Genomic DNA, 144179 nt, shown 5'->3' with positions numbered 1-144179 from the left:
CCCACCCATTACAATGAATCACTTCTGATATCTGAGCAGGGTATAGTCTCCCTACTGAGGCAGTCTGGTCATTTCAGGGTGATATTTGTATCAAAACAGATTAGCAAAAATTTCAGAAGAGATTAGCTGTGCTCTGCATACTAAAATGTCCCTGGTGATTATAGCAATTCAGTGTGCAATGTTGATCGTTGTTGGGATAATAAGCTTTTGTCAGCATTTTGGACAGGGATTTTATTTAATTTTAATGTTACAGTATGTATACAAACACCTCAGGTACAACTGTTTGTTGTGTGTTAAGTGTAAGACATGAATGATTTGGTTTAGTGTACTTTGTGGTTTATGTTGTATTGCCTCCGGCGCCTAGACTGCAGCTCTGCACAAGAAGTTTGGCCAGAGGAGAACTGGTCATGCCCAACTGAGCCTGGTTTCTCTCAAGGTTTTTTCCTTCACTTTCGTCAATAGGTGAAGTTTGTTCCTCGCCACTGGCTTGCTTGGTTTGGGACTTTGGGCTGTGCATCAATGGATTTGCTCTTCAGTGTTTGGACTTTCAGCAGTGAAAATTAAGCCACGCTGAACTGAACTAAACTGAACTTCAACTCTGAAAACTGGACTGACACAGTTTCAATTTACTAGAACCTCTATGTTAAGCTGCTTTAAAACAATCTACGTTGTAAAAGCGCTATAGAAATAAACATGAATTGAATTGTTAAACTCTTGCTGGTAAAATTGAAAATTAAAAACCCTCTGATGGGGGGGGGGGGGGTCGCTTGGTGATTTCCAATAATATCATATATGTTATTAAACTATTAGAATGACCATATTTTATCAATAACCTACCGAAGATAAAAATAGTATTTATTAGTTACATAAAAAAACAGGCAAATAAAAATCCATCAGCCTTTCGATGCTTTTTCCATTGGATTGGGACCCCTGGGGTTATTACGCTAGATTAACAACACGGCAATAGCGTTAGTTGCAGCAGATTGATTTAACGGCACAATGTTAAACTTTGACTCCTTTACGTCATTCACATACATTAAAAATAAAGGCCAAGACTGAACATGGAGGATGATCTCCAAGTGGCGATATCCAAAACCAAGAATAGTCTTGTGCTGTAAACATTGTGCCCACCATGCTCATTGTGAGGTTAAAACTATTTAAACAAGTGAATAATGACTAAAAATTATATGGTTGTTAGACTGTTGCACTTTTTGTGTTGTCAATAAGCTTGTTTATATAGTTGCTATTGGTCTGTGCACACCGTTGTGTACAATGTTTGTATGTTTATAACCACCTCCGAGGATAGTGGGGGTCGCGAGGAATTGTTATCTTTGGGGTCACAAGGAACGCAGAAAATGAAATGAAATTCTATTTGTTTACAACTGATTATAAAGCATTGGGTGCATATTGCATTTCGAAAACACATTACAAATGACTCAAACTCATCCTCATCATATATACATGCAGATATGAATTTCTTGTGTATCGTTTACTGTGAACTGAGATACTGAAAAGTCATCACGTGCTGTTTATGTTATAAGATCATAGTGTCGTTTTACATATTTATGTAATAACAATGCAATCTGTGTATGATTTATAATCACACTAAATCATATTTGCTCTCAGGCCTTGTTATATTAGCTACTGTATGTGTCTGTCTGGAAAAGAACTGGTTTGTAAAAGTAATTTGTTCCTGAGTCAGACATTGCCGGCTTGCTGTGTTTGTTGTTGAATGCTAACAGGACGACCACTGTGATGCACGCCAGCCTATTTTTGTAGCATCATTAAGATCATATTTACCTGCCCTTAAGTGTCACATAAAAATGAGCAAACTGTGTTTTGCTCGTTTTATATGTCACTCACATGCCTCCTCAAACTGTATACGAATAGACTGTTCTTGGCCAGAATATGCGCCAAATTCATTGCCAAATTCTTCTCTCTGTCTCATCTCAGACTGAAAAGAGTGCTGTGAGTTTATGACATGCAGTAATAATTCCCAGTGTTTTAGCATACCGTCAGGTCTACCTGTCTGGCCTCAAACTGACAAAGTCTAACAGGGCACATCCCGTCCTCGTTCAGCTGTGAGAAAGTATTTGCACTCGATGGAGCATTCAATCACATGAGAACAGGCCTACTGACACCAGAGTCGCCATAACTCTCCTCAGAACAAGAGGCTTTTGCTCCGGTCCTGCAGTCACGATGGTCCAGGACTCCACTAAGATTCAGAGCATGTTCTCCTGCTTCACACAGCGATCAGTCTCTTGGCTAATGAGTCACGGAGCTCTTGCGGCACAACGGAGAAGCCCGGTTCTACCTCTACCCATCCTGCCGAACGCTGACCTCTCGCTTCTGCTGTCTGAAAGACAGCCAAGTCTTTTCATTAGAAAAAGTGGTCTGAGTCTCGGCTCCCAGACCGACTCGCTCAGTCATTTCTGTCCGCCGCAGAGCCATTACGATGATTGAGGTTAATTGTGTAAATATTTCAGGTGGCCCGGCACTGTGTGTTTTGTCATTGCAGCACCAAAATAGAACGTTACATGGTGCTCGGTTGTTTATTCCAGTAATAAAAATAGATTAGCGAAAGATTTGTGCTTTAAAAGGACTAATGGACTAATGGATGAGAGGCTTTTTGCATTGTTAGATTTCTTTAGTGTGTCTAAGTTGAGCATGAAAGAGATCTGCAAAGTTACAAAGTCAATCCAATATCAGTTTAAATCAGTGCTGTTTCTGAACTCCCTCGAACACCTAAACAGGTCTTGAAACTTTTTTTTGGGGGGGGACCATACATTATACTTACACAAGATTTGGGCAGTTGTGGCCTTATGTTCAGAGAGTTGGACTTGTGAAAGGTTGCAGGTTTGAATCCCAGCACCTGCAAGGATTGTTGGTGGTGAGAGTGAATAACCAGTGCTCTCACCCCACTCAACACTACAATACTAATGGCTGAGGTGAGTCACATGAGCAAGGCACCAATCCCCCAACTGCTCCCCAGGTGTTGCAGCATTGGCTGGCCACTGCTCCTGCTGTGTGTTTACAGTGTTGTGTGTGTGTGTGCACTTAGATGGGTTAGATCAGGGGTGCCCAAACTTTTTCGTTTGAACCAAAACCAAATATCATTATGAGCCATGGGCTGAGGTAAATATACTAAACTATATTACATTATAGTTGCCATGGGTAATTTCCTAATTTATTTCCTAATATTTCAAAATAAATAGAAAACATTACTTTGAATGGTATTAACTAATGCAGTATAACGTTTTCAATTATAACTTATTGCAAAAAACAAACAAACATAAACAATCACATTTAGACCACTGTGGAGTTCAATACTGAATACACTAGTCAAGCAGAATCTGCCTTGGACTTGATTTGCTCACCAAAGTCTCTGCATTAACAGGTAACAGTATGTACATTTAAACAAAATTGGAGTAGTTTACGGCATTTAATTGAAACGTTTAATTTCAGTTAGCTTTTAACAATAAAACAAACAAAGGGTTACATTAAATTTGAAGTGACAATCTCAAAACCATCCCCCTCATTTTTCCTCTCGTCAGAGGGATGGCGGGCACAATCAAATAAAAAAAAATCATTGTGAAAATTCTATGTAAAAATTTTGAAGTAATCTAAATGAAGTGCTTATGTGACAGCAATGCATATTACTATTCAGAAATTAAGGTTAGAAATATTTAGTTATTTACAAAATAAAATTCACAGTTACAAAATAAATTACAAAATGTCTTCATGGAGCATCATCGTTACTTAATATTTTAATGATTTTTGGCATAGAAGAAATATCAAGAATTTTGACCCACACAATTGCTAAAAAACAACATTTGTACAGTAGTCCAGGGTCATGTTTATGTTTGCATTTGTACATTACTTATGTGGTTTAATAAGCGTTTTAATCATAAGAGACTCATTCAAAATCATAGCATACAGAATTCAAACACGGGGAAACGTAACTATTTTATGTTTTGTCAGTTAAGAGGCTAATTTGTTAGAATTTGTATGAGTTCAGTTGTACGAAAATGTATGATTTTTAAAAGGAGGCATGGCACCCAACCCTACCCCTTAACCCAACCATCATTGGCGGATGAGCAAATCGTAATAAATTGTACGAATGAGATTGCATGAATTCATATGAGCCACTAAATCAAAAAGTTACGAATTGCACTGAGATCATGTTGCATGATGCATTTAACATAATGATGAAACAATGTATCTGATTTTAAGCATTGCATGTTCATCCAACATCCAAAGCGCTTTAGATATAACATTGATTTGACTTGTGGAATACAAGACAGCCATTGTGACTCTTGCTAGAAGAGGCTCATTGTGGCGCTGACTTGAATCTCGATTCATAAGAAAACATACCCACACTTTGGTTATTTGTAACTGACACTATATTCTTTATTTATTTATTTATTTTTGGTGGAAGCTGAATGTCATTACTGAATCATTTTCCACCTCGACAAAATGTTGTCGCTCGCTGGGAACAATTCCAGCACAAGCTTCATCAGTGTGGCCGATTCATCACATTCTCTTCAACAGAAACATAGATTACAACCTACAGCCGGCACGTAAAGGAACCAGGTCAAGGACCAACTTGATGGATGGGGTATATTTAAAACATAGTTTACAGCCACCCACTTCCAAGCTTTTTCAATGACAAACAAATCTTGAAGTCCCCTGACAGATATTCAGTGCTTCTTAATTGATTAGCTGTTTCTCTCACCCGAACAGAGGAGGGCTAAATTAAAGAGTGGTTGTGTTTTCCTAACTGACACAGGCACTTTGTCAGTGAAAGGTTATTGGCTTTTCTCCAATCCTCATGACCTGCCAGCGCAATCCGACGGGGAGCCTACGAATCCAACTTCTAATAATTCCTCCTTGGCAGTTTTAAGAAGGATCAGTGAGCGAAGTGCTTGTACGGCTGGAAAGGAGAAGGAATTTAGATTCTGATCACAAACCAGATTTACCTCCCCCGGTGCAACAACACGGATAAGCGCTGCTGCTTTTTTGTTGTCTGGGTAAATGGCATAGCCTATCTTTTGTCACATGCTTTGGAAAATAAAGAGACCCATTTTAAGACAGCTTTTTTATATTGATGTCTGTTAGTTGTTGAACTTTGTTGGTAGCAGTGTCTTTTCAATTTTTTCAGTGAAAGAGCGTGAGCTAATTAAACAAGAATAATGAAAGCTCATGATGATGAAGACCCCCTAGTTTTAAAAAAAATGTAATTTTTTTTGCGATAAAAATGACTGATTTTGTGGTGGCAAATCTCAGAAATTTGCGGAGAATTTTGCAATAAAAAAATATAAATATATTTACCATATGAGGTAGCCTACTGTTAGATGTGCAATCTGACACAATGAAAATGAGACAAATCATAAAAATAAAGCTTCTTTATTTTAGTCTCTTGTCAAGGCAAGTTCTAAAACAGATTAAAAAAATGGTAAGGATTAAGCCAAAGGAAGGTTGTATGACTCTCATTTTTATCCACGATCTTACTTTCTCTTTCTCAGATTGCATATCAAGAGCATCTGACATCATATACCTTACCTTGGACATGCGCTAGGGATTCCCCTACCATAATACATCTAAAACACTGATTGCCGTAAAACTCGTCAATGGCAGGGAAGCATTTTCTATTGTTAACTGCAGGGAAAGAGTTAAACAAAATCATTTATTGATTTGACACACATCATAATACCAGCCATACATGTGAAGAATAAATAATGTCCTTAAATTTGGTCATGTGCAGAGTCATCCTTGAACCTCCATCTTTGTAAGCAGCTTGTTTTTCTGTGTTCCCTTGCTTCAATTGTTAGATGTTTTCTCACACTTTCTTTTGCAGTCTGAAGCGTCAATCGCACAAAACGCCCAATTCACGCCATGTTATTCACTCGCCACAGGATGTCTAATCCCATCTTTGCATTGACTTCACATGTAAATCACTCACCCTTGATTCGCATCTGCTTGCTTACTTAAACGGTAGTGTAATATAATGATTTTGAGGGCATAGGAGACACTCAAATACATCACGCGCGCCGCATATGCAACCTCTATAAGTAAAACAATTAAATGCAAACTGAAATAAATATAATTTGATTATAAGGTTTGGAATTGGATGTTTTATGAGATTATTTACATTTTTTAATTATTTTGCATTTAAATTAAGAATTTTGCAGGATCGCAAAAATTTGCAACGTTTTGTTGATTTTGCATTGGATTCAGCGATCGCAAAATTTGGAAAATCTAGGAGATCTGTCTATTAGGATCACAGTGAGCCCCAGGTTTCTAATTAATTAATACTTTTCCACTATTCTTCAAACTAGTATTTAGCAAGGCCAGCAAAAAATGATTTAGATTATTGATGGGTCATCCTTATACTGGACATTTTATGCTCGTTAAAGTTATTCAGAACATCAATGTATATGGCGACGCAGTGGCACAGTAGGTAGTACTGTCGATTCACAGCAAGAAGGTCGCTGGTTCGAGCCTCGGCTGGGTTTCCCTCACAGTCCAAAGACATGTGGTACAGGTGAATTGGCTAGGCTAAATTTTCCGTATAGTGTATTAGTGTCAATGAGTGTGTATGGATGTTTCCCAGAGATGGGTTGCAGCTGGAAGGGCATCCGCTGCGTAAAACATGTGCTGGATAAGTTGGCGGTTCATTCCGCTGTGGCAACTGCGGATTAATAAAGGAACTAAGCCGAAAAGAAAATGAATGAATGAATCAACATATACGATTGTGGCTGGAAAGGTGTAAAACATATGCCGGATTAGTTGGCGGTTCATTCTGTTGTGGCGACCCCTGATAAATAAGGGACTAAACTGAAGGAAAATGAATGAATGAATTATGTTTTAATCAAATCACTTTGTGAGAAAAGAAAGGTCAAAAACATGACAAAATATTTGCTTCAATTTGTTTTATTCATCAAAATTCTAAAAATGTTAATGACTAACACATGTTTTAAACATTGATATTAAAGAGAAGTAATACTTTAGCATCAAATCAGCATATTGAACTGATTTCTGACGAATCACATCACACTAAACACTAAATTAATGATCCTAAAAAGCTTTATATGTTAATATTATATATATTTGAAATATTTGCAAAAAAGAAAACTGGACTAAAGCAGTTTTAATTTACTAGAACATCTATATTAAGCTGTTTTGACACAATCTACACTGTAAAAGCACTACAGAAATAAAGATGAATTGAATTGATTATATATTAAAAAAAATAATAAATAAAAAAAAATAAATTATATATATATATATATATATATATATATATATATATATATATATATATATATATAATAGTTATGTACATATACATAACATGGATATATAATAGTTGTGTACACAACATCACTTTTTAAAATTTATTTTTAATCCAATAAATAAAAGACAATAAATAAAGCTTAAGATGGCAAATGCAACAGAAGATGAAATAAGAGGATGGCAGGACATTTTAAATTTATTTCATTCAAAATGGCGGGAAAAAATCATGAAAATTGTCCTTACTTATTCGTTAGAAATGAATTGTTAGTTTATTGTATTTAACCAATTGGTGATGCTGTTATCAATTTGATTTGGGGCAGTTGACAAAAATAAAAAACAACATAAAGTTGGTGTCAATACTGTATATCAAATCTTTGCAAAGATCATGTTATTAGCTTCACTGATGCGGTGAAATTAAGACCTATTGTCAAACAAAAACTGTTTGGAAAAAAATCAATCCAACGGTCTGAGAGGTCTAACATGCAAACTTCCCAAAGAAATGCCCCTTGGCAACCATGCTAACCCCTTAGCAACCATGCTATGCCGTCCATCATGACAGCAGGCAAAATTAAGTTAAAATCTATTAACATTTTTGCCAACGACACATACTGATTTTCATATCGAAATGTCAACACATTCGTTAAATCTATTGAAATCTAACTGGCTGAAAAAAAAATGTAAACGTTTTTAAAAAGAAATATTGATTTAAGTCAGGTGGAGATAATTGGTTTAAGTTAGAGACTCAAAATTGGCTGTGGTCAAAGTTAAGCCCGTCCTCTACCTGTGTACCAAATTTCACAGCTTTTTACCATAGACTGTAAAATCAATTGCCTTTTACTGCAGCTTTATGTGCTGCCATACACATCAAACAGCAGCAGAAGAAGAATACATTAATGAAGAGATGCCTACACCTCTAAAAATAATCATATATATCATTAATTATATGCGTATATAATGTGTTTGCTGTGTATGCATATGTGTGTGTTTATTTAAGAAAAACTTTTCTGGATTGCTGCCAGCTGGTTGTTATGCTTAAGTGTTTCTCAGGTGAGCGACAGCTTTGGCAGTCCCATATGGCTGTGTTCAGTCTGATTCTGTCAGGAGTGCAAAAGAGCTGTGAATAGTTTTGCAGTGTTTCTTGGCAGCTGTTTCTCTCAGGTGGGAGCTGTCGCTGATATTCCATGCAGGTAATTAAGGAATATTAACTCTTGCAAGTGTGTGTGTCTGTGTTTAATATGCTTACTGATTTAGTATGTTTCAAGAATGTATTTAGTCACTATATTTAAAATGTATTCAGCCATTGTAAAAGGTTGCCATTTGACAATTCTCAGATTTTATGTAGTTGTACTGTAATAATTATAAGGTATTAAAATAATATAATGTGTTGTCAGAAAATGAATATGAACATCAGTGGTGTAGTCCTTACTATACGCACATATACTCAGTATGCTTACTTTTTTTCACGAGCTGTTTGGGTATTACCACTTCTGAGGATCAATAATTGCATATACCCTCAGTATACTCACTTATTTTTCTGATTAAAATTCTCTAATTTTTTGTGTATTATTTTAAATTCGTACTTAAAAATTTATGTGTGTAAATGTATATACATTTTTCTTTGTTTACCCCAAAATGATCTGTTCCTGATCCGCCCTAAAATGAAAATCCTAAAATCGCCCCTGTACAACAGTATTTCACATTTTTCTTAATCGTGCCTACCGCTACAGGGAATGACACTATATATATATAACACTAAAATGTTGTTTTATGAGGCAAAGACTACTCTTAAATCACGTAACAATATGCAATTTAAAAGGGTAACTACTAGTATATAATAGCGACAACAGAAGACAGAGTCCTAATAGTTTGGTTTAAAACAAGCATGCACGAATGTGACAATCAAAAATAATGGCTGATTGATGTTTAAAGGAACCTATTAAATGTAAAGAAAGTAAGTTAAAAAGCTGTCTTTTCATGTATGCACAGGCCCTATTGAGTTAACTTAAATAAAAGTTAACTGAATTGTTGTAACTATCTTGATTGACTCTTTTTTCAGTATTAAATGATTATATTATGATTATATTATTATGATTATATAAGCTACATACTGTATACATACAGCCAATTGCCAAGGCTAGCTTATATATATATATAATATATAGCTAATGAATCAAAGAAACACTGACTTTCGTCATTTTTTTGCCTACTTTTATTTAAAATTTGGGTCGAGTGTAATAGTACACCACCTTTTTTTAGGACTACACCACTGATGAACATGTCTGAAAACATGACACCCTTTTCTTATTTTATGCACCAAGAAAAAAAAACTCTTATTGTTTTATCCTGTACCACATAACCAGTCATAAGTGTCAATTTTTAGAAAGTAATTTTTTTACGTCACATTAAATATGAATAAACAAGATTTCCAGTAGTCTATGGTTAGTTAGGGTAGGACAATATTTGGCCTACATAAAATTATTTGAACATCTACAATCTGGGGGTTGAAAATAAATTGACATATTGAGGAAACTTTTAGCAAATTTAAGTGGATTGAACATAAAACAATTAAGTTGTCCCCAAAAACCTCAAGAATTATGTTGTTTCAGCTCATTTTAAATAAGTAGTTTGAACAAACTGCAAACATCATTTTTTAAGTGTGCAACATAATTTTGTGGTCTAGAGTTACGTTTTGATATTAAATTTGAAGGAAAAGTCATCAGTAATTACAGAATTTACAATTTACTCAAACACATAATTATAAATCACGAATGTATAAAAAATGAGAACTGGCAAGTGCATATATTTCCATATCTGTGAAGTCATTAATTTAGTCATTCGTTCAATCTTTTACACACATTTCTTTGAAAGATACAGTCTTAATATATCTACAAAATCACACCAGAACTTTTGAATCCTTCCACATTCAGCCCACTAATATATTCCAAAGGTAATTGGACTTTTCTGGAAATCAAGCAGGTCATCTGGCCTAGTCAAAGAGAGTGGAAAAGAATAGCCGGCCACCTTTGCAGATCTCACCAGGGAGACATCTGGCATAATTACACCCACCTGCCTCGACGCACCACCCACAAACCCCTCCAAGTTGGCAGAAGAAAAAGCAGAAACCAAGGTCAAATAATACACAGCGTTTGGAAAGCTAGCTGATGAAAAGAAAAGGGCTCAGCATGGGGGATCTGACTCACTCTGACAGAATAGAAAATTACATGTAATATGCCTCCAGTCTGAGCTTCCTGGCGGTGAATCGCGTTACAAGTTTTGTTCCTCGTCCCTCACAGCATCAATTAAGTGACTTTGAGAGATTCGGACTGAATTGTGTGAAGACCAAAACCCATTAAAGAGTGACATAAATGCAACTGTAGGGTTGATGGGGCCAGCTGCGTTTTTTAATAATGCCTGCCAAGGTCTTTCCAAATGGCAAATTACACACACACATACACACACACACATTTTTATACATACACATATATATATATATATATATATATATATATATATATATATATATATATATATATATATATATATATATATATATATATATATATATATATATATATATATATATATATATATATATACACCATTGATCTAGCCAATTTGATTCACTGGATATTGCTGTGTAATTTCCAAATGATAAAACTGGCATCTGTTTGGTTTTGAAACAGCCTGCTAAATATTACATCATCTGCGTCTGAACAACTGTGGGGGATTAAAGACATGTTGTTTTTATTTACGCACTGATAAATTTAAAGATAGCAGTTCTCCCAATCCACAGATAGTTGAAGCAATTTTAGCTCTAATGCCTGTTTCACACTGCATACATTTTTATTTTCTTGGTCATATGAACAGGTCAAAGTGTTCACGCAGTGCATAAGCAGAGTGATGGTATGCTACAGAGTGTCAGCACAGAGATATATTTAGTACATGCTGAATGCAGACTATTTTTAGCAGATTGGTTTGTGTTTAATGTATAATAACCTTTTGGATGGAAATGTGGTTCCGCTTTTCATGTAAATTCATCTTTAGTGATGATTGACACGGTAAAATAAACATGGCATTGCTTTGCCATCTCACATATTGGGAAGGTTTAGAATCCTTTATTTTCAGGTAGAGAAATGTTATATTAATTAAAGACATGTTCATATGGTAAGGCATTTTGGCCCTTAATTATACTTTTAAATTGAACCAAATCACCATCAATAGAAGCTTTCAGTGTGTTTCATACATGATACAGTACATCATCATCATCCTCAGAAGGGCACTTTGGTGAAAACAACCCAGGCTCATTATGAGAATGTACCTCTATATACATTTCTGGAGAGCACCAAATACGTCCCAGGAGCTACGTTTTTTTATATATATTTTTTTGCAGCTTTTGTTTTCGCGAATCCACCAGAAGCTGCTCTGTATGCTTTTTGAGATCCCAAATTTTTCTTGTGAGCACCATTCCCACTTGCTCTTCTCGCTTAAATCCACCAGAGGCCGCTGATCATTGACTGACCCACCCTCTTCCTTCTCTAAAGTTAACCAATAGTGTTTTCAAAAGCACTGATTGACCAGCGCCCACCCACTTCTCAAGACCCAATCATTTTAAAAAGAAATCCAGAAAAAGAAAAGCCCTCGCCTTATTTTTACCATTCATCATTGTGGTCAACTCCTCTCTGCGTCTCTAGTCTGCTGACATACATGACAAGCTAACTGGACAAACTGGTAACAGAGAGATAGCCCTCCACATGGAGGTAAGCGGTCAGCTGATAAGCGTGAAAAGGAACGGCGTCATACCGCCTCGTAGCGTTCATTTTAAGGATGAAATGCAGCCATATGTACTTCTGGCTACATATATCGCAATTTCCAGAAATTTCCAGGGGGACGTTTTCATAATGAGCCTATGTTGGAAAACAATCACGGCCACTATATTGAAGTTTCATTCCAAACCAGGGTCCTCAAAACTGGCCACTTGGAAAGACTTTTTGGAATGAAGGATTTTAAAGGGATGGACACTTCGATTCCCCACGAACTTTGGACAGGGATGTTTTTTGGTGGTGTACCAATCGGAAGGGCTCATCCCTATACCCAAATCGTTTCAAAGCTGTGACTTCAGAAGGTGAACATGCTGTTTGTGTTCTGATTGCTCAGATGTCTATATTATGACATGACATTCTTTTTATAAATTGCATATGTCAATAAAGTCAATATTTTTTATTAAAATAAAATAAAATAAATTCAACATAAATGATAACAAATCCATCATTTTTTAGGCTAATAATTGTCTAACTTTTTATTGCATTATATTTGTGATTTATTTATTTGTATTATTTTTTTGTTGGGAGGGGGGGTGAAAATAGTCTTTATTTTGGGTTGCACGGTGGCGCAGTGGGTAGCACGTTCGCCTCACAGCAAGAAGGTTGCTGGTTCGAGCCTGGACTGGGTCAGTTGGCGTTTCTGTGTGGAGTTTGCATGTTCTCCCCGTGTTCGCGTGGGTGTGCTCCGGTTTCCCCAAAACCAAACATGTGGTGTAGGTGAATTGGGTAGGCTAAATTGTCCGTAGTATGTGTGGATGCTTCCCAGTGATGGGTTGCAGCTGGAAGGGCATCCGCTGCATAAAGTTGTCGGTTCATTCCGTCGGTTCATACCTGTGGTGACCCCAGATTAATAAAGGGACTAAGCCGAAAAGAAAATGAATGAATGAACACTTTATTTTGATGGTCCATTTGAGTATTAGTGGACTGTCTGCTTAATATCTGCTAATACTGCTCCTTCAACAGACATTTAACTGACTATAAGGAACTTTGCAAGTACATGTCAGCTTACACTAACCCTAACCCTAACCTAACAGTCTACTTATAATCTAATGAGAAATAGTTAACTTAAATTCAACAAACGGACCATCAAAATAAAGTGTGACCGTTACATTCATATTGACTTTTGACAAATTTGGCTTGTCATAATTACATTACTAAGAATTTTTACAGCTGAAAGCAAAAGATCACATATCATAATTGAATTATTATGTCAATTTAGAGCAGTTTTCACTTTTTAGCTCAAACATTTTACTTTGCATCTCATAATTCTGACTTTTTAGCGCATCATTTTGGAATTTGACACATTTTGTGTCATAATTACTCAGAATTACAGCTTTTGGAAACAGGCTTTAAGTAAAGAATTTAAGAGCATTTAAGCATCTGGTATCAACTGGTAAAATGGGTGCAGATTATATTAGAAGTCTACATATCGCCATCAGTTTATTGTTTACACTTTTTTTTCATGTGATGTTTTACATAAAGCACAGAAGAGACATTTGATGCTCATTTAAATTTGTATAGCATCAAGCAGTTCAGTTTTAAAAAGATTTGTATCAAGTAGATCAAGTAGATATGTAAAGATTGTGTTTTTTTGTAAATGCTGTAGTCAGTACAGAGATGTATTGTTGGCATATACTTCTCTGCCCCTATGATATCAACAGGGTTAAGCTGTCAAGGACATGTTTGAGTGTTTCTTCAGTCACGGCTTGATTTGAAGGTACAGTATCTTCCTCTGAACTGAGAGTGTGTTTGTGTGGAATTGGAACAACGTAACCTCACAATGACACACTTTTGAGTGCTGAGTGGCAGACGTGCTCATCGCATCACTTCCTGCTCAGTAGTTCATGTCAACTAGTTCATACGCTGCACTGAGCTGAATATGGTTTGGCGAGTGTTCAGGTAAAGACCATGTGACTGCTTCATCTACTTTTAGATGAAGGGATTGTTTTTGAAAGAAATCTTGTTTTGTGAAGGATACAGTAATTAAAAATGTACATGTATTTCTGTAATGGTTGATTTTCAGCAATGATTATTACAGTTATTAAATCATTACTCAATGCAGATTTTCATATTTTTAAAGTTGCTTAATATGTGACCACAAAACCAGTCTGGGCAGCACGGAGTTACAGTGGTTAGCACTGTGGCCTCAAAGCAAGAAGGTTGCTGGTTCGAGTCCCAGCTGGGCCAGTTCTGTGTGGAGTTGCATGTTCTCCTCATGTTCATGTGAGTTTCCTCCAGGTACTCCGGTTTCCCCCACAGTCCATACACATGCACTATAGGTGAATGGGATGAACTAAAATTGGCTGTAGTGTACGAGTGTGTTTGTGTGTGAATGTGTGGTTGTTTCCCAGTACTGAGTTGCAGCTGGAAGGGCATCCACTGCATAAAACATATGCTGGAATAGTTGGCGGTTCATTCCACTGTTGCGATCTCTGAAATAGAGACTTAGCCAAAGGAAAATGAATGAATAAATAAAAACCAGTCTGATGTTGCATGGGTATATTTTTAGCAATAGCCAGAAATGGATTGTATGGGTAAAAACTGATTGATTTTTCTTTTATGCCACAAATCTATAGAATATTGATTGAAGATCATGTTCCATGAATATTTTGTGTACATTTTCTACCCTAAATATATCAAAACTCATTTTTAGATTAGCATTGTGTATTGCTGAGAACTTTAAAGATGATTTTTTTCAATATTTAGATTTTTTTACCCCCAGATTGTCAAATAGTGGAATCTCAGCCAAATATTGTGCTGTACTAATAAAGTGTGCATCAATGGAAATTTTATTGATTCAGATTTAAGATGAAAAGTTTGATAACTTATGTTTTTGTGGTCCACTGCCACATATTGTTGTAGAACTATTGTTGCTTTTTTGAAGCAGAAATATTTTGAGGCATTATAAATGTCTTTACTTTCAAGGTTTATTATATACATGCTGAATAAAAACACAAATTTAATAAAAAAAAAAAAACTTCAATGATAAAATGATGAATTAAATGATAAATGATTATAGCACAACTTAGTTAGATCTAACAGTTAATAATGAACAAAACAATGTTTTGGAATTAAAATATAAATGTTAGAAAAATCATGGCAACCTGTTAAAATTCAAAAATTTCAATTAAATATACACAGTAAGATTAATGATCAAATAAAAAGATATGGTAAGAAATGATCAGATTAAAGATACGACAAATGTTACCTTTAAAACACTTCACATGGTATTTAATATATTAAATTTAAGTTACACTTACCTTAGTTCACTCAAAAATTTTTAATTACTATCATTTACTCTCCCTCATGTAGTTTTAAACTTTTATGAATTTCTTCTGAAGAATTTTGAAGAATGCTGGCTGCAGGTACCCCTTGTCACGATCACCAGAGATCTAGTCCTTGCAGATTGCTGGAAAATATTCACTATCACCCAAACTACAATTCTGCCACTGAACTGCACTACATTTCCCATCAGGCACCTCACACACACACCAGTTCTGGATCACCACTGATTACTTGCACACAGCTGTAGCTCATGAAGACTGATTAGTTGGACTATACACAATACTGTAGTGATGGTGAAATGAAGCTTTCTGAACCAGTGAACCGGTCAACTCATTTGTATCAGAAAACGGTTCATTACTCGAAGCTTTTTCAAATTAGAGTTCAATGAGGACCTCTGCTAGTTAAAGTGTAGGAAAGCACTGTGTTGGAAAAATGTCAAACGTTCATAACACATCAACTCATTCATGTAGTAATACAACAATAGTAATATAAACAAATTACTCCATGACTGTAGCTTTTTACATAAAGTAAAAGGTATGTTACATTACACCACCGATGACTGTCGTAAAATCCAATGTATTCAAAAGTCTTTATGTTTATCGTATTCTAACCGGTCCTACACCCACCCACTCATTCTGAGCAGGGATCGAATCTGTGATTCCTGCATTGGAGGCAAATGCTCTAAGGAGGAGACTCTAGGAGTGAGCCTTTTGGGCTGCACTCGCCAGCTGGCCTCGGTTACACACTACACTACAATATGCAGTTGCCTTCTATAAAAATAGTTGTAAATAAATTCGGACATCACTAATGTCATGATTATGGAAAAATGAATCAAGCTTCGGTACACTGCATCACAGCGAGATGTATCTTTTATTTTTGATTTTGATTGCTTTGAAGCTTCAATGCACAATGTCACATTACTAAATTGCTGAGTCTTGTTCTCATGTAACTTTATGAATTGTTTCCTGGTCCAGTCCTGACCCTTGTTTTGTTTTTTGTTTATCATGTTTGCCGCTTGCACCGACCTCTGCTTGTGACCATGATTATGTTTCTGGATTACCCTCCTAATACTCTGTTGTAACACCTATCAACTTCCATATAGGTAGAAAAAATATATATTAAACTGCAAGTCAAAGGTTCCCATCAACTAGCAAGAAAAAAATAACTCAAATACATTATGAACAAGAGAGGTGTGAGTAAATGACAGAATTTTCATTTTTGGGTGAACTATCCCTTTAATAACCCTCTAATAAATCATTTATTAATTAAGTGATTGTGGTGTGTTTAAATGAGGTAGTTTCACTAGACAAAACACTCAAAATGCTCACAAAAGCCTATAGTCTCACTTACAACACATACAGGTTAAGTCAGAATTATTACCTCCCTAAATTATTAGCCCCCCTTCCCCCATCCCCCCCACCCCCCAATTTCTGTTTAATGGAGATTTTTTTTCATCACATTTCTAAACATAATAGTTTTAATAACTCATTTCTAATAACTGATTTGTTTTATCTTTGCCATGATGACAGTAAATAATATTTGACTAGATATTTTTCAAGACACTTCTATACAGCTTAAAGTGACATTTAAAGGCTTAACTAGGTTAATTAGGTTAACAAGGCAGGTTAGGGTAATTAGGCAAGTTATTGTATAACGATGGTCTGTTCTGTAGACTATCAAAAAGTATATATAAAGCTTAAATGGGCTAATAATTTTGACCTTAAAATGGTTTAAAAAAAAATCCTTTTATTCTAGCCGAAATAAAACAAATAAGACTTTCTCCATGAGGAAAAAATAACCTCAGACATACTGTGAAAATTCCCTTGCTCTGTGAAACAAGAAAAGAAAAAGAATTCAAAGGGGGCTAATAATTCTGACTTCAACTGTATATATCAGGAGAACAGACAGTATTTATGTATCATATGCTGAGCTCTCAGTGTTGTTTGCTGTAAACGGCTCTTGTGCAGCTGAGAGCTTTGGAGAGGCCAAATGAAGTGAATGAGATGTAGTGTCTGTCAACAGCTGGAGGATTCTTCCTAATGACTAACAGCAGGTGCCCTCTGTGGAGAGACCAGACGCCATTATATCAACAGCCTCTGACTGATCAACTCGCCTCTTTGACTTTAAGAGATGCTTGTCCTCTTTGGGTGAAAAACATACAATACAATCAAGATAAATATATGAATGCAGTATGACAACACAGTTTGCACATGCTCTATCGGTACTTGATCTTTTTTTTATAGTGCGTCAGTCTATTAGGTTACTTAAAGGTTCAGTGAAGTGCTTTAAAAGGTGCATTTTTTAATTAGATGTTTGATGTAATCTCATCTGAAACAAAGACAGGGTGGGACATCCTACCCCAAGACATGCTCAATAATGTTTATGTCTGGTGGCTGGGCTGACCAATCCTGGAATACCTTGACCTTCTTTGCTTTTAGGAACTTAGATGTGGAGGCTGAAGTATGAGAAGGAAGGCTATCCTGCTGTAGAATTTGCCCTCTCCTGAAGTTTGTAATGTAATGGGCAGCACAAATGTCTTAATACCTCAGGCTGTTGATGTTGCCATCCACTCTGCAGATCTCTCGCACACCCCCATACTGAATGTAACCCCAAACCATGACTTATCCTTCACCAAACTGGGTTCCAATAGGTCTTATGCAGTATTTGTGATGATTGGGATGCAGTTCAACAGATGATTCATCTGCTACTCTTCCAAATGATCAACTAGAAGTCAAATATATATATATATATATATATATATATATATATATATATATATATATATATATATATATATATATATATATATATATACTGTATATATATATATATATATATATATATATATATATATATATATATATATATATATATATATATATATATAGATAAATTTACCCTAAAAGTATGACTTAGGGCCCTAGGCGTAATGTGGCGCAAGGCATGACGCAATTGTTGTTTGCTAGTTTCAGCTCGGCGCAAGAGTTGTTTTGATGTTTTGTGCCATGCTGTTTAAATAGCAAATGCATTTACACTCATATGTGCTCCCATAGGCGTTCTGATCTAAAAAAGGAGGTGTGTTGAGGTGCATTGCTGGCGTGTTGCTATTTTGAGGAACTTAAATAGATGGATCAATAGACCAGATCATAGCTGGTCTATTGTCCAGCGCAGGGCGCGATAGTTGTGCGCCTGGCTTACACATTGCTTAATACACACAGGGTGTACAGTAATACGCAAATATCTTTACAAATGAAAAAGAATTAAAGGATTAAAATATTACAAAAATAATTATTTTCTAGCCTACATAAATATAAAAACCATACTTTCATGCCTTCTTTATCTCAGGGGGCTTTTTCAGTTTATTCATAACAATTTGCTTTTGTATAATGTTATCATTATTACCAGTATTATTCATTATATATATATATATATATATATATATATATATATACATATATATACATATATATATATGTATGTATATATATATATGTATGTATATGTGTGTGTATTTGTTTTTTTTTAAATAAGCTTAGATTTGCCCACCTGTCAGGTTTTGGACCATATGAGGCATAGCATGTGTATTTGGATATAACTCCGTTTTTTGAACACACTTCGTTAATATTGTCATTTATTTGTTTGCTGGAAATTGAACTGATTTTAGATATTGTTTTGAAACAAATCTTTGCGCTTAACAAACGAAATTGATTATGTATAGGCTAATGGATATCTGTGCGTACAACATGTTTCCCTATCCACGAGAGTGAAAGCAAAAGTAAACAATGAGGAATTTTATCTCTCATTCTCGCGCTGTAGATGCTCTGTTTAACTGTTTTCTTTCTAGTGAAGTGTTCAGTTTTTCCACTTACAAAGTCCGTCATGTAAATAGCAAATGTGATATGGCGCAGCGCAATTGGCTCTTAAAGGGAATGGGAGATGAGACTCTGATTGGTTTATTCTCAAAACACACCTACCTGTATAACTCATTAAGAGAATAAGCTCAACCCTGTTAGACCATGCACCACCGCGCAAAGTGGACTTTTCCATCCTTAAAATAGCAAAAGTGGATTCTGACATGCCCTTAATGCGTTTGCACACTGCGCTTTGGACTTTACGCATGACTCGTCAAAATAGAGCCCTTAGTATCTGACTTAGAATTAGAAATTCTGACTTTCAACTCAGAACTGTTGGACTTACTATCTCCTTATTTCTGCATTTTACCTCATAAGTATTTACATTTCATGTGTTATAATAATTAAATTTTTTGTTTTTTGGAAGTAGATACAATATGTGTATGTTCAGAGTTTTATTGCACATGCGTACACTTTTTCTCCTAGACAGAGAATTACTACGTTTACATGGACATCAGTAATAAAGTTATTTGCCTTAATCTGAATAAGACAATAATATGATTAAAGTGTTTACATAAGTTGCTTTTTGAATGTTCCTTTCATGATCCCGCTTTACATGTTATAGGACATAACTTGATTAATGTCATTGTGTCACCACGCTATTCACATTGCTGCCCAAATGCGGTGAAAATCTTACACGATGATAATAGTTTGATTAAGGTGTTGACATGTCTGTACTGCTTCAATAATGCGACTAAAATCAGCATACTTCACATGTCTTAATTCGATTTCTGTTTAGTTCAATTATGACCTTAATCGGATTAAATTAATCAAAAGTCCCTGTTTACGTGGTCGACTCTTAATCAGAGTATTGTCTTAATCGTATTAAAATCAGATTATTGGTGTCCATGTAAACATACTTAGTGACTACGTTTACATGGACATCAGTATTGGTGTCCATGTAAACGTACTCAATGTGACCTTACGCCAAGTACACCAAGCGTAGATTTTCTTTTTTTAAACATCCATCAGCTTCTGAACAGTCTTTTCCTTTCTGTCAAAGTTGTGTCTGCAGTTGTGTCCACACTGTGAAAAATGGCACTGTCTCGATGAACAAAATGGGATCATTTCATTGTCCCCACCAGGAGATTTAATGGTTTTTGTGACAAAGCTAAATGATGCTTCTGCACTCTCTTTCTCTCTGTGTCCTCAACAACCCTCCATATACCATCTATAATCTGACACTGTGTTGTTTGCATTATAACAATTGTATGTTTAGTGTATAGGTGTGTAGGAATGCATGTGTTTTTCACCACATAATTACATTAGCACAGCGTGGAGGATTTGTAGATTTAATAAGTTGGTTGTCTAAGGCAGTGTTTCTTCTCATCGGGGTATTTGTACACGCTGCCTCTGCATATTAGTTATGTTTTAGATAATTACCTTACTTTATCATTTTGTTTTCTTGCAACATCAAGTTAAACAGGTAACTGAAATAGGCTGTCATGCTTTAATGTTTAACACATTATTTTTTCACATAATGTTTATTATTGCAGCACCTCTGTTCATACTTCACTTCCTATTGCTGTTCATAGGCATACAATTGAAGTCAAAATTATTAGCACTCATGTGAATGTCTTTTTCAAATATTTTCCAAATGAGGTTTTAGAGAGCAGGGGATTTATCACAGTATTTCTGAGAATATATATTTTTTTCTGAAGAAAGTCTTATTTGTTTTATTTTGGCTAGAATGAAAGGAATTTGATTTTTTAAAAACAATTTTAAGGTCAAAATGAATAGCTTCCTTAAGCAATATGTTTGTTTCTATTGTCTACAAAACCATCAGGACAAGCATACAATGACTTGCCTAAATACCATAACTTGCCTAGTTAACCTAGTTAAACCTTTGAATTGCACTTTAAGCAGAATACTAGCATCTATAGTATGTACTGTAATCATGGCAAAGGAAAAAGAAATCAGTTATTATATGAGTTATTAAAACTATTATGTTTAAAAATGTCTTTAAAAAATCTTCTCTCTGTTAAACAGAAATTGGGGAAGAAATATACAGGGGGGCTAATAATTCAGGAGGGCTAATAATTCTGACTGTATAAAGCACATATGACACAATCATTAAAATGGAAATAGAATCATTTTGTATAAGCATATTACATTTATTTTTTATCAAACAGCATCAGACATGAATCACAAATTTTAGTGTGTGTGAATGTGATTTTATATTAATTAAACTGATAATAAAAAGTCATTAATGTATATTATTTTAACATGCACTACATTAATTTAAATCTATTTAAAAACCTCAAACTCCTCTAACATGAATACATTTAGTTTGCTCTCTGAGTGATGACATTGCAGTGTGTTCCAAAAGAATGCATTTGTCATATGAAGTGAAAAAAGGAGAGCCAATGCTCAGGGAATAGGAAGAAGTGAACACCGCATAGGGACCTTGCAGTTGGAACATAGCTCTGGTTTTTATAAAACTCCTTGTTCTGAAAAGCCCAAAGTGTCCCAATTGACCAGTTGAGCCAGTGCTTTGTGAGTGGCCAGACAGCTTCTTTGTTTGTCAGAATGTAACTCCCCTAACTTTCAGGGCTTAATGGGCATTTCTAAGAAACAATACTAAACACATTTTTTTAAAGATTACCGTAGTAAAAAAACACAGGCTGATTGGAAATATGTGCCAACAACACTCAAAAACCCAGCAGTTTTTACAGTGATTTTTTTCCGTACTTCAACATACGTTTGACGCTGTTTCTAGGAAAAATTGGCGGATAGTATGTCACCAACTAACTCTGCTTATTTTCAAACTAATGATATTTACAGTGACATAATATCTATGAATATTTTTTTCTTTGCACTAAACCAAAAAAAAAAAAAAAATAAATAAATAAATAAAAACACCTCAAAATACCTTATTCTCCTAGGGCTTAAGTGTCCACATACATGGACAGCACATTTTAGCTCTTAATTGGCTATTTAAAATACTTTGAATGGTTTATATTTTGTTACAGACATACGGTTCATCCTGCAACTGTTTTGCAGCATATGAAATGTCCCAAACCCTATTTTTAACTGTCCAAAATGGGGAAAAAATAGTTTTTACTCTCTGATAGTCAAAGCAAGTTTAAAAAATCATATGTTAAATATGCATAAAAAAATCTGGAAAAATTGTTTTATGTAAATTTAGACCACGAGTCTACATCCATGGACATAATTTTTCTCTAAAATTAAATCATGTCAAAAGATGATACTTAGGTTTTTATTCTAATTAGGTTCAAAGCCCAAATAGCAAAGAGAAATAAAAAATGCATTTAAAAAAAACACCTTGGGCCTTAAGAGGTTAAGTACATAGTTTGTAATCCAATGGTGATGAGTGGTGCCTGGTTTTCTCCAAACGCAACGCCTGGCATTCACTCCAAAGAGTTCAATTTTAGTCTCATCAGACCAAAGAATTTAGTTTCTTATTGTGTGAGAGTCCTTCAGATGTCTTTTGGCAAATTCCAGATGGTAAGTGGCTTTCGTCTGGCCACTCTACTATACAGGCCTGATTGGTGGATTGCTGCACAGATGGATGTTCTGTAAGGTTCTCCTCTCTCCACAGAAGAATGCTGGAGCTCAGACCATCAGAGTGACCATCGGGTTATTGATCACCTCCCTGACTAAGGCCCTTCTACCCGATCAGCTTAGATGGCCGGCCAGCTTTAGGAAGAGTCTTAGTGGTTCAAACATCTTACACTTATGGATGACAGAGGCCACTGTGCTCATTGGAACTTTCAGAGCAGCAGAATTTTTTCTATAACCTTCCCCAGCCTTGTGCCTCAAGACAATCCTGTCTCTGAGGTCTACAGACAATTCCTTTGTCTTCATGCTTGGTTTGTGCCCTGACATGCACTGTCAACCCTGGGACCTTATATAGACAGGTGTATGTCTTTTCATATCATGTCCAATCAACTGAATTGACCACAGGTGGACTCCAATGAAGCTGCTGAAACATCTCAAGAATGATCAGTGGAAACAGACTGTGCCTGAGCTCAATTTAGAGCTTCACGGCAAAGGCTGCGAATACTTCTGTACAAGTGATTTTTCAGGGTTTCTATTTTTAATAAATTTGCAACAATTTAAAAAAATCTTTTTTTCACATTGTCATTATGGGGTATAGTGTGTAGAATTTTGTGGAAATAAATGAATTTAATCCATTTTGGAATAAGGCTGTAACATAAAAAATAGGTGGAAAAAGTAAAGCGCTATGAATACTTTCCGGATGCACTGTACAGTATATCTCCACATGGACAACTTTTTGAGGAAATGTACCGCTTTACATACTGTTGGAAAATTATAGGATAATTTGTACAAATTATTACAATTTAATTTTCACCCCACTCCTGAACACAACTGTTGTTTGGGGGTGAGTAAAATGTAAAAATAATATATAAATTCATACGAAGTTTCTGTGAGATTCTATTGACTTCTGGTATGGTAAGATAGCTTGGTAGCTATCTTTGTACAGTGTTTTACTAGTCATGCGGAGCACTTGGTTTGGAGATTGGTGAAGCACAGTTCCGCAAAAATTATAAAAACAGTGGGAAATCAAGATTAAAATCACATGATTCACAGTATATTTCATAACGGTTGCTTTTGAAAACACTATTAGTTGGGTCTAAGTCAGTCAGTTGTAAGACAAGCCCCATCTTCTTGTGAACATGAACATGAAGGACGTGTATCTGAAATGTAGAAAAATACCCTAAATAATGTATTTCAAAATAGCAAAAATGTAGACAGCACCCTCTAGTGAATTCGTCCTCTAAAACATGCAACAAAATGTACTCAGAACAAAATTATTATTATTTATTTATTTGTTTATTTTTTTAGCAAAAATGTAAGTTGAGGCATGTATTTTAAGTGAGCCTGGGCTCGTTAATTTGATTGGCCATTGAGATTTTTCACACTATCCTGTCCTGTCCTGTCTTGTAAAAAACAGCCAGCGTTTTAGGGAAATTTGAATGAGTTTGACATTGTAAATGTGCAATATTCAAGAATTCACCTAAATGACCAGCTTTTCTTATTGTCACTGAGAGGGTCTTCATGCCATTGGCCCTGGCACCTGAACATCAAGAACAGTTTGCCATGTTGCAGTAAAAATTGTCTATACTAAATGGCACACAACCTTTAAAGGGCACCTATTTACCCCCTTTTCAAGATGTCTGTAAAGTTTCAGCTCTAAACATCCATCAGATTATTTATTAGACCTTTCAGAATATTGCATTTTTTGCTCTAAACACAATGTAGCTGTTTTTGTTGCCTGTGCCTTTAATGCTAGTTCCCACGTGTCTGTCAGAGTGTGCCTCAATCTCCGCCTCGGCAGCGTCAGATAAACAGCACAGTGACAGACATGAAGGAAGCAGAACTCATGTTACATTTGTGAGAAATACTACAATAAGAACTTTCGCAATAATTATTTGAGGTACAGTATGTGTTGTGAAGTTGCAATGATGAGTCACACAATGCCAGTTCATGCACACACACAGCGGACACACACATATACCCATATAGCACACATATAGCATGCCCGCATTTACCTTTGCACTGTTTTTGCACACAAATGTGAAAAGATACACGTTAATATCCACTGCTGTATTGATATCTGTTATGATAATGTACAAAATAAACCTGATTTAACGTCCACAAACTGCGATTGAAGCGTCTTCTTTTAGAATTGTACTGACATGCAGCTGTGGTGATAAAGACAATAAAAAGGCTTTAATTCATTACAAACATGCGCTGTTTTAATAACATTTTAAACTTGTGAAACTCATTCTTGTTCACATTTGATGATGATTGATGATCACAGAGAGCTGAACAGATCTTCTAATCCCAGTTGCTTTGCACAAGTTCTGTCTTATTGACATGATTCTATGTGCTACTACTGAGACATGTTAATCCACGGCTGTCAATCAATTCGGTTAGCAGGGAAACCGCACTCTTATGTCACGTTATGGTAGGCCTCAAAATGAAAGGGATTCAGATCATATTTTATTTTCAGGAAATTTAAAAATAGAGAGACTTATTGTCTGTATATCACTCCAATATGACTGTGGACAAACTATACCTACACACAGTTCTGTCCAAACAGCTTACAAAATATGATTTTCATCATAGGTGCCCTTTAATCTATGATCAACTTTATGATTTCATGTTATATAAAGCATATTTTTGACATTTAAAGCATAAAAAGCCAGAGGCTCCTCACTTATTAACTGTTATTTTATATAACGTCTTTGTAACTTTAATTTTAACCCGCATTTTTGTTAGGATTCATTTCTGTAAGATCACCCAGGATCACATTGACCCCTTAAGCGTAAACAAGCTACCACACAGTAAAAAGAAACTGTCCCCATTGGGTTTCATTTGTTATCTACTGCGGAACTGAAACGTGCTCCGCTTGCTGCTTTTTTTTTTTGTTTTATATTTTTTTGGGTATGGTTGTGGTTATATGCTTTACTCTGGTGCCTTCAGGCCCGGTTCTTGATCTTCAGTGCTTCACCGGGAACTTGTTATGACTGCACTTTGTTCCCCTGCCTCTCGTTTACCACATTTTCCCTCAACTGCCTTACAACCCACAGCTTCAGCACTGAAGGGCAAAGCCTCTCCACCAGATTATCTATTCAAACCTATCCTATGTATTATGTTAGCGCTATACCCCTGGAACACTCTGTGAATTTAAATGAACTTTCGAGGCAATTATTATTCATTGGATTGCAGGACATTTAAACACCTTATTAGAATGTGCATAAAATCAGACTTAAGGGAGAGTTTGGAAACGGTGTTATTTTACAGATTACGGAGCTGATTTGGCAATTGTCGCAGGTATTGTGTTTAGCCGTGTCGGATTGTTCCAAACAATACCTGATGATAGCGCACTGCGATTTCCATAAGAATGACACATAAAACATTCCTCCAGAGAAATCAGTTCATTTGTTCGTTACTGTCAGATTTGATGTACGTCATGGGTGTGCTTTTCCCCAATGAGTTGATGAAAGGATCGCTTAACAAACCATAGTAGCATAATACATCTCTGCACTGCAGTCCTTTCTAGGCCAGTTTAACTGCAGCTAGAAACATAGGTTCATTACTTTATATACATATATATATTTTTAAATCTGAAATATTATGTGAAACTGAAGATGCTGAAAATTCGTTTTTCAGCTGTTGGCTGTAAAGACCTTTGGAAAAAGCTGATCTGAAAAAGAGATATGAATCTGATTCAACGTTTCAAATTTAGGTAAAAATTCTTGTATAGTCATAAAGGTCAAAACATGTATAGTGCCTTTTTGGCACAAAAATGTGGTTAAAATGTAATTTAAAATGTTTAATAACTCACGAAATGAATTACTTATGTTGTTCTAGCTCAGTCTCAAGAAGATATGTAACTGTAGCGAGTGCAGCCAGGCTGTGAGTCAGCTGTAATGACCGTTAATGACTGTCACCTGTGTGCGCCACTTGTCTCGAGTCTAAAGCTGCAGTCACACTGGACTTTTCCTCCCATAGACATCCATTCATACGCATGCGAGTGCGTCAGACCGGAAACGCAAGGTCAAGCGTCAAGTTTCGCATATTGCTGTGGTGCAAAGTTCAAGCTTGGTGAACTCTGACCTGCGAAATCGCATCACTTGACTGCGTGAGACCAATCGAGGATCAAAACACGACCTCTCTGGACAGAAATTTAAAACATGGAGCAATCGCTTGCTTTTTTAAATGTCTAATCATCTTGTTTAATCCCGCCCCTTTTCGCAGCCACACCAACAGAATTTCACACACACAAACTCTGGTGTGACCGCAGCTTAATGGAGGAGCTCTGGATCTTAATAGGTGGAGAGACAGCAGTGGAAGAGGTTAGTGAACACATTGGCTATTTCTCAATTCCAAGAATGCAGAGAACGGACTTGCATTCTTGTGAAGACGGGTCTTGCCAGGTCCCTTTAGAAGAATGAACTTGGGACACCGTGAGAATACAGAAGGCATCCTGTGAGAAATGAGATGCTGCGTTCTTCCTGATGGTCACATGACCTTCACGCATTTATAACTGAAAATTATTTAAACATTACTGCATTCATAATTTATTGCTTTATCCTTTTCAATATATATAACATGCACAAAAACCTTACAAATGTACAGTGCACAATACAAATAAAACAGATTGTACGAATTTATGTTTTTATGCCTTTATTAAGAATTTCATGTTAATGTTTACCATCACCATCTCATTTAGGGAAACTCCTGAGATAAATAAGTTATATCTCTGAACAGTGTTGCCATATTGGCCGGTTTTGCCAATGATATATTTAATCGATAGTCTACAGAAAAAAAATACTGTTATACAATAACTTGCCTAATTACCCTAACCTGCCTAGTTAACCTTAATAACCTAGAGACTTTAAATGTATCTTTAATCTGTATAGAAGTGTCTTGAAAAATATCTAGTCAAATATTATTTACTGTCATCTTGACAAAGATACAATAAATCAGTTATTAAAGATGAGTTATTAAAACTATTATGTTTAGAAATGTGTTGAAAAAAAAAATCTTCTCTCCGTTAAACAGAAATTGGAGGAAAAAATAAACAGGGGGCAAATAATTCAGGGGGGCTAATAATTCTGACTTAAACTGTATGTTCGAGTCCTGGGAGGTAAGGCCGACTCTGATCAAGTCTGAAACCACGTGATTGGGCCTGATTTCCGATCACCTGATCAAATCTGGACATCCCAAATTCTTGCATATGTTTTACGCAGCGGATGCCCTTCCAGCCGCAACCCAGTACTGGGAAACACCCATTCACTTTCGTATTCACACACACTCATACACTTCAGCCAATTTAGTTTCTCCAATTTACCTACTGTATAGCGCATGTCATTGCTGTGGGGGAAACCGGATCACCCAGAGGAAACCCACACCAACACGGGGAGAACATGCAAACTCCACACAGAAATGCCAACTGACACAGCTGGGACTCAAACCAGTAACCTTCTTTTTGTGAGACAAAAGTGCTAACCACTGAGCCACCATTCCGCTCAAAATTTTTCATTATTTGATATTTTCTGTTACATTTGAAAGCACTTGATGAAGTTTCTTATAGATAAGCTTTCTGGTCTGAGGGAAAGATGTGATTGTTATGAAGCGGACAGGAGACAGAGGTAAGGAAACGTTAGGGTGTTTATTGAATGACAACAAGGAGCACATGAAGGATAGCCAGGAGGATCAGGAATGATGTTGGGGTCTTCTCCTCCGTGGCTGGGTAACAGGAATACACGAGGATGGACAGCACACACCAGATACAGCTGACAGAGGATGACACAGACTTGGAAGGACTGGAAGACAGGACGATACGGGAGGACCAGGAAGACTAGGGAGGAATACAAAGAGAACAGGTAAGTAAATCGTTCGTTTAGCTGAGGATGACTACGCTGAGTGGTCGCTCAGTTGTCCGCTTTCGTCGAGACGAGCCCGGACAATGAGCGACTGGAGTGCTGTGCTTTTATCTGGTGCTCGTGAATGTGATGCAGCTGTGTGCTCATTAGAAGTCAGGTGATGGTGATCTTCGTGAGTGGGGATCGTGAGAGCCTGACCAATCCGTGACAGTACCCCCCTCCCCAGGGCCCGCTCCTGAGGGCCGACACCTCCGACGCCGTGGTGGTCTCCCTCTGCCTCTAGGCGCTGGGAACTCAGGGTGGCTCTCATGAAACTCCACCATGAGACTAGGATCGAGAATATCAGCTCTGGGAACCCATGTCCTTTCTTCGGGGCCGTACCCTTCCCAGTCCACCAGGTACTCCAACTGGCCACCACGACGTCGGGAACGCAAGATCTCCTTCACTGCGTAGACGGCTCCTTCTTCTAGGAGCAGTGGAGGAGGGGGTTCCTCTTCGTGGTCAGGCTCTGTGGAGGGAAGAACAGGATCGTGATAGGGTTTCAGGAGTGATACGTGGAATGTAGGGTGAATACGGTAGTGAGAGGGTAATTGTAGTTTGTAGGTGACGGGGTTAACCTGTTCCACGATGGTGAAGGGACCAACAAATCGGGGACTTAACTTGCGAGAGGGCAGTCGCATGCGTATGTCCCGGGTGGATAGCCACACCTTTTGTCCGGGTGTGTATCTGGGTTCTTCAGACCTTCTCCTATCGGCGGTTACCTTGCTTCGACGGACTGCCCTCTGCAGATGTTGATGAGCCTCGTCCCAGACTCTCTCGCTCTCCCGGAACCAGTGATCCACTGCGGGGACATCAGATGGTTCGCCATCCCAGGGAAAGAGCGGTGGTTGGAAGCCCAGGACGCACTGGAATGGCGTGAGTCCGGTGGAGGGTTGCCGCAGTGAATTTTGGGCATATTCTGCCCAGCCCAAATACTGGCTCCAGGAGTTCTGGTGACCACTGCAGAAGGTCCTCAGGAACCGTCCCACCTCCTGAATCTTCCTCTCTGTCTGCCCGTTGGTTTGGGGATGATATCCAGAAGAGAGGCTGACGGCCACACCTAGGAGCTTGAAGAAGGCTTTCCATAGACGTGAGATGAACTGTGGACCTCTGTCCGACACAATATCTTCTGGAATACCAAATGACCTGAAGACTTGATTAAAGATATTGTCGGCAGTTTCAAAGGCTGTGGGAAGACCTTTCAGAGGGATTAGTTTGACAAACTTTGAGAATCTATCTACTATGACTAGAATACAGGTATTACCTTCTGACGAAGGGAGGTCAGTGATAAAGTCCACTCCTAGGTGTGACCAGGGACGGTTCGGAATCGGCAAGGGATGGAGCTTTCCAGCGGGTAGATGACGTGGGCTCTTGGATTGGGCACAGTCCTTACAGCCCTGAACATATTGCCTCACATCCCTTGCCATGTTTGGCCACCAGAATCGTTGGGATACTAGCGAGAGAGTATTGTTGATCCCTGGATGTCCAGTGCCTAGCGAGGTATGTAAGGAGTGGATCAGATCTACCCGGTGTTCAGGTGGTATGAACTGCCGATGAGGAGGGCATCCCGGCGGAGCAGGAGCTTCCGGAGTGGCAACGACTGGAGGAGCGTTCCAGGTGATCGGACAAATGGAGATGTGTTCGGGAAGAATCTTCGTTGGGAGTTCTTCATGATCGTGATGCTCGTGTAAACGAGAGAGAGCGTCTGCTCTTAGATTCTTGGGTCCTGGACGATAGGAAATGGAGAAATCAAAACGTGAGAAGAAAAGTGACCATCTGGCTTGACGTGGACATAGTCTCTTGGCCTCTTTGATGTACTGGAGGTTTTTGTGATCTGTGATCACCTGGAACGGATGTTTGGCTCCCTCCAACCAGTGACGCCACTCCTCCAAGGCTAGCTTGATTGCTAGAAGCTCCCTGTCTCCTATGCTGTAATTCTGCTCCGCCGGGCTCAACTTCCGAGAGAAATAGGCACAGGGATGCAGTCGGGGCGGTGTATCATGATGTTGAGATAATACTGCCCCGACGCCGGTGGTGGATGCGTCCACTTCCACCACGAAAGGAAGATTTGGGTCAGGATGAGTCAGGAGTGGGGCCCTTGTGAACTCCTTCTTAAGAAGGCGGAAGGCTGCGGCTGCTTCTTTGGTCCACTCCAGTCCTTTGGGTTTACCCTTGAGGAGATTAGTGAGAGGTGATGTAATCCTGCTGTAGTCCTTGATAAATCGTCTATAAAAGTTAGCAAACCCAAGAAACCTCTGGAGCTCCTTAATGGAAGTGGGTTCTGACCAGGATAGAACAGCCTCAATTTTCTTCCCATCCATACGTATACCGGTTTGGTCAATGATGTATCCCAGGAAATGAATCGACTTCTGGTGGAATGAGCATTTCTCCGCTTTGAGGTAGAGGTGATGTTCTCTCAATGTGTGTAGGACCTCCGCAACGTGTTGGCGATGTTCGGCCTCACTCCGGGAGTAAATGAGGATGTCATCTATGTACACTATTACACAGTGGTGAAGAAACTCCCGGAGGACTTCATGAATGAAGTTTTGGAATACGGAGGGGGCGTTGACCAGACCGTAAGGCATGACCTCATATTCATAGTGGCCAGTAGGGGTCACGAATGCTGTCTTCCATTGGTCCCCCTCACGTATTCTTATCAGATTATACGCGCTGCGGAGGTCCAATTTAGTGAAGACTTTAGCTTCTCGGAGCTGTTCCAAAGCGGCTGGTACCAGAGGAAGGGGATATCGGTATTTTACTGTACCGTTATTTAGGACCCTGTAGTCGATGCATGGACGCAGCCCTCCGTCCTTCTTGGCCACAAAGAAGAAGCTTGAGGCGGCTGGTGATTTTGAGTGACGTATGTACCCCTGACTCAGAGCCTCCCTTATGTAATCTTCCATTGCCTGATTCTCTGGAAGCGAGAGCGGGTAGATCCTACCTCTTGGCAACTGGGCATCTGGAACTAGGTCGATCGCGCAGTCCCATGGCCGATGCGGCGGTAGCTGGGAAGCTCTCTTGGGGCAGAAGACATCATGAAAGGAGCTGTACTCCTTAGGAATGTGGATAGACTGCTTCTCAGGAGGGCTCTCGACCGATGTTGCAAACAAAGAAATGGGGTTCCGACCTTGAAGAGGGAGATTTGGAAAACAGGCAGGTGTACATCCAGATCCCCATTTCTTTATCTCTCCTGTGCCCCAAGAGATGATGGGATCGTGCTTCACCAGCCACGGGCGCCCTAGAATGATGTCCATATTTGCACCCTCCAGAACCAGAAATTGAATCCTCTCTTGATGTAACACCCCCACTTGAAGAAGGATGTCTTCGCATTGTCGATGGATACGGGTCGAAGATCGAGTGCACTGGGTTATCGGTTGTATCTGGTATATATGCGAGGACGCCTCAGTACGGAGGTGGAGTTGACGACAGAGGGATTGGGAGATGAAGTTCCCTGCTGACCCGGAGTCGATGAGGGCTGTGACAAGGAGAGAAATAGAGGCAGTAGTTATTTGTACGGTGGTAGTAAGTGGTTTACATTGTTCAATATTCGTACTGAATACACTCACTGAAGTCCGAATGGGACGAAGGGGACACTCCATACGGGTGTGTCCACTGACACCGCAGTATAGACACAGACCCCGGGTCAGCCTCCTCTGTCGTTCCGCTGATGTCAGTCTTCCAGACTCTATTATCATGGGTTCTGGTTCTGGAGAGGCTGTTGACTCAGGCGATTGGAGGAGTGCAGACGAGGGGGTGATGGTGTCCTGTTGATAGGAACGAAGACGATCGGAACATCGGAGAGAATGTTGGATGAATCTCTCCAGACCCATTGTATCATCTAATGTGGCCAGTTGGATTCGGAGAGTGGGTTCCAAGCCGAGCCGGTACGTGGTCAACAACGATCTCTCATTCCATCCACTTGCAGCTGCTAGAGTGCGAAACCGGAGAGCATATTCCTGTGTAGATAGAGTACCTTGCTTTAGATGATACAGCTGCTCTCCAGCGGCTACTTCCCCATCAGAACGTCCAAACACCTCTTTGAAATACTCCGTGAAGGTAGTGATGGAATTCATGACCGGCCCGGCTTGGTTCCAGATCGTCTCAGCCCATTTAAGTGCAGGTCCAGAGAGTAGAGATACGATGTAGGCGATCTTTGACTTATCTGTGGGATATAGAGAAGGTTGCATTTCGAATATGAGGGAACATTGTAACAGAAAACCATTGCACTCCCCCGCTCCGCCTGAGTAGGGCGCTGGTCGGGCCATGGGACTGGAAGGAAGGGCCGAAGAAGAAACTGTGGAGGCGGAAGTGCTCGGTGCTGGTGGTGCGTTGGAAAGTGGAGCTGGTGGCTGTAGAATCCGCTTCAACTGGTCCACCAGCTCTTGAAAGTGATCGGGGGTGCTCATGTTGTCGTCGTTATTGGTCCGGGCTTCTGTTATGAAGCGGACAGGAGACAGAGGTAAGGAAACGTTAGGGTGTTTATTGAATGACAACAAGGAGCACATGAAGGATAGCCAGGAGGATCAGGAATGATGTTGGGGTCTTCTCCTCCGTGGCTGGGTAACAGGAATACACGAGGATGGACAGCACACACCAGATACAGCTGACAGAGGATGACACAGACTTGGAAGGACTGGAAGACAGGACGATACGGGAGGACCAGGAAGACTAGGGAGGAATACAAAGAGAACAGGTAAGTAAATCGTTCGTTTAGCTGAGGATGACTACGCTGAGTGGTCGCTCAGTTGTCCGCTTTCGTCGAGACGAGCCCGGACAATGAGCGACTGGAGTGCTGTGCTTTTATCTGGTGCTCGTGAATGTGATGCAGCTGTGTGCTCATTAGAAGTCAGGTGATGGTGATCTTCGTGAGTGGGGATCGTGAGAGCCTGACCAATCCGTGACAGTGATCCTGTCAGAAAACATCATGTAACATCACAGACATATACAGATGATGACACATGAATTATCTGCATGGAGGAACGTGTCTCATTGAGTGAAGTCAGTATTGTGACATCATATTAATCATTTGAAAATGATTGGTTTTGGAATGACCGGAGGGCCACTTTTTGTACTGACGCATTTTAAAATGACGGATCAGTAGAATAGCTTTACTCGGGTTGTATGCGGCGAGACTGAACTTTTTTTTTGGTGAGCAAATTTATAAGGGTATGCTTTTTTTGTCCCTCTGTGCCCTTCAGAACGGCTGGAATGTAAAAATATGACTTGATTGTGAAATCATTTCAAGGCTCTGTCGACACACGAGTGTGGGTTTGTGCTGGTGTGTGATTGATGCTTTGTGCCATTACAGTTGGGGAAGATTACAAGTTAGTCACGCTCTGCTGTTACAGCACCAAGGGCATGTTCAAAATCCTTCTCCTAAGTCTCTTCCACTCCACCGAGATTATTTTCCTTTTTCAGAGGAACGTCCTTGTGCTTATTCAGGAAATCTGTTGTAAACGAAGATGAGCATGGTTTACATGCACACCAATACGTTAATAACTCACAAAAATCTGCTTCTTTAAATTACCTGATGTCTTGGTTTACAAGCAAACCAATAACCTGAGAATACAATGAACCATGATTACAAGACTTCATTAATAAATCAGTGTATATCCCTGTAGGACGGTGGCTGAGAGAGCTCAAATGCACTGTAAGGTAAGAAAACACATGGAAATAGAAAAACACTAGCAAATTGAGAAAACATCTTTGGAAGGCATGCACATGCAAATCTTCAAAACATGAAAACATAGTAACGCACTGCAAATAGTGCAGACCACAATGGAAATGTGTCAGTGGACTCCAAAAAGTGACGTCAGTGGTGTTGTCTGAAATCTAAGATCTTCCAAAGAGCTCTAAGATGTATTTTAGCATCCTAATTGGATAGTTTCTTGCTGTTTGTTTTTGTCAAGGGAACCCAAAAAGGGAACCCAGCAACTGTATATACAAACTGTATATACAAAAAAAAAAACATACTATCAGGAGGATGTTAAAATAAACAACAACAAAAAAATAGCTGTTGGATCTCTGACAACATCGCTGACTTTTGGAGCTCCCCCAACACATTTTTGCTGTGGTCTGCACTATTTGTTGCATGTTTTCTATTTGCATGTGTTGTGAAACTTTTCATGTGCTTGTGTTGTCAGACTGATTAAGATGTTTTATCAAGGCTTAGGGCTCTATCGTACACCAGGCGCAATAAGGCGCAGGACGTGTTTAGCATGATTTGTTTGGTATTTTAAGACCGGCGCAACTCTTATTCTCATGTTTTGCACCACGTTGTTTAAATAGCAAATCCATTTGCGCCACTTTGTGGACACATGGGTGTTCCGGTTACATGGGTGTTCCGGTGTTGATGCGTTGCTATTTTGAGAAATCGAAATAGACAGCACCATTGACAGTTAAAGTTGGTCTAAAGTCCAATGCAGAGCGGATTAGTTATGCGCAAATGTGGGTTCATGTGCTTAACACACACAGGATGTACTGCAATACACAAATATAGTTACATAAACCCTAACCCTAACAAAAACAAGTTTAGATTTGTCCACCTGTCAGACTTTGAAGATGTATACATCACCATATGAGGCATAAGAATAAGATTTGTACTTGGATAAAACATTTTTCGACCAGACTTAGTTATTATTGTTCATTTATTTGTGTGCTGGAAATTAGAACTGAATTTAGAAATAGTTTGAAACACATATTTGCACTTAGCAAACAGAATTAAATATGTAGGCTAATGGATGTCTTCAGTGGAGTGCGTACAACACTGTTTCCTAACACACAAAAGTAAAAGAGTAGAGTAAAGAGTAAAATTAAAGAGAAAGTAAAGTGTCCGAATGGAGGAGGCTCATTCTTTATTCTTGAGCTGCAGATGGTCTGTTGAACAGTTTTCTTGCTAGTAAATCGTTCAGTTTTTCCACTTACAAAGTTCACTGTGTATTTCGTCACCAATAGGCTAGTGGTTAATGCGTTGACATATAGCACCCAGGAGCTCGCGGTGACCTGAGTTCGATTCTTAGCTTGAGTTCCTTTGCCGACTCTGATTAGTTTAAAGCACATTATGCTCAAAACACACCCATAACTCATTAAGAGAATAAGCACAACCCTGTTAAACCATGCGCCGGGGCTCAAAGCGTATTTTTCCATCCTTACAATAGCAAAAGTGGATTCGGACACTCCCTTAATGCTTTTGCGCTTTAGACTTTGAGCCTTTATCATTAAAATAGAGCCTGTTCTACATGCATGTGTTTTCTTGCAGCACATTTGAGCTCTCTCAGCCACCATATTGTAGATGTGTCAAAACACAATCATTTGCATATCCAAGGTCAGTATTTCATATGTTTTGTTGTTTACATAAAGCATTAAAAACTGAAGAATAGTTTAACAACATGTGAGCAGGACAATTACAGCTCATGTTATGTTCTCAAGGTTTTAAATCTATTATGTGTACTATGTACTATACTTCCTTGGGTCAAGAAAATACCTGAATTTACAGTACATTTCCTCCTTCCCTATTGCAAAATGAGTGTATTGTTCTGTTTCGATGTGCTTAAATTCACAATAAGGACATGTTTTTGGGACACATCCAGTCTGATCTGTTAGAAAAGTGACTAGTTCATACCAATTCATGTTCATACAATTTTTAAAAGTAGACATGTCCCCATACCCATCCCCTAAGTGTCACTGGAGGATGAGCAAATACTAAAAATGTACAAATGAGATTGTACAAATTCATACGGATTAGCCAAATTGCTATGAGATTGTATTGAGATTTATCACACGTGCACTTCAGTAAACAGACTGAAAGCAGATTATTGCTTTACATGAAATCAGCATAAGAGGCAAAAATCTAGCTGTGGGGATGTTTATGCTTAAGCCGTTTATGACCTTACTTTAATAGAAGAACATGGGTTAACGCATTTAAATGACCACATGCATTGTCGACATATTCAGTAAAACCGGATTACGTACATGCAACCCCACTCAATGTTATTAAAGCCATACACGGCAGCTAAAGGGTGCAAGCTTTACATATTGCATTAAGATAATGACAGAGTTGCATATGTGTGTGTGTGTGTGTGTGTGTGTGTGTGTGTGTGTGCCACGCTATATGAAGCTGTTGGATTTAAGATGCACAAGGCATGTTGGAAAGGAAAGCCATTTCAATGCTAATGTGACGCAAAGTCTGTTGCTGAGGGTAAAACACCATCTGTATGGCTGCATCAATATGCCTCTCGGTTTCAGCCTTGATGAAAGGGTGAACATTCTTCTATGGAGGATCCATCTGTTCAATCAGAGCCATTAGTTTATCTAAAGCGCCGTCACCTGGCCGACTGTGACCTGGGCTGATTGGATCTGGAAGGTCGAGAGGGTTGATGAAGCTGTGAGATGCAAACACAAACATGCGCACACACACACACACACACACGCAGAAACAGCCATGTACTGTATCCTTGAAGATTGTAAGCAGGGATATTACACGCATGCAACAATCTCTGCTGTTTGTGTTTGTATGTGGGCTGAAAGCCTGTTTATGCATAACATGATCGGATGGTGAAATTTGTATGTCAAAGAAATGTTAGTTTTTGAATGTCCTCGAGTTCGCCTTGAATGACCTTGCTCTGTCACAAATGTATTAACACAATTTTAGCAAGTAAAATAAAGTGTTTTCAATGCTACAACAATTTAGACTATCTATCTATCTATCTATCTATCTATCTATCTATCTATCTATCTATCTATCTATCTATCTATCTATCTATCTATCTATCTATCTATCTATCTATCTATCTATCTATCTATCTATCCGTCCATCCGTCCGTCTGTCTCTGTCCGTCCGTCCGTCCGTCCGTCCGTCCGTCCGTCTATCTATCTATCTATCTATCTATCTATCTATCTATCTATCTATCTATCTATCTATCTATCTATCTATCTATCTATCTATCTATCTATCTATCTATCTATCTATCTATCTATCTATCTATCTATCTATCCGTCCTTCCGTACGTCCGTCCGTCAGCCTGACCATCTATCTATCTATCTATCTATCTATCTATCTATCTATCTATCTATCTATCTATCTATCTATCTATCTATCTATCTATCTATCTATCTATCCGTCCTTCCGTACGTCCGTCCGTCAGCCTGACCATCTATCTATCTATCTATCTATCTATCTATCTATCTATCTATCTATCTATCTATCTATCTATCTATCTATCTATCTATCTATCTATCTATCTATCTATCTATCTATCTATCTATCTATCTATCTATCTATCTATCTATCTATCTATCTATATATCTGTCTGTCTATCTGCCTGTCTGTCTGTCTGTCTGTCTATCTATCTATCTGTCTGCCCATCTGTCTGTCTGTCCATCCATCCAGCCCATCCATCCATCCATCCATCCATCCATCCATCCATCCATCCATCCATCCATCCATCCATCCATCCATCCATCCATCTGTTTATGGTTGAAAATCCAACCCATTACCAATAAAAGCACTAAAAATATAGAAATCGGCTTTATGTTTACTGGATTAACCAAAATGTCGTATTCCATATGTTATGGCTTAAAGTCTATTGCAGCTCAGCCGCTGGCCATCTTTGTCATCGTGTTTAACTGACCCTTGTGTGTTCTCCTGCTTTGGTACAGTAAATCCACCCTGATCTAGTGATCTCAGACATGTTTGAACTGTATATATACACATACATACACACACACACACATGTTCAGGCAGGAGGCACTGAACTGCAGACGCACCAGGCAGATTTAAAAGACAGATCGCCTGCAGCTTCACACGACACAAGGGAACGAACAGCAAGGCCTTTCACTGTTTGCTGCGCTGCGAGGAAATATGATTAAAGACTCATGCAGGCACCCGGATTCCTGAAAAAGACACAAAACTGAGGACAGAAAGATGAGGGTCCCTGTTTAAACATCAATTTTTGCATAAGGCGGATTTACATCAAGAATTATAGCCACTACTGTAGAATGACTATTATTTTGTTGTGCACAGCAATGCATGATATTGTTCTGTGTAATATAATCATGTGCTGCAGTTTTGCTGTCTACATATTTGAACCCTTTGGAATTCTTTGATCAAAAATGGTGGATTTTTTTGTTGTTGTTGGAAAAGGGTGACACAAAAAAGTCGTAATTCAGAAATGTATGAACTCAAAAATGTATGAACTCCTTTGAACTCAAAAATGATTTACAGGAAATAGAGTACAAATATTAAAGTCTGATTTTTACTTTTGCACCAAGTTAGCGGCATGCCCTAACCTTGACGAAACCATTTACCTTGACGATGTTGCGAGCATTTATACTTCAGTGTTCTACAATATATTTGTTGCTTTGGAATAACACTTCCGAAATTACAGTTGGGAGTGGAGTGTCTTTGGCGGTGTTTTGAGTTTACGGCAGAAATGCGTGTGGCACTACTGTAGAAGTAGCTCAAACTCATACACATTTAAGGAAAAAAGACAAAAACCAGCAAACATTCAACAACTTTCAACATAAAATAAGCACAAAAGTATCCAACTACTGTAGAGCTCTGAAGTCCAGCCTGGTTAAACAATCATGCCAGCGGACTTGACCATTAAATAATCTTGCACTCATGTAGTTTTTTTATTTTTTTTATTTGAAAGGTGCAGGAATGGTACGCCAGACTGCATGCATTTGACTCAAATGAATCAATCAACCTTAAGACTGCATTTATTGAATTAAAATAAATAAACTTCCAATTAATAGCAAATTGTTTACACTCACTGGCCACTTTATTAGGTACACCTATCCAACTGTTTGTTAACGCAAATTTCTAATCAGCCAATCACATGGCAGCAACTCGATGCATTTAGGCATGTAGACATGGTCAAGACGATCTGCTGCAGTTCAAACCGAGCATCAGAATGGAGAAGAAAGGTGAATTAAGAGACTTTGAATGTGGCATGGTTGTTGGTGCTAGACTGGCTGGTCTGAGTATTTCAGAAACTGCTGATCTACTTGGATTTTTATGCATAACCATCTCAGTTGTGGTGTGGGGGATATTTTCTTGGCACAATTTGGGCCCATTAGTACCAACTGAGCATTGTGTCAACACCACAGCCTACCTGAGTATTGTTGCTGACCATGTCCATCCCTTTATGACCACAGTGTACCCATCCTCTGATGGCTACTTCCAGCAGGATAACACGGCATGTCATAAAGCGTGAATCATATAAGTTTGGTTTTTTGAACATGACAATGAGTTTACAGTACTTAAATGGCCTCCACAGTCACCAGAACTCAATCCAATAGGGTGGATTGGGAGATTCGCATCATGGATGTGCAGCCAACAAATCTGCAGTCAATATGGACCAAAATCTTTGAGGAATATTTTTAGTACCTTGTTGAATCTATGCCACAAAGGATTAAGACAGATCTGAAGGCAAAATGGGATCCAACCCGGTACTAGTAAAGTGTACCTAATAAAGTGGCCAGTGAGTGCATATTTTTAATGATCTAATAATCTTTTGTTTCAAAGTTGGAAGTCAGTTCTGAATGCCTGCCAATAGTTCTTTTCACAGAGCAATCCTGGAAATAACTAAATGACCAGAATTCATTTTCTGGTACATATAAAATGAGATGTTTACACATGTAAGATGCAGATCAGAACTACTGTAATACTGTACACTATAAGGGCTGACACAACAGGCCAATAATTGGCCATTGGGCAGCATAAGGCCATTAATGAGTGTTTGTCAGCCTACTTTTTTTTTTTGAATTGTAGAATTGGCATCATACATTGGTGAAAGAGAGGGTTCTTATTGGATAGGGTTGATATTGGATGGCAGAGGGGTGTCGAGGACACACGACGAAAGTGAAGAGCGGCGGGTTTGTCGCGGACAAAAGTGAAGAGGGTTGGGGAGTCGCTGAAGAAAGTGAAAGTGAACAGCGGATGGGGGAGGAGGGCGGTTGAGGAGGGGGATCGGTAAAATAAGGTGCCGGATCAGATTTCAGAGGTGCCAGATCCGGCGTGTTCCGGCACAAATTAAGCCCTGGACAAAACTAAGCAAATGACAAGTCTAGAGGGAAAACAAAAAGTTGTCAATTGAAGCTATTAATTATCAAATTATCAGACATATTTGCATGAACGAATCTCTCTGTGGTGAGGGAGAAGTACTATGAAAATGATACATAAATGATGCTTTGTTTGCAGTTTGTATGTGTGCAGCACTAGTTCCGATTTCCCACTGTCCACCTGCTGCTATGGAAAATACATCCTCTCACACAGGTGCATAACGCACATCCTCTTTTAAGTCAGCAGTTGTCCGTTTAGTGTGTTCACAGGGAGCTTTTTGGTCCAGATGGAACCAGTCGCAGAATACATGAGGCGACAATACAGTTGGTTTCACTGCCGCTAGTTTGTTTTGATGTCAGCTTGGTGTGTACTGGGCTTTAAGATCTACAATGTTTTCAAATAATATTACTTGCTATTTAACCCCGAAGTTAAGGTATTACTGCTTATCCTGTATACAAGACATACTGTAGTGATTCTGCTATATTCAATAAGGCACAGAATGCCTACTTTCAGCACATTGCTTAAAAAAGAAAAACATGAACAGATAATTTTAAGATGTTTTAGTCTCCCAGGCATCTGTCAGATTTGTTTTCCTCAGAATATCTTTAAAGTGAGTCTTTGAAACATTCAAGTGGCTTTATGCTCGGAAACAATCTTTTGTCACCATTTCTGAGAAGATGAGAAGAGACATCCGATTGCATCATGAATTTTATTCCTCATGTTTTCAGAACAGCAGTAAAACCGTGGGGTCCGGCCCCTGTTAATGGCATCCACGCATGTCCACAGCAGTCACAACTGACATCAACAGAGTCCAAAAAACAGAACACTTGAGCTCATTCCACCTCTTGTTCTTTTGCTCAGTGACAGCACAAAAAAGAATCTATTTACTGCTGTGGAAAGTTCAACCAACATAATCAATTCATGAGGGAACTGATTATACATATTTTTGTCCATGAAATGAGGCACATGAACACAACTTTTCATACACACACTTAAAGTACCGCTCAGTGCCGTACATGTGTTGATGTAGTGGATATGTGCACTGTATACTGCAGCCACACCAAGATGCGCATGGAAATAAAAATCTCTTTCATTTAGACATTAATCTGTCACAGTTCTCCAGGCAAGACGCAATGACCTCAGCACCAGGCCTGCAGGAAATCACAGTGGGGGCGCCATGAAATTCATTTATAATTCATCCGGGCCACACAGCACTTTATTCTCCACGGCAGAGGCTTATAGAGGCAACTTAAAGCCAGATCTGATATATTTCATTAAACCTCATATATGGCTCATTAATTATACTTGTGTTAAGCTCGCTGATGTAGATCTCTTCCCAAGACTCCATAGGGGCCAACATTGTAATTTATATTTATAAAGGCTTACAAGCTATTTTTTTTTTTGAGAGAGAGAGAACTCACTCGTTGCATGTGCGTGATGATCTTCCAACCATCAGAAATCACACCGTATATATCCGCCTTAACAGATAAATCAATTTGAGATCATTTTAATCAAATCGAACATGCCAACTGTGAACACCCTAAAAATACTTCCATTAATTCACCCAAAAAGAGTCTAAAAAATATAGCATTTATACACTACCTGACAAAAGTCTTGTTGTCGATCCCAATTGTAAGAACAACAAATAATAACTTGACTTCTAGTTGATCATTTGGAAAAGATTCAGAATGTAGATTTTTCAGATGAATCATCTGTTGAACGGCATCCCAATCTTCACAAATACTGCAGAAGACCTATTGGAACCCATATGGACCCAAGATTCTCAGAGGAATCAGTCAAGTTTGGTGAAGGAAAAATCATGGTTTGGAATTACATTCAGTATGGGGGTGTGCGAGAGATCTGCAGTGGATGGCAACATTAACAGCGTGAGGTATCAAGACATTTGTGCTGCTCATTACGTTACAAACCACAGGAGAGGGCGAATTCTTCAGTAGGATAATGCTCCTTCTCACACTTTAGCCTCCACATCAAAGTTCCTAAAAGCAACGAAGGTCAAGGTGCTCCAGGATTGGCCAGCCTAGTGACCAGACATGAACATTATTGAGCATGTTTGGGGTAAGATGGATAAGGCATTGAAGATGAATCTAAAGAATCTTGATGAACTCTGGGAGTCCTGCAACAATGCTTTCTTTGCCATTCCAGATGACTTTATTAAAAAGTGATTTGAGTCATTGCAGAGATGTATGGACGCAGCCCTCCAGGCTAATGGGAGTCATACACAGTATTAATTTTTTTTCCACTGCACCATGACTTTATATTCTATACTGTACATTATTTCTGTTAAGTGACAAGGCTTTTGTCTAAGCAAAGTCAGACCTTACTGTCCTAATTTAATAATTAAAAATAAAGGCATGATCATATTTTATTTAGGTAAAATAAGCATAATCTAGAAGCCATTGTCTTTCATATAAGCCACTTCAGATACCAAATGATCAACTAGAAGTCAAGTTATTATTTGTTGTTCTTAAAATTTGGATAGGTGACAAGAGTTTTGTCAGGTACTGTATATTACTCCTGCACAGCAACATGGATTTAACCTATTGTTTACGTTTGGTCTTCAAACCAGTTAAATGCATAAAGTATGTTTGTTTAAACTTAGGCAATCCGGCTTTAAGTAAAGCTAATCACTACTAAGCCACAGCTCAATCTCTAACAGTTGGAATTGTTTTTATTTAGCCTACACTGAATGGCGCAAACCGATTGATCTTTTGTGTGTCGTTGAATAACTCAGAGCCCCGGTGGGATTCGCCACCAGCCCTACTGCGACATTGTCTGAATTTGCAGCTGATCCCAGTTTGGCAATGTGCAAAAGAGTATTACACCAGCGCTTAATCCAGACACATCTGGAGCATGCTGGCGGCGTGCTAATCAGCTCTGGGAGGATTAGCATCAGGCTAACGTCATTCCGCAAGGCAAGTCTTGTCTAGTCCGGCCGAAAGCCTCTTCTCGTTTTAGAAAGAATCTCACAGGAAGGGGACCGTCAACACTAGTTTGACTTTGATGTATGCTAAGTCTATTTGCCATGTCATATTTTTCTGATTTTGACTGTCTGTGAGGGAAACGTGGTTGTTATTTTGCTATAAAACCACCATAGACATGCTGCACTCCATATTTAGATTTGTAGCCAACCAAAAAGACTTCATTTCTTAAGTATCACATCCCTTCTGGTCCTCAATGGTTACATCCGTCTGCTATGCTAATACATAACAGACATCCTAGCATTTATGATACTGGCTTTGTGAATAATCTGAATGGTCACTACTAAGAAAAAAAAGTCATTGTATATTAGGGGTGTAACAGTACACGTAATCATAACAAAAAAATGTTGGAATGAATCTTTTAGTTTGGTAGGAATATTTCCTGAATAAATACAGTGTTTTTAACCACTGCATGTGCAACTTAATTAGCAACTTCTAGATTTATAAATCTTAATAAGTTGATATTGATTCCCAAATCCCAAGGTAGATCCTTTAGTCTATTAAACAAGTAATCTATTAGATTAGTTCTGAAAAATAGTTGAAACTTTTAAAGCAACCACCCCAGACATACATACAGGTATCTTACATTACCTGTTCCTACAATTAAAGATGCGGGGCATAAATGGCTTTTGATTTAAATGCCTATTTATATCATATTATTTAAGAAAGCATCACAGAAGTGCTGTTTTGTCGCAAAGTGCAAATGTGATATTGATTTTATATAAAACATAATAATAAATATGTGATAATAAATTTTCTTTTTCAATTTTACAAAAGAAAACATTTCCTCTTTCTCTCTCTACATACATACATACATACATACATACATACATACATACATACATACATACATACATACATATATATATATATATATATATATATATATATATATATATATATATATATATATATATATATATATATATATATATATATATATATATATATATATATATATTCATTTTCCTTCAGCTTAGTCCCTTATTTTTTCAGGGGTTGCCACAGCGGAATGAACTGCCAACTATTCCGGTGCCCTGACATTTTATCCTACCCATCATATTATGCTGATTATACCACTGTATTTGATAGCACTACTAGTGGTTAGCACAATCGCCTCACAGCAAGAAGGTCGCTGGTTTGAGCCCCGGCTGGACCAGTTGGCATTTCTGTGTGAAGTTTGCATGTTCTCCCCATGTTCGCATGGATTTCCTCTGGATTCTCCGGTTTCCCCTACAGTTCAAAGACATGTGGTACAGGTGAATTGGGCAAGCTAAATTGGCCGTAGTGTATGTGTGTGAATGAGTGTGTATGGATGATTCCCAGTGATGGGTTGCGGCTGGAAGGGCATCCGCTGTGTAAAACATATGCTGGATAAATTGCCGGTTCATTCCACTATGGCGACCCTGGATTAGTGAATGGACTAGGCCGAAAAGAAAATTAATGAATAAATGTATTTGAATGGTTCTGAGGTTGGGGTTAGGGATTAGGTAGGTTAGGGCAAGATTACAGCCACTCTACTCCACATTCAAATTTACACAGGTAGCAAAATCTGATGGATAACAAATTGCGTCATCAAAATGTGCTAGCTACTTTTTGACTAGGAGGTAGGACAATCTGACAAGATAGGACAAATCTACAGAACAGTGGCATATGTTTTACACAACTCTTTCTCTCTCTTTATTTATATAGATTAGGGCCCGGTTGGGTAACACTGGGCGCCCCAAAATGGCATGGAGCTTTAGAATCATCCTAACTTCCCCCCAGTGGTGCCCATGTATATATATATAATCTTATCTACACACAGCACTGTTTAGTAATTCCTTAATTTGAGCACCAGTAGGACTATCTTACTCTCTTTTACAGAATATATAAGAAATTATTAAACCTAAAAAATAAACAGCAATTGAACATAATAGTCTGTGATCTGGAGTATGTAACGGATATTTATTTATTATATATTATTTCATCTTGAAGAAAATAGTAATTATTACCGAATTTATTATAACTGACTTTAGTATAACTGGATTTACTTAAAAAGAATCATTTTGGTGTACTGTCACACCTCTACATTATAAAAATAAAACAATGCTCTTGTCATTGTATCCAACGGATCATTATGATCTTCCACTCATGTCACATTAGTTCATAAGCAATTACATCTGTTGTTTATTAGGCCTCTTGTTGACTTGTAGTTGAAGGATGCGATTAAGCACTCAAGTATCCTCACAAAGGAGTAAGCAAACCTATTTAACCTCTGACTGGAGATGTTTTTGATTCTCAGATCTGCCTGACTGAATTTGTATCATCAAGTCTGATCTACAGACTGCCGTTAAAACATGCATACGTTAAGCATACACTTTAAATGTGTATGCTTTTATTCAGTTTACACATTGGCATAGTCTTTTTAAGTGTTGATTATTATATCTAGAAATAAACAGCAATTGATTTGAATATTTTGGCCTCTGGTGTTAATTTTAGCTCCCTTTAAGCTTTTTTGAAATCTTAAAAAAAAACTAAACTGATGTTGTTGTTATTATGTCTGACATGTGGTTATGATCTACCACTCACATTAGTTCATAAGTGATTGCGTTAGTTGTTTATTAGGCCTCTTATTGACTTGTGGTTGAAGGATGTAATTAAGCACTCAAGTTTCCACCCAAAGGAAAAAGCTAAACTTATTTAGCCTCTGACTAGAGATGTTTTTGTCAGGCTCTATTTTTATAATCGACAGTCTCTGATCTACAGACCGCCGTTAAAACATGACGGTCTCAAAGCGCACCAGTGGAGAACAGCACCGCATGCTGTTATTTTCAGCCTCAGTGAGTGAGTTTATCAGTGAATGCTTTACTTGTGGACTTATCATCTAGGAAGGTATTCTTGTGGTAATCCAGAATGGTTGCTGGCTCTCAGAGCCTGGTCCACAGTATTGATATAGCCATCTATCAGCCGCTTCATATCTGCGGTGAAGGGGTCGAAAGCGGGCCGCCGGGCACCTGAGCGCTTGAAGTGACCGTCCTTGTTGCATTCGGCACAGAGGAGATGCTCTTCATTGACGCTGGTGTTGAGGAAAGAGGTGATGGATTGTAAAGTTGGCACCAGTGACTGCTGCAGATCCTCATAATGCACCACCAGAAGCTTCCTTCCAAAGCGCAGCCAATCCAGCACATGAGAGGCCCACCAGGAGGCATAACTACCCACAAACTCTGGCCACTCTGGAAAGAGGAGAAAGGAAGACAGTGAAAAACATGACATTACAGATTTGCACTATAATACATTATTACTGGCTAGGTAATGGTCAAATACTGAATATAGTTTAATACAGTTTTGTGGTTGGTAAGAAATTTTTAGATTTTAATGTATTAAGTAATATAAATTTGTTATTGTGTGTATTATATTTATATTGAATAATAATGAATACATTAACTTTATATTGTTCAAAAGGTCATTTTAAAAATCAAGTGAACCAATTTAAAATTTTGTTTTATTATTATTCTAATATTAACAACAATAATAATAATAATAATAATAATAATAATAATAATAATAATAATAATAATAATAATAATAATAATAACAACAACAATAATAATAATAACAATAATACCAATAACAATAATAATAATTATAATAATAATAATAATAATAATGATAACAATAATAATAATAATAGCAGCAATAATAATAATAATAATAATAATGATAACAATAATAATAATAATAGCAGCAATAATAATAATAATAATAATGATAACAATAATAATAATAATAATAGCAGCAATAATAATAATAATAATAATAATAATAATAATAATAATAATAATAACAATAATAATAACAATAATAATAACAACAACAACAACAACAATAATAATAATAATCATCATCATCATAACAATAATAATAATAATAATAACAATAATAATAAAAATATAACTAATACTTTCTATGAAGTGAATTTCAGCTCTACACCTATTAACGTATAAACGCATGTATTATGTTATAGAGATGTATAATATTGTGCTATTTATTGTTTTTTTAAGTTGACTTGTTTATTGTATTAAACACAACAGAACATTTGTTACCTAAAACTATTAAATGTAATTTAACTAACTGGAAATAAAGAAACCAAACAAACCAATATACAGTATAAAGTTAATAAAAATGACATACACAAAACACAATTATTAAAAATCTAATGAAAATATTAAAGTTAGATGAAAAACTAAAATGTAAAGATGAGAAAATAATCAAAAAATCGAAAATATCTAAGCTAAAAATTTACAAATAAAAAGCTAATTAATAACAAATTGCGAATGCTTTTGGATATGCGTCAATTGCTTTCATACAACTCTCTGCTGTTTTATAACATTATCAATTGCTTATGTCATGTCAGTCAAAATGAACTAAACTTGTGAATGCTGAATAATCATTCCATATAAAACTAATTGTCCTCATTTCATTACTGGAGTCATTACATACAAAAATCTTGAACTAGTTGTGAAAATCTGTCAAGATAATTCTATAAAAAATTGTAATTTTTTTTTCTGAAAATGTCTTCTAAATTGAACAATTTGATGATTTACAGATTTACTGTGTATGTTGTAGGTTCAGTTCCAATATGTACTGCAATATTGTTTACAGTCGTGCACAGCTCTACCCAAAGGAACTTTATGTTTGTTGTAAATAAGAGTGTATTTATTCTTTTGCACAATGCTGTGAGTAAACTAGAATTGCAAAGAGCATATGCAGTAAAAAGTGTTCAGTGTCTTATACTCAGATACCTCACTAAATGCAGTGACTTTACTGTAGTTTTCAAATGGCTGTGCAAATAGTATATAGTGCTGTCTTGAGCATTTTCAGGAAGTGTCACCAAAATCTGACTTTTTTTGCATTGCAAAACATGGACAGAGTAAACTCTCATAATAAAAACACGACAAAGCCATTTGACTGTCTTGTTCATAAACAATAGTGTCAGGACTTTTCATCTTGAAGACACTGACACTTTCATTGACATGAATACTTGCTTTTGAGCAATGAGCTTTCCATTTTGAGCACGCTTTTGCAGGTATCAACTAGGTTTTGCAGTTTGTACTAATTGTTTTGAGAAATGCATTAACTGTTGTGCAAATGTAAATAGTGTTGTGAGAAATGCACCAAAGCCACTGAGAAAAACTGTAACAAGAAAATTTCAAATGACATTTAAAGGTTTTTACATCTGAACTCTTCATATTTATCATGTTCAGTTACTAAAAGATCTAAAACAAAAATAATTGATTAAAAAGAACTATATAGTTGCAAGATGTTTTAAATAAAATAAAATTTAAACAGATCTCACAGCAGATATCAAACAACAACATCTAAATAACGATTAATTATACAGATTATTAGCCCTCTTGAATTATTAAGCCCAATATTTTTTTTCGCAATTTATGTTTAACGGAACAGAATTTTTAATCATAATAGTTTTTTTTAATCATTTTTAATCATAATAGTTTTTTTTTTATCAATTTAATCATAATAGTTTTAATAACTCCTTTCTAATAATTGATTTAGTTTATCTTTGCCATGATGGCAGTACATAATATTTTACTTAAATTACTTATTACTTATATTTAGTCTACTAGTATTCAGCTTAACATGCAATTTTAAACTATATTAATTAGGCAGATTAGGGTAATTAGGCAAGTCATTGTATAACAGTGGTTTGTTCTGTAGTGTATTGTAAAATAAGGGGGCTAATAATTTTTACCTTAAAATGGTTTAAAAGAAAACATTAAAAACTGCTTTTATTCTAGCTGAAATAAAACAAATAAAACTTTCTCCAGAAGAAAAAATATTAACGGAAATACTGTGAAAAATTCATTTCTCTTTGAAACATAATTTGGGAAATATTTGAAAAAGAAAAGAAAATTCACAGGAGGGCTAATAATTTTGACTTTACATAACATAACCAAAAATCACACTGACAGAAAGAGTGTGTCTCATTTTGATATCTCCGAGTCCCAGTCCCTGCAGAGCTCAACTGAACAAAGAGATGCCCATAATACCTTTGCCCTTCCAGTGCTGATCAGAAGCGTAGCCCAGATGCCCAGCACACTTGCGGTTGAACTCAGCCATGAGCGAGCGGTAGGGGTTTCTTATCAACAGTATTGCTGAGTCATACATCTCTATATCCCGCTGGCCGCTCTCGTGTGTCTTCACGCAGATGGTTCGTCCGCTCTTCCAGTAATCTTTCTCACCCTTGAAGCCTGCACAGTTGGAGGAGAAGCAGATTAGAATACGGCCAACTGCACGCCTCTCCATCCAAACACATACGCTCCAAATACGCCATTAGAAAAAGGCTGTTCTAATCCAGGCATGGGCACCGCAGACCCCCTCCAGCCAATGTGTGTCAGGTTTCTGTGATGGATTTGAAAAGGCACTGTGACTTTCAAGCAGGTCGAGTTCTTTAATGGTAGAGAGAAAAAAGGAAAAGAATTGCTCAATAAAGTTTGGCATTTGAAAGAGAACAGAAGGTCAGCTGTGCCCAAATGTGCATTATCAAAGTCATCTCAAATAGCTGTGCGGAAGCAGATGGAAGGGGAAAAATCTCAAATTCTGGAAGAGAAAAAGAGTTTAAACTTGATAGAAACTCAATACAAAGGGCTCTGCTCTATTATTTATCTATTATTATTCATTATTGATGGCAACACAGTGTCTCAGTGGTTAGCACTGTCGCCTCACAGCAAGAAGGTTGCTGGTTCAAGTCCCGGCTGGGTCAGTTGGCCATTTCTGTGTGGAGTTTGAATGTTCTACCCGTGTTGGCATGGGTTTCCTTAGGGTGCTTTGGTTTCCCACACAGTTCAAAGACATGTGATATAGGTGAATTGAATAAAATAAAATAGCCGTAGTGTATGTGTGTGAATGAGTGTGTATGGATGTTTCCCAGTACTGGGTTGCAGCTGGAAGGGTATGCGATGTGTAAAACATATGCTGGAAAAGCTGGCGGTTCATACCGCTGTGGCGACCTATGATGAATAAATGGACTAAGCCGAAGGAAAATGAATTAAAATTCATTGTTGAGTCTTTTTCCCATTGGTCCCTGTGTCAAATGTATTTATTTTAAGTTGTAGTTGACTACATTTTGCCTCATTTTGGTTATGATGCATAACAATTAAACAGATAATCTGTCAAATTCTTAAAATCAATTCCAGTAATTCCAAATTATATATAATTTATATACATCATATTTTCTCAATGCAGAGACAGTGTGTGGTTATAAAATACTGCATCCAAAATGGTAAAAAGCCTTGGAGTAACGATTGATGACCAACTAAACTTCTCTGACCACATTTCTAGAACTGCTCGATCTTGCAGATTCGCACTCTATAACATCAGAAAGGTCCGACCCTTCCTATCTGAACATACAGCTCAACTCATTGTTCAAGCTCTTGTTCTCTCCAAACTGGATTATTGCAACTCTCTACTAGCCGGGCTTCCAGCTAATTCTATCAAACCTCTTCAGCTGCTTCAGAACGCAGCAGCACGAGTGGTCTTTGATGAACCCAAAAGAGCACATGTCACTCCGCTACTCACCCGTTTGCACTGGCTGCCAGTTGCTGCTCGCATCAAATTCAAAGCTCTGATGTTTGCTTACAAAGTGACCTCTAGCTGTGCTCCTTCTTATCTGCTCTCACTTCTGCAGATTTATGTGCCCTCCAGAAACTTGCGTTCTGTAAATGAACGTCGCCTCGTGGTTTCATCCACAAGAGGGAAGAAATCACTTTCCCGAACTCTCGCATTCAATCTGCCCAGTTGGTGGAATGAACTCCCTAACTACATCAGAACAGCAGAGTCACTTGCTGTCTTCAAGAAACGACTAAAAACTCAACTGTTTAGTCTCCACTTTCCCTGCTAATCTGTAACTGCCTCTCTGGCTATACCACTAACTGTACTGTACTGTACTCTCTCTCTCTCTCTCTCTCTCTCTCTCTCTCTCTCTCTCTCTCTCTCTCTCTCTCTCTCAAAAAAAAAAAAATTCTAATGCTTTGCTTCTTAGACTTTACACACCTGAAACTTGTCTATAGCACTTGTTCACTGCTGCTCTTATAGTTGTGTAAATTTGCTTCCTTGTCCTCATTTCTAAGTCGCTTTGGATAAAAGCGTCTGCTAAATGACTAAATGTAAATGTAAATAGGGTAAAAAGGAGAAAAAACAACAATAAATCTTATTATATACTTTCATAAATAATAGACTAGCGCTAACCGTAAACAAAATTAAACAATGTTCAGGTTATGAAAATATTCATTTTGTGCATTTTCAATTCTGTGAATTTCCCATTCACTTTCATAATAAACTGGAATGATATACTATATAAATGATAATATAAATAATATATTTATAAATAAATAACTATATAAATAATAAATGTAAAACTTGCTATAAACTGAATCCATTACTAATGTAAATCAATGCAAAATGCTTAAATGTAATAGGAAACATTTGCTTCGGTTGCAAATAGTTTTTTTAAACAACTAACAGAGCTGACAATAACAGAGTTGACATTTTCCACCATTTTGTGCTTTAGCTCAAGATGCTAACCTGTAACCCAGGCGTGTCAAACTCAGTTCCTGGAAGGCTGCAGCCCTGCAGTTTAGTTCCAACACACTTACCTCTAGGTTTCAAACAAGCCTGAAGGACTCAATTACTACAATCAGGTGTGTTTAATTAGGATTGGAACTAAACTAAAGTTGAGGTCACACTGCACTTTTCTCCTCTTATGGCTCGTTTCCACTTACTGGTACGGTACGGTACGGTACGGTACAGTTCGGTTTGGTACGGGTCACCTTTATCAGGCTTGCGTTTCCACTAACAAGGGTACCCTTTTGGTGGGCGTGGTGTACGACAGAAAGTTTCAGTCGACGTCATTCTCGCTCGAGGAAATGTCTACAATAAAGCTGTATGGGTCGTTCACATATCATATGAAAAGCGCTTCTCACAACACAGATGCTTTACACACACAAATACTTGTGTAGAAATGTTTATTACTAACTTTTCTATGAACATGAGTTGATTATAACTGCAGATCAATGACAGTGCGAAACAGCCTAGTGTAACTTCTGTAATTATATTAAATAACTAAATAAATGAACATATATAAACACAAACAGCCCTTTACAGTCTCAGATATGTTACCAACTACAGAAGAACTACATATAGCAGACATTTCGCCCGTATTTAGGTTCAAAAACAACAAAATATATAGCCTACAGTCAGTGAAAACCTCTCATCTGTGTCTGTAATCTTCAGCAGCACATGTAGCCTCTGTTAGACAGTAATTCCCTCATTCCCGGTTCATATTAGTCCAAAATGTGAAGATAATAAGTTAGTTATACATGGTATTTTGTTCGCGTTTGCTGAAAAAAATAATGTGCTCCTTTTTTCCGGCTTCTCCTTTGTTTCTTCACGCTTCACTCTCGCGTTTGTCAGTGTCTGACAGGATCGGGTTTCAAAAGCACATCAATAATCAAGCGCAGGTTATTATCATCAGCTCAAGAAGTTTGTAATTTCAGATATAATGTTAGACGCGCACGAGCGCTAGCAAGAAAGCGAAACCGCTCGCGCCTCAGATTGGCTCGTAAAAAACTACGGGGCACAGGGTAAATCTGCTCTTCTTCTTGGCTTTGTGGCTGTTCATCCAGACGACGACAAGGTTTGTTTGAGCCCAGATCGACCATGGCTCGTTATTATATGTATAAATAATTCCGCTATAATGTCTCGGCTGTGTATTTCAAACATGGCGGGTTTTTTGTTTTCATTCTGGCTTGTTGCGTAAGCGAATGACGTATCTCTGTAAACCAATAGCGTTCAGCTGCGCGTGTGGCTTCGCCTTTTGGTACCCTTTCTCGTGTTTGGTACCCTTTCGAAAGGGTGCCGAAAAAGTGGTACGGTACGGTACGGTTCGGTACGGTTCGGTTCGGTACGCTTTTTGACAGTGGAAACGGCCATTAAAGCGTACCAAACCAAACCGAACCGTACCGTACCACTCAGTGGAAACGGGCCAATAGACGCACTTTTCTCCTCATGACGCACGTGAATGCGTCAGACCAGAAATGAAAGCTTGTGCATCAGGTTTCACAGTTTGCTGCGTTGCAAAGTTCAAGCTTGGTGAACTCTGACCTGCAAAATCTCATCACTTGACTGCATTGGTCTAATCGTGGATCAAAACATGACCTCTTTGGACAGACATTTTAAATACGGACTAACGGTTTGCTTTTTTAAATGTCTAATCATCTTGTTTAGTCCTGTGCCCCTTTTCGCAGCGCCGCACAACAGAATTTTGCAAGCTCAAACTCTAGTTTTACCGCAGCTTTAGTTTGACACCTGTGCTTTAACCAAATACCACGTGTAATATCTAAATCTGATTTTTATGCATTTTTATTATTATTCAAATTTACTTGGATACAGTATCTTCTTTATTACTTAATATCTACTTAATTAATATATTGGGTGTACTATTGGTGTATTCTGAACATTTTCTACAAATGAATGAGAGAAAAATAATGACATGCCTTCCAGAGTTTCCCATCAAAGGAAGTGACATCCCTTGGAGCAAGTCGCATTCTCATGGAGCAAGTCACATATATTTTTTTTTTTTTTTGTGAAATTACAAATAATACATAAAATAGAAGTTTCATGCAAAAATAGTAAACATGCAAAAATATTAAACATAAAAAACATAAAAATAGATTTATGTCATATTAACTGAAGCTGAATGTGTGGTTCAGGAGGCAGACAGTCAAAAATAGGTATAGTGAGAGTGTTTATCATTTGTCTCATTTATATACTGTACTTCATTAAAGTTTTGTTTTTGAAAAAATATACCAGTGATTTTAGAATCATCCATAAACAACATGAAGGTCAAGCCAAAATATATTGAAAATTAAATGAAACTAGCTGCATTTAGCCTATAAAAAAATAAATCAAATCAAGAAATCAAATAAAACATATAACTGTTTAAATATGATAACTTGTTATTTTGATTTAAATAAGCAAATCCAACTAATATTACCAATCACATTCTCCATGCATAATGCAACTAATTTCATAATGTTATGGTGGCACATTAAGCTTTGGTTAAATGCCCACTTTCCATTAGAGACATTGGCCTGTTTATGTGAATGAGAGAAATCAGATAGCTATGATGATGAATTCATCTCATCCAATGGCTGTGCAATAATGTTTTTCAGACTGGCTTGATTTGCTGGAAAGTTGTCTCCAGCATGCATGTTTTCGAACTGGTAAGATTCCTCATTTCTGACAGTGTGATGACAGCATTACCTCTATTGTAGAGGGTGCCGTCGAAGTAGTAACTGCCTGTGTAGTAGCCGGTGGCGAGCTCGATCAGGTGCCTGACCCAGGTGTTTCCAGCTCCAGGAAAACTGGACAGAGCCACCAGTGTGCTTGACTTCTCAGGCAAAAACCTCTTATCTGTGCATCTGGAATCTAGAAAATAAAAAAGACATTTCTAATAATCATTTACCACTTAAATATGGTTAAGAAACTACAGTTCAGTATATAAACAACCAGATTTTTTTGGCTAGATAGCATATTCAGTTAATATAAGTTAATTATGAAACAAATATTTAATCAAAAAGACAGTATATGTATGAATTTATTGAAATAAATAGCTTGGAGACCTACATGAGCAATTTAACATTCATGATGCTGTGCTTTATTTCTGGCTGTGTACCACCTACAGCTTAAAAGATCAATGTTAGGTCCTATAACAATGGTTAGGTACAGTAACACTTATAAATCTTCTCTCTTGATTGTTTTGTAAATTTGGTCAATAAAATACCCTATATATACAGGGATCAGGAAAGGTCAGTGAGTCAGGATTCAAACTGAAGATGCCTGAACCACAATGGCAAAAATAAAGGCAAGATAAAGATATTTTAAGGTTTTAACTATAACTGGCTAACTTTAATAATGATATTTGTCATTTACTCTGCTTATTTGAACCTTTGTTGCTTATTTGAACCTTTGTCAGATCATACTTCTATTGATTTTATTTTTTATATACATTGTAGATCATATTTTTGATTGGATTTTAATAAGCAAATAAAAAAAACACATCCATTTGTGTTTACAGCTAGATTATTGATGCTGCATGATAAAATAATATTTATTTTAGCAGTGCAATGTTGCTGTACTGTATATCGACACTAGTGGGAGGTGTGCCTTAGTGTCCCACAAGTGACGATATACAGCCATATCGCACTGCTACAAGTGTGATATTGCGTTTATACAACAGTTTGACAGCATAACTGTGTAAGTTATACAAAAAAGAAAATCAAACACAGAGAGTCTCAAAATCCTTTTGTATGAGGAATTACTTTCTTCTGCCATTCAATCATATCTGCAGCTAACATCAGAACAGCAGAAGCCGTTGCTACTTTACCACTGTCACTTTAGAGCTAGTATTTGAATGATTCTCTAGCGTAATGTCTAAAGTGATGACAAAATAGGTGATTTTGCTCACATTTTAAGATTATAAGGCTGAAAGACATGAAATGCCATCAGTCTACAGAGATTTCCCAGTATTTCCCTGTTGCAATCGGGAGATCACAATAATTAATCCCGTGTGTGCGATAAAGAAAAACTCTGAACACATGCAGGCATTTCTTCTTTCTGTTTACTAAACTAGTCCGCAGTAGCGAAAACAGGAGACTTATTAGAAACAGATGGCCATCTCTGGTTTCAAGATGAGTCCTAACTCACACTCAACACACTACAATTACTATGGTATAAATACAGCACTACAACATACACAGTAGAGAGATTGATTTAAAAAGTCATTTACCAGTTTTATAATGATTTGATCAGCTGTAGTTTAAAATTACGCTGTATTTTTCCTTCCCTAAGGGCTTATTATGTGGTCTCTGTCGCCATCTTGTGGATGGACAACGTCAAGCGTCTTTGGTCTGCTTAATGACAGGCTAATGGCTGCGGATGCGCTGTCTCTCAGAAATGATAAATATTTAAAAATAGGCATTCTACTTATAAATAAACTGCATAGTTGAAATCCAAACAACAACATTCTCGAACAGCAGCAATATTTGGAAACTTTAGAGTGTCCTCTGCTTGTTGCTGTACGTGGGCGGAGTAATACACAAGGGTGAAGGGGCTGGACGAGCGATGTTACTGGCAAAATATCGCACGTCTATCAGCCAATCAGATTCAAGAAACAGACAGAATTGTTGTATAAATATATATACAGTATGTATATATATATATATATATATATATATATATATATATATATATATATATATATATATATATATATTAATAAAAAGAAATGTTTCTCAAGCAAAAAAAAAAATTAATTTACATTTTGAAATGACTCAGATTTGCCATCAAATTAGTTATTTTAAAATATATCAGTGTTATTATCTAAAATTGTAGTTTCCCATAATGTTATAGCCTTTACTATGGATCGAATAAATCATTCATTTTCTTTTCGGCTTTGTCCCTTTATTAATCTGGGGTCGACACAGCGGAATGAACTGCCAACTTATCCAGCATATGTTTTACGCAGCGGATGCAATTCCAGCTGCAACCCATCACTGGGAAACAACCACACACACTCATTCACACACATACTCTACGGACAGCTTACCCAATTCACCTATACCGCATGTCTTTGGACTTGAGGGGGAAACCGGAACACCCGGAGGTAACCCACGCGAACGTAGGGAGAACATGCAAACTCCACACAGAAATGCCAACTGACCCAGCCGAGGCTCGAACCAGCGACCTTCTTGCTGTGAGGCAACAGCATTGCTTACTGCACCACCGCGTCGCCCCGGATCGAATAAATTATTCCGTTTTTTCACTCTTTTGTTCAAATGATCTTTCAAAAGCACTCAGCAAAAATCTCCACTAGTTAGCAATCCAAACTCGCCCACAAAGACACAAGCTGTTCAAGACTTACTTTCAGCCTCCCTTAATATTTTTTTAAGCAGTCTCAGATATGTGGGTACTTCACAGATATGTGGGTGCCCTTAGGCTATTATTTGTTGCTGGCAAGCTAAGCATACCAAAAGGCCATTGACTTTTACGTTCTTTCATGACCTCCCAAAGAAAAGCTGAAGCAGGAACAAGTTTAATTCTACCACATATCTAAAGGCTGAAGAGCTCAGTGTGAGAAGAATAAACCTGTGTGAGGAGGGAAATATGAGCACAGAGCTAGTTATTAAGAGCAACGAGGGGCCTACCTTGAACAGGTGTCTGATAGACCTGAAGGAAGAGTTGATGGGAGCTCTGGGTGGACAGACTGCTGTTTTCTACAGCGCAGAGCTCCTCTTTTAATGGCTCGTGAAGGGTGAAGCGAGGAGTGGCGAAACCACAGAAACAGTCCGGCTTCCTGACCAGGGCCAGAGGAAACTCCTGAAAACACAGAGGAAATATGTTGTCAATCAGTCCCGGCAGGATTTGTAATGCAAAATCAAACACAATTAAGAGGATTTATATAAAAAAAAATTTTATAGATGCTTCACTATCATGAGGGGGGTCTCTCCACACCACCACCAGTGTGCAGCATTCACTTGGATGATGCGACGGCAGCCACAGTACAACGGCGCCAGTGCTCTCACCACACACAAGCTATAGGTGGAGTGGAGAGACAGTGATAGAGCCAATTCGGCGGAGGGGAATGATTGGGAGGTCATGATGGGGCTGATGGAGGGAATTTGGCCAGGACACTGGTGTTACACCCCTACTCTTTACAAGAAGTGCCATGGGATTTTAATGACCACAGAGAGTCAGGACCTCGGTTTAACATCTATTCTGAAAGACGGCACTCAGTGAGAGTATAGTGTCCCCTTCACTATAGTTGGGCATTAGGACTCACACACACCACAGGTTGAGCGCCCCTGCTGGCCTCACTAACACCACCTCCAACAGCAACCTAGTTTTCCCAAGTGGTTTCCCATCCATGTACTGACCAGGCTCAGACTTGCTTAGCTTCAGTGAGTGACCAGTCTTGGGCTGCAGGCCAAAAATCATCACACCCGTTTGAAATAATTACTGTATATGTCCTACATTTGTCCTAATCAAATCACATTCCAAATAACCTTTGCTGTTTTTGTAGCCTTCTCCTAACATGTGCCTTTTTACAACTTTATCCCGAAGGTCTTTTGAAAGCAGGATGTACTGTGAGTAAAGGTATAGATTTTGACAGGGCATGATGATTTTCTATAGGCACTGTAAATTTTATTCAATTTGACACACATTTCTGGCAGCCTTAAGCCCTGCTCCCACTGCAATTTTAGCCATGAGTTGGACAAATTTGGAAAATCTTAAAAGATTCCTGCAATCCTCGCTACAATCTGTGATATTTGATACTGTATGTTCACTGATAGTCACTTAATAGCTCTTGCAATCAAATTTTCCCTGGCAGTATTAGATTTCAGACTCTTTCCTGCAGTATGACTTCAGTTGCAACAAGTGTCAAACCAAGAACCAACCCGAGTGCCAAATCTGACAACATTAATCCAGTGCAGGGAAATGTGAAAACTGCTTGTTTTCTATTTTTAATATTGAGGCATATGGTGAGCAAAATGACCACTACAGTTTGTTCATGTTTGAGGTATCATGTCAGAACGAGAGATAGTAAATGTGTCTACGAATTGATGATGTTAAACCCTGGGTGAGTTTTCTTGCATGTCTGTGTTTGGCTCGTCTGGGTTGAATTGTATGACAACTGAGATCTTACAGTGTGACATGGGGGAGTCATGTTCATGCAGTCTGACAATCTACAATTGTTTAGGATTATTAAAAATAAATAAATAAATAAATAAATAAATAAACAAATAAATAAAAGTCGCACAATGTAAGTTGGGCTTTGGACACATTATGTGACATTATTTCAACTTGCATTTATTGAACTGATCACTAAACTTCTAGTTGCTTTACTATCCATCTGTCACTTCTAGTTAGGGTGTCTCTGTATACCCATTCCTGTGGTAAATGAACATGAACTCTTACATCAACAGACACAACCCTTCTAACGAACAGTTTAAGTTTCACTTAATCTTAACTAAAACATGTCAGAAAAGACTAATCTAAAACAAAACAGCGCAGTTTTACTTAGCCTTTGCAAAAACTAGGCAAAACTTGCAATATGGTGCACTTATTACAGTGTATGATCACAAATGTAAATCTACTGTACTTGCAACATATTTCAGCAGACTAGTTACATCAAATGCATATTGATACAGTTTATCATTCTAAATCTCCCATTAATCTGTCTTTGGTAATATGGCATATGTAAGTACTTGGTTTTATGATGAAACTTTAACATTAGCAACTGTTAGTAACCCTGTAACTTCAATTGTGGAGGGAAAAGCATAATGGAACTCAGTAGGCCAACAATGATTAATTGAACAAACAAATACATCATACAAATATATTTTAGTGTGGTTTTTCTAATGCTAATGGTTTTGCTATTGTAAAAGAATGACTCTTTTTCAACAAAAAGTCATTCATGTTTCAATGATACAGTTGGCTTGAGAGGTAAACACTTAAAGGGAGAGTTTTCTCTTTCTCCACTTGTTCCAAATCTGAAAATTTGATGAACAGAAACATTGACCTCTAGTCTTAAATAGTTCAAATTGCATTTTTTTGGTTTGCTATCAATATCAAAACATACTCTAAACAAGTGCAATTAGCTTCTCAGCTACAGTAGTGGAAAAATCAATTGACCATGTTGCTGGAGTGCAACAAAGTATGACCATCTGATAGAAAGGGCTCGAATTATACCACAATCAAGGCAATAACATGTCAGAGAGGACTGATTACAGACTGAATGTGGGCTCTTCAGGGACACATTCAAGTTTAAAGGCCAAATTTACTAACAGCTTGAGCATCGCAAACCCTCCCTGGTTTTTCTTCTCAACAGAGATCCGGCCAATATTTGTAATTTTATGGTAATTTTATTACATTTCCATCCAGGCAGCAGTATAACTTAGTAAAAAAAACTGTCAAAATAAATTACCTTGGGTCTGAGCATTCTGTAAAAACTAACTAAAATTTGTAAATACATTATGTCATTAGTTAGGCCTAATTTGTAAAATATAGGATCATCGTTTAGATTTGAAAGAAGACCTTGTAACTAAATAACTGCAAAGTAAAGTGCATATACAAGAACAAGATTAAGAGTGCTTTTTAGCAGGTAATCATAACATGAAGAGTTCAGATGCAAAACCCTCTAAATCCATCAGACCTCTTTTCTTGTAAATGAGCATTTTCTCAGGCTCTTATGATTAGGCTCAGAAGTTTCATTTTATATGTAATGAAAAGGTTATTATCTAGCAAATAAAATAACTTTTTTTCATAAAAGACAATTCTTTGGTTTTTAACACATTACATTTTCTTTTGCGTCAAAACCAGCTAAATCCACTTCTGTTTTTGTTGCAAAAACCTCTAAATCCACCTATTGGAACAAGACAGTGTATTTAGTCGAAGAATTACTAAAGATGCAATTAGAAATTATTTTTCCAAACATGAAACACATTACACAAACCACCTAAAATTAAAAATACATACAGTATGTCAAGTAGGTGGCGGTTCATTCCGCTGTGGAAAACCAGGGAAAAAGCAGAAGGAAAATGAAAGAATGAAATCTGTCAAGCAAATGCAATAATCAATAACATTAAAACTGACTAATTCAATCTTAATCAGTTGTCACTTCTGATATTTGGGATTTAGATTTAATGTACTGTAAGTTGAGCATTGTAAACATTGTAAACTAAGCTTGGTAGATTCAAATGTTGTAGTTTGAAACATTGTGAAACATCAATATCTGTGCATTGTCCATTAATATAAAAGCTTATCAGACATATAGGTAATATGAAGTAGGCTAATATAAATGTATAGTTTTATACATTATATTTATCTTTTAAAAAATAGCTTCCATTAGCAGATAAACTGCAGATGACTACATTAGGCTACATTGAGTTCCTTGCTTTTCCTTTATCCCACTGCGTACGCATCACTTTGATTTCTTTTCTGTTCACTGCACGCGAAACAATAACCACCAGCCAATGCGAGTGATTGTAAATGCAAGAAAGATGATTGGTTGAAAAGATTGTTCAGGACCAATAGTTCAACGTAAATTTTGCTTTAAATAGCGCACAGTGACTTCCATCATGCGTGCGTGCACACACAAACCACACAACCTTCGCTGCGCTCATTCTCACACACACACACACCACCACCACACACACACACACGCACACACACACACACACACACACACACAGACACACACGTTTGTTTTTGTGAAAAGTGGGTACATTACATAGGTTTCCATTCATTTTATACTATCCAAACCGTATATTGTATTGCCCTCACCCCACCCTACCCCTAAACCCAACCATTACAGGAGACTGTGCAGCTTTACACTCTGATTAAACTCACCCTGTGGGATTTATAAGCTTTTTGAGAAATGTCCACAACGTCCACATATTTCACCTCCTTTTTGTAATACCTGTGTCATTATACAGATTTGTGTCCTGACATGTCACAAAAACACGTACACACACACACACACACACACACACACACTCACAAACTGTCATCTCACAGGCTGCAATTGGCCCTCGGGCAGCGAGTTTGAGACCCAAGCATGCATGAGAAAAGGGGCAACACCTGTTGAAACAGTTAAGTATAGATGGATAAGCTATATACTAGAAAGGTCTATTTTGGGGGTTGAAACTAGTTTTGATTTTGTGTGACAAATGTAGAACATTGTGAAAAACAACTGAAAAAGAGGATATAAGCAGGCCAGAGCAATAGTGAGGCCAAATTTTCAGACATGCAACTGGGGGTCTCTTGAAAAATCTCCTTTGTTGTCGACAATAAAGAACTCTTCTGAAACCAAAACCATCAGACTTGGCTGAATATTGAAGAAAGAAATACATTTACTAGTATTATTCTGTGAAAGGGCAGCTAAATAAGGATATAGGCTGTCAAATACACATGCACAACTGTACATAAGTGGGTGCACAACAGTCCTTTCAAACTTTGGTTTTCAAACTAGTCTTGGATTAAACGTATTAGTTTTTTTTATATGCAAAACTGTTGATAAAATTGCTGAACAGAAACTTTGTATCAGCCCCGTCATAGGACTGCAGTCTAAAGATAATTTGTCCTGTTTAATAAATCTCTCCTGAGTCCCAAAACAAACAGAATGTGCTGAGAAGACTAAGAAAAAGAAATCAAATATCAGATGTAAGTCTAGCAGAGCGAGAACTACAGCAAAACCAATGGCATGAATCTGCTATTGATAGAATAAAGAGAGTCTGACCTGATCCATGCAAGTCTGGATGCACCACTGCGAGGTGAGGTTTGGTTGGACAGCGTGAGCCAGGGATGCTGCGGTGGTATTGTCAGGTTTTTTGAAACAGCCTCGGTAGCGCACGTTCCTGTCTGAAAGCACAAATAAATGCAGAACATGCTGATTGACAGGAGAAAAATAATGCAGGAATGAGATTTTGTGCTCAATTCATCGCTGTAAGGTCTGGAATGCTACAGTGAATGCGTAATTAAGTATAAGACGGTGAAAAAAAACCTCAGACCTTCAAAGAAATTTCATACAGTTCAAGGAAACAGGCGGTATATGGGTAATGAGTGAAAAGCAAAGTAGCCACATTTCACAGAAATAGGAAACTACGCTTTCTTATACTGTATGAATAAATTCCGCTTTTTTTTTTACATGACGTGCTTCAGATTTTTTTCCTAAACCCTTTTCAGACACAGCTGCACATTTCTTTCAGCAGGTGCTTTTGAATAGAGAGAAACGCTTTTGCTTCTACAGTGCTTGCTTTCAAAAAGCATTTTGATTTTGAAACTTTTGATAGTAGATGAACACAACGCAAATATTGCTAATATTTTTATGGCTTTAGAACAAGTAATGATCCTAATAATAAACATTCTAATATGATATGGTTCTTCAAAAAAAGAATTATTTTCTGTTATCACCAATGTATAAAAACATTTGTCTGGTGTAATGTTTTTGTGGAAACTGTGGACATTTATAACAACAGAATTATTTAAATGAATAATTATATAAAGTTTCATTATATATACCAATATATCAATATATAGAACAGAACAATACAAAACAAAACTACAAAAAGCTAAAATTAAAAACAGAAAATACTAACTATTATTAAATAATACTAAAATAATAGTTTTCAATAAACTCAATACAATTTCCATGAATTAAAAGAAGAAAAAAAGTCAATTACATTATTGAAATAAATTAAGATAAAAATGTAAATAAAAATGAAATGAAATGAAATGAAATTAAATTAAAAACTAAGCATCCACCAAGAAAACATCTATGAATTTATAAATTTTTATTTATTTATATTTAATATTTATGTATATTATATTTATTATGTATTATTTATGAATAAAATAAAATAAAATAAAATAAAATAAAATAAAATAAAATAAAATAAAATAAAATAAAATTAAATTAAATTAAATTAAATTAAATTAAATTAAATTAAATTAAAAACGAAGCATTCACCAAGAGGCCATCTATGAATTCATACATTTTCATTTATTTATTTATATTTAATGTTTTATGTATATTACATTATTATGTATTATTTATCAATAAAATCAAGTTAAATTAAATTAAATTAAATTAAATTAAATTAAATTAAATTAAATTAAATTAAATTAAATTAAATTAAAAATTAAGCATCCACCAAGAGGATATGCTGTATATCAATTCATCAATTTTTATTTATTTATTTATATTTAATATTTTATGTATGTTATTCTTATTATGTAATATTTCTGAATAAAATAAAATAAAATAAAATAAAATAAAATAAAATAAAATAAAATAAAATAAAATAAAATAAAATAAAATAAAATAAAATAAAATAAAATAAAATAAAGAACTAAGCATTCAGCAAGAGGGCATGTATGAATGCATTCATTTTAATTTATTTTTATCACCAATGTTTCTTTGAGCAAACTGCAATATACTTTGATAAATAGAAAGTCTAAAAGAGCTACATTTGTTTGTAAAATAACATGTTTTTACTTTCTGTTTTCAACCTTTAGTGAATGGTCGTGTATTTGTTTATAATAGAATGTTTAGTCAATTTTACATCGCCTTTCTCATCTCTATCACAACAAATCTGCATTCTCTATAACTATTTTAATGTCTCCACAGCTAATATCCATTCGGCCTTGATTCTACATAACTGATTCTGCAGCAAAACGAGCCAACCAGTGAATGTGAGCAGATGTAGTTGTGTGTGTTTCTGCTTTATCTGGTGTTCGCCGGGTCTTCATGACACTTTGTCACCTCTGCAAAGTAAACAAGTACTCGGAAAGTGAAACCCCTGGGCTTTTGTTTACCTCTCCAAATAAATGAAGAGGCCCCGCAGACCGCCGTTTGCTTTTGCAGGGATCACATGATTGTTTGTGAGACTGTAAATGAGCCACAGCTGTACCAAAACATCAAACCAAACCCTATTAAAACAGACTCAAGCGCAGCACAGCACCACAGGCCTCTGATCTCCTTACTAGAACCAAAACTAGACCACAACATTAAGACTCTGGTCACTGATACAGGTGTGGAAAAGTAGAAAATGTGATACATGCTATAAAACTCTTTTAGATTCATATTAAATGACTAAACAAAATGTCAATAAATTTGGTGTAAGCGGATTTAAAAATAAAATTGTCTTTAAAATATAGGGGTAATTGTGGAAGTTTGAACAAATTAAATGAATTCCTACATATCTTAAAGGTTGATATGAAAAAGGATGACAAAATTCACAACCATTCAAAACTGACACTTCAAAACTTTTTTAGAATGCTGTTACATTACTGTTTTGATCATAATTTTCTCCTTTCACCAGATTCTATCTCTCTTTTCTCCTGTTTTCATTTCTACAGTTGGTTCCTATGCTGAAAAAAATGATTTAAAGATGATTCCTTGGATTTACTACATTTTTTTAAGTTAAAAGTGGTTGTAAACAATTTATTTGGGCTGAATTTAAACAAACAAATTAAGTTGAACATTACTAAATTGAATTTATTTGTTTAAATTCGGCCCATATAAATTGTTTGCAACAACTTTTCAGGCATCATTTTTTTCAGTGTATTGGCTCACGCTGCCCAGCTGTTTGCCGTGTCTCCCTTGACATCATCATACTATCTCCAATCCAGCCGCTACCACCGTGGCATAAAAGTGGTGACAGGAACCTACTCATGAGGCCTGGGGCACTTTGAATTTCTATGTTGTGATGTGTGTCTGTGAATCATTTCAATCCATTCAGTCAGTGTGTTACATTTTGGTTTGTGTCCACTTTTGTTGTCTATTCTCAATTTGTCCACCATCAGTGTTACGCACATCTGAGGTTGGAGAGTGAGACAGGTAAGAATGTCTTGAGACATACATTGTGCGTAGGTTTTGAATATCACTTCTGTTAGACACACTAGGTTAGGGGCGAGCTCCACCCGCTGTACTTTTGTTTTTCTGTTATCATAGTGTAGGTAAGGTAGTGCGTCAAGACATGAATATTTTCTTTCCAATAATTGATATATATTTCTTTTTGGATAGTTAGGGTAGAAGTTGGGCCAATAGAATAGCTTGTTTTGTTTTATTTATTTCTATTGTTTGGATGTCTTATTTCTCTAACTCTCCCATCTACCTGTTTAAGCATTTTGTGTCCCGTCTGTCGTCTGTGATTTTCATAATATTTTTGTAGATATTTATTGTTCTTTATATATACATATTTTTGCACTTATTAACACTTATTATCACATCTTTTGCATATAAAACTCTCTTTATTGTATAGTTGGTCGTGGTATTTTGTCCCTCACTCGTTAAAATTGTATGTTCGCTTATGTGTTTCATACAAAACTAACGTTACTCTCCTCTCCCTTAACTGACCTTTAACTGATCTTTAAGATTGTAACAGATGCATTAAAAATGATAAAACATAGAGTCATAACATTTAACATTTCACAATTTCAGTTTTAATAAAAAAATTATAATTGGGAAATATAATATAATACCTTTACTTTCTTTTAACTAAATACTTTTACTTTCTTAGAAAGGCAAGTAAACATTTTTGCTAGATGCCAATAAACTATTTATCATTTTAATTGATCTTAACTTTATATATTAAAATCACCTGAAAAAAATTATTCACAAACTATTTTATGAAAACTAAAATGATAAAAATATAAAAATGCTAACTAATAATAAAATCTTACTCAGTGATATTAAAATAATTGTTTAACACTTCAACACGTAAATAAAATACATTGAAAGGTTAAACTAATCAATCAAATTAAATGCCATCCTTGAATAAAAAAAAAATAAATAAACAAACAAAATAAATAACCCATGCGAACACGAGGAGAACATGCAAACTCCACACGAATGCTCGAACCAGCGACCTTCTTGCTGTGAGGCGATCGTGCTACTCACTGCGCCACCGTGACACCCTAAGTTTAACTTTCAACACGTATATAAAATACAATAAAAGGTTAAATTAATCAGTCAAATTAAGTAATAATATATTCCATCAATAAAATAAAATAAATAAAATAAGTAAAATAAAATAAATAAAATAAGTCAATTGAAAAAAAAAAAATATGTAAAATAAAATAAAATAAAATAAAAGTATGCACCAAATGAAAACATATTTTTTTACAGTTTAATGATTAAATTAAATTTCCATGAAAAAACAAATTATAACCAAGCTTAAAAATTAATGAAAACTACGTAATTAAAAAAGCAAACCAAACTAATAAATATGTAAAAAATCCCGCAACACAATTACTTAAGTTGAACTCAAATTATAGAGAAAACTGAATTGTAACTTAAATGTGAAGCATTACAAATGTCCCCTTGTGTCTCTTTCACATAATCATTTTTAGCATTAGTTATTAAACCGAATCATCAGAGACCACTTTATGGCATTTCTGTTGCGTTCCTTAAACATCTTAAAACCAACAGCCTGAACGACGCACAAACCCCTCTTAACAAGACATTATTATCTGCTACAATGGATAGCTTTTTCAATTTAGGCCACTAAACATATGGCGTGTGTTTAATAGCTGTGTGTGAGAGTGTTGTGCTGGGCTCAATCCAGTTGGCCTGAGATTCAGAGGAACATTGGGTCAAAACACTGAGGTGCAGCAGCATGTGGAAGAGTGCAGTTTCAAACATATGGTCACATCTGAGGATTACAGACACCTGCACAAGCAGAATTCAGGAGAACATTCAGATGTGTGTTTCTTCTGCTGCTGCTTTTGTGTTCAGTAAATTTAAGCTGTATAGAAGTGTCTTGAAAAATATCTAGTCAAATATTATTTACTGTCATCATGGCAAAGATAAAATAAATCAGTTATTAGAAATGAGTTATTAAAACTATTATGATTAGAAATGTGTAGAAAAAATCTTCTCTCTGTATATATAGAGAGAGAATTTTTTGATTATTACTTTTTTATTATTATTTTTGTGTAATTTATTTTATTTTCGCTTTATTTTATTTTATTTTAAATATTTTAAACTGTATTCAACATATGCATTACAAATATTTTGGAACAAGATTTCAGAAAGCATTTGTTTGTTTGGATTTATCCAAAATCATTTTATGTTATAATATTATTTTAATTATTTTATGAAAATCAGAGTGTCCAAATCTTGTAATAGTATATTTGTTCATGTGGTATATGAAATATTTCTTTCATTCATGGAGACTTATTTCAATATTTTATCACTATACAATACTATGTGTACTATGAGATTATTATGTATTAATAATTATCAAATAAGTAAGTAGATAAGCAATTAAGTAAGTAAATAAATAAATAAATAAATAAATGTGTGTGTGAGTGAATAAGTGAGTGAAAAAAAAATGATGCTTTCATTCAAAGAAATTAGGCTATACACTTAAAAATATCCATTCATATCCAACCCATAACTTTTATCAAATGTCTGGAAAATCTACCACACTGTTAAAACTGCAGGGTTCCACACAATTCATTCATATTGTCCCAACATGTTAATGGTAACTTAACAAATTGAAGTAGATTGAACATAAAACAATAAAGCTATCCTAAAAAAAATCTCAAGAATTGTGTTGTTTCAGCTCATTTTAAATAAATAGTTTGAACAAGTATAGAAAAACACCATTTCTGAGTGCACTAAGCTGCATTTAGTGCATATTTTAACCTCATAGATTATCTATTTACTGTCCATCTGTGCCAGACAGCAGCATATTAGTATTTAAGACTTACATATGTCTATTTGTATAGCTAATATTTTCTATCAGTAATATTTTGATTGTGAGTCGTGTGTTGTTTAACTCACATCTCCTCTGTCCAGGCAGCAGCTCCTCCACCTTGTAGACAGACAGACGGCTCACTCCTCCACAGATGGAGCCCTTCTCACCTTTACAGTCCAAGTTACACTCCTCCTCTTTCATGCGGGCGCTTGTGATGCGGTTTCCACAGTAACACTCGGACCCATATTCAAGGCCAGCGAACTGGTACCCGCTGCGCAAAAACAAAACATGCAAAAAGCCTTCAGTTGTGGATGAATTACAGCGATATTTATAGTCAAATGCTTGTTGTTTTTTAAATAAATGGCAGTATTAGATTTGTCTTAATAAAATGAATGTTTGTGCAGTGTTTACAGATGTTTTCAAATGATGTTTGTTTTTTATAAAATCTAAATTTTTGACAGAATTTAAAGGTGTGTAAATGTTTACAAAGTACAAAGAAAACTTAAAGGCTTTCTTTGATTTCTTCCCTGAAAGGAAAACACTCTAACATGTTTCTGTTGATTTCAGAATCCCAACAATTTATTAATATTTTTGTCAGGAATATTTAAACAAGAATCATTTGATGACACATAAAACGACTTTGTTGAAGAATCAAAATGCAGTACCAAAATATGAATCAACTGTCATCTTAAAGATTTATGCTTTGCTACTATCCTTCAAACCACAGGGATTTTAGTCATTTAAAACATAATAAATGTATTATGACCACTTATTAAGGTCTATTCAAGCACAGATTTTGTATGTTGCTTTATCTTTGCATAAATAAATCTGAATGATTATGGAACATCCTTATTTCTGTATGTTGTGTGGCAATTTTTAACTTCAGAGGAGTTACAGAAATCAATTATTGGTGGAATAAGCTGGATTGTCAACCAAAACAAAACCCAAAAACAAAACAAAACCCAAAACAACCAAATGAAACAAAGAAAAGCAACAAAATGAAAAGAAAGGAAAGGAAAAAAACAACAAAATAAAACAAAGCAAAGCAAAACCCAAAACAATGAAGCAAAACAAAACAAAGGAAAGAAAAGGAAAGGAAAAAAACAATGAAACAAAACAAAACAAAACAAAACAAAACAAAACAAAACAAAACAAAACAAAACAAAACAAAACAAAACAAAACAAAACAAAACAAAACAAAACAAAACAAAACAAAACAAAACTCATAACAAAACCAAAAACAACGAAATGAAACACAAAACAAAATGAAACACAAAACAAAACAAAACTCATAACAAAACCAAAAACAACGAAATGAAACACAAAACAAAATGAAACACAAAACAAAACAAAACAAAACTCATAACAAAACCAAAAACAACGAAATGAAACACAAAACAAAATGAACCACAAAACAAAACAAAACAAAACAAAACAAAACAAAACAAAACAAAACAAAACAAAACAAAACAAAACAAAAGAACGAAACGAAGCAAAGCAAAGCAAAGCAAAGCAAACGAAACGAAACGAAACGAAATGAAACAAAAACCCAAAACAGTGTAACGAAGCAAAGCAAAGCAAAGCAAAACAAAATAAATAAATAAATAAATAAATAAATAAATAAATAAATAAATAAATAAATAAATAAATAAACAAACAAACAAATAAATAAATAAAAAGTCTATATATTTATTTTGAATTAGGAATAAATGTTAGTCCATTTTTTTTCCTTTCTGTTCAGACTAATCCCTACTACATCCAGTAAATCCATGGAAACTGCTACAGAAACTGTACATTCATTGACCAGAAGCTCTCCAGTCTGCATATATTTTTTGAAGAAACTCTTTTAAGAACACCCAAGCATTTGATCACTTCTCTTAGAAAAGGCCTTATGTAACTCCCACCAGACCCCCAGAAAACAGGCTGGCCACAGCAGGGATTGTGTTGGAGCCCACCTCTGTCTATCCCTGCCTGTGAGCCCAGGAGGTTAACAGCTGGTGATTGGCCAGCTTGCACAGCCAAACATCTGTCTCGCCATTTCCATATGCTGCAGTGCTGGATTAAGCCACTTTGTAGTGTCAGGCCTTCTCAGGGTGCCATTGCGGACCACCTCGACAACTATCTGATTTAACAAAGCTTGTGAATAAATCTCTGTCTCATCTTTATCAACAACCTGTACAGACCTGTGGTTCTGTGGTGTTACATAGTTATCAGCAATCTAATTATTAAAATTTTTTGAACATGACAATGTTATGATTAAGGTAATCGCATGAGTTGCTTTAAAATAAAATAAAATAAAAAATAAATAAAATAAAATAAATTAAAATTAAATACAATTTAATTAAATAAAATTTAAATAAAATTTAAATAAAAATAATTCAGGAATAAAAGTTTCTCTAATAATTTGCATAAAACTTCTACTTAAATAACATATGTACATTATTTAGATTTTTTACATACCTGTTACAAAAATTACAGATCTAGCTTGAATTCTGTGACCAATTTATTTTTTTAAGTTAATATAATATACATTTAAATTAAATAAAAACTCAAATAAAATAAATGAACGCTACCATATTTTAGAAAACAATAAAAATTACAAAAACACAAACAAATTACTGAAATAATATGCAATTATTTCACAATAATACTGAATTTTTAGATCAAATACATGCAAAAAAGGCTTCTTATCAACATCTTGCCAACAACAAACTTTCAAATGGGAGATTACGTGAAATCCTTTTAATTCAAATAGAGTGCATCCAGATAGTATTCACAGCGCTTCACTTTTTCCACATTTTTATGTTACAGCCTTATTCCAAAATGGATTAAATTCATTTACACACAATACCCCATAATGACAATGTGAAATTTTTTTTGGGAAATTTTTGCAAATTTATTACAAAATAAAAAACCTGATCACATGTACAGACGTATTCGCAGCCTTTGCTTAATACTTGAGATGTTGATGCACCTTTAGCAGCAATTACAGCCTCAAGTCTTCTAGTTCCTGTTGCTGAAAAACATCCCCATAGCATCATGCTGCCATCACCATGCTTCACTGTAGGGATGGTATTAACCTGGTGATGAGCGCTGCCTGGTTTTCTCCAAACATAACGCCTGGCATTCACTCCAAAGAGTTCAATTTTAGTCTCATCAGACCAGATAATTTTATTTTGTTATGGTCTAAGAGTCCTTCAGATGCATTTTGGCAAATTCCAGGTGGGGAGTGGCTTCCGTCTGGCCACTGTACCATACAGGCCTGATTGGTGGGTTACAGCACAGATGGTTGTCCTTCAATAAGGTTCTCTTCTCTCCACAGCAGAGCGCTGGAGCTCAGACAGAGTGACTATTGGGTTATTGATCACATCCCTGACCAAGGCCCTTTTCCACCGATCACTCAGCTTAAATGGCCAGCCAGCTCTAGGAAGAGTCCTGGTGGTTCAAACATCTTCCACTTACGGATGATGGAGGCCACTGTGCTCACTGGAACTTTCAGAGCAGCAAAAAATTTTCTGTAACCTTCCCCAGCCTTGTGCCTACAGAGGTCTACAGACACAGAATTCCTTTGTCTTTATGCTTGGTTTGGGCTTTGACATGCACAGTCAAGACTGGGACCTTATATAGACAGGTGTATGCCTTTTCAAATCATGTCCAATCAACTGAATTTAACACAGGTGAACTCCAATGAAGCTGCTGAAACATCTCAAGAATGATAAGTGGAAACAGAATGTACCTGAGCTCAATTTAGAGCTTCACAGCAAAGGCTGCAAATACTTATGTACATGTGATTTTCAGGTTTGTTATTTTTTATAAATTTGCAACAATTTCAGAAAAATCTTTTTTACATTGTCATTATGGGGTATTCCTGCTCAAAGCAATTCTATTGTCGCTCTACTGCTGTGTTTGTATCCTAAATGTGACAAAAAGTCATGTACAATGGTAATATTGTGTGTGCATATACATGTAACGGGTGTACAAGTCTATGCTGCACTTCGATAATGTGATTACAACAGGAATCCTCCACATCTTAATACTGATCTGTTTACTTTGAGTATTAGTTTACCCAGATTAAGCTAATCAAAAATCTCTGTTTACATGGTAGTCTTAATCATGTTAACCCTTTTACGCGTGAGTTTTTAATCCTCCAGCTGACCGTCCTGCATGAGTTTTTTGTAGTATGTTGTAGTATACACCTCTTTCTGTGCCTCAGTGCGCGCCATCAGATTAGAATTTTGGCAGTTGATGACATGCGCTCTGAACGTTCTAATCACACCAGTGTGATCGTACGCTTCAGAGACAAGCCAAAGCTGATCACACCGGTGTGATTGTATGCGTGAAGGGGTTAAAATTGGAATATTGTTGTCCGTGTAAACATACTAACTGCGAGTTGACTAACGGTTAACTTCTGCAATCATTCTCCACCTGAGTTCTTTGTCCTTTGGCCCTCTTGACTTTTTTTTGGAGGTTGCGAAAAGGCACAGTATGATTCCATTCAAGCATGTTGGTGTAGGGCTCAACAGGTATTAGCTTGAGCCCCTTTGCAAATTGTTTCCCTGATCCTCTGCTTGAAACGTGGCATTGGCACTGCCATGGCAACCCAGCCGGGGACATTGGCGCTGTTAATCTGCTCTGAATTAATCACTCAGTCTGAGCAGACATGTACCTGCAGACACAGAACACGACAAGATTTTCTCCCCGTCACCTGTCTCTACATGATAATATTGAGCTGGGATGTCAGATCCTATTCAGTCTGAGCAGTCATACAGTATTCAGGAACATTTCTGTAGATGCACTATTAGAAATAAGGTTTTTAATGGCACTGGTGGCTCAACGAAAAGCCTTTACATTCATGGAACTTTCCATTCTGTCCCAGGATCTTCTTAGTGAAAAAGGTTCATTACATTTTTTCATTATTCTTCTTTTTGCATCAAAAAAAGGTGTTTGTCATTTAAAAATCTACATTTGAGCTTTTAGGTTTGTTTGATAAAATGCAGCGCTAATCAAATATAAATACCTTTTAAAAGAAATGCATCGTTTTATTCAGAAAGGACTAATTAAATTTTAAAGTTAGAGATAAGACATTTGCAAAGTTAAAAAATATCTCACTTTTACAATAAATGCTGCTTTTTTTAACTTAATGAAATCTGTTCAAACAAAATAATAAAAAAATGGCCCAAATGTTTATGTCTGTAATGGCATGTTTCCACTGCAGAAAGGGTACCAATGGTACTCTTTTGGTGGGGTGTGGTGTACGACAGAAAGTTTCAGGTGACGTTATTCTCACTCTAGAAAATGTCAAAGTAAACCTGTACGGATCGTTTATATATCATCATATATCATCAATTCACACAAAACAGATGCTTTATACACATAAATACTTGCGTATAATTGTTCATTACTAATCTTTCTATGAACATGAGTTGATTATAACTGCAGATCAATCATATAGCCTACTTCAACATCTGCAATTATATGAAATAAATAAATAAATCAATCCACGCAGCAGAGGCGCTGTCGGTAGCACAATGGCCTCACTGCAAGAAGGTCGCTGGTTCCAGCCTCGACTGAATTGGGTAAGCTAAAATTGTCCATAGTGTGTGTCTGTGAATGAGTGTGTATGAATGTTTCCCGCTGCGTAAAACATGTGCTGGATAAGTTGCCGGCTTATGCCACTGTGGCGACCCCACAGTGAACGAATGATAAATAAATGCAACATATATAAACACATAAAGACACTTACAGTCTGCGATATGTTACCAATTACAAAAAAAAAAAACACACACAGCATACAATAAGTCCTTTTTTGAGTTCAAAAACAACACGCAACATATAGCCCACAGTCAGTGTAAACCTCTCATCTGTATCTTTATTCTTCACCAACACATGTAACCTCTTGTTAGGAAGTAATTCCGTCATTACTGAGTTCTTAATAGTCCAAAAGGTGATGATAATAGTTAAACATGACAGTTTGTTCATATTTTAGGTTGTTGACACAATAATTTGCTCCTTTGTTTTCCGGCTTCTCCTTTGTTTTTTTGCACTGCACTCTCGCGTTTGTCCGTTTCTAAAAGGATCGGATGTCAGAAGCATTTCAATGATCACGCGCAAGTTATTATCATCAGCTCAAGAAGTTCATTATTTTAAATATAGACGCGCTGTAAGCTCTCTGAAGATATTGAAACAGCTCACGCTTTTAGATATTTCCTTTTTTGTTTTCTGTTTAATTCCATTATTTTCAGTGATTACTAAATTTTTCAAATTCTTAAATCATGTTTTTAGACCAAACTAACAAGACTACAAAAAAAATAATTGAAAAAAAATTCCTTTAGGATTTCTTTTTTATCTTTTTCCTCAAATAACATTTCCTTTATAAACCACATTAAATCATATTTATAATACTGGTTTTGAGGCTGGCAATCAATATTTCAATTTCAAGGACCACAATTTTAGCAACAAATCCTTCATGAGCCACCTACATATTGGATGGCCTGAGGGTGAGTCATTTAACTGCAATTTCTTATTTTTAGGTGAACTGTCCCTTTAAGAAGTATTTAATTCCCCTTAAGAACACATATAACACTGTAATATAAATACATATACAGTAGCTGTAAGGCTAGTCCATTAAATTACACATGCATGATGTTTGTGTGGGAAAACAAAAAAGTGGAGTGGGAGAAAATCATGTCTAGCTCATGTTAGGTTTCATGTTTTCTAATGGGTTTTTCTGATTCCCCCTAAAGATTTCAAATGTCACCCAAGTAATGAAATAAGCTATGAAACGTTGGGGGTAATTACAGGAGGTCAGTCTGCCTCACACTTGTTCTCGGGTGGTCAATTATCTACCGGCCTAAGAACTAGAGAAAGCGTCTCCTCCATCACGACAGATAGATGTTTCTCCTCCAGCTCTGGGTTCAGAGCCGCGCTCCATTAATTGGGCATGATCCAATTCCCAGCATGAGCTCTGCCAGCTGGCACAGGGATGCACACTGCATGTTCTTTTCTCTAAACACTGTTTCATTATTTCTTGATTTAAGGCGAGCACAGTGAAGCCTCACGGCAACAGATGTCCACCTGCTTTCTGGTAGCTCAACGATTAAAACAGGATCTGTCTGTATTTGAGAATATTGTGTGCTAATGGCATACCTTTCCGTGCAGGTGTCTTGACACAATGTGCTGGTCATTTTCCGGAAATCATAGAAAACCATTCCTTTGAGCGCCCGCTCCTTGGCGTCATCCAGAAAGCAGCCCAAGTACGTCCCTGAGTGGAGAAGAACAATCGCATCAGAAATTCAGAACGTGACCTTTTTCCGTGCAAACAGATGGGAAGATTCTGCAGCACAGCTTGGAATCGAGATAATTGAGAAAATAAACCAATTATCATAAACAGTCAATTTGTCATTGTAGAAAGCACACAGCTCATTTAGCACAGAGTTTCACCTTTGTGTGTGTGTGTGTTTGATGTGAACTTTTAGATATGTTTGATAAGCTGCGTTTCTTACTAACTGCATGCTTCTACACTAGTCTACACCATTTTATGTTGATGAGCAGTGTGTTCATATTGATATTTAGAAAAAAAATAAGTGCACTTCATTCCATGTGATGGGTTGCAGCTGAAAGGGCATTCGCTACGTAAAACATATGCTGAATGAGTTGGTGGATCATTCCGCTGTGGCGACCCCAGATTAATAAAGGGACTAAGCTGAAAAGAAAATGAATGAATAACTGAATAAGTGCACTTCAAATACATGGATGATGTACTTATTCAACTGATAAACAGAAGTGTGCAATGTTGATTACCTCATGAACTCAACCATAGCAGATTTGATTAAGTTGCGGAAAGGGAGGAGCTATAGGGGCAAAGTCAGGATGAGTAAATTGTTGGCGTGTGAGACCGTTAAAAGTTATTTGCTATTGACTTGGAAACAGTTAAAATTTCCGCTCGGTAACTAAAAAACATTAGTGTTGCAATGGGCTATATGCTTAGCTATTGGTTTTCAGCCAACTGTAAACTTGGCAAACTGTTATTCAAGGTTATTGTGACTTTTCAATTTCATATCGTTCCTTTTACAGCATCGACGTTGTAATGTAATTAAAATAAAATCTGTTAAATAGACTTAAGCATTCATTTAGTTGTTCAAGCATAAAACAAGATGATGCTAGTGCTGTCAGTAGCAGCAGACTAGTGCAGAAACTTCTTTGAAAATACTTGGGTAAAATAAATGTATTCTTTTCTAGACATGGTGAGGGAAGATGGAATTTAATGCAGTGCTTCTTGTATGGTCTGAGACACACATTATATTGTAAATCTATCAGGCAGTGAAGATCACAGTTTTTGAAAGAAATCAGATATTAAACGTGGTGATTTTGTAATGGAAAGACACAGGAAGCGTTTGGGCTACTTGACTGAAAATTTAAAGTCTGTGTGCCTATACCCCATTAGGACAACACTGAATTAATATACTATTTCATTGTGTGTATACTGTAAGTGCTTAAGTGCATAGTGTATAATGTATCATTAAGGACACTGCAGTAAGCTTCATTCCAATTAAAGGGTGTGATTTCAAATGCATATTCTATTCACCAAAATAGTAATGCACACAAAAGAAAACAATAAGTTTCTGATTGACCATGTGGCATGGAAGACTAATAATGGCAGTAAAATATCTGCTCAAATTAAATTCTTCCAAGTTTCAAAAATCTAACAAAATATGGTTTATTTCATGGAGACAAAAAAGATTCAAAAGAAATTCACGCAAAAGACGATGTACACATGCGTAGCCACATTCACATGCATAAAACCAAATTCACAAGCTTAAAATATTTAGATATATTCACAAAACAATTCACGGGCACAAAATAAAAATACATTTTCATAAAATACGTTTCACAAATGCAAAACACCATTTGCAAATGTATAAAAGTGTACAAAAAGTTTTGAATATTTAAAATTTGCGAGTTCATCCTGAATGAGAATGTGCAAATCCTCTTTCACGTACGACTCCCCCTGGATACATGTGTGGGCATTTTTGAGACTCTCCTGGCAGAACTGTACCTTTCAGCCAATCAGACGAGAGCTGTATTCGATGTCACACATTCTGCGCTCCTTTTGCACAGTCTGCTCCTCTCCAGCATGGCGAACAGAGAAAGAGATGTGCAGGCTTCAAGCCAGAACTATTAAATTCCCTGACTTTCACTGTTGTTGTGCTTTAGTTGTCTAATATGTAAAATATACCCTATATCATTAAGTAATACACATATATATATATATATATATATAATTTTAAATGATTCTTATGAGTTTATTTTTTCTTTATTAAGCTAGAAACTAAAAAATTGATAACAAAAAATATGACAACATAAATTAAGATTTTATTTGCTTATCATAGGCTGTAGTAAACTTATTTATCTTCTTTTCTCAGAAGATGAAAATCAGGCATAAATCGGGCTAAAACCCCAGTAGTCTGAGATCTAGGCTTTATTTGACTGGATTTGATTGACTGAGGCAGCGACTTTGAAAACAAAACTAATGTGCTGTCCAGTTGAATATTCTGATTTGCTGGTGGTCAGTCCTTTCTGTCTCCATATTATTTTATTACATTTTTTGTAATTTTTTTTATCAAAATATCAAGAGAGTTTTATGCTATTGCAACAGTTCCATCCGTTGCAACAGATCTGTGTTAATAATAAATTAGGAGAGCGTCACAAAAGACTCAAAAATGAAATACTGAATGAATTCAGCCATTAGAGGATTAACAGAAAACAGATAAATAAAATGTCAATATTTCACAATTCACTGTTCGTTTCAAAACTGAAATAAGAGCTGAGCTTCACCTTTGTGTCGAATTTTTCTCTTCGGAAGGACTTTCTCCACTCTGGATGCTTCCTGTTCAGACATGAGGCTGTGGAACCAGCGGCGCCTCAGATGTCGGATCTCCTGGTTTCGCGAGATGAGCCATTGTGGCCCATCGATGTCTTCGGTCAAAGCGTTTTGGTATCCCACCCCTTTTCCAGCGAGCCGAGCACCCATTATTCCATAACTCGTCCGCAGGGCAGGTGCCTCCAGGGCTCTGGGAGGAGACGGCAAAGATGGCAGTGGGTAATAACTACTCATCCCACGCTGTGATACCACCAGTCCATGTCTCTGCAGAAGAAGGACACTTCCAGCCATAATGTAAGCAACACCGAGGAACAAGAAGAGCAGTTGAGTCCGTCGCAAGAAGCGCTGAAGCCTGTAGAAGGGCTTTGCCATGTTGCCCTCCCTCCAGTGAAGAAATTCAGGATTCTACGGTTTCATTCTGCCATTGTTCCAGCAACAAAAAAAAAGATAGATTTCTATTCCAGTAGCTTCATTCTCCAGACAGCTCTGTCACCGAAACCTTATTCACATTCTGTTTAAGGACTCTTTGAGCACAAAAATTCCTCCGGCAAAATGTCCCGCCGTTTACCTGTGAGAGGATTAAGCGAAAGCCCGATTGTGGCGTTACATTGCCTTGATGACAGAAGTACTTGTGGCAGGATGTACTCAGAGCTCTTACAGCTCAAAGACTTCAGGGAACCTGGTGGGAAAATAGAAAACAGTTAGACTCGAGTCGAAGCACATCTTTCACTTTTTTCATTCTAAGGGATACGTCGAAGTGCCAGAGACAAGAACGAAATATAGAGAGAGTGTGTGGCAGTTATTCTGGTAGTATGTCTCCATTAGGAGGAGAGAGGAGGCCTCGCTGGCTGGAGAAGCATTACCTGTTTGTGCTCCTGTCTGTCTTTATGAGTACACAAAAGACGAGAAGAATGTAATACGGGGAACTACAGTCTCCTAGGCCTGGGTTTACATTACAGGGGTCATATGATGCTTTTTCATCTTTTTTCTTTTTATTTAGTGTGCTGTATAGCTGGGAGTTTATAAGATCTGCAAAGTTACAAAGTTCAAAATCACCCAAAAAAGGATTTTTTTCTGTCTAAAAGAGAAGGTAAATCTAGATGTGTCGAAAACACCTCAGTGATATTTTCCTTCACATACACTACTGGTCACATACACTAAGTTTGGGGTTTTATTTATTTATTTATTTTTATTAACTTTAATTAATAATTTAGATAAAATTATTCTGTTTATCAAGGCGGCATTTTATTCATTCATTCATTTTCTTTTCGGCTTAGTCCCTCTATTTATCTGGGGTCACCACAGCGGAATGAACCGCTAACTTATCCAGCTCTACAGTTTGGCTGTGTAAGATTCTCAAGTTTTGTGTAGTTTTGTTTTTTTATGATGAGCAGCAGCTGATTTGCATTTAAAGGTAAACACAAGAAAACTGATCAGTTTTGCTTACACCCAAAAAGTGTCAAATTGGACATGCTGTAATAAATGATCTGTGGGGTATTTTGAGCTTAAACTTTACAGACATGTTCTCGACACTGCAGAGACTTATATTGCATTACATATTGTTGCTAAAATTGCACATTGTTGTATACAAGATATGGGTGTAAACGAGGTCTACATTTTCTTGAGCTGTTGACCATTTCTAGAGTTGAACAGATGTGATTGGATTGCATTCGCGGAAATGACAATCATGTAGCTAAATCTGTTTAAACAGCCACTAAAGACCACCTACTCTACATGGCTGTCATCAACTTAGAAAAACATACTAAAACCAGATATTGATGTTTTGATGAGCTCTACCAAAACACTGGAATTGAGGTTTGCTCATTCAATATGGTATATGCAGAAGTATGCAGATGGACTTTTAATTTTTCAGTAACCTGGGTCAAACGCTTCTAGTGAACTGTTTGCCTCTACAAAATCCCCACATTTGTGGTCTGTTTTCTTTAATCTTCACAGCCTGATTGATATCCAATATAAAGTAGGTCTCAGAATGAAGAAGCCCAGCAATAAATATTAAATTTTTCCACTCCATGTATTTTATTTTACTTCATTATTTTCAATAATAATGAAATAATGTTTTCAATAATAATGAAAAAAATTTTCAATAGTTTCTGTGCTAGCCTGCTGATTCTGACGGCGCAGGCGTGTAAAAGGCTTTTTATCTCATTTTACCCTTGAACAACTACACTGTGAAGCCCAACAGTCAACTTTAATAAATGAAATGAGTGTAGTGAACTCAAAATTAACCGAAAGTTAATACTACTTATTTGAAAAGAGTTTTGAACTCAGTGTTGAAGGTAATGACTTAATTAAATAAGTCATTATTTCATTTTAAAAGGAGTTCACGGTACTAATATAGATTAGTTTTTTTTAATCAAATGGTTTGTTGCAATCGGTTTCCTTAAACGGTTTGAGTTGCCTTAACTTATTGGGTTTTACAGTACTCAGTTGGTTTGAGTTCTCTTCATTTACTGGGTTTTACTGTGCTCAAATTGCTTCGTTTACTCAACTGGATTAAGTTCACAGTACTCATTTGGATTAGTTTTTGAACTTAAATGGTTTGTTGCAATCAAATGGTTTGAGTTACCTTAACTTATTGGGTTTTACAGTGTAAATGAATGCTTAAGTCTATTTAACTTATTATATTTTAATTACATTACAACATCTATGCTGTAAAATAAACTGTATACAATTTTTTAAAAAGTCATTAATCATTCACTGGAAGATAATCAGTATAGAAGAAACACTAGCTGTGCATATACCCTATAGTACTGTTAAATCTCAATGAAAAATCACAGAAAATAAATGTAGCGCGTAATGATCTCAGTGAAATTGAAGCATTATGACATATTTGCACACCTGTTAGTACCAAATACCTAGCATGTGTTCAAACGGGTCTTGTCCTATGATTTCTAACTAAATATCTAAATACACAAATAAAAGCTATACAGATGATAGTAATATCTAATATAAATGATAAAAAGACAGTTCTTATGCTTAATAAAATAAGTACAGGTATAACATATAGCAACTTATAAATAAGTTAACTTTAACAAAAAAAAAAGTAGGTTTATCTGATTTGAGTAATTTTAGAAATATTAGTTGGCTCAACGTAATTTTGTTGCATTTGTTTTAAGCAATGTTGCAGTGTTTAATATACTTTAAAAAGGCTGGAAGTTGACTCAACCTAAAACATCCAATGCAGCCGCTTGCCTCACTTTTTTTAAGTTAGATCTAGGTAATACTATTATGGCAACGCAGTGGTGCAGTAGGTAGTGCTGTCGCCTAACAGCAAGAAGGTCGCTGGTTCGAGCCTCGGGTGAGTCAGTTGGTGTTTCTGTGTGGAGTTTGCATGATCTCCCTGCATTCATGTGGGTTTCCTCCGGGGGCTCTGGTTTCCCCCATAGTCCAAAGACATGCGGTACAGGTGAATTGGGTAGGCTAAATTGTCCGTAGTGTTTAAGTGTGAATGAGTGTGTGTGGATGTTTCCCAGAGATGGGTTGCGGCTAGAAGGGCATCCGCTGCGTAAAAACATGCCGGATAAGTTGGCGGTTCATTCTGCAGTGGTGACCCCTGATTAATAAAGGGACTAAGCCAAAAAGAAAATTAATGAATGAATAAACTATGATTAAAAACTACAATAGTATCTTGGTGATTAAAATATTAAAACTATTAAAATAGCACCGAATTTGATAAGCTGTAAAATAATAATGTGAACTGTAATGTTATTTTAGTAATGAGTAACTTTTGTACACAGTAAAACCTAACAGTGAAAATCACTAAATGAATTAAGATACTTTAACTCATATTTTTTTATTACTTTGACTTAATGAAAGTTATTGTAACTCATAAACTAATAATATTAAGTAGAACTCAAACAGGATGAGTTATGAATGAATAACATTTTTTATGTTAACTTAACTCTAATGTGTGAGGTAGTGGCGCAGTAGGTAGTGCTGTCGCCTCACAGCAAGAAGGTCGCTGGTTCAAGCCTCAGCTGGGTCAGTTGGCGTTTCTGTGTGGAGTTTACATGTTCTTCCTCCAGGTGCGTGAGTTTCCTCCAGGTGCTCTGGTTTCCCCCACAGTCCAAAGACATGCGGCACAGGTGAATTGGTAAGACTAAATTGTCCCTAGTATATGTGTGTGAGTGAGTGTGTATGGATGTTTCCCAGAGATGGGTTGTGGCTGGAAGGGCATCCGCTGCATAAAACATGTGCTGGATAAGTTGGCGGTTCATTCCGCTGTGGCGACCCCAGATAAAGGGTCTAAGCCGAAAAGAAAATGAATGAATAAATGAATAACTCTAATGCTTTAAGTTAACTTAATTTATTTATTCAAGTTTTTGTCAATAGCAACTAAATAATATTTACACAAGATTACAAAGAAATACACTTAAAACGAAAATCCTTTATTGATATCAGTGGTTAAAAATTATTAAGTAAACATTTGACTTAGACCTTATTTTTAATATATTTTTGTCATTTTTATTGTGTAAATGTGACTTTATTATAAATTATATTGTAAAATTAAAAAATTTGGCCACTATAATTATACCATTTATATTAGTTTTTCTTATTCTTAATGTCTTTATAGCTTTTATTAGTGCATTTATTTATTATTATTTTAGTTACTTAATAAGAAATAAGACCACATGGCACATTTGCACACGTTAGTACCAAATGGAAATGCATCTCAACTGACCACTTGTGTTTGGACAGTGAAAACGCTAAAGGAAACAGGACAAAAATGATCTGAAATGTGGTTTAGTACTGCTACTCTAAGCTAAATTGTTTCTGGAACTAGCAGCACTTTTTGCTTCCATTGGCTTTTAGACATTCTTGAAACTTTCAGCCCATTATTTCAGCTCCACTGAGAATTCTTTTGTGTGGCAAAGAGGTGAAAAACAAACCTCGTAACAAGCCTAACTGAACTCAGGGGTGGGCAGGCCCTCACTTCCATTCATTCATGCCAATCAAGCAAGTCTGGCTGTACAGAGCCCACTGTGTGTCCCACTTACTCTCCCATTCTATTTCATCGGAAACATGGCTGAGTCCACAGAAGATGCAAACACAAGCTGAGCCACACACTGACTATGCATTAAAAGCATAATCACCAGGCTACACGTGAATATGAATGTGGATTTGGTTTAATGCATGAGACTTAATGGGAAGAATTTGAGGCCAGATGATAAAAGCAGAATGTACAACCAATTTTTTTTTTCCTCAAGCTGGGCTTAAGACAGATTGACCCCATTTACTGGTTCTGTTCCTAAACAAAGTGTGTGATAATTCAAAGGAAGAATGTTTGCTTTGTAATCAAAATGACTAATCCAACAACCTGATCTCACAAGAGCTGCATAACTGTTTTACATTCTGTCAAATTAGTGGCTAATTCATATTAATGCATTTATATGAATATGGATGAGTTTTAGAAAAATCCATGCTGAAAAAAAAAACTAAACCCATAAAAATAAAATATAGATTTTTACATAACATACATGTAGTTTCTTAATAAAAAAACTAAACTCATAAAATTAAAAATATATTTTTTTTTTACATAAAATAAATATAATTTTATTCAAAAATATATGTGTATATATATACACTCACCGGCCACTTTATAAGGTACACCTTAATAGTACAGAGTAAGACTCTCTTTTGCCTTCAGAACTGCCTTAATCCTTCGTGGCATAGATTCAAAAAGGTACTGGAAATATTCCTTAAAGCTTTTGGTCCATATTGACATGATAGCACCATGCAGTTGCTGCAGATTTGTCGGCTGCACATCCATGCTGCGAATCTCCTGTTCTACCACATCCCAAAGGTGCTCTATTGGATTGGGATCTAGTGACTGTGGAGGCCATTTGAGTACAGTGAACTCATGTCATGTTCAAGAAACCAGTCTGAAATGTTTCTCGCGGAAATGTTTCCCCCACAGCGGAATGAACCACCAACACATCCTGCAATATGTTTTGCGCAGCGGATGCCCTTCCAGCCGCAACTCAACACCAGGAAACACCCATACACTCTTACATTCATACACAGACACTACGGCCAATTTGGTTTACTCAATTCACATATAGCGCATGTCTTTGGACTTGTGGGGGAAACCGGAGCACCCGGAGGAAACCCACGCCAACACAGGGAGAACATGCAAACTCCACACAGAAATGCCAACTGACGCAGCCGGGGCTTGAACCAGTGACCTTCTTGCTGTGAGGCAATTATGCTACCCAGTGCACCACCATGCTGCCCCTGTGAGTATATATATATATATATATATATATATATATATATATATATATATATATATATATATATATATATATATATATATATATATATATATATTATAACTTAAACACTACAAACTGAACTACACTGTTCCTATTTACTGTGACCTTTTATGTGAAGCTGCTTTGACACAATCTACATTGTATAAGCGCTATACAAATAAAGGTGAATATATATATATATTAAAAACGACATCTGTCTAGAAATGTTAAAGTAAAATTTTTATTTTCATTTTACTTAAAATAAAAAAATCCAAAACAAAAACTATTATTAAAAACAGAATGTTACGACTTTAAAGTTTTGCACTAGGGTTTAAGAGGTAACATTTAATGTGATTAAAATTTGTGGTGAGTTGGTGGCAAAATATCAAAACGACAACCAAAATACTGCAAAAATAAGTGAATTTATTTACAATAGTGTAAGAAGTCTAACAGAAAAAAAAGATCTCACAAAAGAAAATACATCAATGTATATTATGGATGGGGGAAACAGGAATTAAGTGGCGCCAAATAAATAAAAGTAATGTAACAAAAATCCCAAATCTAGCTAATATTTTTATAAATTAATAAACAGAAATGTATTAAAATAAAATAACATACTTTTATGCAATAAAAAATGAAAATACATTAAAATATATATTTTTATTATATTTTTACAAAAGTTACTCAGTACTAAAATAACACAGGTACACTGACAAACTGCATATTCTTTTTTTCCCATGTTTCACATCCTCATAAATGTCATTATACTTTTTCTGACTCAAATTTGGTTCTATTTTAATATCACTAAGATACTATTGTAGTTTTTATTAACAGTTAAAATTTTTATAATATTTGTTTTATTTTCGTTTATAATTATGAATGTCCTTATATTTTTTATTGGTGTAATTATTTATTTTAAATAGTTTAGCAAGTAGCTGAAATAAAATAAGAATTTAGTTCATTTTAGCTAATGTTTATATTTTGGTTTGATGGTTCAAATTTAGCTATTTATAATAATCCCCATCAGATCTTTACCAGAGAGAAATGAGCGAGTTTCAGCTCTCCATGCAAGCACATCACCAAACCCTGTTTTTCTTTTGTTTTTTGACAGTGATCCCCAACTTCCTCTTTTTAGGCCAAGCACTGGCAAAAGGCCTAGATTTGCATAAACGCTTGAGATGCAGGGGCGGATGTCCTCGCCAGCACCAGAGGAAGCCATAACTATGAGGCGGCTGAGAATGTCAATCAGCCTGAGGGCTCATTATTCTTCCAGCTATGAACAGTGAGTGACTGGCATCTGCTAGTTTTTCCCTCTCTGCCAGTACTCAGAGCAGCTTCTAACAAATCTGTCCTTTACGAGACCTAGAATGCATGCACAGCTGACAGAAATCACAATCTACCATTCTACACCTTTATTTTCAACATCAGCTTCAGTGCAGCAAGGTGATGGGGGAAGAAAAAATGAATAAAAAATGATCATGTTCTAATAAACTGTGTCAGATTCATCTATACTGAATGAATCTATGTTTATCACTTGAATCATTTGTGGCGTCATGTTCTCAAAAAAATGCTTTTTTTCCTATGTATGCATAATTGAAAGCTTGTGAATAATATAAATAAATATGAAAAGCTGCTTACATGTATATAAAGAAGATTTTCATTGTGCTGACTGCATAGATTAGGGTGTCGATCACAGAAGAAGTGCTCAAAACAGCTAAGCAAATTAAGAAAATTGAGATATTTGAAAATGTGTTTTCGGCTGAGCACATCATATTACAGATTGAATTAGATGCCAAATAATATCATGTCTATTAAAACTAATAGCAAAAAATATATACAGTTGAAGTCAGAATTATTAGCCCCCGTTTTTTTTCCCCCAATTTCTGTTTAACAGAGAGAAGATAATTTCAACACATTTCTAAACATAATAGTTTTAATAACTCATCTCGTATAACTGATTTAATTTATCTTTGCCATGATGACAGTAAATAATATTTTACTAGATATGTTTCAAGACACTTTTAGACAGCTTAAAGTGACATTTAAAGTCTTAACTAGGTTAATTAGGCAGGTTAGGGTAGTTAGGCAAGTTATTGTATAATGATGATTTGTTCTGTAAACTATCAAAAAAAAATTTGCTTAAAGGGGCTTATAATTTTGACCTTAAAATGGATATTAAAAAATGAAAAACTGTTTTTATCGAAAATAAATAATAATTTAGTCGAAATAAAACAAGTAAGACTTTTTCTAGAAGAAAAAATCTTATCAGACATACTGTGAAAATTTCCTTGCTCTGTTAAACATAATCTGGGAAACATTTAAAAAAGAAAAAAATTCAAAGGGGGGCTAATAATTCTGAATTATTCTAAAATATTTAACTTGAAAAGTTAATAAAAAGTTCAGTTGTTGCTGAAGGGCATCCGCTGCTCTATTGGATTGAGATATGGTTACTGTGGAGGCCATTTGAGTACAGTGAACTCATTGTCATGTTCAAGCAACCAGTCTGAGATGATTCGTGCTTTATGACATGGCACGATATCTAGCTGGAAGTAGCCATCAGAATATGGGTGCACTGTAAGATTATGGATGTAGAATAGGATCATACAGAACATGTGCTTTATACAGTAAGTACTAATAAGCAACCAATATCTCAATAACATGCATACTAATAAGCAACTAGTTAATAATGAGATTTGGTCCCTAAAGTGTTGCAGAATGTATTAATTTTGATTGACTGGGATAATACTGTAGGAGACGGAATCATGCATAACATGTAATAAAGAAACTAAAAGCATAGATAAATGCAACAATCTATGTATATGCAAATGTAAAAATTACACTGCAAAGTCAACTCAATGTTGCATATCTTTGTGATGTGACTATTGCGGACGCACACATTGCGATTTCGATGCTGATTTCGAAGCCCTACAAGGTACACACACACAGTGCTAGAAGCATTTTTTTGCTTCAAACTGAAAATACCGTTTTATAAAATCATCTCTAACAGCTCCTCTGCTTTGTATACTCAACTAGAATTTCTCCATATAGATCCATTCAGCTGAAAATGGCTTTTGAAAAAATGAACCTGAAATGAGGCCGCGGTATGTTTATGAGAGATGACTTTCTCCTCATATTTGGTAAACCGGAGCATTTGGCAGAGCAGCTTTTAGAACATTATTCATTTTAAATAACTGTAATTAATGGAGCCGAAAGGAGGCGGCTCGATTAATTATAAGGATGGTCCGTTAATGAATGCTACAGCAAGTGAGATGCGTGGGACACATAATTCATCTTATTTTATCTTTCCTCCCGCTCTGTTGTGCGCTTGCTGGTAAATGGTATTGCGTTTCACACAGAAACAAATGCATTTATGAATAATAATGCAGAGCCAAGGTCATTTCCATTTTTCCATTCGGGGAAGTCTGACGACTCCACAGTGCATTTCAGAGGGCATTAAGTTCAGAAGCAAATGTTATTTGCCTTTATTTGATGTTTTATTTATTAGTCTATTTTGCCGCAAAACTCTTAGACTGTAATAGCATTGCTCTGAGTTAAGGCGGCGTGGTATATTGTTTCACAATCGACCTCGCAACGTCTGCATTCGCAATAGTCACATCACAGGATGTTCAATGTTGAGTCGGGATTCAAGTTGACCAGGCACCACAGTTCAGAACACATGTCAATTGCGGAGTCTTTGTAATGTTTAACCACAAAAAGAGTGAAAGTTCAAGGCGTGTGACATACAAGCAAGTTTAAAGCATTCTGGCACAAGAAATTATACTCAGCAGACACACAGCGTCATAGATGCCTGCGTCCAGTGGTGTAAAGTAACAAATTACAAATACTCAAATTACTGTAACTGTTTTTGTGCTGTATCTGTACTTTCACTCCACTATTTTCATTTAACCTACAGTCATTACATTATTTTTTCTTGTCTATGGGGATTAAAAGAATCAGTCCTGTGATTCCTGTCTAATCAAATGCCACATAGAAGGTAAATCGCATCATAATGAACTACCTCAAGACATTGGCGATTTATGATTGCAGCAAACTGTTTGGAAGCATTAAAAGTGTCCAAAATGATGTCCAAAATCTTTACAAGCATTGACCCAGAGATTGTTTAGATGCATGTCACTGATGAGAAGATGACGGATGTTTACTGTCTGAGGACCGAAATGGCCTTAAACACCCAGCAGACACAAGATGTCAACATGACGTTGTATCCTAACGTCGTAGGGATGTTGCATTTTGTTTAGAAATGAAAATCGGGTTGACATCCAAACCCAACACTAGATGTCAATGTCCAACGTCCAACTTGAAATCAATCAAATATCAACATCTAATGATGTTACAGCTTGATGTTGTGTGGACGTTAACACTATGACATCTATCAGATGTTGGCTTTTGGTTGCCATACCTGATGAATAAATGTCAGTATTTGACGTCAATATGACGTTGGTTTAAGATGTTGGCTTGACATTGGATTTTGGTCACTTTCTAATACAACCTAAAAACAACCAAATATCAACATCATTTGACGTCGTTATTGGACATCAAAATAACGTTGTCCTTTAATGATGGCTAGACATTGAATTTTGGTCACCTGACATTACAACCTAAATGTAACCTAATATTAATTTCTTATGGTGTGTGTCTGCAGGGCAATCACTAAATGCACTACAGAATGTTACGTTTACACATATCCACATATTACAAGTAAATGCATCAGCTTTTCACAGCGTAACACTCACTACTCCTGAGTACTTTTGACTCATACTTTGAGTAATATTTACAGATACTTTTACTCACACTACATTTTTAGGCAAGTAATGATACTTTAACTTAAGTAGGATTTTTCAGTACTCTTTCCTCTTTCCTGTCTGCATCTAAGGGAGGGCCACAGCTCTGCAGAGTTTAGCTCCAACCAACTCCAAGTCACCTTGATGAGCAAACAGCTGTGTTTAATTAGGGTTAAAGCAAAACTGTGCAAAGCTGTGACACTCCAGGAATCAAGTTTGAGACCTATGGTCTAAGGACAATGTGAAACAACGTTGATATTTTGATATTTTGTTGATTTGTTGGAAAGTGACCAAAATCGATTGTCAAGCCAACATCTTTAACCAACGTCATATGTGATGTCAAATACTGACATTTATTTGTCAGGTATGGCAACCACAATCTAACATCTAATAGACATCACATTGGTAACATCCACACAAGCTGTAACACCATTAGACATATGATATTTTGAAAGTAACCTAAATACAACATCTGGCAAAAAGTTGTGTTGGAAAGTAACCAAAATGCAACATCTGTCCAACGTTGGACATTGACTTCAGCATGATTTGATGTCAACCGATTTTCATTACCAAACAAAATGCAACATCCCATGACACTGGGGTACAACGTCAATCTGACCTAATGTTGACGTCCTGTGCCTGCTGAGTATGTATATAGCATTTGAAGCTTTGACAAAGATTAATTCAGTTTATTTATTTATACAATTAACAGTGTTATTACATTTATTTATTATATTTCTGTACCTAAATACCCTTAGACTCCCTACTTTGTAAAAAAATGCCTGTATTAACATTATTCACAATAATTAACGAATTAAAATTATTTTGTTATTCTTTTTTATACGCTTATGAATTGCATTATGGGACCCTAATCTTTTCTACAACAACATTTGAAGTTTAAAAAGCTTTAAAAAGTGACTGTATGACGTTTTTAATAGTTATATACTGTAGTGTCTGGGTTGGTGTTTAAATCTGGTAATAAACTTCCAGTACTTTTTCTGTTACTTAACTATCTCTATATTATTTTTTATATACAATATCTTGTACAGATAGTATTATTATTGTTATAAAACATTTAGCAATATTCTTGTATAGAATTTTCAACATTAAATGCCGACAAAGCAGGGATCAAGGTTCCATAATGCAATTCATAACCACAATAAATATGTGAAGAAATTAATTCCAAACCTGTTATTTTAACAGACTTTTCTGTTTTACCATTCAGAAAACCATAAATCACAGTTTCTTTCATTTTTGTATTTGCTCTATTATGTTTATCTAAGTTTGTGATTCGTGTAATATACTTTATGCAAATGAACTCCCCTTATGAATTCACCCACTCTATCTGAATGAATGAAATCTTTCCAAATAGAGCTATTGAAATAATTTGGAGAAACTGTATTTATGTCGCAAATTAAAGTACATTGCAGAAAAACAAAATATTGCAATCTTAGATTTTTCCATTATCATGCAGACCCTCTCTGAGTCGTTATGCCCCTCAGTGGACATCAGCGAGCAGGTAATGGAGGTCCAAACTGGTGCACTCATTTGTCTTCATCTGCTTTCCCAGCGTGTTATCATCTCACTTACAGCAGGGCAGCCTCACTTCCATCTCACGGGCTGATGGGACTGACCCCGGAGCTCAGATGCAGCTTGGAAAGCGCTCTTTTCTCTCATATAAACATCTTACCACCATCTCTGACCATCTGGCTGGCTGTGCGCTCCTCTTTAATATCTCTGAATGAAGCGTTTTTTTGTGGAAAACCTCTAAGTAAAGAAGGTTTCCACAAACATAATCTTGCTTCTAAAGAGTGTCACAGCGGGCCGGCAGACACATGACAGGTGGCCCGCTGTTCCTCTGGCCCGCAGTGACCCCAATCTGTCCTCCTTTAAAATATATTCAAGGCCACGTCCAAAAAATGTGAGAGGGGGAAGTAAAATGCTTTAAATGTAATACTTTTTTTTCCCTCCATCCTAGTTAAGGGAAACGGTTTTCATAAGTTGCAATTTATACTTTAAACATGTAAACTACTGTATGTAGTGTTCAATGATCTTTATTTATTTATTTAATTATTCATTTAACGGTTATCATAAGTAGCTATTCATTATTTAAATATGTAACCTAATGTATTTAGAATGGTCCAGTGATCTTTATTTATTTATTTATTTATTTATTTATTTAACGGTTATCATAAGTAGCTATTCATAATTTAAATGTGTAACCTAATGTATTTAGGTTGGTTTAGTGATCTTTATTCATTTATTTATTTGTTTGTTTGTTTATTTAATGCTTATCATAAGTAGCTCTTTTTTTATTTAAAAGTGTAACCTAATGTATTTCGATTGGTCAGTGACCTTAGTTTATTTATTTATTTTTTGTTTGTTTGTTTGTTTGTTTATTTAAGGGTTATCATAAGTAGCTCTTTTCAATTTAAACGTGTAACCTAACGTATTTAGATTTGTTAAGTGACCTTTGTTTATTTATTTATTTATTTATTTATTTATTTATTCAACGGTTACACACACACACACACACACACACACACACACACACACACACACACACACACACATATATATATATATATATATATATATATATATATATATATATATATATATATATATATATATATATATATATATATAAAACCTTAACTAGGTTAATTAGGTTAACTAGGCAGGTTAGGGTAATTAGGCAAGTTATTGTATAATGATGGTTTGTTCTGTAGACTATCGAAAAAAATAAGCTTAAAGGGGCTAATATTTTGACCCAATTTTTTTTTAAATTAAAACTGCTTTTATTCTAGCCAAAATAAAACAAACAAGACTTTCTCCAGAAGAAAAAATATTATTAAACATACTGTGAAAATTTCCTTGCTCTGTTAAACATTATTTAGGAAATCTTTAAAAAAAGAAGAAAAAATTGCAAAAGAGGGCTAATAAATAATTCTGTCTTCAACTGTGTGTTTATATATATATATATATATATATATATATATATATATATATATATATATATATATATATAGACAGACTTTAAAATATTTTTGCACATCGTAATATATGGTGCAGATCGGTAGCACTTGTTCAAACTACTTATTTAAAATGAGTTGAAACAACACAATTCTTGAGATTTCATTGGGACAACAAAATTTTTTTATGTTCAATCCACATGAATTTATTAAAAGTGTTAAGTTAACTTAAAACTGATTTGTGTTGGGACAACATGAATAAATTTTGTGGAACCCTGCATTTTTTACAGTGTATCTTAAATGTTGTTCCAAACATACACTGTAAAAACACAAATCCATGAAGTTAACATAACTAATTTAGGTAGATTGAACATAAAATAATTAAGTTTCCTGCAAAAATCTCCAGAATTGTGTTGTTTCAGCTTATTTTAAATACGTAGTTTGAACATTCAGCATGTACATGAACATAATTAGAAAATGTGAAAACTAATGTGAAGACTAGCAGCCTAAATAAAAATGTATCTGTTGATCTAGTAGTATAAATATATTTTGGCTTGGGATATTACCTTTCATGTTTTGTTTAATATCTCTGTTTGTGAATGTAGGGTCTGTGAAGTTTTAAAGACCAAATGCACAATAAACATGCACCTCACCACCTCAGTGACAGCTTTTATACCTTCATTTCTGAGAGAATGAATTTGCTTAATTTAGATGTTTCCACATGAAGCCCATTTTTTGATCTTTTCACTACTGGGTTAAAATGAGAACTCAAAATTGGTTTGTAGCGGTGCGTTCCATCAATTCTGTCATATGTTCTGCATAATAATCTCGCTCTGCATCACACCGCAGAGTTGAATAATCTAATCAAAGAGATTTAAAGAGACATTTCCAGCAGTCTGCTGATTGGCAGCCTGAATTCAAAATAGCATATGCAAAGTATTTGTGATGACTAATTAAAAGTTAGCTCATCAAATTTGCATTTTAATTTGCATAATATTGGTTTAAAGTGAAAGGGAAATAAACCAAAAATATGCAACATGCTATTTAGCACAGTTTATTTGGAATCAAATGAATAGTTCTGGCTATATTTCTGTGAAGACGTGTCCAGGTTAAATTATGGAAAAATTATGAGTAATATTTAATCCGAATCCTCTGAAGAAAGAGGAACCTCCAGCTGTGAGCTGAACCGCAGGTGACTGTCAGTCACTTTATTTACAGCTTACTGAAACTATTGATCATCCACTGCAGGGACTGATTTCACTGCAGCGTCCAAAAGCTCCATATAAACGGAACAGTTTATTTGTTCTAAAATTGGTCAGATTTTGCTTTTGATCTAACCGAGCACAAGGCATGTTACAAGATATGCACATGTATACAGTGCTGTATTTTTTTTGTGCAGATACATTTAAAGCATGTTCAATTTGCTGGTCTAGTTTTTACTAGACACTTACAGCGCCAAAAGAGGAAAGGAGATAAATTAGACGATGCATTAAAATTTTGTTAGGAATAGTCTGTCTTTGATTATTTATGCTTTGTGTTGCTTGAGGCACATTTACATTTGCAGATTTATAGCTCGGCCGTAAACAAGGCACTATAACTAAAATTCGCTCGATAAATGCTGGCTGAAAAGATGGCGTATGCTGCCGGGCCCCTGGACACAGGTTTATTGACCACTAAACTACAAAGGATGCATGCAGGAAGCGGTGTAGCCCAAGTACTGACACTAGAGTGCTTTAACACCCACAGACCACAGACAAGCAAGTGTGATCATACAGGGCTCTCTTCTGGGAGACCAGAGCGAGTCCTGGCAAAACCGCAAAAGCACACAATTACAGTAGTCCTCGCTGATACAAACTGACAACACTGCAGCATTATTGCCATGTTTCTTGCAGGAATTCATCACCATCAGCTGCAGAGGATGACACTGCATTCCAAGAAATGCAGCTCTTTCATTCTTGGGTAATATAATGTCTGCATTTTTTTTTTTCTTTTTCGGATGCTGCAGAAAGTAAGTGTGGTGGTTTCTCATCACGGATCTACTGTGTCAAGTCTTTCATCTGTGCAGAGTCTGCTATACAATAGAGTTTAGCACCCTGCATTATCAATATCCTTTCTGCCTTTTGCTGACATTTAAATTAATATACAAAACTTAAAGGGTGGATGCATGATATTGGAAAATTTTGACATAGCGATGTTTTTTTTTTCCCTGCAATATAAATACGATTTCACCACATGACTTAATTAGCTATATTTGTAAAGTCATTACTTTAGATTGATGATGATATTCATTTATTTTCCTCCAGCTTAGTACCTTTATTCAACAGGGGTCGCCACAGTGGACTGAACCACCAACTTATCCAGCATATGTTTTACACAGCGGATGCCCTTCCAGCTACAACCCAGTACTGGGAAACATCCATACACACTCATCCACGCACATACACTATGGCCAATTTAGTTTATTCAATTCACCTATAGTGCATGTACAGTTGAAGTCAGAATTATTAGCCTCCCTTTGAATTTTTTTTTCTTTTTTAAATATTTCCCAAATCATGTTTAACAGAGCAAGAAAATTTTTTATTTTATATTTTTTTCTTCTGGAGAAAGTCTTATTTGTTTTATTTTGGCTAAAATAAAAGCAGTTTTGAATTTTTTTTAACACCATTTTAAGGTCAAAATTATTAGCCCCTTTAAGCTATATATTTTTTGATAGTCTACAGAACAAACCATCATTATATAATAACTTGCCTAATTACCCTAACTTGCCTAGTTAACCTAATTAACCAAGTTAAGTCTTTAAATGCCACTTTAAGCTGTATAGAAGAGTCTTGAAAAATATCTAGTAAAATATTATTTACTGTCATCATGGCAAAGATAAAATAAATCAGTTATTAGAAATGAGTTATTAAAACTGTTATATTTAGAAATGTGTTGAAAAAATCTTCCCTTCGTTAAACAGAAATTGGGGAAAATAATAAACAGGGAAGCTAATAATTCAGACTTCAACTGTATTTGGACTGTGGGAGAAACAGGAGCACCTGGAGGAAACCTACACGAACATGGGGAGAAATGCAAACCCAGCAGGGCTTGAACCAGCAACCTACTTGCTGTGAGATGACAATGCTAACCACTAAACCACCATGTTGCCCTGAAATATAATAGATTTTTTAATGTAATTTATTATTTACTTATAATAAACAAACGACAATCATAAATAAACCCAATGGTGCAAATATTAAAGGGAAATAAACAGTGGTTTACAGCTTTCTGGGAAGAGTCTAACAGTATTCGGGTACAGAAATTGAGTAATTAAATGTAAAAGAGCATTGCAGGATCATAAATAATTCAATAAATTTATTTTTTTTGTTCTTTATGTTCTCCTAAAATACTTTAAACTCTTAAAATGTTCACATAGGCCTTAAAAACACATGAAGATGTTAAACTTTCACTCTATAATGGTTCAACTCTGCAGTGTCTCCACAAATCTATGTTTTGACTTGTGAATTCTGGTCATCAATTTTCATACATTGCATATCCTGCGATGTGACTATTGCGGACGCACACATTGCAATATATTTGATGTTCATTCATTTATTTTTTCTTTGGCTTAATCTCTATTTCAGAGGGCACCACAGTGGAATGAACCACCAACTATTCTTGGCATATGTTTTACGCCCTTTCAGCCGCAACCCAGTACTGGGAAACAACCATACACCATCATTCACACACACACACACAAACACACACTCATACACTATGGTCAATTTAGTTTATTCAATTCACCTATGGCGCATGTCTTTGGTCTGTGGGGGACAGTACATGGACCTGGCATATGTTGTGTTTGGATTTTTTGAATCAAAAAACCTTCTCTAAATAATTATGTGTGATTTACTACAGCTCACTAATGTTTAATAAAGCTACAACAAAAATATTCCCAAAAGCCACATTCATAAACTGTTTACTGTACATGTGTTGTTCACTCTTTACCTTTAACAATTACTTTATGTAGAAACAATTACATTTTCACTGAAATATGATGCAAGTCTATCTTTTAAAGTCAGTAATTTTAGTCACATTTTATTTTAAATGTAGGCACATATTTTTCTTTTTGAAAAAGAAAAAGAAAAGAAAAAAAAACACTGACAATGGCATTTATTTAATTTGCATCCAAGGTGGCACGGTGGCTCACTGGTCAGCACTGTTGCCTCACAGCAAGAAAGTCACTGGTTCGACTTCCGGCTTCTGTGTGGAGTTTGCATGCTCTTCCCGTGTTAGTGTGGGTTTCCTTTGGGTGCTCCGGTTTTCCCCAGAGTCCAAAGACATATCGGTGAAATGAACAAACTAACTTGTCTGTAGTGGATGAGTGTGTGTGTGTGAATGAGAGAGTCTATGTTTCCCAATACTTTGATGCTAGAAAGGGGATGCTGTGTATAACATATGCTAGAATATTTGGCGGTTCATTCCGCAGTGGCGACCTCTGAAATAGAGACTAAGCTAAAGGAAAAAGAACGAATGAATTCAAATTTGCATCCCTATATTTTTAAATCTCAATTGTTGTAATATTATGTACATTATTTTGTGAAAATGCACCAATGATTACCCTTATTTCTACAAGATCCACTCACCTTATAACTTCTGTCCTCACATTTTAAAAACTTGTCAGTAGTTTTTCCCTCAAACAATAAACATCAATGGTCAATAATGCTGCTTGTCAACTGTCATTCTTTAAAACACATTTTTAGTATATTTCTAAACTGTGCAGAATTATTTGGGTGATTTTTTTCTTTAGTTTTTTAATGATATAAAAATAGCACTTAATAAATGCACAATGCTTTTAAGATAAAAAATAAATAAATAAACTCTGCAGGGATCAACCGGTTTCCAAACCTCCTACAAGTTATTTGGCAGCCCATGCTAAAAATTACAACAGGGTTCAATGACTTCCTTCCCAAAATATGCAAATAAATATTAACAGCCAAGAAAAAAAAAGTCACTTAATCTATTCAGAATGCTTCCATGGGACCATAGGAGACGGAAGGGAAATAAAGCCAGAAAAAAAGTCCAGAAGCACAATCAACCACCCTCTATGCATTCATTATTTAGAATAGGTTTTAGCAAGGCTGGAGAACACTGCACTCAACAGTGGTTGGTCAAACCGTGGCAAATTGAAATGAAAAACAAAAAGAAAAATGACGCCTGCGCTAATCAAAAACAATATTACGATATTTATATGAATTAATGACCTGGTTCAAATCTGAATAATCACTTTTTCTGATGATTTCAGTTAGCTTAAAGTATGTCGCACTATAATTATTGTTCAGAGACATGACCTTGTAGCTAGAGATGTAATCACATGCTAAAAAAAAAAACCTTTGAGTGTTTTTTTCCTCAAATATATGAAGGTCTGCCATTGCATTGATGGCTATGCATCTGCTGTAAATCCATACATCTTCAGGTACTGTACTTTACATTATTTATTAAAGCATGGAGGAAGAAGCAACAAAAGCGACACTACGACATACAGTACACATCATCATGAAGGATTATGCATTCACACACAACTCTACAGCACAGATGCCTCTCTGGAGATGAGGCGATTTAGCCCATAGGCGGTAAATGTATGCTGCTGAAAGGTCAACCATGACAAAATGATCTTGATTAACCCTGTGAGACATGAAGGCTGAAGACTGACTCATTTACAGCCAGACTGGATATATTCCTTTTTCATAGCCATAAAGAACTGATAAAACGATGAAGGATGAGTGAAGGATACACTAATGAAATCTATGGCATCTGGCCGCACTCAAAAGACACATGTTAGTGCAGCTCATCAGATATCTTGGCTCTTATGGACAAATCCTATCAACGTCATATTAATACAAATCTCCATAAAAGACCTACAGTATATAACCGATATGTTTTGGTGGAGCAAAAGCCAAACACAATCTCATCAGTGGTCTAAAAGACAATGGCTATATTTTAATACATAATTTTTGACTTCCGTTTAGACTCAGAGGACAACTTATATACTGGTATTAACGATTTGTAGTTCGATTTGCTTCATTTGTTGGACCAAATAGGAAACAAAAATACATTTGGCTCTGGTTCACTTAGCGTCCACACTAACATTTCTTTATTAGACTGAACTGAACAGGGGAAAAGGCAGGCACTGATAAAAATCTACTGTAGATATCCTTACTTAAATATTATTTCTTCAGTAATAACTTTAACATACAGTGTTTAGCATATATAAGTACACCCCTCACAAATCTATCTTTTGAATTCATATTTTTAATAGGAAGCTATACAGTATTATATTTGAACATATACATTAGATTAGCCAGTACTGACGCCAAATCTGGAGCTTATCTAACAAAATAACTTACCATAACGGTCCAAAAACTAGTACACCCAAATGTATATGTTATAGAAAAATATTAAATACAAATTTAAAAAAGAGAAAAAATCAAGAGAAGCAAAAAATAAAAAAATGTAGTCGAAATTTTGTAGATTGAAATTTTTGTTGCAATATTTAGCTTAAATTTTATTGAATTCTTAAATATATTTGGTGATTAAATATTATTTAAATAAATATATGTTTAATAAATCTGTTTTGTTTAAATGCACAAAAATACATTGCCTATATTCACAATAAAAAATATTCATTTTCAAAATAAGGTGTACTCAATATGCCGAGCACTGTATGTGTTTTCATAATGTTTAATTAATGATTAAAATTATATAAAAAAATTATATGTTTATATATAATATATTGGGTTTTTTTTACCTATGGACCCCTGACTCAAAAAGCACACACACAAAATAACAATGTCTCAGAAAATAATATTTACAATTACAAAAAAAAAAAATGTAAGAATTATATTGTATTATGTGTAATTGCTAAAAACTGAAATTAAGCTTACTTGCAAAAACTCCAACAATATTTCTTCATTTACAACTTTGAAAAATAATTTTGATTGTGAATATATTATAGGCTACTTCTGAGAGATTGATTTGAACCAATTACACTAAAACAGCCTTTTTTTTTTTTTTTTTTACTTTTCACCATTTTAGACAATGAAGCAGTGGGGAATGGATGTATTATTAGGCAAGATGAGCAGATTCATGTGGATATCCATTGATTTACTGCAAATATAATAAGTTAATAAAGTGTGTGTAATAAAAATGACCCACTGTTTTTCTAAAGTGTAAAACTGTAATTATTGTTTAGGGACTTTACCTTGTAGCTAGAGATGTAATCACATGCTAAAAAAACTTTGGGTAGTTGTTTTTCCTCAAATATACAGTTGAAGTCAGAATTATTAGCCTCCCTTTTAATTTTTTTTTTCTTTCTTTTTCAAATATTCCCTAAATTATGTTTAACAGAGCAAGGAAATTTTCACAGTATGTCTGATAATATTTTTTCTTCTGGAGAAAGTCTTATTTGCTTGTTTTATTTCAGCAAGAATAAAAGCAGTTTTTAATTATTTAAAAAACATTTTATTGTCAAAATGATTAGCTCCTTTAAGCTATATTTTCTTTTCCATAGTCTACAGAACAAACCATTATTTCACAATAACCTACCTAATTACTCTAACCTGCCTAGTTAACTTAATTAACCAAGTTATGCCTTTAAATGCCATTTAAGCCGTATATAAGTATCTTGAAAACATCTAGTCAAATATTATTTACTGTCATCATGGTAAAGATAAAATAAATAAGTTATTAGAAGTTAGTTAGTAAAACTATTATATTTAGAAATGTGTTGGAAAAAAATCTTATTTCCGTTAAACAGAAATTGGGGAAAAAAAATAAACAGGGGGGCTAATAATTCTGACTTCAACTGTATGAAGGTCTGCCATTGCTTTGATGGCATATGCATCTGCTGTAAATCCATGTATCTTCAGCTATTGTACTGTACATTGTTTATTAAAGCATGGAGGAAGAAGCAACAAAAGCGATAATATGGTGAGTATATATATATATATATATATATATATATATATATATATATATATATATATATATATATATATATGTATGTATTGGCAAAATGAACATGCTCTTGCTGATAAGCATTGATTTGATACAAAAAAAAAGTTTTCTTAATTTTAAATATATCATTGGTAATAAACTGTTGCTATATAAATGTCAATAAATACTCCAAATAGTGGTTAATTCTCTACAAAAAAAGAAAGAAAGAAAAAGAAAATTTTCGCAAGGGAAGGGAAATCCCAAACGCAGAGGCAGCAGGTTCTGTCATTTGGACATCGGTCATCGACACTTGTTAGCTTTAATTTTGACATGACTTGAGCATATACATACTGTAACCGCGTATAAACGTGACGTCTTTAAAACTCACGTAAACTTTCAAATGCATTAGTTTTACGCGAACAAACGCGTTAGACTATAACAACAACACTTTTAATTAGGAAAAAACGCTTTTTAGACTAAATAAGAAAATATCTTACCTTCTCCAAACACTCTTCAGCAGTGAAGAATTGCAATCTTGTAGCACATTAAATGTGTTTGATGGCTTGCGATTTGCTTGGGTTGAACATGAGCATCTCTTTCATCTCTGAGGCGAGCCGCATCTCGCTTTCTCACTCTGTTTTGCTATTTTGCTCCGCTTGATGTGTGTCACTAATCCTCTTGCATTTTCTTATTTTGCATAGCTGTGAAACCACTGTAACAGCGATAATCCTTATCTAAATCCGTGGCCGTGTCCCCTTTGCTTTGCAGTCCCACGTTTCTCTGTGTGAACGCACGTAAGAGCCCAGCTGTTTTTAAGTCGGACAGCGCTGGCCATATGCGCATGCGCAGATATAGTGAGAGAGCAAAAGAGAGGGAGCAGACCATACCGGGAGGAGAGTTTGAGACCGACCGAGCATCAGCAGGACTTTCAGGGAATCCGTTATACAAGATGTGTATGTACGGGAGACCGGGGAGATTATAGCACGGGGTGAGTTGTAACATCAACAGTTTAACCTATCTGAAATTATGTACGAGGTGACGTCACTACCGTAAGACTACATAAGCACCGTCTTCCTGAGAACTTTGTACAGTAAACAGATATAAGGATTACATGGCATCAAAAAAAAGCAATGTTTCACATTTGAATTCTTTGAGATTGTTTTTTTTTTCTTCTATTGACCACAAATTCTCGTCTTGATATGTTTATTGAGTGGCTATTTATTTCATACATTTTTATTTAACTATAAATGATGTAATTTAGTCAGACAAAATGGTTTTGAGGTTAACCGAGCAATTGTTTTATTTTGTGAATTTTATATTCAGTATTTTGTGTCCTCGTGAGTCTTATAGCAAATAGACTATTTATTACAATTCATGAAGTTATTATTTAACTATTCCAAGTCAATTCTTTTTACTTCATTAAAATCTAACCAGGGCAATACAGTTGCTCAGTGGCTAGCACTGTCACCTCACAGCAAGAAGGTCGCTTGTTCAAGCACGCCTGGGCCAGTTGGTGTACCTGTGTGGAGTTTGCATGTCCTCGCCGTGTTGGTGTGGGTTTCCTCCAGATGCTCTGGTTTCCCCCACAGTCCAAAGACATACAGTATAGGTAAATTGAATAAGCTAAATCGGCCGTAGTGTTTGTGTGCAAATGCGAGAGTGTATGGGTGTTTCCCAGTACTAAGTTGCATCTGGAAGTGCTGCGTGAAACATATTCTAGATAAGTTTCTGGATCAGTGGTTAGCACTTTTGCCCCACAGCAAGAAGGTCGCTGGCTTGGGTCCCGGCTGATAAATAAGGGACTAAACCGAAGGAAAATGAATCGATTTCGATATCATTCAGAATAATACATCCACATGTGTTAATGACTTAATGTCATTAATATAAAAGAATTAAAGCTAAAACAACTTTCCTACTTAAACAAAAATTTAATTACTCAATAAAAGACAAGGTAGGTAGACATTAAGTTTGACCTATCTAAGGTAAAATAATATATACATATTTAATGACCCATCTTTTGAATGAAGATTTGTCATAATAGCAACACTAGGAACAAAAAAATTTATATTTTACGTAATTAGACAAATTTTAATTATATTATTTTACCTTAAATTTGTCAAACTTGCAATCTACCTTTGATTCTATCAGGTCTTTTATTGAGAAACGTAATATTTAACTCAATTATCAAAGGCATTTTAAGTAGAACAGATGATTTAGCCTTGATTTGGCCTGTAAGGACTTTGAAAAATGTGGATATATTATTTTGAATAATACTGAAAGTCATTTTTACATTATGTATAAATCTCAGTAGGGATAAGATGACTGCTTTGATCTTTTAATGATTTCACATCTTCCTTTTTTCAGCTGGACTGGTTTTAATTGTGCACCTCTGCATGTATTACAGACAGTAAATACATGGGTCTTAATAATAAATACACCAGCTCAAAATTAAAAAGTATGGCTAAATTTATACTTTTGTTTAGTAGTGATCTATACAAAATAATATGGATCATATGTTCTCATATTATCGGCCCTTAAACCTGAAACCATCTCTCCTGATTCAGACATCAGCCTGAAATAATAAAGCATAATCGCCATAGATATTGAAGTAGAAAGTCTGTCCCCTGCCTGGAACATTTCATTACACCCTTATCTACCAGAGTATATATATTTCTCTCACAGTTAATGAGGCTTGAAATGTGATGCACTGATATAGCTTTAGATATTGTATATAATGAAAAGATATCATTCTCACCAGATTTGATTCTTTCCTTTCCTTGTTTATTATCATTAGTTCATATCATTTTATATATCAGTTCATATCAGTCTATATCGATTCATAATTGTTAACACAAGTGTTGATAGCATAATAAGCCTTGTCGTCAGATTTATGGTCTGCTGTTTAGGAGAGTAAGTCTGTGTGCTTGTGAAGAAAGTACCAACATATTTATCAGCTCAAAAAAAAAAAAACATTAAAAAAACACTGCCGCCTGTGTAGTGCTTCTGTAATTCTGTACACAAATCCTCGCGCGCGCACACACATAAAAACCCACACAGACTGAAAATAAATAAATAATGAACGAATAAATAAACAGTGGCTGAGAGAAGCAAGAAAAGAAATAAATCTGAAGTTGTGAATTAATGATTGGGGAAAAGCGCAGATGCTTCTGTGCAACACTTGCCAATGCAAATACACGCATTAAACAGCAGCATTTAAGCTTAAAATAAAATAAAATAAAAAAATAAATAAAAAATAAAATAAAATAAAATAAAATAAAATAAAATAAAATAAAATAAAATAAAATAAAATAAAATAAAATAAAATAAAATAAAATAAAATAAAATAAAACAAAATTAAATTAAATTAAATTAAATTAAACAAAGCAAAACAAAGTTAAAGTTAAAAATAAATAATATATTAAAACATGTTATACCATTAGATAATGCATTGTAATATAATATAATCAGGGTGCAGGTTTGGGGGGATTGACCCCCCTAATTAACGCTTGATCCCCCTGATGGATGTCAAAACAAGATGTTTGGGGGCGTTCAGTCCTTTAATAATGAGAAATGTTTCACTCTGTTAGGTATTTTAAATAACAATGTTAATGATTAAAATAATAGATAATATGAATATACATTTGACCACCTCTAAAACCATTGTGAAAGCATAATCGCGCCAATCAGTCTATTCTAGGAAAAAGTTTTAAATTGTTCTAAAGCACCGACAGACATCGTGTTCACAAGACTAGTAAAGTCAAATTAAATGCATAATAACATTTATAGTTGGCCTACAGTAATATCTGAAATAGCCAATTAGAGAATACTGTAGGTCAAAATACACTAAATATCCCTTAAAACGCTGAAAACTTAAATACATGTTAATTAAAAACAAATGCATAAATGTCTGAAGCATGAATTGCACACTCCAACCGAAAAAAGTTGACCCCCCTGATCATGAGTGTATAATTCGCACACTGATATATAATAATATAATATAATATAATATAATATAATATAATATAATATAATATAATATAATATAATATAATATAATATAATATAATATAACATAATATAATATAACATAATATAATATAATATAATATAATATAATATAATATAATATAATATAATATAATATAATATAATATAATATAATATAATATAATATAATATAATATTAGATTATTTAATTATATAAAATGATTATTATATTATATTATATTATATTATATTATATTATATTATATTATATTATATTATATTATATTATATTATATTATATTATATTATATTATAAAATCATTTAATTTAAATGTATTCAATTATTTAAAAATATATAAAATATCAATATAAAATATAATAAACAAAAAATATATATAGTGTACATAAATGCATGCCAGCCAACAAAGCAGAAGAAAGAAAATAAAAAAACCTGTTGGTGTATCTTAATGACCGTATTTAGATGCAAAACAGACTGGACGAGAGCCCGTTATCTCCAGATATGAAGACAGCAGCGTTTAACATAAACATTTTACATATGCTAAAACTCTCCCTCGACAACATTCAGATACAGAACAAGATCTGATGACTGGTCACATGACTTGCCTCTTTTGTCCCAAAGCAATTTCTAGGTCTTAAATTAAAGTGCCCTGCAATGAGAATGAAAGCTTTGAATATGTTTCTGTGCTTGTATGTTCTTTGTGTGCTTGACTGGGTGTAGGAAGATAAATAGTATGCAAATTGATTGTGACTCTGATGAATGCAGTCGAAAGGTTGGAAAATACTACTAAGTAGACTCTTTCCTAAAGCATGAATGCAAAGTGCATTGTGGCCTTAGTTAAAGAGGTTTGTATGTAAAGGGGCCATAATGGCATAACAATGTCTCTGAAGTCATTACCGCTGTCATTTGCATATACTCACTTCATGTAAATTACGCATGAGCAGATATATGACAGATGTACAATAATCAGACTGCAATTATCTTATTATGTTTTGCGAAGATAATTGGAGCGAGCCCAGATACTTATTCTCTAACCAAAGTGGGGTTAAAGCACCACTACATTCGCTGCCGTTAATTTAATTTCTCATAATAATTCTTGTTTAAGACAAACGATCCCTGCCTCAAATGTAAAAGTCGGTTTCGCACCAAACAATAAGCGTATTAGCATTCCGGGGCCTGTTTGTGCTATCATTTACATTTTTATTAAGTTAAGATAAGCATTGCCGTAAATCTCTTCATACCCATAATGCCTCTCTCTCTCTCTCTAGCCTTTTGTTTAGCACATCATCACTGTTTCACTGTGTGAAGGAATAATTGTTCACCGGTATTGTATGATATGATGCTCAGGGGATGTTTTTAATTTTTGTATTTTTTGTTTAGGGCTTTTCTTATGAAATAGACCAGCATGAGAGAATGTGCTTGTGGATTAATGGATTAATATTAATTTGAAAGCTAGCCCCCAGAAGAGACAGCTGAAAGATAACATGATTTTTTTATAGTTATATCAAAAGAGGCAATTTGGATAATCACAGATGGCACAGGACACTGAATTGTGAACTTGACCTTCTTGTTACAGTAGCTGCCTTTATTAGGATGGGTCAGATTTATGCAAGGTTGGTACACAATATCAGCCTAATTTTGGAATAATCCCTTTGACGTAAGGTGTCGTTTTGATACTTGAATAGTAATGGGAGTGATGAACATTTTATCTTGGACCATATTATTCATTAATTAATTTTCCTTTGGCTTAGTCCCTTATTTATCAGGGGTCATCACAGCGAAATGAACCACTTTTTACACAGTTTTTATGCAGCGGATGCCCTTCCAGCCGCAACGCAGTACTGGAAAACACCCATACATTCTCACATTCACACACGCACTCATACGGCCAATTTGTTTAATCCAATTCACCTATATCACACGTATTTGGACTGTGGAGGAAACCACAGCACCTGGAGGAAACCCACACCAACACGGGGAGAACTGGCAAACTCCCACAGAAATGCCAACTGACCCGGCCGAGACTTGAACCAGCAACTTTCTTGCTGTGAGGCGACAGTGCTATCAACTAAGGCACCATGCCACCCAGGACCATATTATCTTTTACCATTTTTTCTTGTTTAATGTCCCATAGTGGAGTTTAAGTGATGCTGCTTTTTCACAATGTTCCTACAGATCAGGTCATGTCACAAATCATTTCAAACATTGTCAAATGAAAGACAGATTATGATTGTATCGCTGATTCTTTGTGAAGATATGCAAAGGAGGACAGTGGGGATGCACAAATACATCAGCCAATGATATTTATTGGCCAATCATTTATTCATTCATTTTCATCTGCTTTTCCTGGGCCGGGTTGCGGGGGCAGCAGTCTAAGGAGAAATCCCCAGACTGCCCTCTCCCCAGAACCTTCCTCCAGCTCCTCCATGGGGATCTCGAGGTGTTACCAGGCCAGCCAAGAGACATAGTCCCTCCATTGTGTCCTGGGTCTTCCCCGAGGCCTCCTCCCAGTGAGACATGCCTGGAACACCTCCTTAGGTAGTCATCCAGGAGTCATCTGAAACAGATGCCCAAACCACCCCAAACCGAGCTCCTCCCGGGTGACAGAGCTCCTTACCCTATCTATAAGGGTGCGCCCTGCCATCCTGCGAAGCAGACTAATTTTGGCCGCTTTTATCCTAGATCTTGTTCTTTCGGTCATGACCCAAATATCGTTACCATAGGTGAGAGTAGGAACATAGATAGACCAGTAAATCGAGAGCTTTGCCTTTCGGCTCAGCTCCTTCTTTACCACAACAGACCAGTACATCAATCGCATTACTGCTGTTGCTGCATCAGTCCGCCTGCCAATCTCACGTTCCATTCTAACTCTCACTTGTGAACAAAACCCCAAGATACTTGAACTCCTCCACCTGAGGTAAGGACTTTCCTCCAAACTGGAGATGGAAAACCACCTTTTTCCGGTGGAGCACCATGGCCTCAGACTTGGAGGTGCTGATTCTCATTCCAGCCATGTCACACTCAGCAGCCAGCTATCTGCATATCGCTAGATATCTGCAGCTATCTGCAACTATCTGCATATCGGCAATAGTATGAAAAACCCAATATTTTTATTAAATAAATATGTTTTATTATGTGTCAAATAAAAGTAATACTGAATAGCACAGGAAAGTAAAACTAATTTAACAGACAAAAAATAGCTAGTACTGTATTAGCCACGTTCCTTGAGGACCACCAACACTGCATGTTTTGGATGTCTCCTTTGTCTGTCACACCCATTACAGGACTTTCAGTCTCTGCTAATGAGCTGATGATCTGAATCAGGTGTGTTTGGTTAAGGAGACATAGAAAATGTACAGAGCTGGTGGTCCACGAAGAACATGGTTCAGAAACACTGCTGTATAGTACTGTGTGCAACTGATCAATATCGCAATCAGAATCATCGGTAAGGTTGATGACAAAACAGTCTATAGCCATTGTTTGTTTATGCTCTTGTTTCCAAAATTCAGTCAGTCAGTGTTTCTCAACCACATTCCTGGAGGACAACTAGCATGGCACATTTTCCATATCTCCTTAACCAAACACACCTGATTCAGATCATCAGCTTATTAGCAGATACCGAAAGTTCTGTTATAGGTGTGACAGACAAAGGAGACATCCAAAACATGCAGTGCTGATGGTCATCCAGGAACATGGTTGAGAAACTTCTCAATGACATCACAATATTGTTAAAGACTAAAAACACTTATTGGATGGGATGTTAAAATGTAGTCTGACATGTTTTCGTCTATAATAGTTAATAGAGAAAAAACAGACAATAAGTATCACAATAAAAAAATATGAAAAAAAATATGAAAAATCATAAAACTATGTAATGTGAGCCCAGCATCATAAATGGAGTTAGGAGGTGAATTTATTTAAATTTGAATCATATGACAGGTGTTTTTATATTTAAACATGCAACAAAGTAATCAAACCAACAACAACATCAAATGGATTTTTCTGTGAAAGCTAAACTTTTCCATCCCTTTTCCATAGTGTTCATCTGTCCCTTCTACTGGTTCGCATCTGAACAAAAGGAACGTTGTCTGTGTGCGAATCCAAGCCAAACATTAGCTCGGCCTTCTTATTATCAAGGTCTTTGCAAATCCATTTAGTTCTGCCATTTCCCTCAGTTCCAGTGCAGTACTGAAAGGAGAGTGAAACATGATTACTGGAACAGACAGTGCTTCTCTAGCTCACATGGCTTCATTTTCATAATATCCTCATCAAACTAAAACTTGAGCCACCAAGACTTTTACAAGTAAGTTTACATTCATACACAATAATGATGGAGTCAAACACAGGAAAGTTTTTCCTTGAACTTTTAAAAAATTTTTTTGCAAATACAAATACATGACTACATTTTCAAAAATGATTCCATTTAAACAAATCTGTAAAAACTCAAGTACCCGTCAGTTCGCCAAAAACACTGTATTACATATGCCAGGCTAGTAGTTAGTGCTGTTATCTTGTTAGTAAAGAGTAGCTATAGGGAAATGATGATTAGCTCACTCACGAATCCCTTGTTCTCCAGGTCTGATACCAAAAAGCCTTTTAAAGATGTTTTTAGAATATGTGTTCATGTGTTCTGTATATGATGTGTCTTCGCTATTGGTCAAATTATTGGTGAAGTAAATCCACAGTTTGCAGAAGAAGCATTAGCAAACTCGTAACAAAAGTCGTAACATTTAGTTTGTTTGTTTGTGATTGTCTCGCATAATGCGCATGTCTAAGTTCCTAACAAGTACTAAACAAATGCAGGCCATGACCATTTCAAAAGGTTCCTATAGACCTTTCTCTTAGAACGCAAAATTACCCATTATGCTTTGCGTGTAAGCGCGAGGAGAATGCTAAGAACGTTTTTTTCATCTTTGAACTAATACTGTTGTCTATCAGCACCGCCTCCTGGACTGATCATTTAAAAAATGTGATCTAATGGGATGGACACAACTGCTGTGAGGCATTTTTCCCTCAGTGTCAGACGGCATCTTCTGCTGCTTAAATGAAGTGTCATCGCTAAAGTCAGCAGTTTCTCTTTCTTTCAAACATTTAACTAACCCAAACAAAGGTCATTCTCCAAAATGTTTGACACACACACATAGCCTACTCTACTGTCCCACTGACAATGGTTTAATAGTTGGGACAGTGAAAATAAAGTGACATTTTGAAATGACAGAAAAATACAAACAGTGGTAATACAACACACTAAATGAAACATAAACGACTCGCGATTAGAATCAACAGCAAATCAGCCAGCAGAGTATCAATAAAAGACTTTTATTGGTCATTTTTGTAAATTGCATGACTTACATACCTGTTAAGTTTCATGCCAGTAATCCGTATACTCTGTAATGCAGTGAAGCATTGCATGTGTGTGTGTGTGTGTGTGTGTTGAAGAGAGCTGAGCTAACAGCTGACAGGCCGGGGAAACACACACACACACTGAATTTCTGACAGCAGACACGTGAACTAGGAGAACGTTTTTCTCCCGCACTTGAATCACATCTGACAGATTATAACGGCGTTAACACACACCTTTCAAAGTTGTGTGCCACAAAAACACTCTGTAATCCATTAAAAACGCTATTGAAACCCATTTTCGGAGCACAAATTACCAATTGTAAACGCTGCAAACGGAAGTTCCAACCATTCTACTGGAAGACGCTGGTCGCTATGGCGCCCTCCATGCAGCAGCCAAGAAAAAGGTCTATAGGTGATTTTGATAACAATATTGGTGGCATTTTTAAAAACATGCACTTTGAAAACTGAACTGTTTTCATTCCTAAAATGACATTGCCATGCCACAGGCAAAATTAATAAAAGTTTCCCATTCTTAGCTGAAAACGTTGTGTAAATTTTGTGTAAGCCACTGTTTTACAGCTTGTGAATTGAATCAATCGGTTGATTGAAAAGCTCAGTACTTGATAAAGGAAGTAATTTGCTAATCTACTGGCTAAAAGAATCGCTATAACTAAAGGTAAAACTCTTTAACTGGAATAAAACAAACAGTGAAAGGTTCTGCACTGTCTTGTCACATTTTGAAACTGTTCTGCGAATCCAGTTTATGGCTTCAGAGTAATTATGAGGATTTTGAGTGGCATACTCTATAGAAGATGTTTAGGGACAAAATTTTGTTAATTCAAAAAAAATTAAGACATTCTAGATGATTTCTTTTTTTTTTTTTTTTTGGCAAAAAGCTGAAAAATTGTTGTGTGATAACATGTAGCATTACTAAACGATGAGGAGGCATGGCTGGGCCGTGTTTCTACAGAAATTCATTCATAGAAAGAACAGCCAGAAAAGACAAATGTATATATTTGTGCTGAATGGTACCAATATAGACCCATAGCAATCTATGATACCTATAACTGTCGGTACATTTGTATGCTTTTTATACAGTTTCTATTCTCATTTGCAAGTTAAGTGTAAATTGAAAAATCAAAGTCTAAATAGCAGAAGTCAACGAATAAGAGTTAACAAATTTTCCCTACCAACAAATATTAATCTAAGCAAAACAAACCCACACCAAATATAAAAGCAGACATCCACAATGCCATCAACAGTGACTAAATCGCTGAGGAATATGCACAGGATAGATGTAAACATTGCTGAACTTGAGCTCTGATAGGGTTTTAAATGACTGAAAAACATCTGCAGGTGCAGTATATGGATCGCAAATGCCCCCAGTTTACAGTTTGTGATCATATCTCTGTTTATTTCTGTTGATATCCAAATATTCACAGCTTGAAACATTTGTAAATATGACTGGTTTGTGCTGCATTTCTATGGATATCCCGGTGTAACTTCCATTACGACCCACTTTTTTGCCCTTAGGCCTCCACACAGGTTGAAAACTATCATTATAAGCTTACACAATTGTAGAGAAGCACTGACAAATATCCTAATATACATTTTTTTCTGAGCCTGACTACAAAAACATAATGCAAACAAGTGCACTAGATAACATTTTATTTTAAACCACCCACTTCGAATGTTATCACTTGATTGAATGGGCATTATCAGTGGTTATCAGCTGATAGATATGGGCCAGTAGGGGCATTTTGCGCCTACTTGTAGTCTCAGAAGGCTGTTATCATTCATCCACATGGTTAATCAGCTATACTAATAGAGAAGACGCCAGATCCAGATCTGTTTTTACATTACTGTGATGGTTGGGTTTAGGGTTGGGGTAGGGGTAGACGTTAATAAAATTCAATTAATGGGAAATTTAATAATTAATATAAATAATTCCTGTTAACTTCCGGCCACTGACATTTGTGATCTATAGCTGATTAACAATGTGAATGGATGATAACAGCCTTCTGAGCCTTCTAGTAGGCACAGATGCCCCTACTTGCCCGTATCTATCAGCTGATAACCACTGATAATGCCCATTCAATCGAGTAATAACATTTGAATCTGCTGTTTTAAAACTGTAAAATGATTTCCCAATTGCGATTCTGAAGTGCTTCCGACATTTCCCAGCATCAACTATTCTGAAGCATGGGTCTGATGTTTGGTGGGACCTATTGCGGAAGGTCATGTAACATCCAATATGACCACTGATATATTCCAATTTTTTTGTCTGGAATATTTCCATGCTAATTCTCAGGATGCTCCGGTTTCCCCCACAAGTCCAAAGACATGTGCTATAGGTGAATTGGGTAAGCTTAATTGACCATAGTGTATGTGTGTGAATGGGAGTGTATGGGTGTTTCCTGGTGATGGGTTGCATCCGCTGCATGAAACATATGCTAGATAAGTTGGCGGTTCATTCCGCTGTGGTGATCCCAGATTAATAAAGGGACTAAGCCGAAAAAAGAAAATGAATGAATGAATTTCCACGCTAAGTATTATAATCTTGTGTGTGAGCTTAATACAGCACTTGCTAAATGCAATTTGAGTATGAAACTAGACATTCCTCAAAAGAGCTTGTGGCAAAAATACTAAACATCACACATCTATACTTTCAGTTTCATATTTGGGTTACATTCTCACTGTCACTCAAGGACAAATTTCTAGTTGAGACTGCAGGATCATTCACATAGTCTTTTTGAAGGACTCTCTTTTGTACTGTGCAGCCCAGTGATAGAGGCACGGACTTTTGATGGAGCTGTATATGATGTATGACTGAAAGAGAGCAGCGCTGCTCAATTCCACCTGGGTTCACCATACATCCGCAAGACGAGTCTTCGGGACCCTGCATCTGTCAGTCAGCGGACCCCTATCTCCCTTCAACACCTTCCAATCACAATAGCCCTGGGGGGCAAAGAAAGCCCACAGTCCAAACAACAGACCTAAACCTTTTCACAAATACTTCAATCCCATCGGGCATGATTTCAGCAAAGCTGTTTCATTGAACTGCTATGATGCATTTCATATACGAAAAAAAAATGCACACACGAGGGAGGAGAATCCAAGCTGCCATAGATATGATACATGTATTCATCCAAACCTCTCACAACCTTGGAGTGCAATTAATCTGGGATTAGGTGGGACAAAGCCCGGAGTCAAATCCCCTTCTCTCTTTATGTGTCAGGACCCCATCATAACCGAAATTCCCAGCCTGTGGCTCTGAGAGGGAGGGTGTTGTGATTTAATAGCTTGGGTTATCCACACAGGTGCTTTGATTGATGAGCATTGGGGTCTGTTTTATATTGATCTGCCACCTTGCATGATATGTATGGTATACGTGCTGTGTGACTAGATGTTTTTCAGTATTTTTTGCCATTGGGTTGTTAAAGTTAACCCACAAATGAAATTCTACCTTCTGCCACCTGTTGGAGTTTCCATCTTCTTGAGTTATTTTCTTACAATCACTCTATATATCTAGAAAAAAAACATTGTGGATTTTTAAATATGCTTCACTCAGGTGAGTGGGCTTGATAAACCACCTGTAGAAACACTCGATCTCTCTACACACTGTAAAAAACTCAGTTTAAAATGGTAAGTTAGGTGAACATATTTTACTCATAAATTTACTTATAAAAATGATTTAACTGCAGGTTTAGAACTATTTGTTCAAAGAAAGTAAAAAAAATCAGTCGAGGAGACTTTGAATTTTGATTTCTTCATTTAAGCAATTACCACTGTAAAAATAATAAGTTGAGTTAACTTAAAATTTTAAAGCAAACGGCTGCAAATAAATTTTGAGTTTATTAAGCTTCAGTGGGCAAGGCGGTGGCGCAGTAGGTAATGCTGTTGCCTCACAGCAAGAAGGTCGCTGGTTTGAGCCTCAGCTGGGTCAGTTGGCGTTTCTGTGTGGAGTTTGCATGTTCTTCCCGCATTCGCGTGGGTTTCCTCTGGGTGCTCCGCTGTGTAAAACATATGCTTGATAAGTTCATTCCGTTGTGGCGACCCCAGATTAATAAAGGGACTATGCTGAAAAGAAAATGAATGAGTGAATAAGCTTCAGTGGTTGAAGTTGTGCCAAATTATTCCATAAAGTATACTTGACTTAAAACAGCCTTGTCAGTCAACTGATAATTAAAAATAATTTGGCACAACTTCAACCACTGAAGCTTAATAAACTGAAAATTTCTTTGCAGCCAGTTGCTTTAAAATTTTAAGTTAACTCAACTTATTTTTTACAGTGTATGCACCGTACAATTTAATTAAACTCAATAAGAAAAACAATGTTTACCTGTGAAAGTACCACAAATCATGTTCACTTCAGCTTTAAAATACACAATAATGTTCTGTCTTATGTAAAAGTACTTGTATAGTCTGTCTTATAGGTTATGTGTATAATCAAAGTATTTATTTATAGTATATGTATAATTAGGAATTATAGTTAGTTTACTACTGTGGTATGTTAGTTATGAATAGATTAAAAATAGCTTTTACATTTAGTGTTGTGTTAATATTGAGGATTATGTCTATTTATGTAGCACTGTGGTCCTGTAATATGTGACATTTTGTTCCACTGTATGTCTACACATGTAGCAGAATGACAATAAAGCTCAACTTGACTTTACTTGAGTGTAAACACAGAATAAAGATATTTTGAATAAGATTGGAAGCCTGTAATCATCGATAGGAGACACAAATATTATTCAATGTCAATGGTTACAGGTTTCCAACATTATTCTAAATATCTTCTTTTGTGTTCAACAGAAGAAAGAAATTGTAATTGGTATAGAATAAGGCTAGAGTGAGCAAATCATGGCAGAATTTTCTTTTTTGGGTGAACTATCACTTTAATGAGATTTATTATTTTAACACTTCCTATTTTAAAGTTTCATTAGTTTATCTGCATGGACACTAGAACCAATTCTGAGCTGAATATTGGACACATGCTCATAAAATGTCAGGAACAAGGGAGTGAATTCTCCAAATTATCAATCCGTGTGTGCGTAATATAATGACTTAATCCTAGAATTGGGTCACACTTTATTTTGATGGTCCGTTTGTTGAATTTAAGTTACATTGCATCTACATGCCAACTATTTCTCATTAGATTATAAGTAGACTGTTAGGTTAGGGTTATGGTTAGTGTAAGTTGACATGTACTTGCAAAAATTCTTATAGTCACTTAAATTTCTGTTGAAGGAGCAGTATCAACAGATATTAAGCAGACAGTCTACTAATACTTGAATGGACCATCAAAATAAAGTGTTTCCTAAAATTGAAATAACTATTGTAAACATAAATTTATTGAATTATATTTTTAACCAAAGTAATATTACAATGACCTCAAATTTGTAATAGTTCGGTATTTATAAATACAACCATCAACCAGGGAATTTTTTTTTTTCAGAAGGTCCAAGCTTACTTAAGATTATCAATGCTCATTTAAGTATATGAAGGCAGTTTATGTAAATAATTAATTAGGCATGTGGAGGTCATGATAGTTGCGGCAATAAAGTACAGTACAACTAAAAGCATATTCCTTAAAGTTTATTTGGCTTATCTTTTTTCAACATGACCTGGCAACATTAATGAGTTAAGACAAACATACATATATATAAATATATATAAATATATATATATATATATATATATATATATATATATATATATATATATATATATATATATATATATATATATATATATGAAAAATGATGTGTAATAACAATGACATGACAAGCATAATGTGCAAAGATAATGACACAAGTATACTGAACTACTGAAAGGTATTGAATACTTTATATAAAAGGCTTTGTTGGTGATGGCAGCTTAAGGCCACCTCTCATATGGAGAATGAAGCCACATGCATTGCTCAAGTGGGCTTTTTTCACAGACTAACAAAGTGTAAACATCTTCATGGTTTTGTGTCTTACCTATCAAATCTGATCTTTATTTAGAATTTTATACTGGGTTCAAGGTGATTGGCTGGGCCATATTACAGATTTTCTTTCTCTGAAAGCATTTGAAAGTTTTCTTGACTGTGTTTTGGATCATTGTCTTGCTGAAATGTCCTCTCTGGTTTCATCTTAATCATCCTGATAATGTAGATGTTGGACTGAAGCAGCTAATATTCATTTACAATGACCTAGAGCAGAGGGTTGCTGAGTAACTACTGGGAGATTTCAGCTGCTGTCTGGGCTTTCACTGCATTTCTACACCTAATTTTCTTCATGTGTTCAAAACTTTTTATCACTGAAATTAATAAAAAAACAAAATAAATATAAATTCACACACATTTACACAAGTAAATTGATAGACTCACGTATGGGCCAGAAATCTGCAGATTTCTGCTTGCTGTGGTGGCCTTACACATAATTTAATTTGTAAACTAATTAATATTGTTTTCTTTATATATGGGTTTCCTTGGTTGTTACCAACATTTTCAAATAAACAGCACCTTTAGAAGTATGTTTTCTGAGAAAACTGGTGACGTGCTGAATACTTATTTCCATTACTGTACATAAAAAATATTTAAAGTTTGGACATTATTATTTATCAAAATAAAAAATAGGAATATTAAAGGATAAAATCAGAGTAAAAAGAAATACAGAGATTATGCCCAAAACATTAAGAAGCTAATGTTCACAGAACAGCTGTCTGCTAGATTTTCTTGGTCTTTTATTTAAACTGTACATTAAGGATATCATTCTTCCTGCATGTATCCTGCTCAGTAATAAAGTATTTGTATTATGTTGGATAATGTGCATTCTAATAAATTAAATTATGTTTTTAGCAAAGCTTTTTCCTCAGCAGGCATATTTGTATTGCCTTGGAGTACTAGGATTTGTGCAAAGACCAAAGCACAACAACTAGTTGAATGCAGAATCCTTAAAATCTCAAAAGCTTTTTCCAAAAATCTCAAATTGTTTGAAATCAGTAGCAAAATCTGACATAAACTGTCCCATAATTGTTCTTCTTATGCTCAGAAATGTTATATTTCATGCTGTATTGGCCAAAGGAAAAAAAAAAACATTGGTTAAACTTGTTATTTTTATTTTATTTCAAGTAATAATTTTGAGCATTAATGTATTAAATGTAGATTTTTGAGTGAACTAACCCTTTAAATACGATATTAATTACATTTACTTTCTCAATTATATGTCCTACTTCATTGTATTGACATTCCTACTTGTCATCTAAATCTCATGTACACATATAATTAAGCAAATCCTCTTCCAGTGTAGTATATGGCGCAGTGAAGTGTGCATTCGGCTTTAGCCCTGTCTTTTATTCGAGTGTCCCCTTTGAAATGAGGCTCTGGCTGTAAATTGCTCTAATGATGTGCTCGTCTTTCACCCTCCCTCAGGTGCTCCTCCAGTCGGGCTCTTTGCATTGGTTCTGACGGGCCTGTTTTTGCCTCTCTCCTCCTCCTCTTGCTCTCATCTCCTCCTGCATGTGTGCTCTCGGTGTCAGGCGAGTGTGGGCTAACAGTGGAACAGGCCTTTTGATGTACAAAGAGCTGTGTTTTCCGCTACAATAAAGATGGAGGAACACACCCACTCCTTTTACGCACCAGCATCAAACACATATAGAATAAGAGAGCGGCGCGTTTGAGACTGACAGCTGCGGATGTCAGAAAGTATGAACACATTTCTGGGACCTGTATTATGGGGCTGGACATCTTTTATTCCCCTTTCCCCCCCTCCTCTTTATGATGTGAGAATTGCTTTGCACTTCATTGGAGCAATTGGCAGAATGATGGTTGATTGACCTCATTTATGAAGAAATGTTGTGCTTTGTTTTGCTATTCAATGTTACCATTTAATGCAAGGCTAATATGGCACTTAGGCCCAATCCCAGTTCTATTTTTTTTACCCCTATCCCTTCCCCTTGGCCCTTGAAACAGAGTGTGAAGGGGAAGGGCTTCACATTTTGCCCCTAAGAAATGGAACAGCACTACAGCACCTCTAAATGTCATCATATGACATTGCAATCTCTTGCTTCATATGAGATCAACTATCGCGACTGCAGGTCTTATTCCAGTTGCTTTATTTTTTGGTATTTATCTTCAGCAAATCACTGAAGGCGATGATATCATGTTATCATAACGATCTAATGTGGCAATAAGATGTGGCAATAAGATGTACAGTGCATTTACACCCTGGCCATATTCATCTATACGAAAACAACATTAACATTATACCAGACACAGTAAAAAGCTAATACCCAGCCATTAGACTTTTCTCACAGGGTATTCGAGTATCATTGAGTGTAAGATGTGAAAGTATGTTGTGGGTCTACTTTACAGGAGTCATTATTATAGATTATAGATATCAAAATTTAGCTTTTTTTTTTTTTTTGTATCCTCCACCCTGCCCCCATCGTTGCAGCAACCTGCTCACAAAAAACACACACTTAGGCCCCGTTTACACTAATACTGTATGTCTCAGTTTTAAAATGGCATTTTAGAACGAAAACGATCCACAAAAGATCTTCGTCCACACTATACCGCTGAAAATGCACATCACGTGACCACACACACATACACACTCTGTCATGCGCTGCAGCATATGCGCACGTCTAAGCTCCAGCAGTCAGCGGGTGCTTTGAGCACAAAACCCCAAAGAGCATCGAGGATGTACTGCTGGATCGCGTCTCACTATAAACCTCAGATAGTGTTGGTTGGTTGTGCACATTTTTTACCAACCAAGTTTGTCGACACCATTATAACGACACAGATCACTCTGCCTATTCATGCCAGAGTCCTGCGGGAAAAGTGATTGACAGGTGGTAATTTGTGTGTAACTTATTTTTATTTATTTATGATTTGGTTATGGGTAAAACAAAGACCATGCGGGTCAGGTAGTTGAAACTGTAGGCTACAAATAATTAAATTGTTATGAATGAATTAATTATTCATAAATAATTAATTCACTGCCACCTGCGACGATGTCATCGTCCATCACGATGTTTCATATTAGACATTGTACGATGCCAAATTGGTCAAAATCGCTCAACCCTAGCATGATTGTAAAACATGAACGCCATTATGAATGTATTAAAACATATGCCTGTTTGTTAAAAAAATACTAATTTGTGCATCTCTATTTTCATGTGCAGCCATGCTGCCGTTGTAGATGGTGTATTCTGGGAAATTTTGTACCCCTTGGTTTTGAGTGTGGTCCTGAAAAATCTCAGTTCCAAGGGCTATCTAGTCTTTCCACTTAGCCCTACGTGATAAGGGGAAGAGCTAAGGTGTGGAATTGGGATTGGGCCTTAAAGTAATCAAATCATATCAGTGTCTATAAATAAATGTATTCATATGATAGATGAAAGAAAACGGTCATTCTGATATTTGAAATCTCAGGAGTTTGTTTCTATCCACCAATTTTTTGGAATATTGTGCATATCAAAAATGATCAAAATATTGTATATATCATTATTTTAGAGTTAGTAACAGAGAATTGAGCCACTAAAAACAGACTAACAACAAAAGAACCAAATAATTTATCTTTGGCTCACTGCAAAAACCCTCATTTGAAAGCATAAATGTGTTTGAGTATGTAATAGTCTATCAGTGTGTCTTGGTTTCACAAAAAAGAGAGTACATGCATGATAAAATGTATTTTTGTGATAAAACATGGAAATAGCTTTCAGTTTTGTCCTGTTGTTTAATGTATTTATTTGCTGTGTGTAGCAATATGGAACTGGATCTCTCTAAAACTTTTTAACTGTTGAAAAAAAAACATCAAATTTGGCAAAATTTTGTTTTTGGTGTTTATTTAAAATTAATTTAAATTAAATTAATTTAAATGAATTTAAACTAAAATGTTAAATAATACATGTGCAATAAATAAATAAAAAGAATAATAAAAACAGTTATATCTTGATAATCAGCTGGGTAATCAACAACTGGGTAATTACCTGACTATTTTTTATGTGACTATTAATAAGGACTATTATTAAGATATTGGCTGTTTTTTAATATTTATAAAATATGATCTTATTGTATATCCCTAATCCTACCAAATACATAAACCCAATTACTACCATACTATATACCAGGGATCACCAAACTTGTTGCTGAAGGTCCGGTGTCCTGCAGATTTTAGCTCCAACCCTAATCAAACACGCCTGAACAAGCTAATCAAGGTCTTGAAACACTCAGGCAGGTGTGTTGAGGCAAGTTGCAGCTAAACCCTGCAGGGCACCTGACCTCCAGGAACGAGATTGGTGACCCCTGCTGTATATACTGTAACTATATAACTAACGGAAAATCAGCAAATAAATACTTTATTGAACTAAAAGTCTTAGTTAATTGCTTGTTAATATGTATATTTGTATCTCAAAATAAAGTGTGACCGTGAAAGCTAATAGCAAATGTTCTTCAGTATTGTAATACTCTATAAATAATGCTTAAACGTCATTCCTACAGCTTTTTTAAACAGCTCTGAGAGAAAAATCAAAATTTTAAGTTAAAAGGCACTTTACCAGTTTATTTATTTATTTATTTATTTATTTATTTATTTATTTATTTATTTATTTATTTGTTTTTGGTGACAATGATGTGGATGATGGTTGTGGTGTCGAAAAAAAAAAGACTTTTGCATTTTAACCTAAATTCTTAAATGCTGGCAATAGATAAAAGCAAATACATAGTCTCTACGAACATATTTTTCCTACATGTTGTCTACCTGTAACAACTCATCATTTCTCTTCGACTACACAGAGAGAAAACCAGAGACCTGTCCTTCTTACTGTGACCCTCGCAGCTGGAAATAGCCTGTGTTGTAATGGGTTGAAGACACCAGGTCTGTACCATGAGCGTCACTGACAGAATCTGAGTGTGATTACAGCTGGAGCTCAGGATAATGAACACTCATATAGACTGACTGAATGATGTGTTATTCTTCTTATCTTCTTCATTTCCACTGCTTTATATTATAGCATCTAAATCACCAAAACAAGGCTCTGTTTTTCTAAACACTGTCACTGGGCTTCATTACTATGAAAAATGCCACAGCCTTTTGAAAATATCAAGGTCAAAACATTTTGTTCTTTTTTTTTCAGAGACGATTTACCTTCTTTCTTTATTTCTCTATTTCTTTATTTCTTTATTTATTAATTTATTCATTTATTCATTCATTCATTCATTCATTCATTCATTCATTTATTAGTAAATGTATTTATTAATACATTTATTTATTTATTTATTTGTTTATTTATTTGTTTGTTTGTTTGTTTATATCATTTATCTGGTTTCTTTGTGGGATAAAATTCTGTCAAGTTTCAATCATTCAATCACAGGAAAACCAGTACACTCCTTGACAAAAGTCTTGTCATCTATCCCAGTTGTAAGAGCAACAAATAATAGTTTGAAATCTAGTTGAACATTATTAAACTTGTCTGGGGTAAGATGGAGAAGGCATTGAAGATGAATTCAAAGAATCTTGATGAACTCTGGGAGTCCTGCAAGAACGCTTTTTTTTGCCAATCCAGATGAAGAGAAGAGATGTATGGATGCAGTCCTTCAAGCTCATGGGTGTCATGTACATTAATTCTTTTTTCATTGCACCATGACTTTATATTCTATACTGTACATTATTTCTGTTAAGTGACAAGACTTTTGTCTAAGCAAAGTCAGACCTTACTGCCCTAATTAAATAATCAAAAATCAAGGCATGATCATATTTTATTTTGTATTTAAGTCTTTTTGTAATCTTGTTTCTATACAGTATTTTCATATATAATCTGACAAAAGTCTTGTTGCCCATCCAAGTTTTAGGAACAACAAATAATAACTTGACTTCCAGTTGATCATTTGCTTAATTTATTAATAATATTGGTCTTTTCAAATGATGAATCAATGACTCTAATATCAGAAAACTCGAAAGGTGAACTAATCATGCATATACGTATTTAAGCTTAGACTTTATGGGATTGTTAGTGTCAAGTAAACAAATAACCCAGGTATAAAAATAACTATTACTTTCTCTTTCTTGTAGCATTATAGTTCTGACTTATTGTAGTGTGATCAACATTTGCATTAGATGTAGATGGGTAACTCACTCACTTTTTTTGAGCTTAGTCTCTGATTTATCAGTCACCACATCAAAATGAACCACCAATTACTCTGGTATATGTTTTATACAGTGGATGCACTTCCAGCCACAACCCAGCCCTGACATTAGACTTTTATGTGAACCCCCAGTGCTGGGAAACACCCACACACTTTCTCATTCACACACACTCATCCAATACAGCCAATTTAGTATTTATTAAAATCACCAAAACACAAGTCTTTGGACTGTAGTGGAAACCAGAGCACACAGAGAGAACATGCAAACTCCACACAGAAATGCCACCTTGCCAAGCCGGAACTCGAACCAGCGACATTCTTGCTGTGAAGCAACAATGCTAACAATCCTAACTTTTTAATGATATTTTGGAAAAATGAATGAAAAAACTTATTTTAAACAAACTAATTAAATTTAGTAATGTTCAACTTTGTTTAAATTCAGTCCATATAAACTGTTTGCAGCCACATAACTTAAATTTATTTAGTAAATTAATTCATTTATTCATTAATTTTCTTTTCGGCTTAGTCCCTTTACTAATCCGGGGGCGCCACAGCGGAATGAGCCGCCAACTTATCCAGCATATGTTTTACGCAGCGGATGCCCTTCCAGCTGCAACCCATCAATAGGAAACATCCACACACTGTGGACAATTTAGCTTATCCAATTTACCTATAGCACATGACTTTGGACTTGTGGGGGAACATGCAAACTCCACACAGAAATGCCACCTGGCCTAGCTGGAACTTGAACCAGCAACCTTCTTGCAGTGAGGTAACAGTGCTAACAATCCTAACTTTTTAATGATATTTTGGCAAAATTAATAAAAAAAAATTAATAAAAAAATAAAAAATTATTTGTTCATACACTGAAAAAATGATTCGTTGGATTTACTCTTTTTAAGGTAAGTGGTTGCAAATAATTTTTGTGGGCTTAATTTAAACAAACAAATAAGATTTAGTCATGCTCCACTTAACTTTGGATTAAATATTTGTTTAAATTCACTCCATATAAATTGTTTGCAAACACTTAATTTTTTTTAGTAAATCCAATAAATAATAGACTCAGAAGTAAGAGTCAGTCTAATGATCACCCATTTTATACAAGCGAACTGAACTGAAACCAAACATTTTGTCAGCATTCTTAAAATCAAAATTATTCATGGAGTGTTTATCTTCAATACAAACGACTAAAAGAGAAAATCCCTTCCTGTCAGGATTATCCAGCCAGAGATTCCTTGCAAACAGAACATTAGTTCTTCTGCATAAAGCATTCATTACTGAGCCCAAGCCGCCTCTTTGCTCACCTCCATGTTTATACGGTTTTCTGTCTGACAGCACACACTCCAATGAATCCTAGAGTGGATTTTTTTTTCTGCAATTAAAATAATGTCACTCTTCAAGCAGACCCCATCCCTGCATTAGCAGCCCTCCCTTGAACCATGAAATACCCATTTATTACAGAAACATAAATTAAATTCATCTTTCCTCACCACCCTCTCTCTCTCTCGCTCTTCTGGTTTCCATGAGTACACCTAAAAGTGCTCGGCGCTCAACTCTCGGTGAGCTTTACTGGTGTAGGGCTTGAGAGTCCAGCCAGGCATTTGATGGCAGTTTAATCATTATTACTGCTCGCATGTCGGGAGCTCTCTTGGGAGCGAGGATGAAGAACTCCTTGGGAAGATTTCGACGTAATGAGGCTGACAGTCATGGCGGGGGACCTGTAACTGATTGCTTAATGCATGCAGATGAAATGTTAATGGGAAAGCCGCATGTTGAGACACAGTGGTGGAGAGCTTTGCTTAAAACTGCTAACGCCCTCCCAACACGTTTCCCAACACCCAATGACAGCGACAGCACACAATTAGAGACATTACCACATCTGTCAACTCTTCTGCAAGTCTAAAGCAGACTTTCAGAGCTTTTAAACGTTCTCTGAGAACATTTTAGAACTAGCACCTACAGAACATGCATCAAACTCAACTATATACACCCAGCTGGCACCTTGATGCCAAAACGTCATCAACAATGCAAATCAATTACATGACAATTGACATCTGACATTGGCCTCCAAAACACATCAAAAATTGATTACAGGACTGTCTTGTAATTAATTTTTCACATGTTTTTTGATATCATTCATATAAAAAATGATTCTGATACCCAAACACTAGTAGGTGCAGGACATTTGATGGATGTAAAACATTTCATCAAAGTTGTCGCAAACCTATATAACAACACACATTCTTGTCTTAGGACAATTTTGAAAATACCTTTTTGATCCACTTCATATTTTGGCTACTGTATACTTCATTTATTTAAGTGAAGATGGCACAATAAAGTAAACTTTATTATACTCAAGTATACATATTATACTCAAAAAACCCTCATATAGACTAAAAACCAACTGGAAGTGTAGACGCTGTTGTAGTGAGTCTGTGAAGATAATGAAGCTCAGGTTTGCATTAAGCTGGTTGATAGCAGAAGCTGCAGGCTATTTAAGGCTAATGCCTCCCTTCCACTGCACATGACAAACGACTAGCGACAGACCGGATGTCATTCATTTCCAATGGAGAGTACCCTGGGAGCTGCGTGGAGTTCCGATCATCTCCGTATGTGGAAAATTCGGATCCGAATTGAGCTGCGGATCTGTTGAAATATTTGAACTCCTGCGACTAGACCGTATGTGACAGGCCGACCGGATGTGATGTATTCCAGTGTTGTCCAAGCAGGTCCGTGTGCGCGAGATGAGAATTAGTAGTATTTTTTGAATCAGAAAAAGTCTATATTAAAAAAAGCATTCCTATTCATAAATGTATGTAATAAAATAATAAAATATATTTTTATGATGTCTCCAATATTTTTTCTCTTGCTTTTGCAATCCTTTATTTCGCACACTCCTTAATTAGCCACTAAACTGTACGATCTGCAACAATATTCAAACATTTGAAAACTTTTCTGATCTGAACACATCTATATGTCAATTTTCAGTTACAGTCATAGCACTACCTGCTGGGAACAGGAAATGGCATGCTGGACGCTAACAGAAACATACAGTCCAATCTGCTCCAAACATCACATGTTCGATGAGATCCTTGCTTAAAGACATCAATATTCTGCAGGTGCCAACATGCACTGAAAAAATCTGAAACTTAATAATGACAAGCAGAGCAGTTGAATGGAAATTTGAGAAACACAGAACTGTGATATAAAAAGACAAGAGACAGTGAAATAAAAACTTGGTCTAGAGACTGGTATTTTTGTGTTGGTCTACACAAACTGACAAAAGTCTTGTCACCTTTCCAAGTTTTAGAGACAACAAAAAATAACTTGACTTCTAGTTCAGCATTAAAAGTGGCTTAAAGTCAAAGGCCTCTATATTACGCTTATTTTAATTATTTAATTAGGACAGTAAGGTCTGACTTTGCTTAGATAACTTAACAGAAATATTGTACAGTATAAGTTAATATTGTGTATGACTCCCTTGAGCTTGGAGGACTGCATCCATACATCTCTTCTATGACTCAAATAGCTTAATAATAAAGTCATCTGGAATGGCAAAGAAAGCGTTTTTGCAGGACTCCCAGAGTTCATCAAGATTCTTTGGATCTTCAATGCCTCCTCCTTCATCTTACCAGACATGTTTAATAATGTTCATGTAAGGTGACAGGGCTGGCCAATCCTGTAGCACCTTGACCTTCTTTGCTTTCCGGAATTTTGATGTGGAGGCTGAAACATGAGAAGGAGCCCTATCCTGCTGAAGAATTTGCCCTCTCCTGTGGTTTTTAATGTAATGGGCAGCACAAATGTCTTGATATCTTAGGCTGTTGATGTTGCCATCCACTCTGCAGATCTCTCGCACACCCCCATACTGAATGTAACCGCAAACCATGATTTTTTTTCTTCACCATACTTGACTGATTTCTATGAGAATCTTGGGTTCATGTGGGTTCCTATAGGTCTACTGCAATACCTTCTGCCACTTTTCCAAATGATCAACTAGAAGTCAAGTTATTATTTGTTGCTCTTACAACTGGGATCGATGACAAGACGTTTGTCAGGTATTGTAAATTCTATTAACTATAAAACAGTTTAACTGAAGAGCCATGTGGCTTTTAGAAAGTGCAAAACACTGTAAAGCACATAACTTTGTGCATATAACACAAATTGACAGAAAGACAAATATTTGCACCAATAAAAGGCAATGGAATGAAAAATATTTTAGGAATGGGTCTAAATACGCTTTTTTTTACTTCATCTTTAATGGAAAAATCTGACCACCATGTTTTTACAAAGCCATATTAATGGTCAAGTATGTTTACAATAATACAAAGGCAGCAGAGTGCAATGAGAAAATGAGAGATGCTGTGCAGTGAAATAAAAAAAACTTTGTCTAGAGGGGTTTTTTTTTTTTTTTTCAAAGTAGAAGTCCTTTTATCTTGAAAGTCTGTGTCATGTGAGAGACACAGAAAACACAAGTACAACCATGAAACAAGTCTGAGTACTGCAAATTTAGAAAAATGATGAAAAATAGAAAATTCCAGGTCTTGACCAGAAAATGTGTGGTCTGTGGGGAAACATGATGGACCTAAGTGGCTACTCTCAGACTAAAATACATAATTTTGTAATACAGGATGTACGTTAAAAAAATTATGTAAATTGCAGCTTGATTTAGCTTGAAACAGAAAATGTTAAAGGAAATGTATGCTGAAATTGAAAATATATATCACTTATGAATGTCACTATATAACTGCAGGTTAACTACACATAATAACTTTAACTGATAATGTTATTAGTAATTAGTTATTATTTAATTAAAGCTATTAGCATCTAATAATCTTAACTTTTCTGATTTTGATTGTTTTGCAATAATGTGCACCTTTTGTGAAGCTACTTTAAAACAATTATTATTGTGAAAAGCGCTAGACAAATAAACTTGGATTGAACTGAATTATAAATGCACATTTCTTCCCTCATTCATTGATTAAAGACATTCACTTTCTTGTATTTATATAAGCAATAGTAAGAGAAAATGTAACATTGAAGAATTTATGTTTTCTAATGAACTTTTGTCAAACTTTTTATGAAATAATGTTGCTAGATCACCCTGATATCCATATATAAATATACATATACATGTAAAATTAGTGCAAATGAATTTTTCCACAAAATAAATAATTACCTCATGACTCAATAAGTGCAATTTAGATTTATTTGAAGGTGAAGGCGTTTGATTTCCAGTAATGAAATGATGTTTCACTCATAATTACCACAAACATAACACAAAAGAATACAATGTTAAAATATGTTGGTTTCCACACAATTCCTTTATGTTGTCCAAACACAAATCAATTAGTTAACTTAATCGTTTTTTGTTTTGCTTTTTCAAATTTAAGTGGATTAAACATAAAGCAATCAAGTTGTCCCCTAAAAATTAAGAAGTGTATTGTTTTAACTCATATTAAATAATTAGTTTATACAAGCAGCAACATTTTTGGAGTGTACAATCAGTAAAACGTGAAATAGGTTGAATGGCATTGCTGCGTTATGGCAAATCTGCTTTCAGTAATCAATGTTATATTGGAAATTATAATTCTGGGTTATGATTGAAATAAATGACAGTGATTATAAAATCATCTACTCAACCTCATTCCAAAAGATAACAATACATTTTTAAATAATTGTTTGCAAAATATTAGGAGAGTTTCGTGCTATTTCTGCAGTTAGACATAAAGGTCACTAAAAATCTAGGGGCACTAAAGACTCAAATATATAATAATGACTGACCAAAAAAAGCAGTGTTGCTGTGTTTTACTTATAAATAATAAATCTAATTCCATTTTTTATCCCTGACATCCCAAACTAACACTTACATAGAGTATTTTGCACCTTTATCCATTTATTGAGAGGTTATTTAGCATGTTTTTCCACACGAGGAGGTCCTTAAGAGGAGCTTTTATCAGATTTGGCTTGCTTCTGGGGCCAAACTTTCTTCAAAGAATACGTAAACATACACACACACTTTCACATAACCATTCCGGTTTGAGTGCCAGCAGCAAAAAGCAGCTTTGAATAATAGATAAAATTATAGATAAAAGGTGTGACATTTCCGGTGCCATTCTTCTCCAGTGTTAATAAAAGGCTCTAATAAGAAGGTGACCTTTTTGGAATAGATTTGTAAATGTCACAAAGCAAGACCCTCTGTGTGAAATTGGCAACTTGAACAGAAAGCGAGGGGGCTCTTTTTGCCTCATAAGAGATGTTGTCGCATGTGCTTCATTTATTATAATTATTTGTTGAATTGAAATATGATTAATCATCTTGTATTGTTGCTTTTAGAGAAGGTCTGGTTCAGCTGCATTGACGTCCTGTTTTGGTTTTATATCATTACTTTCTACTTGAGTGATGCATATTTCAGTTGTGTTTTCATGGCCTTCATTGGATCTAAACTATTCAATGACTCATATTTCAGCTGGATATTTTTGACTAGCAAAGACAAGGAAGGTTAAGAGGTTTTTTCCCTGTCCACGAGGGGCTAACATGAAGGCCAAGCAGACGTCTACTGTAGACGTTCTTATCTAAGGTGAAGTTTCCGAACAGTCTGCTATCCTCCCTCAACTTTTCAGCATTGAATATTAATGCAGCATTTTCTCTGACCTTGCTTAAAGGTGAAGATTGTAATTTCTGCACTGCTATAAGGCTTCCTGCCCATTCAAACTCAATTGTGCCTCCTAAGACATTTGAAACAAGTTGCCTATGTATATTTTGCAACAAAGACTCATTCTGAAAATGTTTGAAAATGCAATAGAATATTTTTGGGATGTGGTGGAACGAAAGATTCACATCATGGATGTGCAGCCGACAAATCTGCAGCAACTGCGTGATGCTATCATGTCAATATGGACCAAAATCTCTGAGGAATATTCCCAGTACCTTGTTGAATCTATCCCACAAAGGATTAATTCAGCTGTGAAGGCAAAAGGGGGTCCAACCCAATACTAGTAAGTGTACCTAATAAAGTGGCCAGTGAGTATGTACATGTAAACTTACATATACCACCTCACACACACTTCATCTTTAAAGGACAACAGTAAGGGGAAAAACTGTAAATAAATTAAAAGTTATGGGTGCTCAGATATAAAAATCCACAGCGACTGCATATGTTTTAAGACTCTCCCTCCCCTTCATCTCCAGCCATAAACACACAGTCCATTGCCATCTGCATCTTGTATTCACTTTGGCTTTCAGGCTTCAGTATTAATTCAGTGTGTCTTCATTCAGGGTTCGGAGGTCTTCAGGCTGACTCGGCAGCGCAGAGGATTATATTGCACTCACTATGCATTTTACATGACTGGACACAGCATATGATATTAGATGATGATTTTGCTGTAAATGAGATCAGGTGTAGCCAGAGGACTCACAGGTTGTTTCTCAGTATCAGATGAGGAGGAGCTTTACAACCGCTTGCTTTGGGCTGCTGTAAACTCACACTTCGGTGATTGTTGTAAACTGCATGAGCCTGTGAAACTGCTTGTGTGAGCATGGTTGGAGTCTGGACACTTTCTCCTCTCATGCTAAAATACCAATTTTCAGGGTTTTTTTTTGTCAAATCTTCAAAGACATCAAGGTCAGTAGGTGGTTCATTCCACTGTGGCGACCCTAATAAATGCAGGGGGTGAGCTGAAAGTATAATAATTTATATATACAGTTAAAGTCAAAATTATTAGCCCTCCTGTGATTTTTTATCTTAGATATTTCCCAAATGATTTTTAACAGAGCAAGACATTTTTCACAGTATTTCCTGTAATATTTTTTCTTCAGGAGAAAGTCTAGAATAAAAGCTTTTTAAGGTCAATATCATTACCCTCTTAAGGAATATTGATTTTTGATTGGCTCCTAAACAAACTGTTATGTTTAGAAATAGGAAAAAAAAAATCTTCTTAAACGTAAATTGGAGAAAAATATACAGGAGGCTAATAATTCAAGAGGGTTATTAATTCTTACTTCAACTGTATACATATATTTCCCCTTCAAAAAGTACAAATGTGTACCCCATAGTACCTTCATGGTACAAAAATGTACCTTATAAAAAAGTACCACTTCAGTGACAGGTTTTGTACCTTTATTTCTGTGTATTAGGAGTGTAGTTAACAATTCACCGATTCTAAAGGTCTGGTCAGAGGAAGTCTCCAGTCAACAATTCATAGATTTAAATGATCAAATTAGACTGAGTGCCCAATTACTGAATTCAGAAGACTGACTCAAAATGAACTCAGGAAAGGAAGATCCTCAGAACTTGAGTAAGTTACTAATGGCATAATTTAGCATTTATTATTGTAAATGAAAATCATCTTTTGGTCACGACTGTCACTTGTTTGTGAACTAAATACATTTTAAAACAGTGAGCTATTTAAGTCCAATGTGTAAAACATCTGATTGTGGACCCCTTTTGTATTTGTGTATTCACGTCTGAATGAGTTTAGTCTTTATTACCAAAACATAACATTAAAATATTCAAATTAATGGATCTTCTCAACTGATCTTGCACATACTAGATGTCTGTTTCCTCCAGCACTATCTGACGGCAATTCGTAACTTTTGGATTCAGTGGCTAATTTGTATGAATTCTTTAAATTTCTTTTGTTCAATTTAGTATGATTTACTTATCCCTTATCCCCTAATGACCATTGGGTTTAGAGGTTTGGTGCTATGCCTCCTTTTTAAAACACGACTAAACTTGTACAAACTCGTACAAATTAGCCACTAAACTGACAAAACATAAAATAGTTACGTTTCCTCATGAAATCAGGCTGGTTTCTTCTTAAAATGCGAACACGGCATCCACTACATAAAGCATATGTCAAAGTAATTGGTGGTTCATTCCACTGTGGCAAGTGAGTGACATTTGTTTTTTTAAAAAGTTTTGAATTGAATAAATGCATTTTAATCTGTTTATTCTGTTTTTGTGCTTATTGTTTTATACTTGTAGAAAAATAAAGAAAAATGAATGTTTGTACAAAAATGATTGATTTAAAAAACATTTTAAACGTCTGTTTTTAAGGATTTAAAAAACTTAATATAGGTAGAAAAATAATAAAATGATGTTACAATTACTTAAAAACACAGTAATAGTAACTTAAAATAGGTTGTGGATTATTGGGATTCATTCATTCATTCTCTTTTCGGCTTAGTCCTCTTATTAATCTAGGTTCATCACAGCGGAATGAACCACCAACTTATTCAGCATATGTTTTATGCAGCGGATGCCCTTCCAGCTACAACCCATCACTGGAAAACATCCATACCCACTCATTCACACTCATACACTATGGCCAATTTAGCTTACCCAATTCGCCTATAGTGCATGTCTTAGGACTTGTGGGGGAATCCAGAGCACCTGGAAAAAACCCACACGAACACAGGGAGAACAGACAAACTTCACACAGAAATGCCAACTAACCCAGCCAAGGCTCGAACCAGCAACCTTCTTGCTGTGAGGAGATTGTGCTACCCACTGCGCCACTGTGATGCCTGGATTATTAGGATAAAAAATTTTACTTTAAAAAAAGGTTTGTAAAGATATACAATACTGTAAATACATATAGAACAAGATAAATAGTGGAAATAGGAAATGTAAATTCAGTATTTTTGCTGTAACTGAGTTATAGTAAGTTACTGGTGTACTGCTGCCAGTTAGTGACTGCAAATTGTACAAAAAAAATTGTTAACAGTGTACTTGAAAGTGCAAGTTGAGAACATGCAAAGTCTATTAAAACAAACTAAAATAAAATGAGGGCTTCACGGTGGTGCAGTGGGTAGCATGATTGCCTCACAGCCATAAGGTCACTGGTTGGAGCCTCGGCTGGGTCAGTTGGCATTTCTGTGTGGAGCTTGCATGTTCTCCCCATGTTCGTGTGGGTTTCCTCCGGGTGCTCCAGTTTCCCCCACAAGTCCAAAGACATGCACTATAGGTGAATTGGGTAAGCTAAATTGTCGTAGTGTATGTGTGTGAATGTGAGTGTATGGGTATTTCCCAGTGATGGGTTGTGGCTGGAAGGGAATCTGCAACGTAAAACATTTGCTGGATAAGTTGGCGGTTCATTCCGTTGTGGTGACCCCAGAAAAAAGCTGATGCAAATGGTTGCCTTGATTTTTTTAAAAGTAAAATGTACATAACAGTGTATATTTGTAAACACAGGTTATCAAACTAACAGCACATTGGAGTGGGCGATTTTTAGTGAATAATGACTTATGTAAAATAACGTAACCATCTAAAATGCAAATGTACATCTGAGGGTCGTTGTGGAGCTGTTTAATTCATCATAATGTGTGCATAATGTTTTGCATTTTCAGTGTGTGTTGTTTTGCTGTACTCAAGCGTGTATATTTGGAGGTCCTTGTTTTAATGCCGTATGTACTTTGCTCTCAAGCAAGGTTGTTTTTGCTGAATCCTGCTCTCGAGTGAAGTGGACCCCGGGGCCCAAACCGTTGTGAACAGAGTGCCAAAAAAGCTACAACATACTTCTATGCCCACAGACACACCTACGCAGAATCTGACTTCTGTGCATGCAAATACAGTCATTCTTCAATCTGATAAGACTCATGCTCACTAATGGGGCATAATATTTTAGAGCATTTTAGTAAAAACGCTCTTGGGACATATCTCTGAGCTGAGAGATTCGCAAGATCTAAAAGAGAAGAGATGAACGCCATGAGTCATTTCAGCCATTTCATCTTCATTTGCTCAGTATTTTACTACCTTGATACTTTGATGTGTTCTGCATGGAGTGAGTGTAAGTGGGTGACAGTTTTTCAGAGCTTCTATGAACAGAGGTCACAGGTGACTCACACACAGCCTTTCAAATCAACATATGCTAACAGGAATGCTGTTAGATGCATAGCATGTCTATATTTAGCAATCGCAAAAGCAAATTTTAGAACAACTTAAGTGTTTGTAAATGGTGAGCATGTATCTATTTTGGGGTGCAGTATTCCTTTAAGAACACACTTTAATGTTAATAATCAGTCTGTATTGACGCATTGAATAGAGTGAGAGTGATGTTAAAGTGATAATTTATGATCACTTGCAGATCGGGTTACATTCACACTGTGAGGATTGGTGCTCAAATCAGTTTTATTTTCCAGTGTGAACTGATCATCTCCTGTGTATACTGTATGGTGTGAATAAAGCATGTAATCAGAATAGGTTTAATATTATTAATTTGGCCATTTTCACAAACAACAGCAGTGTATTTTATGAACACTAAATTGTTGTTTTGCTAGTACTAAAGTGCATTTGAATGTTGGAAACCTACACTAAGTGTTATGTAAATGAAAACACTGATAAGTTATCTACAACAAGCTCTTCATGTCTTTTTCTAGCTTAGTGCCAGCCTTGCAGAAAAGCAGATTTGAATTTAGCAGCTGATTGCATGACACACTGAGAGTCCTAATCACACCAGTGTGATTGTTCGCTTCTGAGAGAAGCCAAGGCTGACCACATCCCCTCATGACCATTAGGCAACCAGTACACAGCATGTATTGGCAAAATATGCATGTGCTCAGTGGATGTGAATGGTCATATTTAATTTTTTTATGCTCCATAGTGTGGACAGAAGTCTAAACTTGTGATGTTTGAAGTTATTGTTGATGCCTTCACTCTGCAAGGACAATCCCAGCAAGCATTTTTGTGTTTAAAAGATGTCTGATAGATTTCAAATATAGACATCTTGGAAAAATATATGACTACACATGTGAAGTTTGTAAAACCCATAAACAAGTTTTGGACCTGTTAAAAAAATCACTTTTTCACTGACCGCTCAAATTTAGATTTGTTTAGCCAAAACATCTACTTTTTTATGTCTATTAGATGTCTTTTTAAAAATGTAATGGTGGTGGGATGTTTCCTTGCTTTATTTCACAATAAACCTTTTTTATATTTCAATTCCCCTCGCATTTAATAAGAACTCCCATTTTCAGGTTAAATGTGATTTATTTTTCTGTGTCACTGAATATTTGTTTCCGAAAAGCATTTTGGGGGAAAAACACTTTTCTCAATGTGAGCAAATGAAATGAACTGCAGCTCCATCAAAACATTCTATTTCCAGCTCAATTTATCCAGTTGTAAGACCCTAAACATTCAGTGAATACTAATTACGCAGTAATAGTGTGTTGGAACATCAAATATGGCTTCTGAAAATAGCTTTACATATGAAGACACATGAAGAAAGGGAGGTGTAGAAAGGCAGTGAAAGCCCAGCCAGCAGCTCAAATCTCTCAGTAGTTCTTCAGCAACCCTTTGCTCTTTGTCATTGTAAATTAATATTTGCTGCTTCAGTCCAGCATCTACAGTACATTATCAGGATGATAAGGATGGAACAAGAGTGGATATTTTAGCAAGACAATAGCCCTTTTCACACATACAGACCTTTCTGTAAAATTTCCACCAATTTTCCGGAAAGGTTTGTATGTGTAAACAGCCCCTTTTTAAAAATACCGGTAAATTTGTTCTGGCAATTTTCCAGAAAGTGAAGTTGTAACATTACCGGTAATTTGCCAGAATGCTGCGCTATGTGAACATAGAATGTAAATTGCTGGAAAGAGTGCGTTCACGCTTAGAACGCGCTGACGAGAGACATGTACTCCAGCCAATCAGAACATTCAGACGCATTCACATCTGCGCTGTTTATCACAATAAAAGCCTTTGAATATTTTTCCAGACACATTTAGCTGCTAGATGTTAGACAGAAAACATTTCTTTGTTCCTTCTGAATGCCAACTGTGTAAAAAATTATCGATAAAATGCTAATGATAAACCGCAATTTGTTTACCTTCAAGCTCTGCTTCAGTTGCTTGACGCGTGTCCTCGTGAAGCAGCCGGTGAGCGCCAGCACAAACATATTACTGTATATACATTGCAACATGTGAAAGTGTTCCTCTATATGTTTTTATTGAAGTTGTGCACAATACTTATCCATCCACAGAGTTTGTAATGTAGTCAAATGTTTACAAATACAAGCGGAGCCATTTAGAGCTCATTTCTGGTTAATGATGTCAGAATTTACCGGTATTTTGTAATGGATGTGTGAATGGTCTTTTCTGGAAAAATTCCATTACGTCCTTGCCTGTGTGAACAGCTCTTTTTTTAATTTATTGGTAAAGTCGTTTCGGAAATATTTAGGATATTTACTAGTATTACTGCATGAAAGGCGTTATTGATCCAAAACACAGCGAAGGAAACTCTCATATTGCTTCAGAGAAAGATATAATCAAGCTATAGAATGGCCTAGCCAATCACCTGACTGAATCCAGTAGAAAATACAAGATAAAGATCAGTTTGGATAGATGAGACCCACAGAAACTTCAAGGATTTTACACTCTGTTGAAGCCTGTGAAAAAACCCACAATTGAGCAATGCATGTGACTTCATTCTCCACGTGCGTGTTGTCTTACATATTTCTAATATACCTTTAGAAATATGTTTTCTGAGAAAAATGGTGATGTGTTGAACACTTATTTCCTCCATACCTCCATTCCTCGTATATACTGCAGAAAATATAAGAATCACCAATTGAATTGCTCTAAGTTATGATACATTTTCCAAGGTCAGAGGTTGATGTTTATTTCTTGCCTTCACTTCAGTGGATGAGACCAAGGCCTGTTGATGAGCATATGTGATTACATCAGGCTGCAGATGGAAGATGAAGTGTGAAAATGAAGCGACCTGTGGGAGTCTCGCAGAGGAAATCAATATTACTTTCTTTGGAATCCTCTTTCTCTCACCATCTGTGAGGTACTGATTCCCATCTCTGTCATGCCGGTGAGCACAAACTCAGCTATATGTGTGCTTAGCACTGATGAAATATTGGTGATATTTGCCATTGTTTGATCATATATCATATATGAGTGAGCTACTGAGATAAACGAACAACTCATAACCAGCCTCAGCATGACTCACTGAGCTGATGTCCAGTCAACAGAGAGGGGCTTCAATCTGCACCTGTATTTAAGCTAATCAGACGCAGGGTGACCAGATGCTATATTATTAATATATGAGTGCATTTTTTTAGCAAAACTTTTTCTTTTCCTGCTAACTAGCAAGTTTTGAATACTGAATAGCTTGTCTGAGAAAAGTAGGTAGGATCCCTAAAACAGCTGAAATACTGGGAAACAAGATGTCTGGCCAGGCTAGTTAGATTAACTTTAAATATATGAAGTATTATATACAAATACAATCCCACCATATCTTAACCCCCCAGTATAATTGAAGCTAAAATGAAGAATAATTGGTGATGCCATTAAAAAAATAATTATAATTATAAATTGGCATCATGGATGTGCAGCTGACAAACCTGCTATCATGTCAATATGGACCAAAATCTCTGAGGAATATTTCCAGTACCTTGTTGCATCTATGCCACCAAGGATTACGGCAGTTCTGAAGGCAAAAGATGGTCCAACCTGGTACTAGTAAGGTGTACCTAATAAAGTGGCCGGTGAGTGTATCGTCCCTTTAATATTGCTGCTGCATGCTTTAAAGCAATCTATCACATAAAGTAGTGGACGTGACTGCAGTGATGATTTGCAGAGCTTGTGCAAACATATTTCTAAATGTTTTGTTTTCTCACGTCTGTCATTTTTTTCTTGTGTTTACTTTGCTATTGAGAGAAACACACACAACACACATTTTATATTCATCTTAACAGTACTGCCGGAAGCACGAGCGACTTTGGGACGGTTATTAAGAGACAGCAAACATCAGCTATAACATAACCTATTTTTACCCCTAAGCAAACAACAAAAAGGAAGTTTGCTTTTAGTGTGTCAGGTTTTTTATTCGGCTAATATTCCCTCAGTCTGTGCACCATCAGGCATATGTCCGAGCATATTAGTCCAGTCAGGTAGAACAAAAATGACACAGTGAGCATTGCTCAGTCATGGGGGGTTGAGTGTGAATCATTACGCCCCCACAGGCTCTGCTGATAAAGACCACCCTACTGTGTGCCCATGCCTGGACTGGGTAATTGGACTGGTGAGGTAAAAATGGCCACACGGACTCTAGAAACACGAAATTAACTGCATATTGACAGCAGTAAACTTGGCGGATTCCCCGGGCTGAAGTAGATTTTTTGACTTCTGTTTAGACAGAGTGAGAAACCAGCAAAAACAAAGCTTTATAAATTACGAAGCAGTAAATTTAGACAATAAGTACCTTATTTTTGCACCTCTGTATCTCTCTCTCTCCAATATTTTCATAGAGAAAAAAGATATCCCGGCCAATGGGTGGCTGAGTTGTGTAAAAAGCTGATATGCTTAAATAAAACAAGACCTTAAGTATAAAAAAAGCTTTATGTGTGTCTTACAAACTGCTGCCAGCAAAGCAAGAATGAAAGGAATGCAAAGACTGCCAGCATTATCCTTGTTAGTGTCTGCAGATAGAATGTTTTACGAGACAAAGGATCCATACTCTGCTGGAGAAATTAATGACTTTCTTTGAAAAGAGGATCTCGGTGTTGTTATGGAAACCTCTCCTCAAGAGATGCTAATAAGCTCGAGCCTAAGCAAAAGAACCAGTTTTGAATGTGGAAGTAAAACTTGAGCCTGTTTTTAATGCATTATGTTTGCAACATTGCAGGACATAATTGCCGCCGCTTGCTTAGGCAACCATCACTAGTGCTATTTAATCTTTTTTTTTTTCATTTCAGCTCACATCTTATCCTGTCATGGGCATGTATAATAGAGTAAATTGTGTTTATGAGAGGTCATAATCACATAATCAAAATAATCACAGACATGTTTTTTCAATAACAACCAGATAAACAGCAACACATCACCATAGCTACTAAATGGAGAAACTAAAAAACTATTCAGAACAACTTCATGCAACCTCTTTTGACCTGAGGTGGATTTCCCAAATCGCATTAAATCGTTAACCAACTAAGATTGCAAGTTCTGTTATTACCAATGAAGTTTAGCAATTCTGTGTTTCTCAAATCTATTGTTTGAACTAGGGCTGTGCGGTATTAATACAATATAACCAGTATTAATTAACCAATGATATATAATACAAATTAACCAGACTGCTTTAATAACTCTATTTGGAAATAATTCCTTAATTTAGGTTGATTGGGATGGTTCTGGAGTGGATTAAATAAGGGGTTCTCAACCTTTTTCACTTTAGGGACCACTTCTTTCTCCGATCAATTTTTGAAGGCCTACCTGTCTGACATTTTCTCTAAAATGCTTGTATGAAATGCTCGTTTAAACCTTTATTTATTAACAAAAAAATAAATAAAAATCACAGTAGTTGAGTTTTCAGCGGTTGAATTTGTAGCTGGATATTATCGGGAGATCGCTGACAGTGAACAGTGAACAGCTCCACCAGAGCACATCTGAAGCTCATATGCAAGTTTATTTTACATTCTATGGCAGAAACACCATTGAGCCTCGCTAGATTCTCCTGTATGGGCGCACGTCCATTATAAAACACTCACAGGACATTAATTTGGAGAACTATGCAGATATATTAAATAGTTCAAACAAAAATACACACAAAGAGAGACTGTCAATTTAACTTCACGCATATGTGTGAATGAACAAATTTATGCGTACTAGCTGCAGGTGAAAAAATGCGGCTGTTTGAAGCAATCAGAGAACAGGAGAAAGTGCATTACTTCGAACATTTTAATAGAGCATTATAATAAAAAAAATCCAAAAATTATAGTATAATTTAGAGAGTTAACTTTGAGCCAGGGGTTTTCAAACTCTGGGGTGGGGGGCAAGACATTGAGGCGTGCACTAGAGCAAATTATGATGACGATTTTTATGTGTTCACTAGAGTAAGTCTGATCAATGTTAGCTCCACATCTAACTATCAGGCACCTGTAGAGTTAATGTGTTCGAGTAAAACATATACAAATAAAGTGGACCGGGTGCTTTTTAAAACGAATGACGGTGAATGAAAGTAAAACCGGTGAGTGTCTGACAAAAAAAAGTGCCCTTCTGAATCAAATAAGCAGTATGCCCCCTTCTGGATCTTTTACTAACTTTGAAGACTCTACATTTTATGCACTTTTATTTGTAATTTGTAGAGATCTTCAGACTGACAAAGTGCTCCATTCTAAGTAAGCTCCAAAAGATTTTTGCCATGCTTCTGCAATGCATTATGATCTCTACACAAGAACCTGTTACATTTCTGAAGCTTGTTAAAACAAACCATATAATTTGAAGGTTTAAATTAGTTTTGAATAGTATATTTATTGTATCTGTAGATGTTACATTTCATCTGTATTTTGAATTGAACTGTAGTGGAAGTACAAATACAAAACATGAAAATGAGATTTTATAGACAACAAAAGATTTGAATGGTCATACAGTATATCTGATTTGTATATGATATTAAGCTAAATGTTGCCATATTGTCTGTGGTTTTATGTTTTGTTGCACATCATGATTTTGCCAAGTACGATGCGATTCAGGATTAACATGTATGTTGATCCTGGAACATCATTTTAGTTCAAAAATGTAATCCATACCTATTCCCTACCCCTAAACTCAAACATAACTGTGAATTATTCCCAAAATCAGAGGAGAATAATAGTTGGATAACAATCATGTAGAAGTGCATAAACCTAACCGTAAGCCTAAACTTAACATAAACTGTAAACATATCCCTTAATTCTGATTGGCTGATTGTAATTTTGTTCCAGGATCAACATAGATGTTAATAAAGGAGCATGTGCTACTTGGTGAAATCAGGTTGGCGGTGTTTTGTTTACATTAGTACAAAAAGTAGAATATTCTCAATAATATTAGTAAAAGAAATGGAAACGTCTAATTTATTTTTCGAATGATGCATTGTACTTCGGTAGTTCAGCCACGAGTTACGTCCTTGTTTGGAAATTGCACCCCTGGTTATTTGTACGAGCCCCAATTTATATAATTTATTATCTGTACAATAAATATCTGCACATTTTATTACACAGGCTACATGTTTTTGCCATAATAAAGGCACATTTCTATCATTTAGTTTGTCCTTTTTTCAGTCCCCACTTGCTGTATGAAAATGTTGACGTAATATTATTCTTGTAAACAATTTCCATTGTTTCAATAATAAAATTCATACAATCATATTAAATATTAAATCCTATTTAAAATGCATGCACATAACCACCAAACCCAACAGTTACTGTACAGTGCTTGGCATTGGTTACAAAGGACTTATAAAATTACTTTTGGATTGATCTCTTCTTGTAAACTGAGAAATATGGATCCAGACGTCAATTAAATTACCACACGGCCTTGATGTTTGTCACCAACCCTCTGGATCTGGACGGCAATAAAAATCACAGACCAGACCCTGCAAATGTAGAAACCACCTTACAGTATGTCTCTGCAAAACACTACAACTGTCTGAGTAGAGCGATTTTGATTTGAATACACCGCTTGTTACAACATGACTGAAATAGAATCTCCTGACCATCAAAGATGGTGAATAACGAAGCAGTAAACGCCGGTCTTGAGTACAGGAAAATGGGTCTTCTGCATATGCATGAAAGAGGACCTCAGGTGAGGAGAGATCTGACCCAATTGAAGACATCATCAGTAATGATGAAGTTCAAATATGTGGGACTCAAATACCCCTGCGCTCGGAATATTCAGTTGAAGTCAATTTTCTTCTCTTTTTCAAATATTTCCTAAATAATGTTTAACAGAGCCAGGATTTCCATTAATATTTTTCTTCTGGAGAAAGTCTTGTAAGATTCCATTCTATGGAACATTCTAATGGTCGAAGGTTAAATGCGTGTAAGCCTTTTCTAGTGCTTCTGAAAGTAATTGTGTTATTTATTAGAATTTATTTATATTTGTTTTTAACTCTGAGTTCAATCTGACTCCAATTTTGATTATTCAAATTTAACCGTTTATGTTTTTAGCTGCTCATATAATTAGTTATATATATATATATATATATATATATATATATATATATATATATATATATATATATATATATATATATATATATATATATATATATTAGATATTTTCTTGGGTCTGATATTCTTAATTGTACGTTTATTAGCAACCAAACACCGCTTAGGGTTCCACACTCTGGGATTGCGTTTCTTCTCACAGACACTATTTCGACATTCTGAATTTAGAGGATGCAGGGTTAACTGATACCCAATTAGTCTGGTTGCCTCCAGCTCACTCGTACTAAAAGAGTAGTTAATTTAGTCATTTGCATACAACTTGCTAATATCAGTGATTAAATGATTAAAAGGTCTTCATGCTACCTCCTGCTCCATACAGTCATGCCTTAAAAATCTATAAAATCATGTCACAACATAGAGGTAGTATGGACAAATATGTTAACATTTATTTTTAAGATAAAAGTGAATCATGCCAATTACAGAATCAAACAATAAAAGCCAATTCAGAAGTAAATTACTCAAAGATAAATCTAAGAGTATAGATGGAAGTCCAAATTATACATAGTGTTCACTACGGGTTGGTCTGGATACAGACTTGCAACCCCGAGACATTTCGTCCTTCTCTTTAAATACCCTATGTGAGCAATGAAAGGTTCTTATGTTAAAGTAAACCAGTGACTTAAAGATTTACTCATCTGTTGAGTTTTAATCAAAAGTTATCAAAAATATTGAACAAAACCTTGTTACCAGTCACACCTAAGTATTTATCAATACCAGATGGTAGGGAAAGTTCAGGAAGGAAGGCAAGAGTGTATCAAAGTCTATCTTGAGCCTGTTTCTTCAGATTCTAGAGTTTTTGTTGTTTTATTGCATTTAAGTCCATCCTTACAGTCTTGAATGTTTTATTTTGGCTAGTATGATAGCAGTTTTTAATTTTTTAAAAACATTTTATGGTCAATATTATTAGCCCCTTTAAGTAATGTTTTTTATGATTATCTACTGAACAAACCATCGTTATACAATGATTTGCCTAGTTACCCTAACTTGCCAATTGGCTTGTTACAATTACTACAATACAATACAATACAATACAATACAATACAATACAATACAATACAATACAATACAATACAATACAATACTTTATTGTCAGACTTGCATCTGGAATTTTTCTTGCATAACAGCATGATAAATATTCCTTACAAAGGGCCCTATCATACACCCGGCGCAATAAGGCGCAAGACGTGTGTCCATGACGTGTTGCTAGTTTCAGACCAACGCAACCCTAATCTTCCCGTTTTCCGCCATGCTGTTTAAATAGCAAATCCATTTGCGGCACTTTGTGGACTCATGGGTTTCTGTTCTGTGTGTTGAGGTGCATTGTTGGCGCATTGCTATTTTGAGGAACTAAAATGGACTGTTTAATGGACCAGCTAAAAGCAGGTCTAAAGTCCAGCGCAGAGCGCGTCAGTTGTATGCCTCACTTATACATTGCTTAAAACACGCAGGATGTAGAGCACTTGTAGAGCAATACAGAAATATCTTTACAAATGAAAAATAATTAAAGGATTAAAATGTTACAAAAAATGTTATTTTCTACATAAATATAAAAACAACTGCCTCCATGCCTTCTTTGTCTCTGGTGTTTTTTCAGTTTATTAGTTTATTCACAACAACTTGCTTTTGTATAATGTCATTAGTATAATTGTATACTAATAGTATAATTATCATTAATATTATTTATTATATGCATATTTATATTTGTTTTATTAAAAACAAGCTTAGATTTGTCCACCTCTGGGGTTTTGGACCATATGAAGCATAGCACGTGTCTTTGGATATAACTCAGTTGTTTGACTACACTTCTTTATTATTGTTCATTTATTCGTTTGCTGGAAAATTTTCCATCCTTAAAATAGCAAAAGTGGATTCAGACACGCCCTTAATGCTTTTGCGCCATGCGCTTCAGACTTCGCACCTAGACCATTAAATAGAGCCCAAAGACATACACACACACACAAAAAAGAACAATTAATTTTACACAGGCCTTATTCGGCTCCAAGACAGCCTAATGTACAAATGGCTTTTTTAATTTCAGTTTATTAAAACTTGGCACTCTAATTTGACGGTTAGATTTTAATGGTATAAATTCATGATTCAACTCATGACTAGGGGTTTAAAATGATGTTCCATGCCAGCCTTGTGGGGTTCTTGTAATACAAACATTTCCTACTATCTTTGAAGAGATTTTAATCTGGTTCATAAACTTTGTTTTTACACTCACAGACAGACTCATATACCTTACAGAATGACAATACTGCAGAACACTCATACTGTAAGTACAGACATAAAAAAAGTTTATTTTTCGATGCTCCAAAAGATCTAAGACGATGCAAAAATAGATTCCTTGTTTTATTTTGTTACACACACTATCAATATGATCTTTCCATGTATTAAGCTATTTAAGCAATTAAACTTCACTTGAACAGAGTCTTGAAAATATCTAGTAAAATATTATGTAGTGTCATCATGGAAAAGATCAAATAAATCAGTTATTAGAAAATGAGTTATTAAAACTATTATGTGTAGAAATGTGTTGAAAAAATCTTCTCTCCATAAACAGAAATTGGGAAAAAAAAATACAGGGGGCTAATAACTCTGACTTCAACTGTATATTTATAGCTTTATATTTGACTTTTGGTTAAAATATGTCTGCCTGACCCATCTGTACTGTAGTACTCTTTAG

The 144179-nt window shown here is 35.9% G+C and overlaps 1 protein-coding gene across 1 annotated transcript; it reads right to left on the bottom strand.

Annotated features, from left to right (window-relative positions):
• Positions 1–44772: 44772 nt before the first annotated feature.
• On the bottom strand, positions 44773–101792 carry LOC130242459 (sialate:O-sulfotransferase 1). Its single transcript, XM_056474577.1, has 9 exons — positions 101523–101792; positions 78957–79681; positions 76269–76383; positions 69209–69393; positions 63155–63276; positions 58062–58233; positions 55120–55284; positions 49848–50048; positions 44773–47012 (listed from the first exon to the last, which is right to left on the bottom strand). Exons 2-9 carry the CDS (start codon positions 79372–79374, stop codon positions 46660–46662), a joined length of 1731 nt encoding a protein of 576 aa, XP_056330552.1. The 5' UTR covers positions 79375–79681; positions 101523–101792; the 3' UTR covers positions 44773–46659.
• Between the last annotated feature and the right edge of the window lie 42387 nt (positions 101793–144179).

The sequence above is a fragment of the Danio aesculapii genome, chromosome 15 (genome assembly GCF_903798145.1).
Source record: "Danio aesculapii chromosome 15, fDanAes4.1, whole genome shotgun sequence".
NCBI classification, from domain to species: domain Eukaryota; kingdom Metazoa; phylum Chordata; class Actinopteri; order Cypriniformes; family Danionidae; genus Danio; species Danio aesculapii.
This window is presented reverse-complemented; position numbering and strand designations above follow the sequence as displayed.

Coding starts and splice junctions, on each gene's coding strand:
- LOC130242459 (XM_056474577.1), bottom strand. CDS start 79,374: ATGGCAAAGCCCTTCTACAGGCTTCAGCGCTTCTTGCGACGGACTCAA. Junction 76,384..78,956: donor GAGAAAAATTCGACACAAAG/GTGAAGCTCAGC, acceptor TTCTCCACTCAG/GGACGTACTTGGGCTGCTTT. Junction 50,049..55,119: donor CGGCACCCTCTACAATAGAG/GTAATGCTGTCA, acceptor CCAACTGTGCAG/GCTTCAAGGGTGAGAAAGAT.